The sequence below is a fragment of the Pungitius pungitius genome, chromosome 10 (assembly GCF_949316345.1).
Source record: "Pungitius pungitius chromosome 10, fPunPun2.1, whole genome shotgun sequence".
Lineage (NCBI taxonomy): Eukaryota > Metazoa > Chordata > Actinopteri > Perciformes > Gasterosteidae > Pungitius > Pungitius pungitius.
In genome coordinates, this window is record NC_084909.1 from 9,504,897 (window position 1) to 9,619,623 (window position 114,727).

Sequence of the window (114,727 nt, forward strand, 5' to 3'; positions counted from 1 at the left end):
CAACATGTGCCATCATTTGGAAACTGCACATTTAGAGCACACATAAAGAGAGAGAGAGAGAGAGAGCAAATCTTTTTTGTGTTATTAGACATGGCGGGTAAATGTCAGAGGCGATGTTAGTCATGTGCGTGACACAGAGCATCGTGGGCCACACAGGCGCTCATTGGTACGCTATTACCTGCTCACCTCACTTTCACCCTGCAAAAAAAATGGTCTCAAGTCACTTTTGAGCTGAGACTGCATATAAACCATTTGATTGTTGCAAAACCTTTGCTTCATGCCTCATTTAAAAAATAATTAGCTTTTTTTGACCAATCCTGAGATGCAACAAAGTGTATTGAAGTAAAGAGGAATTGCTACAGCTTTAGCTTTAGGGACTTAATACCTAAAATGTCTGATGATTGGTATTTTTTGCAGCGTGCCCCCTCCATCCTCTTCTCTAGTTATTATTCAATCCAAGTCCACCAGGCTCTTACTCTGTGCAGTGGAGTGCCAATTATTATGGTAATGACTGAAACAGATATCAGATGGGTTTCCCTGGAATAAGCTTTTCATATTTCACACACATCACCCTTTGTGTGTGTGTGTGTGTGTGTGTTCGTTTGTTGGAAAAAGAGAGAGAAACAGCAGCAGGAATTAAGAGGCTGAATTTCTTCCTGAGAGTTTTTTGTTTCTCACCTCCAGTGGCTGGATGCAACCTTCATGCAGGTGAGTTCGGAGCGAACTCCTTGTCAGAACCCCATTCCATTCCTTTTGAATCCTCCTGACATGAATCGAGGTTTTATAACTGCAGCCGGCGCTGGTGACAGGAAATGGACACGGGAGAGATATGTGATGACAGTCCTCTTTCCAAGGTCACGGCTCTTGTCTGCATCCTGTTTCATCTCCTCAGCCTCCTGGATGGATTCACGTGTTACCCGTGGCATCGTACAACGTGTTTCATCAAACGTGTGTTGGAGAGGCCGGGGATCGCACTGGAGTGCGGGTCCGCTCCGGGAGGCGGGGCACGGGGTTTGTGGCGTGTGCATCCTGTCCTACATTTAGGCAGGATGCAGGGGAAGGGATTCCGTGAAGGAAGCATTGAAGAGGACGTCTGGCTTAACGCTTCCGAAAAAAACCATTTTTTTTAACTCTTTAGTCGTGTTTGTGAAATAGTCAAATCCGATATATATATATATATGTATATATATGTATATGTACATATATATATATATATGTATATATACATATATATATATATTATTTTCTTTTTTGTCGCCAGACCTGTTGCCGTCTTTGTTGTGTCGCCATGGTTGCAGGAGTCTTCTTGCGTTGATGGTGAAGCCAATATCGAAAAGGCCCCATTCATGGTAGCGCTCATGTCATTCCGCACTGCAGTAACACAACAGTCACTAATCCCGCTGTCGTTCCAAAAACCCAAAACTGTCTGTTTGGAGAGAAAGGCTCGATTTCTTTCCTTCTTGCTCAGGTTGTGTTCACACAGGTATTCGCTTTCAACTGAAGAACAGCTATCGTTAACAAACAGGATTTTCTCATTTGTCAACTGACTTTTATTATCATGACAAGTGATTTGAAAGACAAACAACTGAATATTCTGTTGATGTTGTTACAATGTATTTTTTCCACTAAAAGATTCAAGAAAAACCTGAGACAAGTGACAAGTTAATAGATCTTTCATTGTAAAAAACAAAAGCTTGGGGGTGAAATAAGTCCTCTGTTCCTCTAACGTTTTGCCATTATATAATGTTATTGATCGTGAGATGAATAGACAGAACCTACAATATGAGGTTTCACACATTCAAATAACACTTTAATGTAAAGTCTTCCACAATTCTTTTCAGTTTTTGTGCCAAATGTGCACCATAAAGCTCATCATTCGCCCTTCATCTAAGGATCCACACTTCACATTCTGAGGAAAAAATGGACTGCAGAGTAGATTTTTGATACAGCAGCAGTTTTAGATGATCTCTGTCAGATTTCACCTTGAGGATGTGTGAAAATGTCGTCTTTGTGCAGTTTACGAGACATTTTGGAGCAAATTAAACGTTGAATTGTCCTTAACTGTGCATGTGTGGGAGCTGTGTCTGTGCAGCGCCGACCTGTCGTCATTATGCTCGGAGTAAACTACATCTTCCAACAATTACACTGCCACTGTCAGAGAAATGCAAATCAGATCTATTTTTAATGGAGGAAGGAGTTGGTGCTGTTGCGTTTACTATCATGTATTTGTTATGTAAGAATGAAGTGAAACAGATGGAACAAGGGCAGAAATACACAAGAACACAGCTTCCAAAACCTTGGTAGACGGAGACATGTGGATTTCAACAAAGTCAAATGCTTTAAAGGGACTTTTTCTTCATTTTCAACAAATCTCAAGGCTTTACCTTTGTTTACCCTCAAGTTTAAAAACACATTTGTCCTGCGGGCCGAATGCCACCGTCGCCACTTTCATTTTGTTTTAGGAGAAGAATATAACGCCTGAGTGATGCCATCCAATAATCAATAATGTAGGCAGAATATGATGAATGCCGACAGCTGTTGTAACTGCTGCACCGAAGATAGAAGCAAAGTGTTTTCCAGAGGAGTTCATAATGCTTCCCTCTGACACTCGATAGCCCACTTTACATTACATTCATAGTAATGTGTGTGATTGTCAGTTCAAATACGTTTTCCTTCTATTATGTAATATCCAACGCAGTCAAACATGTTAAGACGGTTAAGAAGAAGCTTCCCTCAGGTAACCCTGGCTGGGCCTTGGTTTATTAGCACACACGTGTACATTGCATCACTAAAACACGGAATAAGAAGATGAAGTTATTACAGAGTATATGTATGTTTTTTTTTGTCAGTAGTTAAAATGATATCACATTATGGTGGACAGTCAAGTGAATTTTATCCCAACATCCCAAATCACAACTTTGCTCTTAAGGAGCTTTAAAGTAAATTGTCTTGATAATGGAGGAGATGCTCTGTAATCAGACATTTAAAAAAATTATATAATGAATATTTTCCTTTCAGGAAGCAGTTTCTGAATAGAATAAAAATACTTGCAAAGGATGTTAAAGAAGCCACACAGCAGATGCAAATGAACAGGCATCGGGCTTTTAGCCATCAAAAACGAGTGCTTCCTATTTATTATTCTGGTGCATCCCAGAAAGATGTCACATTTAGCCCAAAATATGATGAAAGCAACAGTAAAAAAGTCAAACCGGGAAAAAAGTGACGGATTAATCCTGTACCTTATAGAGCTGTGGCTTACCAGCAGGGTGTGTGCACTCACCAAGACAGAATATACAGTATATTCAGCGGGCGTCGCTTTTCCTAAAACGCCGTGTCATTTAATGAAAGTATTTTGCGTGCACAATGCTCTTCTGAAAAGTAAGACAAGTAATATAGTTTTACCTTGTTTTATCTAAACATCTCAAACACTGAAAATGTGTTTCTAATTGACCTCAGTAGCTCAAGGCTTTCCGACATGAAATACCTGTCACGGTTACTTACGAGGAGTCACACGTTTAAAAGTGCATTACCTCCGCAAGCGTTCGGAAGTCAATTTGCTGCATACAATTTGCACTTCAACCGAGAAATGCTGCAGGTTTAAGAGACGGGTTCAAAGGCGATTGCTTCTTTTTTGTCACTTGAGATGAAGCCTCAAGGTAAACGTTGGGATTGCAGCCATAAGTGTGCAGGAAGAGGAGGAGGAAGAGGAGGAGGAGGATACATGTATGCTGCTCTATGAGGTCATTTTGTACCAAGGTGTTATGGAGGAGCGACTGCGCTCTTTTCTAAAACTATAATTAACAGCTACTGTATTTCAAAGAGAATGATGCACTTCTCACACTAATATTTATTGGAAAGACTGTGTCCCATCACTCAGAGACGGCAAATCCTCTAATGTCACAGTCATTTCAACAAATTGTAACAACAACTCTCTGCTCTGGTTATGCTTTTCAGGGGGAACAAAACAATCTCAATGCGTCGTCGAGACGTTCTGTTGTTGCCAGAAGTCAGTTAGTCTGACTGCAACGTCATCCATTTAAACGCATTCATACATCAGTTACCCAGGCGTCAACAGCATTTTTTCACAGACTTAATATGGAGCGGACTCGTGAATCTCGGGTAAATTCTCTTTGGGTAAAACAGGAGCTTGGATCTAACTCCTGTTTGAATTAGAGGGATTTGAAGCACGATCATCGCAGTGAGTTTGCTTTCCCGAAGGAGACAATGCCGTTGCAATAATCTCTTGTTTGAGCACAGTTTACGTTCTTATGGACTATTCAGCAGGCACAGATGGAAGATAACGGTGTGAATATTGCATTTGCCAGTGCGCCATGTCCCCCAACAACAGCTTCTGAGATGCTCTGGTTCAGCTACACTCACTAATTAAACAACACATTTGTCACAGTTTATTTAGCCTGTATGAGGATGCACTGCATCTACAGATGGGAATGACTTGGCACAGGAAGGAGGGTTGTGATGTTGGTTAGCCTTTAGACATCCTGCACCAGATTTTTAATCTGTTCTTCTAGCTTCAACCAAAATGTGTCGTCCATCCTTTCAGAGTAAAGAAATGTATTCAACTCTAATTTTAAAGGCTGCAACTCTTTTCTGGAAATTCCTACTGCTGAAAATGTAGCGTTGACATCTTGCCACATACACGCCATTAATGTGAGGTTTGATTATCGACTAATTAATCGTTATATTTTTCATTAGCTGATACCTGCGCTCAGAATGAAACAGCAGTAATTTGACCGGATTTAATCACCCTAAAATAATAAAATGGGACGCCGATGTTACATTCTGACACAAAGTGAACACTTTCCTGCAATCAATCTCCACATAAACCGCCCTGGAAATGAATTAACGTCCCCACGCATCCTCTAAGTGTGATTGATTAGGAGGAAAACACCAGCAGGCAAATAAAAGTCACACAAAAGGCAACAAATCAGCTTCCAAAATACAGTTTTCCTAAAGTGATTCACATTGCTGTGACCTATTTCGCTGCTATTCCTGAAAAACTAAAGCGAATTCAAGGAGTGCACGTCTTTTTCGATCAAGGCCACTCCTCACTGCATTACGGCAAAAAGAAAAAAAGACCCCAACAGAAAGCTGTTCTCCTCCACGCCGGCGATGCAGTCGGCTCTCCGTTTTTATTGGTGCGTCTCCTCCCTCTTGGTTAACAGCAACAAAGGATCCCGTCTCTGCGTCGTCTTGATGCTGCAACCATGAGCCGCGCTTGCCCCCCCCCCCTGTGCTCCTTTTCTGGGGTTTTTCTAAATGTCAATCAACGTTTTCAAAAACGACGGATGTGGGAGAAAAACAAACTTCACTTCTTTCATAGAAATAAAGTATTTTCAACCTTCGCCTTCTTTTGTGCATTTGAATGCTTTGCACTCTCTCTTGTCATTGAGGTTAGATGTGTGTTCAGCACAAGTGTTGAGTAGGACGTTTCTGAATGGCTGCATACTAAGGAATCAAATACCCTGAATGTCTGCAGCCAATCAGCTGTTTCCGGTAAACAGACATTAAACCGTTTTGATGTACCTTTAAACATCTTTGGGAATGCAGTTGAGTTGTAGGGGGGGGGGGGGGGCATCATTTTGTAGAAGACAGGGTTAGAAGTTTTTGGTTTTTGTTACCTTTGACCATTGACTGGTTGCAACAAATATTAGTTCATCCTTAAATGTGAATGGCCTGAAAAAAAAACGTATAGAAGACCTGGTCCTCGTAATATGACCACAGGAACTTTTACATTCACATTTTTATATCGGTTACAGTAATGCAAACCCCACCTGGAATTATAATGGTTTAAAAAAAAAAGGATAAATGATAAAAAAAAATGATAAAAATCCTTCTCTTCATAAACACCCTCCTCATACATCTACATTATATCATATGTAATACCCTCATTTCTTTTCATCTCGACTTATCCTCATCTTAAGTCCAATCTGTTGCTTCTTGACACTTCTCCCTTACGTGTTTTATTCCTATCAGTCTTTATATTCCCCTCTTGCTGCAATGACCCAATTTCTTCACAGAGTCCAGTCATTTTTTCATCTAATCTTCTGCGTCCATCCTCTTCCCGTCTGTGAAAGTCGACGAGCAGACAGTGTTTTGGGAGTTTGTGTGCGAAATATCTTCTGACAACCCTGAACTGGGTCTTGCATGGGGAGGAAGATTCCCCCCCGCCCCCCGGTTTCATAACCAAGTAATGACAAGCTCATGAGAGCGCCTGCGATGCATGACTCATAAAGATATGCTTTTAAAAAAATGTTAATGGCGATTATACGCACAGCGGTAAAGCAAGACAGACAAAGAGTGAGATGGAGACAGTGAGGCAGAGGAAAGAGATTCCCTCCTGTATCTCGTTGGGGTCTTTTTGCCGGGCTTACAGTCACAGTTGCCTTCAGAACGTATAAGATGGTTCTTGAATAATCTCTCCATAACGGCTTTAGCGTTTCAGCACTCGGCGATGAGTCAGAGAGAGGAAGAGAAGCTCGGAGTGGAGAGCGGTAAATGCCTGCAGCACCACGAGAACGCTCTTCCTCTTACTTTCTCCATCACTGCGTCTCTCCCGCTCCGTCCATCGTGCGTTCATCTCCAGCGCGGTGAAACGTGGCTAAACAAGGTTAAAGAGAAGGTCAAACACAACATTGACACGGTTTGTCTTCCTCCGGTCATTCCCCAGAGACTAGTAGAGCTTACTGTATCTTCTGCTTGATGTCCGCCGGCATGTGGGCGGAGGTTTTATGTCATGGGGGCGATGCAAAGCCGGATAGCGGATGTACAGAAAAAGGATTTATTTCATTGCGTTTTGTGTGCTACCATTCCACATTTCTTTCCCACTCTTTATAGTAAAGGGCATATTTTTCCTCTCCATCCCCCTTTACCCCCACGCATTTAGCATCTCCTCCTCACTATACACCCCCATCAACTTTCCCCCCTTTTACTCATCTTACCACATCTGCTCCCTCCCATTCTTCTCCCCCCCCCCTCCATTCCACTATGCTTCTGTCTTTCCCATCTTCTGCTGTGTTGAGCAAGTGAAGGTCATTTTGGTTTTACAGATGGGGGAGGCGGGGGGGGGGGGTGATGCAGCTGCTCTGGATACCTGCAGGAAGATAGATAGATGGACGATAAGAGTGGCAACGTGAAAGTAGACAAAAGACAAAGGGCGAGGGAGTCCTTCGTCTGCATTCGGCCGAGGACACAACGTGTATCTGTGCGTGTGTGTGTGTGTGTGTGTGTGTGTGTGTGTGTGTGCGTGCCGCCCATGTAAATGTCCTTTATTTGCACCAAAGCGTGTTGCTTCCATCGGTTTAATTTGTAGTCAGGCATGACGGTCACCCTCGGTGTCCAGTGTTGTTTATTTGCATTATAAGGTGGAGAACTGCGTGCTATTTAACCCCAAGCTGATTCTTTGCTTTCCCATAACAGAGATTGTGGTTTCACAATTTTGCCAGATATGGAAAAGGTGCACATGAAGCTCTCGTAAAAGTAATACAGATAACATAAAACTTTGGTGGTTTGTTTTAGCCAGAAAATTTAAAAAAGCAACCGAGTCCAAATTCATCTAATAAATTCTGTGTGCGCCTGCACATTGTGATGTTATAAAAGCTCCTGTTTCTCTTTCCCCCCCTTTTTCTTTATTACTCCCAAAGCTTTGAAAACATCAAAGGCGAGTATTCACACGACAAATGAGAGGACGAACCCTCAGCTGAACAGCTGGAGAAAGAACACAGCACTGCTGGGTCCCCCTGCTGTGTCAGTGTCAGACTTTGGGCTTGTTGCGACCCCTCCTTAACCCGGCAGGCAGGGGAAGGCTCGCTTTATTTATTTATTTAAACCACCGCAATCCATCCTCGCCTCCCTCGAAAGTGTCGAGAAATAGACTGAGAGATGAAAGAGTTTGAGCCTCAATCCCTCGCTGCTCAGACCCATGCGCTACACGAGTCTACACGAGTCTACTCGAGTCTACTCGAGTCTACATGAGTCTACATGAGCCGAGGTGGCTAATAACCCACGGAGTTAAATGAGTGGGAGTCGTCTCCTCTTGTGGAAGTACCTACTTGACAGGGGCACGAGGGAGACATCGTTTTTTAAGAGTGGGTGCATGTTTGTCCCTACGGGGGGGGGATAGGCTTACAGATATGCCTTATGGATATTACCAAAGGAAGTCCCCCACCTTCCTACTCGTCCAACAGGCAGTGTGCTTTGCCTGTTGTGGTTCTCTCGGGGGGGGGGGGGGGGGGGGACGAGGACCAGGGCTTTTACGCACTGATGAAAACAATCAGCGGATAGATATGTTAATCCGTCCGGCTGTACAGGTTGGCTGAAACAAAGTGTGCTCTTTTTACAAGGCCAGATGCTCCTGTGAACAATCACCTGTGCAGCAAATGAATCCATTTAACCGCCATGGCTCAGTAGTTGATCTATGCCTGTGATGTACTCCGTATTCTGTGCAGCATGGTGACAAAAGTAATTGGCCTTTTTTTGCCGTTAAGTCACAGAGTTGAGATTTTCCATTTGTGTCTCCCACACAGCATCACTAATCGAACTAATCACCCGGGAAACACTCGCCAGTTAGCAATCAAAGGAGGGCCATATATCAGTGTAAGGATTACCAAGGGACTGTTTTAACAGTTCAAAATGACTGAATAACTTCATCATTCGCACAAGATGGACCGATCCTTGCAAACCGGAGCCAATAGGCTGCGAGCGAAGAAATGGCTGTTCCAGACTCAGGATGATTAATTGTGGAAGAATATAGAAGCACCGTACATGCACTACATGCTAAATGAGAGTCTTACGTTTGGTCACTTCACTTCGTGTAGAGAAAACAAATTACGTACAATACGATATAAAAAACGGGCCGAAACGCTAGCCATTCATTTAAAAAACAGCTACTGAAGTAAATGATGAATAGAATGTTGATTTCTTGTTTTTGCTGCATGTTAACACAAATAAATAAAGTACTACAAAATTTAAATAACCTTTTAAGGTTACGAGGAAACAAATCCTGAACAAATAAATCCATCTATGCCCGTTACTTCTACGTACACGCATGGATGGGGATATTTAAAATGTAATGATATCAATCCGGCGCTCCTCCTGGCGTCCACTGAACCCAATCAATACACACGTGCTTTCATTAGAAAGTGGACACAGTGGTGGGTCTTTACTTTACAATTGTGTTCACTGATGCTGAGGATTAAAATTGTTTTTTTATTGTTATTATTATTATTCATGACAGCATAATTGTGTGTGTGTGTGTGTGTGTGTAGGGGAAGATAAAAATGGTGGGAATGCTTTCCTGTTCAGAAGTCCTTTTTATTGCGCCTACCGGTGAGACGGTGACACGCAGCACGCCGACTTCACCCTCCACCCGGGCAAGATAAGTGCGAGACAATCGCTTCATCGAAAAAAACAAGCGCTGGACTCGTGCGTGTGCAGTGAAACAACACTTTGGCCGGGAGGACCAAATGACGTCAGAACTGGGATGTGGATGTATTTCTGTCCCTGGTCCTTTTTTCTTGGGAGGGGAAGGGGTGATATGTTGCCAGGAGCGGAAGTGATAACCTTGGGGCTGAAATACGTCTACCAGAGTGTGTGTGTGTGTGTGTGTGTGTGTTCGAGATGGACTGTATTTAGTCACGCCAGGGGGCAGGACAAGGATACAAAAAACAGAAGCAACAGTAAGTGACAGAGAGAAGAGGGAAGGGCAAACATGGAGGGATTAGTCATTATCAAAGAGGAGAAGTGAAACATAAACACTCACTGGTCCAAAGGTCTCCATTTACATACATCTTCTGTTTCTCTTTATAAGCAGCTCAGGGAAATCTACGACCACCTTTGTGTGCGCGTGTGTGTGTGTGTTTGGGTGTGTGGCCCACAGGGAAGACATCTTTGTCATCAGTTCAATACTGCTGTCAGCCGTCCATGAATTATGGAAGTGTTTGGAAGTTACAAAGCACGGCTTACAGGCAAGAGACATTTTTATTGAGTTGTGAGACGTGATGTGTGTGTCTGTGTGTGTGTGTGTGTGTGGGTGTGGGTGCTCACGGTTGGGATGAAAAGACACATCACCCCTCTCTCTCTCCTCGTCCCCAGTCTTCGTCTCCGTTCCTCCCGTTTGAATGAGGCGCAGTCGTCCCTGAGACATTGTCTCCATGAAAGCCCCATTTATCCTCCCGCCAAACTGTCCTTTTTCTGTTTTAGACATTTCTGTTGAGTGCATATCTGGGTCCTGGTTGCTAGGATCTAGACTCGCACGACTGAGACGCGGAATAAATAGGTCACATGACAAAAGGTAAACTGTCAGTCTTTAAGGGAATGCTTTTTTTTTTTAATACAGCTAAACTTAGCCCGTCAGGTTACTATAGCAACACACATGGATGGAAATCAGAGGGGAAACTCTGAGAAACCAGTAACCCAAAGCAGAAACTTAATTATGTGAAGATTATATTTCTCCATCATTAATGCATTTAATAAAGAGTAATTTTGATGAATTTAAAGGATTGAGCCAAAGCTACTGTTAGTGAGCAACATGATTGGTGAAGTTGTTAGTTTTTGTTCATGAACTAAATAATTAATTGTTAAGTTAATTTCCAACGTTGAACCAAATGCTGTAATGAAATGTAGGAGAACAATAGAGAACAAAACTGTAAGCACTGCACATCCCAAAACTGTTTTAAGTGAAAAAGGAGATTTTTTTTAATGAGGAAAATCAGTTAAAATATTCATATAAAAAAGCACCAAAGAAATAGGACGATGGCTCCTCCATGTTGTGAAACTCAATGACTCTTCGGATCATGTGGATGAAGTTCCACTGCTGCTCCAAAAATGAAAACAGGTTATAACTTTTAGTTTCCTGGGAAAACTTTGGAATGAAAACAGAACCACATCATCCACATCATCCACACACACACACACACACACACACACACACACACACACACACACACACACACACACACACACACACACACACACACACACACACACACAGTCTCTAGGCATAATAAACTGTGCTGCCTGAAATGCCCTAAAGTTGTGATCCTAAAGTGGCATCACGGAGCTTGAGGGTAGTGCGTGACTTGTGTCCCTGAAGAGTGCAGTACACAACACACACACACACAGTAGACACAGGCGTGTACACACATGCTTTCCTAAATGAAGACCGGCGCAGACATTAGCATCAAATCCGCGTAACACACACTGACACAAACTCATGGCCTTAAGTCGCACTTTTATTTACTTACCGCGTCATAATTAGGAGATACTCTGGAGCGGTTTTTGTTTTTGTATCATTGCTTCCTTTTCATCTATTTCCAAGAGGGTGAATACACTTCCCCATGTGCCCATGAACGTGTGAGGACTCACAACCCCACACACAAACACACGCAAACACAATCAATGCATTGAACTCGCATCAAGTTGCTTTGATTTGAACTGAACCAGGTATTGTTGAACCGGCAGCCACTGGGCAACCAGGGCAAACCCCTGCCTTCACATTATTTTGAGATTTTTTTGCATATTATCAGACTCGAGGCGCATGTCGAGCGTAGAGAGAGAGCAGAAGTGCCTGGACGTCATCACCTCACCCACCCCTCCTCTTCCCCAGCTCTGTCCCCTGTTCTTCATGTATATATATATATATATATATATATATATATATAGCTCTAACTTCCTGGAACCATAAAACCCACTGAGGTTGAACCTGAGGCCGCCACCGTAATAGCCTCCCGAGATGAAGCGGTGAGTGGAACTGAGAAGCAGAGAGGAGAAATGTATGCAACCCTCTCTGCTGAGGTGGAAAACATCGACCAGAGTGTAAATCATTGAAGAAAAGCGAGCACTGGAAGAGATACTCTCACACAAATTCCTTTGCATTTTCCACAGCGGTTAAGAAAAGGCAGAGTGAAGTTTGATTAAATGCAACCAAGTCTTGTTTCACGTCCCCACTGAGTGGTTATATATGACGCCCTTCACTCTTTCACATAGATTTCCACATGAATTATTTTCTATCCAATATCCCCACCCGATTTTCTCAGATGAATAATCAGAAGAGCAGATTCAAAGCGATTCTTTTTACTTCAAAAACCAAAGCAGTCGGACATTCTCATCCAGAGGAAGTTCACTTTTTAAACTTTTTCATCAAAGACATGAAAAGAAGAACTTTCTTATTTAATCTCCTATTAGTGTGAGTAGAAGATTAGGAATCAGAGGAAAGTTAAATCAGGTTATAAGTATACGATTGCAGATTTGGATTAATTCTAACGTGACCTACCTTTGCTGAAATAGTGTGTTATTCTCAAGGAAAGACACATTTCTCTGCAGAAAGCGGCAGCACTACGACGATGTAAATTCTGCCCCATGGATTTTGACATCAATTCTAATTTGTTGCCCTTTGAAAAGTCTGTTTAATTCACAATTACCGGGAGAAAAAGGACAGGCGGGGACAAAGAGTGAGAGTGAGCCGGCCTGCAGAAAAGAGATGGAGAAATGGGCGTCGGTGATGGAGTCCTCTGAATGTAGAGCAGACATTACTCTCTGATTAGGATTTCAAATGAGGAGCAAGACAACTGATATTTTTCGCCATTATCTTTTTGAATGCCTTTTTTTTTTTTAATGCGCCCAATAAATTACACTTTGTGTTCATGCAAATTAATACGCATTATTTCCAGTAATGAAGTCTCTCCCTGACAAACAGTGTTGTGCTGATACCCTCCCACATCAGAGGTGGAGCACAAGCGGGGGGTTAATAAAAGGCTGATATCTGCAGACGAGGAGACCGGGTGAAATAAAAGACGGGCCCGGTCGTTGGGAGGAAGATTTACGGATTCGCAGAGACAGCTTTACTGGGCTGTTAAGACGGGCAAAAGGCGAGAGGCTCAGACACACGATTTTAGGATTGACTGATGAAGACAGATATGTAAAGAATATGTAAAGAAGCGACAGAGATCAGTCGCTGTGGGCTCCTTCCGGGTTGTTCGGTTAGAGAGGAAGAAAAAGCCGAAGCAGCCCTTTCTGCATGGTGTTGCCTGCCGATGTTCGTGTTAAATGAGGCGTCCTGGGTTAAATTATGACTCTAACGGTTGGATATTCTCTATGTGTCGGCCTGGTTCCAGCAGGCATTTCCCCAAAGTCAGCTGGGCATCAGCTCAATCAAATTCAAGTTCAAATTCAAGAATCTTATTCATATTTACATAATGTTGTGGACTGCACCGACTCCTACTAGGCCTATTGGGGTTGTAATAATTAAATTATTCTATCTTAGTGTTAATGAGAATGAGAATGTCCGTAAATACTGTTATTTGCAGCTTTAGCCGAAATACTTTTCTTTAGCTGGAAATTAACTATTTTGTTATAAAGCATTATTATACATCTTATTTTTTATTTCTCAGTCAAGGTCATTGCAGATATACCACAGCACAACTTTCAGATGAGGTATTTTTTTTATTTACATAATAAATGTATTTAAAAGGAGGCACAATTTGTATAGGATACAATCCGTATCCTGGATTGGGCGGACAAGTGACCTTGGTCTGAGTGGTTCAGAGATGATACACAATATGTTGTTGTCATTTTTTTTTTGTAAAAGGAGGAAAACATTTTCCCGGGGTGGTGTGAGCTCTCGGCCTCATCCCTCTTTGCGGCCCAGCACGGCGTCGTAGATCTTCCCGGTGAGGCGGTGCCGGACGCCGGTGAAGCCGGCGGCGGCCAGCAGGGCGGCGTACTGAGCAGCCGTCCTCTCCCGGCCCTCCGTCTGCACCAGCATGTTCAGGGAGTAGAGCTGCGCCGTCACAGGGCCGGAGCCGTCCTCGTGGAGCAACGCCTCCACCAGCAACACGCCGCCTCCTGCGGGGCGGATCAAATGTTTCATTGCTCTTTTCGCTCAACGGACGGATTGCGGAGGGTGGGGGCTCTGACGAAGCTTCGGCGCAGCGTTGACGCTGGTGACCTCTTGACTTTTTGAGCACAGTTGCGTTGAAGTGCAATCATCATTGGAACAGTGACATCACTTGATTTTTATCAAGGACACACGATTGTGCGACAGGTGAAAAAAGTGCCTCATGCGACCGGTTGTTTATTTGTTTTTCTTCTCTGGTCATGTATGCACACAAGCACATAACTAAGAAAAAACATGACAGAGATTTGTGCCTCCTGACAATGCCTGCTTCTTTTGTGTGTGTGTGTGTGTGTGTGTGTGTGTGTATCTGCGTCCGTCTATGATCAAAGTCACAAGGACAGATTTCTCTGGGATCAGCTGCATTGTGGGATACAATCTGCCATCTCATTTCAAGAGGGAGGAAGAAGAAAAAAAGTGCTCATCCCTCTCGCTCTTGAAGACAAACACACTCACGCGCTCATGCACACACACACAAACACGCACGCACACACGGACGGACGGACCGGGTTTGCAGGCTCTGTTGACTCTACTCAGAAGCTCCGTGCAGCGCTCGTCTGTCCAGTCGTGGAGGATTCTGGCGAGGATGTAGAGGTCGGCCTCTGGCAGGGGGTCTTTGAAGAAGTCTCCTACACACAGACACACAGACACACACACACACACACAAACACGCACGCACATTCGTAAGCTCAAGTTAAACGCAACTCAATCCCCCAGGGCCCTGTGAGTCAATTCACATAACTATCAAATCTGTTGACGAGCCTTCCCATAAGAAGACAATGATTCAATTAGTGGTTACATATGTAAATATAATGAACACAAATGGGTGATGTCTGTTGTAATCACATGGAAAGTATATTGCCTTAACTTAAAACGTTTCCTGTCATAACTATTTGATTTTTACATGTCACTGAAAATGCCATAATTGTGTTAGCGCAATATTAAAAGTCTACGCTTCGAAAAAACAGTCAGAAAATGAGAACATTTCAGTGTGTTCGATTTTCAAGATGGAGAGGCCTTTCTGAACTTTGTATCTAAAATCAGCTGCTTTGTGAGCCAACACAACCTGACACAGTATTTTCAGTCCAATAGAGTTGAGCGGCATCATGGACGCACACAGGGGACACAAACCACAGCGTCTTTATCTCCAATTATTTTCGGAACTTTATTATTTACTGAATGCTGTAAATTCAATTCTGAAAGTATTCGCAGAGGACTTAACTTCACTGTCGTGACACTATGATTGAAAGAAAAATTGAAAGGATGTTTTCCTCCTCCATAGCGGAATTATTGCATTGCAATTGCTATTGCGCAAGTGGTTTAACTTACTAACATACAAATAAGAAATCTGCAACTCCTCCCACAATTAGGCCAGTAGACCCTTGCCTTCGCACGTGTGTGTGTGTGTGTAAAGCATCCCAGTTGAACTATCGGTATGTTGCAACCGGTTGCAGCGCGTTACCCTCGTGGAAGTTTATCCTCCCGTCGGCCCCGGCGACAAAGTGTTCCCTCGACGTCTGCACCACCTTGGGGAGGTCAAAGATCGTCACGGTGCATTCTGGGTAGGCTGACGTGCAGTGCTTGGCTAAAGCTCCACTGCAGCCTGGCGAGCCAGAGAGAGAGAGAGAGCCAGAGAGAGAGAGAGAGAGAGAGAGAGAGAGAGAGAGAGAGAGTTACCTTTAGTTGGATGAATACACATAACCTTCATTAACAAGGCAGTGCATCACTTTCTCACACACACACAAACACGCAGCACACACAGTCACTCGCGTGGAACAGACGCTTTCAGGTATGTCCCTAACATGTATTAGCATGTTTTGCATTCGGAGGTGTGTGGCGGCTTCAGGCCAATGGACAGACTGAACTGTTGATCTGTTGATGGAGCGATAGAGAGCCAGGAGCTCGCTGTCTGTGGATCTTACGGAGCGTCTAATCCGGGGGAAGGCAAACACAGACAGACAGTGTTTGTTGTCTGCTGTTCTGGTTTAACCTTGACTCATTATTTTGTTTATGAAACTTTACATTTGAATGCATCCTATTACTCCCTGTTGCCATCCCTCCACCTGGACCTAAATTCTTTTGTCCGGACCATTATCATGAACGTGGTGCCTTTAGGGAATATCAGGAGTTTTAGCACAAACCACCACTGAAGGATGAACTGTTATTAGGGGTGTTGTAACGATCCGGTTGTAACGTGTGTAAATCATGACAGATTCACAGAAATGTCAAATATGAAATTAAGACATTTTGGAAGGAAAGCCGTATCTAGTTTGGTTCAAGGTGGCATGCAACCATCGGGGTGTGATTCCAGTTGTCCACGCCAGCCGCATCATGGAAATGTTCATAGTCGCCAGGGAATTCAACCTTCTGAGTTTGGGGATCCGCTGATTTCTGTCAGTAACACTGATATTTTAGCTCCAATAACTCATTGGTTTGAGTGCAGAGGAATTCAGGGACAGACATTTCATGGTATACAAGAAGAGATGAATATAAAGATTGTATGAATCGGATAGAGGGATGGAAACTCAGTGGTGGAATAAAGGATCAAAGGACCTCCAAACCAATGATGCCAAGTGTGTGTGTGTGTGTAGGTGTGTGTGTGTGTGTGTGTGTGTGTGTGTGTGTGCAGGTGGCAAACTGTCACCCCGTTGCTCCTTCATCCCAACATGACGTGCTGCCACCTTAGCAATCAGTATTTTTAAAAACATTTTGTCTTTTTATTACACAGACCAAGACACAGAGAGAGAGAGAGAGAGAGAGAGAGAAACAGAGAGAGAGAGAGACTCTCTCACATCAAACAGAAATTAGCAGAGGAGAAAAATCTAAAAGCACCGGGGAGGAGTAAAAACCAAACACAACACAGTCTAGAAGCCCCCGAAGCTCACCTGGCTGCCTCAGAATGTTAATGGAACCCTTTGATGGCCGCTTGTGATATTTGATATACGTGGAATGTTATTGTGGGGTTTTTCTTTCTCTACCATTTAGTTTTCTCTACTAATTTAACATGGATTTATCTGTGCATGTGTGGGACCATTTCATAAAATAGAATGGATAGAGTGCATTGCATAACTACCAGTACATTTCATAGTGCGGATGAGATGAGACGGATGAATCTCTTCTACTGGTTTTCTACATTATCACCAACTGGAATGTACAGTCAGAAATAAAAGCCACTGTGCTGTAAAGCTGTGAATATATCGTTTCTTTAGAGATGCAGTAACATTTAGGTTGATTATTCATTTTTAGGGACAACATACAGCTGAAATAAATGTCACATTAAACTAGAGCTACAGAAGTACAGCCAAACCACCTTGATGGCGATGAGCGATAAAGTCGTTGGCTGTGCGCTCTGATTTGGATCGAAGCCGGCAGACATGAGGACAGAGGGACAAACAGAGGGACAGAGGGACAGACGGAGCACAGAGCAGCAGGTGTGCAGACACGGCAGATGCTGCGTGAGAGACAAAGTCCACAGTCCCTCCCTTCACCCCCCCCCCGCTGTCCACATGCACACGCTCCTCTCTCAATGCATAAACATGAACACGCCAGCCTCATGCTGGGAAAGGACAGAAGGACAGCCCTGCGTGTGTGTGTGTGTGCGTGTGTGTGTGTATGTGTCCCTGTCTGCATGCCTGTGTGTGTAATCGTCTGCTTTCAGTGGCTCCACAGCGCCCTTGTGTGGTCAGATGAGGTGTCACACTCACACGCACACACACACACACACACACACACACACACACACACACACACACACACACACACACACACACACACACACACACAGGCATAAATACTGTTGGTATGGAGTCGTTCGCCATTCCTTCGCCTTACGGAGTCCAAAAATCAACGTTTTGTAGTAATTAAAAGAGAAAAAGAGATTCGTGCATGTGACGATTGGTTAAACAACTTGGCTTTCTTTTTCTTGATAAATAAAGAGGCCTTGTTGTTAAACTAAAAGACATTCCGTCTGGGTTTCTGCACAATACTTGCATGTCAGCCCTTTAATCTGACTGAACACTTAGGGGGTTCTGGGCTTTCATGGGCTAATGTGCTGGATCGTTCAAATGTGCTAATCACCGAGTGGGCTTCGGTCTAGTGGGCACAGCCACAGACTCAACATTTTGTCTTGGAAACCCTCATTATTAAGATCGAATTAATGCTCCTTTATTACCCCTCATCCATTAGTGCAAGAGCGGCGACAGAGTTCAAACTACAATATCTGCAATTATAAAAGCTTTTCCTTTACATCATGTTGTTTTCAGGAGGAAAAATGTCCTGTGACAGATCAGAAGATTCATCTTGTTTTTTTATTTTATTTTTGACCCTTCTGTGTTTCGCTGAACTCACATCGTGGAGCTGATGTTCTGTTTGTTAAGTCTTACTTCTTTCTCTCCTTTTCATCCCTCTGCTCTCCTTGTATTTCCAATAAATCTTATGTTCAAAGGCACTTTATAAATAAATTTTATTCAACGAAACAGAACACATAAAAGATGTTAGTGCAGGAAGCAAGTGCCTTTCTGCACTGATAGAACTCAGACCATGAGACAACATCTTGCTGCTCAGTTCAAACAGGAGTCTTTTGTTAAATAATGGATGGAATCTATAATATAAACATGACGGCACCTATTTTAAAGTTTAACGACAGTGAACCTACAACCTTGTGGGCCTTGCATTCTGCTGACAGAAACATACCTCCGAGGTCGCAGATGATGTTGAAAGGCGAAAGGTCGAAGGCCGTGACCACGTCCTTACCGCAGATGTTCCAGATAGAGTTCATCAACTGCATAAACTTCAGCATCTCCTCATCAGACCTCCACACACACACACACACAGGAAAAAACACAGTCAGTCATGTCAGGACAGCCTCTACTCTATTTAATTATCTGTGTCTCGAGGCCAAACTTCCTCCATCACTTTCTGTAAGCTGTCGCCTAAGGTTGTATATCCACAACAAACACACAAACACACACACACACAAAGTGCCTCTCCTCATCTACACCCTATGGCGACACAATGTGCGCGTGTGATTGTGAATGTGCAGCAGGATAGAAGGGGGGGGATGTCCACCGCATGGCCCAGCGCTGCGGCCTGGCCTGCATGCACCAAAACACGGCCCGACCGCCCTCTGCCCCGCAACGACTGAGCTGTCTTCACCCCATACGTTCGCCCGCAGCAAAGTTATCGGCGACCTGATACACGCCGCTACCGTCGATGACGCGCTGACCTGCGGCAGGAACTTGGGAAGGGGCTCATCGTGGCAGCCTGGGACTCTGATAACGTCGGGACGCCATGAGCGGACTGCGAGGCCAAGGGGCAGACTGTCGGCGTTCACTTGAGAACAATTTGGACGCAGGTTATCCAAACGCCCGCCAACGGTGACATCTGCAGCGCTCTCGGCCTCTGATCGAGTACATTTACGATCACGCGACCTCACGCCGTCTTTCTGATCCTTTGGAGAAAAATAGTCAGCGCCTGGTTATCTCCGTCCTCATGCACATTGTTGTAGTCTGCGATGTGTCCGCTCTCTGCATTAGAAATGTTGCGTACTCCTCAACGTCCCTGCAGGTCTCGGTCAAACCGGTGCCGACTGAGTCATGGCTCATCTTAATGCTTCAGCCTCCCCGTCATCATCATCAACAACAACAACAACAACAGAAAGATCAGAATTATGGATTTGATATAAAGTACAACCCGGGGTTGACTTTGCTGTGTAAATGTTTTGATGTGTAGATCATTACAAAACACACATTTGTTTGTTTCTTTAATCATTTTAACATGTCATCACACGACTGGATCGACATCCAACCAATTTGGGTGAAATAATACATTTGCATCCATGAAACTTCTCCTCATCCATTGCCTTGTATATTTTTAGAATCTCTTTTCAAATCCACCTACTCTGGGCTCAAACTTTTTCTTTCTGCTTCCTCGGATACGGGGATGGACGCTGTGGACTGTGTGGTGGTGAATTATTCAGGGGCAGTCCACGGCGGGTCAAATGGGAATGAGTGAACAGCAGCGTGAGTCATCCAGCCAGCTTCTGCAGGAAGTGAACGACTTCAACGGTGGTTTCTCCCTTGCTAATTTACCCACAGGACTCACAGGGGACAAACCACTGCTACTCCCCATCAAATCAATCGGGTGCATTCGGGACATTTTTCTCCTTTTCAAATCAATTAAAACCGAATTGCAAATTCATCCGTTCAAGGTTGTATTGTATAATTTGAATATTTTTTTTTTAATGAGGCTGTTTTTTTGTGAGCTAAAAATCCAAAAGGGCAAAATACAGGGGGAGTTCAAGTAATGCCACATACAAAAAAATCCATTGAGTGATGTGTAAAAATCTAAATAAAGAAGACTGCATTCATTGGAAAAGCAATCTCACATCTTTTCTTCTCAAGTTCTGCTGTAGTCCAGTTTTACACCCGTCTAATATTCCATCTGTGCTTCCACCAAAGCAAACGGGTCGCGCCGATCCCCCCGCGATGAGGACGAGGATGTGTTGACGGCCTTTGTTGATCTGGGACCGGCAGTGCTCGGAAGTACGCGGCCTCAGGCGGGACGATTAAAAAAAGAAAAACCTCTTGGCCAACAAAGAAGTGAACTCTGAGCATGTGACCCGCTGGAAAACTGCTGAGCGGCAGATCGGTGAGGCGTTAAAACTGTGGGCATTACATAACATAAACACGGAAAACCTTTAGGACAATGGCAGATATTCTCTGTCTCTCTCTCTGCCTCCCTCACCCATCTCGGGCCTTTTGATAAATCCAGAGAGTCTCTTTTGTTCGGGGTCGAGGAGGGCGAAAGGCGGGCTCAAGATGGAGAGACAGTGGCGGCTTCTTACCTGTAGAGAGCCTGGAACAGGTCGTTGGAGCTGACTCCAAAAGCCTTTTCATACTGGTTCCTTCCCTCTCTGGGACGGGGGGCAAAGACAGAACCATTCATTCGCGACGGGATCATGCGAGTTGCCTGTTTTTTTTTTTTCTTCACACGCCTACCTGCTACGGGAAGATCTAGGTATCACTGCTCGAAATCTATATTCGAGGTTGACGCACATGGGATGAAATGTGTTGACATGAATTCCCTCCCCGCCACATTCTGTCTACTTCACGCAAACCCACACAGAATCATTCATTCAGATGAAGGTGCCTTCATTCTCTACCTCTGCCTGTTTTCAGGGTTTCTCACGGACAAACTTTACTAGTCAGACACGGTGAATCCAGTCAAGCTGCCCCCCTCCCACATACCAATGAGACAATAACTGTATTTGGTATTTGATGAAGCGGCTGGCCCCCGTTAGGCTGATTGGTGCTTGTTCTTTTTGGTCTGACATTTTGTGTCGTCGTGCAAAGTTAGTTACACTTTGGCCATTAACAGATGTTCTTCTAGAAAAATCATCTTAAATTCTTAAAACGATAGTACTTAGCTATCACAACACAAGGTCAAGAAGAGGACAAGCTAATAAAATCAAGCCACGACATCCAGGGGAATTGTAACAAATCACATCAATGTAATCAGTTAACAGTGAAACAAATCCGTTAACTGCCAAGCATCTCTTGTAGCGTAGAATAATTAATAATCATGCGTTAGTCAATAAATCAAATGACAAAAAAACCTTTCAATTATAATTATTGAGTTTGCACACAGCTTTGTACTCAAATGGATTTTCTTATTAAACTATTTACCAACCCCCCCCCCCCCCCCCTCCTCCTCTCCTCTGCTTGAAGGCGTGCTCAGCGTACTGACCTGACAGCGTCGGTCAGGTAGTGCCAGCAGTGGTAGATGGTCCTGGAGCTGTACTGGATGGACTGGTAGAGGGACACGGGGCTGGAGCGGGTCAGGTAGACGCTGGCCTGCTCGCTGTTACTGTACAGCACTGGATCGAGGGGCGGGACGAAAGGAAAGGGGACGAGGGGAATGGGAATGAATCGCTGCAGAGGTTGAGCAAGTTTGAACTTGAATGTGAAACATTTGAAAATGATTTTAAGAAACTAATAAAAAAATTGTTTTTCTCAAATAGATGTAATTTCATCTAGTTTCACACATTTGTGTGTACTTAATTATGATGCAATACAATTCTCAAGAAATAATTGCTATCATTATTATTATAAGTACCAAAACAGTGACTTTCTACATACTTTGTGCATGTGTGTGTGTGCTGACCTTGTCCGTTTTCCTGGTGTGTGTTGAGGAGCTGCAGGCCGGTGCAGGCGGCCAGCAGTCTCTGAGTGCCGTCCAGACTCGCTCCGACCGCCTGACTGACCTCCTCTGCAGAGCGGGGGAGCTCCGCAGCCAGCAGCACGTCGAACACACCCAGCTCGCAGGCCGAGAACACCGTCTGGGCCCCAGGGAGACAGAGGACACATCCATTCATGTACCAAAGTAGGACACTCTGCAGCGATCCCTTCCAAAGTACAGTCACATGATATATATACACACATATGTATATATTTATATATATATACATATACATATGTATATGTATATATATATACATGTAATAATTTAAGTGGTGAGACCTGGAGTATCAATCTGACCATTGAAGGTCATTTGTTGTGGTGCTTCATTAAGCTCAGCTGAGGGGGTCGTTATGGTGTTCAAAAAGACCAAATAGTAATGAGCCAATTATATATAATTATTATTTCAGTCATTCACTTGCCCTTTATACGTTCTTATCCATTTGCTTCTCCAGTTTGCAAGTGCAAAGTGTAGTAAATTGACGTGAGGTTGCTCACATGGCACAAAGTGGTTCAGAAAAACACCCTGATGACAATTGATTGCACCAAAAGATCATTTTGTAGTTGCTCTGTAATTTCTCAATGAAGCGACACAGCATGAGCTAAAGGATTATAATGACAACACTCTAAACCCCCGGCTGAGTTTGGTACTTTTGCCTTAAAAAAAAAGTAAGAATTAGTTACTTTAAAGCATTAAGTTGCAGGCTTTTTGCCCCTCTTCTCCCTGGAATTTTGTATTAATTATTTGAAATATGTATTTGAGATCAGGAATCAGGAACATTTACCAAAACATGTCAGACAGAATTTGACTCGACGATGAGATGATCGACGGATCATCATTCTTTTTGTAATTTTGTGATGTACATATGATTATAAATTATACACCATAACTTGATCTGTAAATACTTGACATGATTTGGTAACTTGACAACGACATAAGCAAGATGTGGCAATGTCTTTCTTTGTTCTTTGTGTACCACTGTGGGAGCAACAACGTACACATAACTATCTACATCAACGGCAGCAACCTTTCCTCCTTCGTGCCTCCAGTTTGAACATTCAATCCGTGACGCTATATCAAAAGACTTTGAACCTAGTACAGGTTCGTAACAGACCCCTGAAGGTGAGTGTGTGTGTGTGTGTGTGTTACCTTGGAGACGAGGAAGCCTTCCATGTATTCCAGTATCTTTTTGGGGTAAAGGTCCGCGGCGGGTGCTCCCCCCGACGGTCCCGTCTCTCCACTCTCAGCCATGGAAAGGACCGTTGGGCTCCTCCAAAGTGAACTTCCCCGGGTTAGCTCGCTGTGCCCCCCCCAGAGGCCTGTCTACATGCGCGTGAGAGCGGCGGCGTGGGCATGGACAGAATAAAGCGAACACAAAGTGCCCACCCAGCAGCAGCCTGGAGAGATGCAGTGGGCTAAGCTGATTACGGTCCGATAACCCAGATTAGAGCAGGGGCTCAGTCTGCATGGGACAAAGAAACACACTGCTGCCTTGTTCATAATCACTCGTACACACTCTGATGGGCCGATGAGGACTCGTATCAGGTGCGTTTTCATGACCCCGAAACGTGCTTCTGAAATCCCTGAAGCTGCGAGGGGGGGGGGGGGGGGAATTGTGTTGGTGAAGATGGGCTCCCCTTCTCGTGTCCATATGGCCTGATTGCACTCCTGCTGAGGGACTAATAGTAGCATGGGACCCAATGGGGGGGCACACACACACACACACACACACACACACACACACCTAGGTCTTTCACACAAGGTTTTCAGATTGTACGGGAGACGTTTGTAAAATGACTGCGGATCAAAAAGGTATAACTTGGTGGTGGTCGGACGTCATGGTTTTTCAGCATGAATTTTTATTTGAATGTTTGCAAAACATGCTTTTAGACATCCTGAGCTTTTAGTAACAAAACCATTGGACTTCCCCAAACCTGAAATACAACAAAGAGAGCATCTATTAGAAGCACATAGAAATAAATCCAGCATGAAGCAGGAATCCCTCCAGCTCTCTGGTGCAGTTTGACTTTAGTCCCAGAAGCTTTTTGAAAAAAATACATTTTGACCCAGACTTGGAAAAGGTCTTGAATGGCTGGGACAAGTCTCAATTCTTTAATTCAAAACTTGCACATAACAGAAGAAAGAGGACAACAGAGTCCAACAAATCCCCTTTCCTTATTGAACAAACTTCTACACAAATTGTGAAGCTTGGTGATCAAAGGTGCAGCGTGGCTGAGCTGGATGAAGAGTCTGCTTATCACAACACAACCGATAACAAAGCAGCAAACATTTCAGGCAGCGAACGCAGGAGAACCTGAACGTCGATGCATGTTTCTCATAATGGAGAACATTTCACACTTGTGATGGAACGACTCCACGACCAGGGCAGCCATGGGGGTCTGCAGTCAGGCAGATGAGGCTTGAGATCAACAAAAAACATCTGAACTTACCACTTATTACTAATAACTGTTTTTGATGCACAAAGAAAAGTTGCCAGCGCAAAAAAGATAGAACCTTTAATTAAAACAATTATCACAAGTCAAATCTGAATGAATCAAATTTAAATACCCTAATAAGTGTATTCACTTTAGTTATATTGTACTTCAGTGCAAATGTTGATGCATGTCTTTCACACTGTTAGGTGAAATATAAGAAGAATTATTTTTTTTAAGTTACAAATTAAGTCAGCAACTTCATTGAAATAGCATGTGGGAAAAACAAATGTAAAAGCAACTCCCTCAAATCATCTGCAATGCCTTACAAGCCTTAAACACACACAGGGAACGCTCATATCTTTCACTTCTGATTTTGTGATGATGATTCTACTTTCATTCAAATACAAGATTTCTTGTCTCCCTGTTCTGCAGGAAGCCTTTCAGTGCTCTGTGACATTACGAACTTAAAACAGACCCTCCTCTCCACGGGGAAATCAATCAGGTGATGCTCAGCATCGTCTGAAGTGGCTCCTGTCCCTGCTGCTGCTGCGTCTCTTGTACCGGTAGTGGCTGTGACTCCCCCCGTCCCTGCTCCTGGAGCTGCCTCGGATGTGTCTGTGCCGACTCCGCATGTTGCTCCTCTCTCCGCTGTAGCTCCTCCCGCTGCTGCTTCGGCTCCTGTCCCGGCTCGAGCTTGTGCTCCGGCTGTAATTGCTGTGGCTGCACCTCCTGCTGCCGCGGTGACTGAGGCTCCTCCTGTGGCGGCTGGAGCTCCTCCTCCGTTGGCTCGAGCTCCTTCGCCTCCTGTCACAGCTCGGAGAGCGCCTTCTCCTCCCTCGGCTGTGTGAGCTCCTCTTCCGTGGGGAGTGGTTGCGGTCACTCGCATGCTCCCTACTGTGCCGTCCCCTCACCTCCTCCTCCTCCTTCTTCTTCTTTCTCTCCCGGTCCTTCTTCTTGTCTTCCCCAACTCTCCTCTCCTCCGTTGTTCGTTTTTTCCCGAGAGCTTGTGAATGCGGGCCGGCTTTGGACATCTGCTTCTCCCCGCTCTCCATTGCCTTCACTCCATACATCCGACCCAGGACTCCGAACATTACATCATTGCCCCGAGGGTCGGGGGCCTCCTCACTCGTGGCCTGCTCCGGTGCGCCTGGGGGTGTCGTGGCGTTACCGCTGCTTTTCTTCACGAGGTTGCAAAGCAGTTTCTCCCTGAGCTCCTTCTCGCGCCGCTGGAGCTCTAGTGCTCGCTCCTTCTCCACCTCCACCCGGCGGAGCTCCTCCTCCTGCTTGCGTCTGCGGGCCTCCAGCTGCTGGAGACGAGACAGCTCCTCCTTCTGACGCGCCTGCTCCTGCCTCTCCAGCTCCTCCCGCTCAGCTTTCTGTTTCTCCTGCTGCTGCTGCTTCTGGTCCTGGAGAGGAGGAGGACACAATGGAGATAGAGATAGAAATGACAGTTAAGACCAGTGTTCACATTTAACAAACAAATATGAAAGAGGTCTGAGTGAAAATGCTAGGTGTATCTTTGTGTACCTTGGCCCTGGCCAGGAGCTCAGCGATGAGACGAATGGACTCCAGGTTTCGCTGAGCCAGCAGCAGCCTCCTCTCCTCCATGGCGATCTTCATCTGCAGCTTCTTCTGCTCCTCTTGCTGCTGTCGCCTCACCTTCTTCATGGTCCTCCGCTCCTCTCTCTCCCGCAGCTTCTGCTCTCGCTTTCGTATCCTGTCTTCCTTTCTCCTCTCCTTCTCCTCCTCTTCTTGCTCCTTCTGTTTTCTGAACAAAAGGTACATTTCCCATTATATGATCATCGGTTACAGGCGGTACCTTTTTGCTATACATCCAGTTACAAAGTGCTATGCAGCAATGCATTGTTACTTTTCTTGGTCCAGTACAAGAAATATTACTTTTATTGTTATTCACTCAATATTACACTGAAAATGAATTCACTGACAGTTTAATATTGCCTGATCTTCCTTCCTCCCATGAAAGATTGATGCAGTAATAGGTAACCATGCATTAGGATTTATTGCTCCAAATTAAAATAATGATGTTAATGTTTTGATAAGAGCTTTCCATTTCTCTTGTACCTCTCCTCCTCCTTACGTCGCTCCTCATCTTCCTTCTCCTGACGTTTCTGCTCCTCCCTCTGCCTCTCCAGCTCTTGTAACTTGAGCCTCTCCAGGTTCCTCCTCTTCAGAGCCAACTCACTCAAGTGTTTGCTGGTGTCAAAGGACACCTTTAGGAAAACACACCAATACAAGGGTCACAAAAACTAAGTTGATGATCCACATGAACATTAAGTACAACAGCACCTTATTTACCTTGTTAGAATATTATTTCAAAGACATATTACAGTGTCTGGGCGTTCATGAGATATTATTGGAGATTGTAATAGATCTGAACCATCTTTTGCGCTGTGTTGGTAATTTCAGCTTATTCAGCAAAACCAGACTCAACAATGTTGTCAAAATAGAGGGAAATAATTTGAGTAATATGGATCCAGCACTCAACAATACCAAACAAAGGTTTAGATTATTCTAGGATGGCAGGTCATTCCTTCCACTCATGAACATATGGTAAAGAAATGTCAACACAACAACAACTTCAAATTTAAATCAACAGTAACTAGTGTAAGAACCTATATCGGTACATTACAAAGTGACTGACTCAGTACAATACTTATCCTCGGGTCGGGTAATGAAGGTCACTGTGTTCAAAATACTTTGTCAAATATAAGCTATAAAAAGGTCTTCAAGTTCAAGCAAGAGCTGGTGAGATTGTGAAATGCTTCGTTTTTTACTTGTAATGTGATAACAAAATCAACTCCACACAACAAAGAATATATGCAGATATCTTATAACCCTTTAAGATATCTTCATATATTTTAATTGAATTTTTGTGACACAAAGTTATCTCCCATGTGTTATTGCGTTTGCGAGAGTGATTAGCAACACAGTATCTTACAACATTGACTACTTGCCTTATTAAAAAAAAAAGTGTCTTTATAGACCTTAGTTAGGATCAATTTCTCTAGGATGCCCATTTTCTGGAAGGACATACATGTAAGTGTTACAGTTGAATAATTGAGAAAATAAAAAAATCTTTCCTTCCTATGTTCTTGCCATAACCCCTAACAAGGCTATTCTACACCCCGAGAGCCTGCAGTACCTTGATGTTGCAGGCTACTGCTTTTCCATCGTCTCCTTTCAGCATCAGCTTCATGCTGCGCAGGGTGTCCATTGCCTTGGTGAAGCCGTCATACTCCTGGAACTGGACATAAGCCTCAAAGTTCAGATGACCCCCGAAACTGAATGTGTTGAAGTTCTTGTCCAGCATCTCCTCCCGGTATGGGTCCAGCATGGGGATGTCCACATGTCGCACCTACGATCAAAGAAGTGGCATATTTAAAAATGTTATACAATGTTGTTTATGGTGGAATTTCTACTACCAAAAACTGTCTTACTGTAATTACATCTCTGAATTATATTAATGTTATTGATAACTTCAGCTATTACAAAACTCAATACACACAGAATCAACCAGTTTTAGGTGGATAGAGATCAACACAGCAGTTCCTTTCCAACCCCTTATGTCACTATAACTAATTGAGGCATTACCTTTTTCCAAAGATGTCATGTGAAATCTGTCTTAATGCCTTGTTAAAAATGGAAACATGGCCCACCTTGCCGAATGTCTCAAAGACCGAAATGAGGACGTCCTCAGAGGGCCGGTCTGGGTACGGGCTGTCCTTCTGGCTGAACCAGCGGCAAGGGAGTCCCTCTAGGTGGATGGTGTCCGGTCTCTCTCCCGGCAGACTCTCATTCATATCCTTGGCATCGCGGAAGAAGGAGTCCCAGTCGTGACGTGTAGGGAAGTCCACTTTATTCTCTATTGCACGGACCTAAGGGACAAAAAAGCGAGAAAGGTCCATATGCATTCAGTTGCCAGATTATTATGCAGCAATTACACGATCAAACTGCAGCATTATTATACAACAACACTGCAGTATAGAGCGTTTTAAATCAAATTGATTAACAGTTTTCAGTCTATGGTACCATTGAAAAAGAACGCAATGCACAGAGAGCCTCTAATGTTTACTCTCGTTGGTATAAATGCAGCTGGATGTCAGCCTTACCTTCAGTACATCAGTAAATCCACTGAGTTTGATGGTCTTCCCATCCAGGCGAGACAGCAGGCTCTTGACCACCGTCTTGTTCTCCACCTCGCCCTCGAACCGGATGAAGTCCATGGTGCTCTTGGAGATCCGCAGGGCCGAGAACTGCTCTGGAGCTACCATGGCCTTTATCCTCTCCATTACTTCCCAGTTTGAGATGCTCTTGCCCGGCAGCTTCAGCTGTGGCAGAGCCACGCTGATGGTCATTTTGGCAATGGGCTTGAGGTACAGGTTGTAGTCTGAGGAGAAGCACACTGCTTCCGTAGTGTCGTGGACAATCGTGGTCATTGTAGCGGACATGACGGGAAGCTACGGGAAGGTCGAGGAGACAATGAAAAAAGTTAGCACTTGTTAGCTGTTGTTGAAATAACAGATAAGTTACGTTAAACTGAGTTATTTCATGCTATTACCGTCCGATTAAACTAAAACAGCTGAAAAGCCATGACGCGTATCTTCAGCGACTTGTCTCGTTAAAACCCAAAGCGTCAAGTAACACGCTAAGCATCATTGGCGTCAATGTTGCTACGATTCGTTAGGTAACGTTAGCTAAGTTAGCTACTAATCACGTTACAATAGCTATTTGCAAACAAGTGGAGACAGTATTCACGTTAGGTTGCGTTACCAAACGTCGGTCGCATGCTAGCTGGTAAAAACGTTTAGCTAACGTCAGCGGAGTGTAACGGTACTCGCGTTACGATCCCTGCTAACTTTAGCGTAAGGTGAACTACAGGGCTGATAGCTGAAACTAACGTTAGCTAACGTTAATGATAACAATGCGCCAGCTATTACGCCAATGGCTAACACAACGACCAACCCATTCTGAAAAATAAAAAGAACCGACACTGTGTAGTTGAGTTGTTGTAACCTTAGTTGGCGTTAGTTTCAGGCTAGTTAGCATTAGCTTGAAGTGGCGTAACCATACAGCTCTCCTTCTTACAAAACGTAAAAGTGCGTTTATACATTGCTCGTTTAGCTACAAACATCGGTTATCGGATCCTATTTCCTACCTGGAAACAGATCGCCTCCTGGCAAGGAAATTAATAAAAATATTGTGCAGATTTATTGAGAGCCAAACACAACAAGGGGAAAACCATATAGAGAAACTACCACACAGCGGGTCTTCCTTGTGCAGTAAACTTTGACCTTAGAAAAGAACAACGTGCAGCACAAGCGGAACAGTGTAGCTGCGTTGTCTCCGGAGAGGGACCCCGCGTGGAAGAAAGTGTGCACGACACGCATGGCCTCGTGGTGCAGCCGCTTGGTTTTAGAGTCACGATACGTTCTCTTCTTCATATCTCTGTGTGCATTCGATGGGGGGAAAAATATTTATGTTTGACTATTTGTCCAATAGTACGACACCGTGTGTCTATCAGAATTATTAAACAATTTGTGTAGCACCTTGAGGCAAATTATTTATTTTTATTAAAGAAGTAGACGTACCTTGACTTATAATTCTCCTAATATGCAAACAAACTTTTTTTCTAAAACATTATATATTTGAAGATTAAAAGATAAAAATCATTTTTTACTTAAAATAAAAGATTTAATAATACATATTTTACATAAACTAAATCTACTTCATTGTTGTACAGGTGAATATAAAATACTTAAATAAATAGGATGGTTAAAAATGCACTTATTGAAAGGCGGTTTTGGATTAAAGCGTAAGCTATTTGACATATAATGTAATGTAATGCATTATTGTTATCACTGTAAGCTATTTTACATGGCAGAAAAACATTCAGCACATGTTTCCGGTGTTGAGGGCCTTTTGGCACTGTTATCCACAATTTAGGCTTATGTCATAATCACCGTGGCAACTGTTTGTGAAGAGAATGAGGGGACGGGGATGGATTGGACATGGATTGGTCCGACAGCAGAGGCCCAGGGTGAAAAAGTTGGCACGGATTCCATGAAAAGATGGCAAAGCAATTTACATAACAGGCATTACCCCCTTCACTTTGTATGTAGGTCAGCGGCTGCAGTCAGATAGCCTCCCTGCTCCCGATCGGCGGCCGTCTAACAGATAGACCGCCCGAGGCCGGAATCCACCGCTCTGGGGAACAAGCTCATCCCTTCAGTGGCTGCAGTGAATCTCGCTTGACTAGATAATAACAGAGTTCACAGAAACATCCAAAGAACCGACTGACAGAGCATTTATGTTTACAAAGTGACAGCATTGACATATTTACCTTTACCTTTTATCCGTCTTATCTGTCGCTGATTTGCTATGGTAAACATTAAGTATAGTTCCAAGGGTTATTTTGTTTTTAATGCTAATTTTTATATATATTCAAAAGAAGACAAAATACACCCATTTAGATTTAGAGGTCAAATCAGATAATGAAAAAGGGCATTAATCTTGGAAGGACGTTCGGTTGTCGTAACAATAGAAGTATACACACACACACATATATATATATTTACACCCACAGAGACAACAGGTGCAGAATGAGGACCGGCTATGAATATATTGGGTGCAGCATTACACAGGCAGCCTGTGGACAGGAAGGCGTGGATTCCCTGTAAATGGTGTGTCAAGGGCTGATCAGATCATCAATTATTCAGCACCACCAGACAGCGACAATCACTTGGTGTCAGCAGGACTGGCAAACAAAACAGCCAGCTTCATTTGGAGCTGTGGTCCATTCTAGTTGAATCTGACTCGAGCATTCATGACTGTTTACATTATACCTACTGTGGACAGCATGTTTGATCCGTGTTACTGATTCTGCCTTCCTACATATTCTTCCTTTTGATTCGCACGGAACAACTGTTGCAAACTGTTACAAATCACTGACTTAACTTTTATCCAAAACCCTTTATTTTATATTTATGAAGTGGCTCAGCAACAGTGTACTCACATTATGTAATTTCACATTACTTCACAAAGAAGACAATGACCTTTAGACATAAAAATGAATGGTGAATATAATTTACATTTCCCCTATTCATGCATCTGAAAAAGTGACATGAAAGTAGGTTTTTACAATACATTTATACACCAACAAAGTCAACCATAAACGGTAAATTAAGCCCAATGATCTGAGTGCAAAGGACACAAAATACAAAGGGAACATTCGTGAAATTTTGGATTTGTCAATGAGCCGATATCACATATTTGAGATAACAGTCAAAAAGTCAATGTGTCAGCTAAACCAGTTAAACATACAGCATATTCTGGTCTGAACTCTTAATTATCCGCAGATGACACACATAATTAATCAACAGGCAAGGTTAGAGCCACACAGGCACCTGATAGTTTATAAAATATCAAATCTGGTCCAAAGTGATAACGTTGATATGAACTGTTTGCATATTTATTGTAGAAAGGTATACAATGAACAGGCCCAGACGACTTTAAGTCAATTATAATCAATAAAAAACCCCACACCAGTTCTCCCACCCTGTAAACAGTCCCACTGAATAACTAATGAGTGTCTAAAGTAACTTGAGCCATGATTTTGGTTCTCAACCAAGAAAGATTTAGGGAGAACATGACATTGTACTTTTATACATACATCCTTAGTTGTATAATGTACTGTAACAATTTGATTACTCCTTATCAGCAAGACAAGGGCTCAATAATAGCTGGAATGGTTTTAGTTCAAGCCGTTTCCCTCCCATTATCAAATTCTTCTCAAAGTGACGAGTGCAAACAGGACAACCGCACATGGTTGTTTGAACATACAAGACTTCTGTGGTTACACTTTGAAAACTGAAATCTGGTCAGTAGTATTCACGTTACAGAAATGCCTTTTAAAAAACAACACCACCAAATCAAAAAGGAGGTTAAAAATATAAAAGTTAGTTCTATGAATATATTACTTCACTCTGCAAACAAAAACACGGCTTTAGATCACCGTGTGGCATCAAACCTAAGTGCTATTTTCAAAACCCTTACCACTGTGAGAAATTAAATGAAATGTGGCAACCTGATATCCCATTTGTTGCTTTTGCATTTCTATGTATTTTAGTGTCCAGCATTAAATAAAAAAAGTGTATTAATTGCTACCGGCAGACAGCATACAAAAATATTATAGGAAAACCCCCCAAAAACAAAAATAACCCCTTCAAAACCCCTTCACAGAGCAGTAGTTTAGGATTTAATCAGTGAATTCTGTGGTAAATAAAATGCTACATAAACTGTGACCTGCCCTCAGTGATCAACATAAGGCTCAACTGCAAATGGAACCAAAATAAGTTTGATTTTCAAAGAAATATACATTTGTGGTCCTATAATGATAACCCTAAAAAAAATAATTAAAAAAAAGAGCTTTTGTCATCACACTATCAATCCGGACGTGTCTGGGTAATCTGGTCATGAAACCGGATCTTGTCTCAGGGTGGTACAACTTTACCCAAACAGGTTGGAGAGGGGTCGGGCTCGGAGAGGGCTGCTGGGGAGCTCCTCTCCTCTCCCCATCTCCCCCGTGTCCCTGAAGGAGGCGCTGTGGATGATCTGGGCGCGGTGGCGTCCTCGGTGCAGCCGGGCGTTCAGTCGGCTCAGGGAAGACTTCCTCTGCATCCCCCCTTTGGTCCTCCCGCTCACGGCTCCGTCCTCCGCCGCCCCGGCCGGTAGGTTCAGCAGCCGCAGTGGGTTCAAGTTGCCCTGCAGGAATCGCCACCCCCGGCCTACGCCGCCGCTTCTGTTGGTGTTTTCGTTGTCTGACTGGGCCCCCGGAGAGGTGACCACGCCCAGACCCCGCAGGTCGGCGGCCAGCGCCGGGGGCAGGTACTGGACGGCTCGCCTCCCGCTGTAGTCTCGAGCATCGGGGTCGGCGTCCCAGTCTGACAGCAACGCGCGCACCACCTGTCAATCACAGTCCGTCAAATACACACAGTGGACTCGAGGGAGATTCACTACGTCCGTGTTAGTTTTATCCTTATTTGGTTTGGGCAGTACCCAACCACAGCGTGTTAATACTGCAGCACTAATTGTTTTGCCGATGTTTTCGGTAGCGTTTTGTGCATGTCAGTCGTGTTTGGTATATTCATTTTGTTTCATGTTTAGGGAGCCTTTTTCTCATCTGGCTAATAACAACGGATGAAGGTGAGCTCTTGATCATTAAGAGTGTTTTTCTCTGTTGATCAATGCGTCCTGTCCAATTAAGAAAAAAAATAATTCCATGTCATAACATGAGCAAGGATTCATTGTTTTCTTGTTTGTTAGTATTCAACTAAATGTTCCTGTGATCCGAGCTTGGTTATCATTGGACAAAGTTTCTTCTTCTTTGGAACCAAAAGCACACAGGGGACACAAAGTGCATCCAAACCATCTGAAATGCACATTTCTTTCAACTCATTTTGTGGAAAAAAAGATAACAAAAAGAAAAACTCTTTGTATCTAAAAATGTGTTGAAGTGGACTTCAACACATTTCACGATCCAAGCGACCCACCTGCGTGTGTCCGTGCATGGCGGCCAGGTGCAGCGGTGTGTATCCAGCGCCGGATCTACCGTTCACATTCACGGGCACGGCGTTCTCCCTGGAGAAGGCCAGCAGCTGGCCGAGCAGCTCGGCTTTGCCCTGCTTGGCCGCCCAGTGGAGGCAGGTGAAGCCGGTGACGAAGTCCCTCTTGGCCACGAGGCCGGGCTCCACGGCGAGCAGCGGCTGCAGGCTTTCCCACAGCCCGTCCGAGGCGCACAGCATCCACTCGTGCTCCAGCGGGTCCAGGGTCACTGACGCGCAGTCCTCGTCGGTGGCCGAGGAGAGGATCGAGGCCGAGTCTCCGTCGCTCTTCACCGAGTCCCGTACGCGCGAACCCCGGTTGATCAGAGACCTCCGGACCTGAGAAAAGGGAATAAGATAAGGATGAATGAGGTGCATTCTATACCAAAAGCATATTTAATATATATATCTGTGGAAAGCAAAAGAAGGCCAGTAGACTGACGCGCAACTGCTGAACACATTAAATGTCAAACTGATGTATAAAGACATAAATGCAGGTTGTAGGTCAAACTCCCTCAGTGTTAAGGCGAGATTACATCACCGAGTCTCTTGGTTACGTGGCAGAAAACTACTGCAGTGGAGTCACACTTCATGAATATTACATTCCTGGTTAAATCCCAAGTGGCGTTTGGGATCTCAAGCTGCGCAATTTGTCGTCATGCGAGTCATGCGGGGAGGCTTGTTGATTTCATGAAACAAACAGACACATTTTTCAGCACAAACAAATGCAAACCACCCGGTGTGACACTACTGCCTCGGCTGTGGCCAAACGTAGAGCACGGTGCAAGGTTTGAAGTTAGAATATCAAGCAGAAAGGAAGCTCTTTTTTTTCTTCTTACGCTAGAAAAACAGTGTTACTACCTGAGGGGAACTACTCATCATCAGCTCTATGAAGTTCCTGCGGCTTCCCTTGGGCGTGTTGATGTCTCCGACATAGTCCAGCCCTTCCCAAGCGCTGTCTTCAGAAAGGCAGCTGGTCAGCACGGCCCGCTGGGAACCCTTGGACACCCTGCGTGCCCCTCGCGCCTGCTGGCCGTGGGAGCCCGCGGGGTGAGCCTGCTCGAGATCCGCAATCCCGATCAGGGGGGCGGACTCGCGCCTTCTCCTCTCCCGCAGCTTCACCTGCCCACCTCCACCAGGTGTAGGTGCATCTGCGTGGGTCTTGATGCTAGGGGAAGGGCCCGCAGGTCGCCCGTTGCCATTCGACTCTTCGTCATTGTCCAGGCCGGCAGCCGACAGGCTGGTTGCTCCTGTGGAACAAACAAATGGACAAAGTCCTATCAAAGTCCTTTCAGGTCTGACATTGTATTGTATATTGGAGTCGATTCAGAATTGACTCCAATATTTGATATTTTCACATGTTTGCACATGGGTAGACTTTTGGTGTTTCTGGAGTTTGGGGGATTTTTGGAAAGAGAGAGAGAGAGAGAGAGCTGGAAATCAAAAAGGTCCAAAAAATGTTATTGCAGTATGTCCCTCAAAATCAATTATACTTGTTAACGGCGTGGCTAATCAGATAGCCAAAGCAGGACAATGCACTCCAAGTTAATATTTAAATAGAATATATATCAACATTGCGTAATCATTTTTGCATTATTATTGCACATACCGGTTAAAATAAGTAACACAGGACATTATGCATACACGTCGTATTTTAAACGACAACAACACAACGTGCGTGAGCGTCACCTGTTCGGTCTCCGGTGCTGGGCTCGCCGTTGTTGTTGTCCAGTGTCTCCTGGATATTACCGTTGCACTCCGTGTGATCGTGGCCGTCTGTGCCTGCAGACATCACCGACTCCGCGCTGCCTTCTGTGATTAAGCAAACAAATGTCACGCCGTTTTCCACCTTCACGAAGCCCACGTTGTCCACGATGCCTTTCAGCGCCTCGCGAGCCGCTGCTCCGTTCGAGCGGTCCTCTTCCCCCGAAACCGATAGGAAATGATCGATCAGCTCCATCTGTTGGACCCTCCCTCCCCGCTCCACCAGGAACTCCTGCACGGCTTTTTCCGTCCATGGAGCCGCCATCATCGCGCCGAACGACCCCACCGCAGCGCAGAGACAGCGGGACAAAGTTTAACCAGCGCGTTTCAAAATGACTCCATGTTCTCGCCGCTGTCATTCATTTAGATCGATGACGACGGATGACAGCATCTTCCTCTTCTTTAACTCTCCTCCGTGGGGAGTGGCGAGCTCTCGCAGATAGGGGTCGCACGTCGGTAATTGAAGCAACCATCCGAACAGGCTCGCCACCGCGAATGTCGTGTTGCGTTCCCGTGATCCTCGTAAATGCAGGTTTCCACTTACGAGCGAAGGAGAAACAGGCGTTTTTTTGTAGGTTTTCAACATTGACTTGGCTGGAATTAAATCAGAGAGATGGGGGGAATCCCAACCTGTTTGTTAGTAGTTAGTAGTAGTATTTTAACGCTATTGAATGTACGCATGGACCAAAGTACATAACAACAAACATTGAGATCAATGTTACTACTATAAACCCTGAATGAATGATAGCGTGGTCTTGTTAAGACAACAAATGCACAATTAAAAAAGGGGCAGAATTCTCGTAGTGCCTTTCAGAATTGCCAGTTAAAAACTAAATTCTGCCACTAAGCATTACCATTATAATACAAGATGTTTTTGCTAAAATGGCTTTACAATTTACTGACACTCCGTAATGTACCATGGAACAGACTGGGAAAATTAAGTTGGGCTGTACCAATATACGGAAAAGGGGTGGTTGTGTTACTGCAATACGTTGACATAATTATAGATGACAGTTTATTTTCAGTTGTCATATATTTGACTTATTTACTAAAATTATTAACTAACCCTCCAATCACATGTAGGCCACATTTACAGTAGGTTTGGTTTTAAAGGTAGTTATAAATATAATCTCATCCCTATGTTATTTATCAGTAGTCTAGCCTGCCCAGTTGTCGACGGTAGACGCAGTGAGGCGGTCCCAACCAAGCTTTCTAAAAATAGAAGCCGTCTTTAGTTAGTTTTGTTTTACTATTTCGAAAGTTATTTGTGTGTTTTTAACATCTGTCCATAACTATGGCTTCATCTGATGTTGCGCGACAGCCGGTTGGTATTTCTTCTTATTTTCCACTTGACGGTGTTCTTAAAAGTTGAGTAGGGAGTGTCCGTGGCTATCACTAAGTTAGCTACCGATAGCCCGAAACCTTTTATTTTCTGTTAAAGTAATTGAAATCACGGCAGCTTAAAGTAACTTACACAAATCACAGCTGCCGTTCTTGTGGGGCATCGAGTGGTGCTTTTGAACATAAACATTCAACCTTCCAAAAGGCATTCTGTTTGGGACCAACATACGCTGCGCAGGGCGCTATCTGGCTAACTTCAAGTTAACCATTCAACAGCCGTGAGTTTATGGAAATAGTTAAGCCAAAGCGCATAAGTATCAACGACGAGTCACGTTTTACTGGGAAGTTGTGTAAATTGGAGGACCACAGGGCGCAGATCGATGTCGATCGATTAAACGTTCACTGTTTAAAGGGCCAGTTTGTTCTGTAGCTCGCGCATTGAAATAAATGTAAAGGTACGATATTATATGCTTCAGTTCCTAATATGTTTGTGTAATGTAATATTTCTCGTGTGTCAGTCTCAGTTGCTGAGACGCGGATTAATAACTCTTAACTTAGAATAACATGTTTTTAGGTATTTGATATATGTTGACCATAAAAATGTGTTATTGTAAAATCCGACAAGTGGAATATCAGTTTTTATTTCACACTGAAATAAAGGTCCCTGGACCATTCAAATTCATGGGCGTACTAAAATGTTTAGTTCATTCATTCTTCATTACTCCAACATCCATGTAACACATTAAAATTGACCTAGTCGAGTAGTTGTGGCTTTGAAAACCGTAAAAGATCATTTCTGTTTTTCCATCATATTTCTTAATTGGAAAAAAATGGCTCCCGCATCTCGAGAATGATCTGTCTGACTGTGCAATGTCTTTTTCAGGATAACCGAGTCCGACCCCTGTCCCTGGCTGGCCATGTGGGCTTTGACAGCCTCCCAGATCAGCTTGTCAACAAGTCCATCTGCCAGGGCTTCTGCTTCAATATTCTCTGCATAGGTATGTTGTCTCACACACACACACACACACACACACACACACACACACACACACACACACACACACACACACACACACACACACACACACACACACACACACACACACACACAGAAACACTGTGTAGGATGCCACAGCTGGAATAAATTCTTATATACACATTGTTTCACTTTTGGTGTGTTATTATTATTTTTTATTGATTATTTTCTCCTCAGGCCTACTTTGATTCCAATGGCAGTGTTTGATACTCCTTTAACTAAGTATTACTCTTGAGTATTCGATTAGACAGTGGGTCAAATGAGCCTTGTGATGTGAAGCATTCTGCTGGTTTGTATCTCTCCATTAGCTGGTAAATATTTGGTTGTGTTAATGAGGTTGTGTAATATTTCCTGTTCCTTAACAACTGTGATCCTTGAGTAAAACACTGATTCAACCGGTGCTCCCATGCAGCTTGACTGTGGACTTGACAAATGAAACATTTTAGGAATGCTTCATTTAAGACCTCTTCTTTTTGCGTCTCTAATGCTCACTCTGCTAAATTGGATCTCAACCGCAAAGACGAAACTCTAAAATGATGTCTCATCTTTTCTTGTCGTAGGTGAAACCGGTATCGGCAAGTCGACTCTGATGGACACTCTGTTCAATACCAACTTTGAGAACTTTGAGTCATCCCACTTTGAGCCTCAAGTGAAACTGCGTGCCCAAACCTATGACCTGCAGGAGAGCAATGTCCGCCTACGCCTTACCGTGGTCAACACTGTGGGCTTCGGAGACCAAATGAACAAACAAGAGAGGTGGGAAGAGCAGCGATGACAAGAGAGTGAATGTGATTTACTACTGTAGGAAATGTACGGTCATTAATGACCCACATGACCCACACTTCTAATCATCACTATGTGTCTCTCCTGTAGCTACCAGCCAGTGGTGGACTACATCGACAGGCAGTTTGAGAGTTATCTACAGGAAGAGCTGAAAATCAAACGATCTCTTCACAACTACCACGACTCGCGAGTCCATGCCTGCCTGTACTTCATCTCCCCCTCGGGTCATTCACTCAAATCCCTGGACCTGGTCACAATGAAGAAACTAGACAGCAAGGTAGGAGAAGGAAGGCGCATGTGTGTGTGTGTGTTTTTTTTTTTAATGCGGATTGGTCAATATCCCTCGGTATTCTAAGACGGGAACTGTGAAATCTGGATTATTTGATTGTTGATACAAACGGTTTTACTCAGAAGTACTTTGAGTGCTGTGGGCTTCCCTCTGAAGTTGGCTGCTGGGAGCGGATCGCCACCTTACAAACCCCCTCCCTTCCCTTTCTTGAAAGTAGTCCGAAACTTTCCCATGCCCTCTGTGTGTAGTGACTTAGTGTTTTTTTTGTGCTCTTGTGTGATTTCACTGCGCTCCAGTGTCAGTAACCCCGGAATGCGTGTGAATGGAGGAGAAAAAGCTGTGGAATGCCGTAATCGCCTCACGCATGCACACTCGAGCTCTCCTTTTGTGTCACTGTACAGACACACGGAGAAAGAGGCATTTGTTGAATCGGCCGCACTGACCGAATGACAGTCAGTCACTCGGACAGCTGTTGGAACGGCTCTCCTAGCGTTGTCGGGTTTTCTCTGTTTGTGTGCGCGCGGTCAGGCCAAGGCGCTTGTCTATCGACCGCAACTCATTCCAAGGCTTTCTTTGGTACGACGGAGACCACGGAGGGACGGACGGAGAGCAGTGGAATGTGGAACGACTTGGACAGCGGAGGGAGCTGCCGGGCCAGAAATAACATCAGTGATGCTGCTTTTATATAATGCTGATTTAACACTGAAAGCAGTGTTAAAACTATTTCGGATAAAGTATCAATAACAAATACTAGTGGAATAATGTTGGTTCAGACCGATAGAGGCTATTTGTATGTGTGTGTGTACATTTTTTATTCATGCTCATTTTCATCAGTGAGATGAGCTTGTTTTAGTCAACGTTTCTAATTTGATATCAACAAATGAAACTACACAACGGCCACAAGCGTAGGAGATCAACCTTGACTTATCTTTTTTATATAGTTTTTCCTGAAGGATGCTTCAAACTATGATAGTGCTGAAGTTGTTTTTTAACTGCAAATGAGGACACCCAGTGGTCTCCCTTGTCTTACCCGTAGCTGCTCTGGAACATCATCATTAAACCAGATGGTCCCGTAATAAAGATGAGATTTCTCTCTGACGTCTGCACATCATTAGTGTTTATGTTTGATGATGTCATTTTATACACAAACGTGTCTCGCCGCAGGTGAACATCATCCCGGTGATCGCCAAAGCCGACACCATCAGTAAGAGCGAGTTGCACAAGTTCAAGATCAAAATCATGAGCGAGCTGGTCAGCAACGGAGTCCAAATCTACCAGTTCCCCCTGGACGATGAGACCGTGGCCAAGGTCAACACAACCATGAACGTAAGGAAACGCAAACCTCGCGCTGCAGGGCTCTCTCGGGACTTTTAGCGTGTTTGCCTCCAGCGTACAGGATGATAAAAGGGCCCCTGTTTCTTCGAAGGGTCATTTGCCGTTCGCTGTGGTGGGCAGCACAGAGGAAGTGTCTGTGGGCAATAAGATGGTGAAGGCTCGTCAGTATCCCTGGGGCGTGGTTCAAGGTAAGGCGGATCCTCCGTTGTTAGTTTGTTTTGTGACCAAAAGTCTTGGTGTTCTTTCTTTTGCCGAATCACATTCATTTAATGGACGTCTATATTAATCTTTCCAGACCTACATTTCTACCACTCACAAGATCACAGGCTTGTCCCATGCAGAAGTTTAATACACTGAATGAATCTTTCATATGGGCACTTTCCTGCTATTTAGAGGTGTCATTATGTCATTGATAGGGATGGGTATCGTTTGAATTTGAACGATTTCGATTCCGGTTCCCAGTGATTACACTGTGATTGGAAATCGGGACTGGAGCTGTCCTGGCAGTTTTCGGGTTGGTTTCGAAAAGTGTAACCACACTTTGGACCGCCGACGCACGCTATCCATGTTCGATCGCTCAGTTATGCCAACACTTCCGGTGGACGCTTCTTCGTTGGTGTTCAGCGGTTTCTATTTCCGGTCAGCGCCGGCGGACTGAGAATCGAATTTTAAACTTTTGAGCGATACCGGGTAAATCACAAAGCTAGTCCCAATTCCAATCGCTACTCAAAACCCAAGCCTAGTCATTGAGGAGTTGTCATGTCCTCTATGCTCTTTCAAAGGCCGTTTTTAGAGAGAACGTATAACTTCAATGAACAATATTTGGTATATAATATTTCGCTGGTTGCCTAACCCGTCTGTATGCGTGTTACTGATGTGTGCCAGTGGAGAACGAGAGTCACTGCGACTTTGTGAAGCTGAGGGAGATGCTGATCTGTGTAAACATGGAGGACCTGAGGGAGCAGACACACACGCGCCACTATGAGCTGTACAGGCGCTGCAAGCTGGAGGAAATGGGATTCAAAGACACGGGTCCCGAGTGCAAACCCGTCAGGTGAGTTCACGAACATCTGCAACGACACAGGAATCAACATGACGGACGGCTGACCTGTGCGTGTGTGTGTGCGTGTTCAGCTTGCAGCAGACTTATGAGGCCAAGCGACAGGAGTTCCTGGTGGAGCTGCAGAAGAGAGAGGACGAGATGAGGCAGATGTTTGTGCAGAGGGTGAAGGAGAAGGAGTCTGAGCTGAAGGAGGCTGAGCGAGAGGTGTGGGGATCATTTTGTGTATTACATTGTGTTAAGCAGCAGCTGCTTGTGTGTGTGTGCGTTAGAACAGTAACAACCAAACTGGTGAGGCACCTCTGTGATTCAGCTGCCTTCTCTTCTCCGTGTTTCAGCTGCAGAGTCGTTTTGAGCAGCTGAAGCGCCTCCATGCAGATGAGAAATCGTCTCTGGAGGAAAAGAAGAGACTCCTGGACGACGACCAGAGCTCCTTCGGCAAGAGAAGAGCTGCCGCCCAGCTGCTGCAGGCACAGAGCCTCACCGCCAACGGCAAGAAGGACAAAGACCGCAAGAAGTAAGGGCAGAGGTTTCATGGACGGGTTCCAGATCCATAGACTTACACAGCAGAAGCTTTTCCACCGCTTAGTGGCTGGAAAGTAGAGAACGGCCCACTTTCTCACGGACAAACAATGTGTGTTACAGTGTGACATATGAAGCCGTATGGAATTTACTGTGAAATGTATTTTTCAACTCCCACTTTCTGTCTCTTCCAGTTCTGGCTTCATGTGAAGACTCTTGGATCTGCAGAACACTCCAGTATGACCAGTAAAACCAGTGGCATTGTGGGCCGCTTCCTTTCCATTCCTACGTGGCCAGTCTCAAACACTAACCAGTAAAACACCCACACAAACCAGCAGTGTGAGTTTGTGCCAAAGTTTAAGGTCTGTACCCTTTGTGTGTGTGTGCGGTTAGTCGTCTTTTATACCAATGTGTAATATTTTATATTAAGTCTTTTCACTTTTATACAAAACCTGTATTTCCTATTTTATTTGGACCTCTCCCAGCCTCTCACTAGATGCTTTCAACATTATATCGAATTGGGAATCTTTACTTACGTTGAATCTGCCGGCCTTATGTCCAGTGTATAATAAGAACACACTCATTGTGTTGAAATGCCGCCTTTTACTAATGAGGAAAAAACCTCTTTGATATGCTTGCAATTTACCATGAAGGCCCATGCACTTCAAGAGGGGGATTTACATTTTGGTCTATTTGTCGTCAGAGGCAAGTGGCTCATTAATAAAACCTCAGAGATAAACAATTGCTTTAATCTTTTTTTCAACTTGGCAGTTTCCCGCAGTGAGAATAGTGTGAGAACTGATACTCCCCGTGTAATGGTGCTGTCATGCTTAAATGATGATGTTCCACAGTAATTACTCCACAGAGAGCTTTGATATTTAACAGATGTGTAGCTACATCCAGCAATGTAACGCATCTCATGTCTGTGAAGGGCTGAACTGATCCTTCCTGGAGGCCGACTTGGTGCATTCATCATTAAGGGTTGTCATTATCACGGTCCCTTTTCTGTATTGTGTCTGATTTTTGTATCTATCACCTCCTTGATGCTTTACACTTTAACTATGAGCACATCAGCGTTACAAAGAGCAGCGGGAGCCACACCCACTCTCCTGTAAATGCTTTCTAGCATGTTGGGGCTGCTTGGTTTTGGATTAGGTGCAAGGTAGCAGCATATATTTATATTTATATATACATTGTTTCTTTTCTTTTTCTTTGTGACGCAAGCTGTTCCTGGTTTGCTATGCAGCCTGTGTGAGAAGAGCTGACTTGTGGGAAGTCAGCGTTTGTCGAGTGTGCAGGAAAAGAGAGGAGGTGTGTGTGTGTGTGTGTGTGTGTGTGTGTGTGGAATCATGATGGCACAGGGTTTCACACCTCAAAGCATTAAACAGTACAGAGTAGACCGCAGCAATAATGCGTGATTAAGAATTTACTGACACTTTATACTTTACACTAGTGCTTAATGTGTGTCGGTGCCTTATCTGTGTGACGCTTACCTGGAATCAAAGTATCCATCGAACTAGTTCATCCAGGGACACCAATGCTTCATGGGGTAAAGCTTGTACTACACTTGTATTTAAGGAATTATCAGTGTTATTTCTCCCTTTTTAAATAAATCTTTGTATTTTTATCCTGATAAATAGTCTGTTTTCTTAACACTTGGTCTTATGTCTTTTCCCATAATACATTACTTTGTTTAAATTTGATATATTTTATTTCCTGCAGCTTTGTCACAAAGATTAAGACCTATTTTTCAATAGAGATGAGATGACATATTTTTCAACTACCGGACTGTCAGTATTGGAAGTAGTATCATACTATACATTAGTATTATAAGTAGAAGTATTAGTCTATTAAGTACAGAACTCAAGCTACAAGTTCTGCATTCAGACAGTACATTTTTTACAAGTGGATCTACTGCGTGCAAATACAGAGGAAAAGTATCCAAACTTTAAACACCTTCATTTGTATGGATTTTTGCTCTCTTTAGGTAGTTCATTTTATACATTGTGAGGTAAAAGACACATCTGGTTGTCTCCTGGTGTTTGCCAAAGATGGAAGACAAGGAAAAGCAGCTGTGGTGTTTAAAAGATCTACTGTATTTGTCATACAAGTTTGTAAGGGGAATCCCGATGTGATTGAATTATCTATGATCTCTAAAGGCAGTATACAAACTGTACGTGTACTAAGGTATCAAATCAGTAGGAAATTGACAGAAGATCAATCAAGAGGATGGAGGTTGACCACCAGCCCCCCTTTTTTGCTTCGGAAAAACATTTGGGAGTCGGCAGTACCTTCAACATTTCTCCTGCCCACCGCTCGGCTACATTAGAGTGTACACACACACACACACAAAGGGGCCGCCTGATAGAGGTCTTGTTCCCCGCAGTGTCCCACCCTCCCAGCTCTTTTGCCCTTCATGTGACCCGCAGACCGGTAGATGGACGGATCTGGCGGAAAGCGGAAGAATGCTGATCGGTTCCCTGAAGGAACCTGCAGCAGCACCTGGCAGCTTGGCAAGGAGATTACGCAGAGGTAAACTGTGGGAGAAGTGTGTTCAGACTATGTCAGCTACTCTGGGGGGGGAGGAAACTATCTCTGTCGAGCATAAGTCAGAAAAATGCTCGCCTCAGACACAGCAGTTTGAGTTTGTGCGTCAGTGTCAAGTTTTCCTACACTTGCGCTCTCTCTCTCTCTCTCACTCCAGTACACGTACCCCTGTCACCTTGTGCTAGTCACTCTAAATGCAAATGCGGGTGATCATCGAAGACAGGCCCGGCCGCTTGGAGAGATGAGGTTGTCATTTAGGGGGAGGGGCGGCAACACTCCTGAAATTACCAATTACACACCTCGTCCATGCCAGTGTTGGCGCGAGAACACGAGAGAGAGATGGAGGGAATGATGAAAAGACGTGAAGAGTGTCCGCCCCTTTATTTAATTTATTTTTTTCTTCCCCCAAACGTCCGTTACCAGCATGTGACGACAATGGCGGTAATGCGGTCGGTCCGACGGCTGAGGCCGTGTTGCTCACGAGGCTTCATGAGCTCCTATTGAGCACATAGTGAGCGCAGATCACTACAATCAGAGCGGGATGTGATTCTCAAAAAGGCTGAATGTAAAATCGTGCTGGGTTGTACAGGCAATGTGTTTGCGCCAGAGTCCACGGGTGTATATTAATACCGCTCAGTCTCTGGGATGTCTCTGTTATGAAGCTGTGGTGCAGATGCAGCAAAAAAAAAAATGGACATTGAAAATCTGTTTTAAAACAAAGGCATTTATTTGCGAAAAATGCACTTGACATGAAAAAAACAATCAAATCAACCACGGGTCATCAGTACAAGACGATGTATAATGATCACATGGTAGAGAGCGCTGCTTGGCCAGCGCAGAGCATGACTTCAATGGCACAAAAGGCCTATAAATATTCTGCACAATATAGAATAATATATATACTTTTTTTCTGTTTCCCTCGCTGTACCGTTGTTTTGAACCCCGACTCAGTTCTGATGAGGCGCGAGAGTCCACGCTGCACCAAAACCTTTCATAAAGTTAATTTGTTATGCAAAGAGCTACATACACAGGCCCCCTCCACAAACACACACACACACACAGTGTCCATGAGTGCTCAGGCCTCCTCGAAGGACAACGAAAAGACAGCAAGTGGACATTAATTTTCTATTGAGTCCGATAAAGTGTTTTCTGTTGAGTTCCTGTCCAAATGGGAATCTCCACTGCTGCCGATGGCTTGTTTACAACGTTTAAAGCCATCACCACTAGTTGTCAAGAGGTGTTTACAACCAGGAAGCCAATAAAAAATAAAACCCAGACGACATGTGTGGAACCAGCTGTTCAAGATGTTCTATTCGAACAGTGACCGCTGTGTTTTGTGTTTTTATTCCTGATGTTTCGACTGTTGCAAACTCTTCTCTCCTCCTCACGCTTCGTGACACAGACGAGGGGAAACCTGTGCGAGTTCTGGGATTTGTGTTTTTTTTTTTGTCATTGAGCCGAATACAGCAGAGCTGCAAAAAAAAAAAAAAGAACAAGCCGCAGGCTTATCGTTCCCCATACGAAGAGAGAGAGAGAGCGAGAGAGAGACAAAGGAGGGCTTGGTCTGGCTGATGTAAATACTCAGTGTGCATATGTAGGCACTGGGATTCGACTGACTGTGTTTTGAAGGCCGATGCACATATTTTTGGATTGAAGCTCTCAATAACTAATTCCATCGTAGTTTTGAGAGTTCTCAATGCAAATAAACTATATATTCCTCATTTGGCTGAACTTAAAACACTTAATTAAAACTCCCCTGTGGGGTATCAGAGTCTAGTACATTTGCGTGAAATAGTATTGAATAAAAAAAATTGTAAGAATTGATCAATCAAACATTCAATTTGTAAAGAATCAAAGCGGCTTCTTAAGGTATTTGTCAGAATCGCCCTAGTTCGTAACTGCATGTGTGTGTTGGAGTATGTGAAGAATCTAATAGTGTTTTTGGTTTCATCTGTTGCTCGCATTGCACGGGCAGCAGCCACAAGGTGAAGGCAGAGCACGCTGTAATCACTTGGTTTGTTCACGTTCCTTCACAGTATTTAAGAGATCAAGGTCGACTTCTTTTGCCTGTAATCTAAAGATTGGGATAAAAAAACAAACTTTTCAATGACAGGCCACCTCCACTTCAAGGTCAAGGTAACATTTTTTTTTACAATAAAAACAAAAAGTATTACACAGAAGGGAATTCCATAGGCGAAAAAAATCTATCATGTAACATTGTTCATAAATCTTGTGAGAGAAAACGAGTAGTATTGAACTTTATCTTTGAGTCATATTTTGTTTCTAATACAATTTCTGTGTTGTGCTTGTTTATGCTGCACTCGCATCACACTGGATTAAGACTTCAGGTTGCAAACTGCTTTGATGCTGCAACGTCTCGTTCTCTCCGAGCTGCTCTTCACTCATGAAATTCAAGAGAAGCAGAAAGTAGTATCTTCTATCTAGAATATTGTATTTATTGCCTTTTTCTGTAAAATGAATGGTGTTCACCGATAACGTTGTGTGTCCGCTGTTACTCTCTGATGCACCCACACGAACGCGCACACACACACACACCCACACAGAGTAGCAAGTCAAGCTCAGAGTTTTGCTGTGCTTCTATCTCCAGAAACGGGGAAACAAGGTAGATGGTTGTAGCTGGATGTAAACTAGACAAGCCGTGATCCACACCCACGAATTCACAAAGCAGACTGACCGTACACTCACTGAGGCCGCACAAAAAAAACCACTCGGCAGAGATCGACACATCGGCAAGATCAGAGGAAAGGCTGTCGTCAAAGGACGGCTGTAGTGTGATGAGAAACTTGTGTCCCCGCCTTTTGACTTCAGGTGTTTCCCCCCCCCCCCCTCGACCGTACATTCTCCTGTGAGCATCGAATCCACACACATTTGCTTTTCAAATATTGCTGCAGTCCAACATAAACTCAACGGTATGAAAAGGCTGAGGGAGGGAGGGGGGTGTGTTGTGTTTTTGATGCCCGGATTGGTTGCTCCTGTTGGTTTGTGCACGAACTTTACATTTCAAACTAAAACGCCTGGATTGAGAGGGAAAAAATAGGAAAAAAGTAGCACTGAAAATACCGTTTGTCAAGTAAAGAATGACTCAGAGTGTAAAATACTGTGTGTGTAGTTATATTGGCAACTGTATTCTTTGCCTCTCTAATTTCACATAAAAAGACGTATTTTACCAACCAAAAATCCATTCTTTGAAGAGTTTGAAGTTAACTTGTTTGTTACTTTATTCTTCATTAAACTTGGGGGTCTGAAACGGTCAAATTTTAAGATGAAAACGGCTCTATAAATGTATATAAATAGAAGAATGATTCACCAATACTTCACCATTTGTTTTGTGACAGATCATCACAGCATGATTAGTTTGGGACAAAATCTATTTCAACACATACGTATAACAAAAAACATAATGCTACATGCATTGTTATTAACACATATGGAGTTGGTAACAATCAAATGTGCTTTCCTCATCGTCTGCTCTCTCCAAACAAAGACGGCACCCAAATTCAAGTTCTGAGGTCTGAGTGGAAAGCGGAGCTGACGCTTTTTGTGCTGGGTGTTTGTGCTGGTGGACGATGCAAAAGGGAGGGGACCGGGCGGCGGGGTGCGTCTTCCTGTGCTCTTGGGGTCCGTGTGCCTTCAGTAGTCAACGATGTCCAAGGAGTCGTGCTGGAGCTCCTCGGACACAAAGCCGGGCCGCCTGGCTCCCCGTGTGGCTGGTCGAAGCTCGGGCCAGCTCTCCATTATGTGTGTGTGTGTGTGTGTGTGTGTGTGTGTGTGTGTGTGTTTGAATTGGTTGGACAGACGTGGGTTTCTGAAGACAATTACTATTCATGATGGTTTTGTGCCAACAGATTCACATCTGATAAAAGACTCTTGACAGTGGCGGATTGTTTCCCGGGGCGAGAAACCCCCCCCCAGAAAGATGCCTTCTGACCATCACCAAAACTGGCTTTCGGTTTGCGATGCAAACGAGTGTGACTCGTTGAAACCAATGTCTGTCCATCCTTTGTGCGTGTGTGCAGCTTGTGTGTGTGTGTGTGTGTATTTTTGCGACTCAGAAACAGGAACAGTTCTTTGTACTTTTTCTCCCACTTTTTCCAGTTCAGAAGCTCTCGACGAAGCTGCTGGGAAACAGGCCGGTCTGTCCGGTCCTCTGCAGGGTGCCTTTGAACCAGCCGTCCTCCCTCTTCTTGTGGACAAACACGACGTCCCCTTCCCGCAGCTCGATCTCCGCCTCGCTCTGGGGGGGGTAGGGCACCACCACACGGTACCTGCCACACACACACACACACACACACACACAGACACACACAACGGCATGGATGCTCTCAGTGTGTTCCTGGGGAAAACGGCAGTGGGAATTATGGGTAAATGGAAATATTGACCCCAGGGATTCCACTGGAAGCTGTCAATATTTTTAATGGATTCTACCATTGATGGATCACATACACACGTGCACACACACACACACACACACACACACACACACACACGCATAAGGAGTAGTGTGCATGCTTGGTGCGATAACTTAAATCCTTCCTCGGCTCACATGTTGTGAGCAGATATTAAATCACCAGACGATGCAGAAAAAAAAGATCAATACTTATTGACTTCCAAGTCGAGACTATCAACTTCTTCAAGGTTGTTACTTTTATTACTATTATTATCATTAATAAGCGTGCCAACCTCTCTCTGGACAGGGGTTTGGGTTCAGGCCGGAGGACCATCAGCCCGTTGCTGGCGCGGGTTGCCGGGGGCGACAAGGGGAAGTTGGTGTCCAGAGAACCAGACTTCCTGTGCAGGGGCTCCAGCCCGATCGCCCCGGCCGTCTCGCCCTCGATCGGACAGGAGCCGGCTCGCCCGTGCGACGCCATCGGACAGGAACCCGAGCGGCCGTGGTGGTGATGGTGGCGAGGGTGGTGGGCGGCGTCGGTGGCCACGGCGCCATGGCCGGCCAATGAGGGGTCGTTGGTAGGCGGGGAGGAGGGAGGGGAGCGAGGTTTCTTCTTGGCCGCGTGCCCCGACAGGAGCTTTAATAAGCCACCAGCTTTCCTCTCCTTCTGATGACCGATAGAGCAAAGGAAGAGGATGAGGGAGGGAGGAAGGGAGGAAGCAAATAAACACAGATGCCGTGAGATATACAAGAATATAGCTTTTATAAAGCTTATCTTGAAAAGTGACAAGATTGTGATGAAAACAATATTGGTGTAAACAACACAGACACAAACAATACAGAATATTTGCTTTTTCCTTTCTTTATATAAAAAAACTCCCCACAGAGCACAAACGTCCTCCCGACACATGAATGGAAAAACCCATCAGTGAAACACAGAGAGCAATGTTTTCCTGTTGACTGGATCTGACACAAGGAATTCCGCTGATAATGAAAACACTTTTGCTCCATCAGGCGGTGAAGCAAAGGGAGCTGTGACGGAGTCTCAGGAATGCTGCTGCTTTGGTGCCTTTTATCTTGGAGAGCGTGATGTCACTCCTCTTTACAGATGATCAGTATAGCCTCCATTTGAAGGAATAATTCCACAATTTGGAATTTACACATATTTGCTTTCTGTTCAGGGGGTTAGATGATCGATGCCACTGTTAAAGAGATAACTAGCTCAGCGTGACGACCTTAGAGGAACATACGTGCTGTATCTACAGTTCATCCCTCCACCCAATACTTCTGAATAGTTGCATGGTAGGACCGAGAGTACGGGAGCGAGGAACGCAAAACTAAAACCCCCACATTGGTTTCTATGCCGGGTTTGTTGGTCATAGGAGAACAAATTTGAAAAAATTGCTTTTCAGATGTCATTCGGGCTGTTTTTCCTAAGACCAGAAGCGAGTAGATCGAAGTCAACTACCACATCAAAATTAAAAGAAGCACCTTGACTCTACTCTGCTAATAATGCATTCTGGACTTCAATCACAGCTGAGAGAGAAGAAAACAATTATTATGGGAGTAGTCACTGCTCCGATCTTAACCATAATCCATATTGATTATAGAGATTCTTAATGGCACCTGTCAAAGCCAAGTCACTGTTTTTCCATTCACAGCTGTACAACACTGCCCATTCAATAGGACACTATGTGATACAAAACCGTTGTCTCTGTCGCCCGTTGGCCTGATTTTACTGTCTCAGTCATGACGTCTGGGATCAATACAAAGCATGCCTGAGCATAATTACATTTATCTTTTGAAGATGCATGGAGCATCCATATCAGTCCTGTCTCCCCCTCAGCAACCCGTTTCTCTTACACATGGGCTGCTGGATCAAGCATCCTAGTTTTTCTCCATCATGCGCTGTCTTTGCGATGATGTGACAGACAGTTGTCAGGGCAACGGCATGCCGTTGCAAACATAAAAACAAAATGAAATACTCAAGACTGAATGGTATTATATTTCTGGAAAGACTCGTCAAGTCATAGAAATGTTTTGTTCCAAAGTGCCATTTTTTATTTCCTTGTTAATCATTGAGTCAAATTGACCTTATTAAGTTTAATTATGACACGTTGATTTCCAATGTATCGGTCATTTTATTCCATCCATAGTGACAACATGCATACACGGTACTTTCAAAAGATGAAATAATGTTCTTCTCATATCCAGAGATTCATCAACCCAACCGGCCTTCCACCAATCTTCTTCATTGGCATCAAACTTAACAAAAAGAGAGAAATTAGCCAATCCGAGGCACAGGAGGGCCGGCCGAGGAAAAATAACTACTGTGAGCCTTCAGCTTCCACAACCTGAACGTGTTAATCACAAGTTGGTAAGATTGTAAATCATTACTGGTCGATGTGTGCTCGCTGTCTCCACGTCTCTTTTCACCTCCTTTAGGTTGCAAAACGTTACAAAGGTAAGACTTTAATTCGTAGATGACGGCGTATCCATGTATTTTTTGTCACATAAAATTTGCACGCCTTTTTTGGTTTGGCTCGGTAACGCAGTCGACTACTGAACGAGGTGCAAAGCAAACCGGCCCGAGCTTCGTGGCAGCGGTAAAAAACATGAAGACGATCAAAGTGACAATCTGTCAAAAAACAGACCTCAAGAAAACATAAGCTGTAAGTTTTCTTTAAAAATGGTCAGGGTACAAACTGTGGGCTGCAACTAACATTTGATAACAACTGGTTATGAACATTTCCAGTTAACAAATATATTTTGCTTTTCCTCACTAGCCCAAAAAAATTAAATGCTACATTCCCAACAGTGTAAAAGAAAAGGTAGCAAATGCTCATGTTTGAGGCTTAAAGGGTTGTAAATGGAGAGGGAGAGAGTGGACACAGGGAAAGAGTGGACGAGGGAACTGGAAGAGGGGTAGGAAAGGAGGAAGGAGAAAAGGTGGAGCGGCAGCAACACAGTGGAGAGGACAGAAAGATCAGATATGAGCAAGGAGGTGGGACTGAACTCAGCAGACAAAAAATGAATAATTGCTCCCTCTCCTCTTTCATCTGGAGGCTTAAAGGCTTAATCTGCCTCCTGTGTGTGTGTGTGTGTGTGTGTGTGCGAGTCAAACTGCTGCTGAGCCACCAGATGGCAGCACGCTCTCACAATTTAATGCGTCACACACTTTAACTCCAACTCAGCTCTGAAGGAGGTAGGATACTGGAAAATGAAGTGAACCCTCAGTGCTTTCCTTCTCCCGCTTTGGTAGCTTTACATACGGGTTCATAAATGTTATTTTTATGTGTGACATTGTCTTGACACTCACATTCAAACATTGAAAGGCAATCACCTTCCCGGAGGAACCCAGTGAGCTCATTGATGAGGGCTGGTTTAGAGCTTAACCTTTCAGAGTAGTTATTTATTCAGAGTTTCAGACGGATGATGCACTGAACAGCAGTTTCTGTCCACCCCCTGAAGCTAATTATTCTCTCATTTACTCCCCCGCGTTCACCAATCTTTTCAATTCTTCGACGAACAAATGGGCCGCGTTAGCTCCATCATCCTCCTTGATGTAAGCGTCATTATCCAAACCCCCGAGCCGTCAACGGGGTCAAGCGCGGGTTTTCTAGACCGGCTTTGCTTTCAGCGACTCCTCATGGACGCGTTGTAGTCGCCCCGGACTGCGTGCCCTCCTGACCGCGTGTGACAGCGCGTGGAACCGGGATTACGTCCGACCGCAAAGCTCCTTCATCGTCCCCTCTGGGACAAAAGGGCCCCCCCAGAGATGCTACGATTTCACCCTTTAAAGGTTCTTTTGGGTGGAGTCGCCGCTCGCCTTGTCTCAGTCAGGCGGGTTTTGCGCATCCAAGAATTCCCAAACAAACTATGAGACGAGGTGTGTTCGGGCAGACGAGCGATAAATTCTGCGAATCCGGCGCGCGAGCCATCTTCGAGCGCGATGATGTAAACAAGGCCGCTGGCCTGCTGTTCCATAGTCAATGAGCTGTTTGTCAGCCAGCCATGGATTAGCTGTCCCAGGCGCCGGAGCCAAACAGTGAAACAAATGGAGCCGAGGCAAGCGGCGAGCTCTCCGTGCCCATCCTTCACTGTCACACCCCCGATTTAGCTTTACCGCGGCGGATCTCGACAACACGGGGGACGGTCGCTCGGCATTTGTGCGAGGCGCCCCCCCCCCCCCCCCCGCCCGACAAGAGGACGACCAGCGCGTCGTCACACACACACACACACACACGCGGGGCCCGGAGATTTCACAACGAAGGCTGCGTGAAAGTGGAGAAGGAGAACCACCTTTATTTTACTCGGAGGAGGTGTTAGGGTCAATCGTGTTGATCGCAACAAGTACGGTGAGTCTCATCTGCGGGATGAGTAAAACATCTTGAGTCAAAGGAGGTGGTGGCACCGTGTCACTTTTCCTTTCAAACTAATTATAAGTGCTGAGTGAGTGGTCTGAAACAAAGAGCGACTGTGTTCTTTTAGCCGAGGTGTTGGCCTTCGCAGACTCAATATTTCTTTTGTTATATTACATTCCCTGCTTGGCCTGACTGGATATTGGCCGTTGGACTTTTGTTAACTGATAGAACGAGTTGTGATGATCGATGTTTTAAGTAACAATTATGATTGTTCCATAGTTTCAAGTTCTCAGTTGTGGTATTAAATCAATACTTTTTTGGAGTCAAAAGTAAAAAAATATTATTAGAGCACCACGCTCATATATTTACAAATGAGTGTGGTTTAGAATAGCCAGTAAAGCATGCCTGTTGCCATGGGACACCCACGCACTTTTGGCATATGCATTTGCATGATATGTGATACTAAAATGGCAATATGAGGTATCCAGATGCTCAGTAAACGGAAGCTTCCATGAAGAAGTTGCTGGAGTGAATGGACGCTTCAGGCTAGAATCAACGAAGGGACTAATGAAACAAATGAAGAGAACGGACCCCCCCCCCCGCAGTCTACGGTTCTGGTGTAATGACTCTTGCTCACAGAGGGGGGAGACAGACAATCTGTAGTCTAATAAAAGCCAACAATAATTAACTCTGAGCCAAAGTGTGCTGTTGAAATCGTTCCTGAGGACGAGGCTCACCTTCTCCGGTTTGGGTGCGAGGACGCACTGGGAGGGGCCCGGCGATGGCGGCTGCAGGGGACCGGCCGGGTCCCCGTTGAGGAGCGCCGGCGACACGCTGGGAGGCGTGAGGCACGAGAGCGGGGAGGAGAGGGGGAGGAGGGGCCTTGACGCCGGAGAGGAGAGGGGTGAGGGCCCCAGGCTGGGTCCCGGAGACACCATGGAGAGAGGACGACACGATTGGCCGGGGCAGCGCGAGGGGGAGGAGCCCTGAGGGCGCAGGGGGGAGAGGGCCACCGAGGTCCGCTCGGGGCTCCCAGCAGGAGGACTGTGGACTAAAGCAGAACAAAAACACACGAGAGCTACTGTCATTGAGAGGGACTTATAACGAGTGGAGTCATCACTGGTCCTGTGATGGATGTTATTGGAGCACTCAACATCCAAAGACATGAGATATGGAATCACAATAATCTAATAGTTTTTGGTATTTGGTTCTAGCATCCCTGGTTCTGGCAAGATTCAACCACTGGCTATTGTATCATTTTGTGTTAAGTTTGGATCACAGTGATGATTAAGAGGAATGCAAAACCAGCCAATCACATTCAATTTACAAATTGAAAAGTGTCAATTTTAACCGTCTTCAAATCCTTATCTGAGAGGACGAGGCTCAACATTTAAACGTCCTTGCTAGAATGAAAATAGGTTACATACTGTGAATACATAGCAAAGCTCCACTCTTAGCAAACCACTGGCATCATAAACAGGCTGAAATGTCCCATGAGTTTTAGAACACTTTTCTCAGCCTACAATTTGTGTGAGGTCATTTGGTGCTCACGAGGATTAAAGTACACAAAAATACACACCCAACATAAACGCATGTATATGCACTCGCATCAACACACACAGACACGCACGTACACACACACACAAACCCTCACACGCACGCATGCACACACACACACACACTGCCGGGGTTGCAGCCACCTGCTCTTCCACGCTGCAGCACTCAGGCAGAAATCCATAGAGAGGCGCACTGGTCATGTGATAAAACCACTAAACGCCACAACTATGCACATACTTTATTTTGTAATGTAGACCAGATGTGTGCGTGTGTGTGTGTGTCTGTCTGTTTTTGTGTACGTGAAAGAGGGAGAGAAAAACAGGGAGAAAAGGAAAGAGGTGGAGAGAGGCATGAAGCTCTGTCATTACGCCTCCATAAAACAAAAAGCACAGTGATGTCATTCAGCTCTTTCTGGTAGCCTGTGTGTTCATTTGTACGTATGCGCGTGGGAGTGCACACAACTCACAAGTGTGCGCGAGTGTGTTATTCTCACAGTGTTTTCTCTTCAGCCTTCCAAAAGAAAATGGTCATCATTATTTTCTCAAAAAGGGAGAAAGAAAGCATTCAAAGAGAAAGGAAAAAAAGGGGTGCTGTAGAGATGAATAGACTCTGAGTGGAGAACGAGGTTGATATGATCTAGACCTCGAACAGACACACTTGTGTGTGCGTGTGCATGCGTTTGTGTGTGCATAGCGGGCACAGACGAAGTGATCAGAGCTCTTTGTTACGTAGGTGACTTGTGAGTTGGAGCGTGTTTTCTTCTCTCCTCCACCATAGCCCCTAATGTTCGAGTGACAATTCGGGGCTTCTACAGAGCGGATTGGGGTTTGCTTGTTTTGCCCCCCGAAAAAAAAAAAAGGCAGGCGGTCCCGACTGTCGCCTCGCAGCAGGCTCACACCCGCCTCTGGGCTTCTCTGTGTGCTTTTCTCCCAACAGTCAAAAGACATGCAGGTGAGAGCCGTCCTTGGGGCCTTCAGGGGTTTAAGACGCTGACAATATAATTGCGATGCCCCCGGTTCGGTTTGCATGTCACCCCTCATCTCTCTTTTGTCACTTCCTGTCACCTCTGTACGGTCTCTATTGTCTACAGGCAAAAGAGTCTGAAATATGTGTGTCTGTATTTTTTAAGCCTTGCAATAGTTCATGAGTTGTAATCCAAAAGAAATATTATATATCAATGGAGAACATTCTCACATATTGGTTTTTGGAATGAGATGCTCAAGAATCTTAAAGGATAGTATGATCTGAACGTTCAAACGTTGACACATTTTTTGCCACGTGCAACTCACTGATCCTCATCCTGCTCATTCATTTGGAAAGTCACCGATCAATATTATATTATTCTGTAATGAGAGACTCGGGGGATGAAAAGCCGCAAGATGCACGACCTGCACTCTGCTCCTTACACGCCTGCGGCCTGGTGGAGGAGTCTCATCACACAATGCAGAGCACGGCGTGAAACATACCAGACACATCTCTATGTAAGTAAATACTTCCTTTCATATCGGAAGGCTTCTAATGGGGCTGCTTCTGCTGCTGAACAGCAGTTTGTTTGGAGATAGGTTCGCTAGGTTCTATCTTCCATCTCGGGTGCCACTTTGGGAAGAACATTTTACATTGTTTTTTTTCTATAATATGTTGGGGCTGTGCAATTATGTTAATCAGTAAACATGTGATCCGGATCGATCAATAGACCTTTAAACAAACTAAACAAACAGATGCTTCTGGATGTTTAATGAAACCGGTGCTTTAAATTAATTGTGTGCGCGTGTGTGCGTGTGTGTGTGTGCGTTTCTGCTTACCCAGCTGCATTGAGGTGCGCGTCTGATTGACCGCGTGCTGACTGAAGTGCAGGCATTTCTTCAGCTGGGCGGCGGCAGTTTGCGGCGAGGAGGCGGGGCCCGTGCCGTTCACGGAGTTCCCCAGTGGGGTGGAGGGGCGAGACGAGGAGGGCCCCGTGGACCCTGGGGACGAAGGGTCCGGGGCTTTACTACACCCACTTCCTCCTACTCCTCCACCCACTGAACTGGACGAAGACGATCCCCGAGAAGACGCAACTCCAAAAGGGGCCCTGCAGGTTGGGGAGACGGTGTGGAGATGGTGGGTGGGGGGGGGGGGGGTGGGGAGACATTCAATGTTCCAGCAGTTCATGCGTTACATGTGAAACATTTTGCTTTTTATTATTTGAGGCAATCGAACCGAAAACCCATTCAATCAACCCATCAAGGGAACCAGAACTGCTGACTAAAAATGCTATCCGGCAGCACTGGATTACACCTGCTGATGGTGTTACCACGCTGATGTTGGCGCGCGTAGCGGTAAATCAAAGCTGTGCCTAATAACAGCCTCACGTAGCATAACAAAAACATGTTAATAGCAGGCGTTTTTGTGCATAATAGCAGAGCACAGGGGAGTCAAAGTTAGTCATTTCACTGTTATTGTCTGACCGCGGATCAGCGCGACCTGTAACAGTAATGTCCTACTGTAACACGTGTGGAGCTGCAGGCTGCAGGGGGATGAATGGCACAACAGTGAGCTGAACATTATTGACCCGGCGGTATTGATACCCTTATAGCCGCCCATTGACTTCCCGTCACACGCATACAGAGCCATGGCTTTAGTGTGTGTGTGTGTGTGTGTGTGTGTGTGCACTGCACGCTAGTGTTTACCAATGGAAAACACAAAAGTCATTCACAAATTCCTTAATTTGAGGTTTTCTTTGGACGTCACATGGACTACTTGTAGTGAGTGCTGGGGGGAAGGCCCACGGAGATATTTGCCAGCCGCTGGTATTGTTTCCGACCCGTGAGTCTCGGCCTTTGGCCTGATTTGTCTTTTTACCACGCAGTCTTTAGTTTTAGTTGCTGTCAGTGACTTTTAAGACTTCAGGCTATTTTACAAGAGCTGACATACGTCCGCAACACCAGAAATCCTCATGAAGTAGCACCTTTGTCACTAAAACATATTTAAAAATCCCAAATGAATCTGTGATAACTAAAGTAGTATTTTTCAATTTATCGTCTGGATCGGATCGAATCAAATTATGTGTGTTTGTACAAATCATTTTGATAAATTCCACAACCAGTATGTAAATTGGCTTTCACAAAGGCGGTTTGGCAGCTTGTGTTGGTGTCACTCCACAATGTATGCGTGTGCGCGTGGATGTGTGCGCATCTTTGGCAGCCTCTCATTATCATATTGAAACATTTCTGAGCTGCACTGCAGACAAAGGAGGGAGGAGGGGAGAGGTAAAGGAGGGGGGGGGGGGCGGAGAAGTAGAGAGAGTAGGCTTGCGTAAAAATAACAAATTGCCTCTCATCTGATTACTGGCCTGTCCAGTCTCTCTCTCTATGTCTCTCTCCCAGCTTGCATAAGGATATGAAGCAGCCATTCATATCAAGTGAAGAGGGACACCTGCTGTTTTTGCTGCTGTTTCATCTCTTTGTATAATTTCCTCTTTCTACGCCTCAGTCTTTTCCTTTCTCTGACTATCTTGTATTTCAATTCATTTCCATCTTTCTCCAACTCATTCTACTTTTTCCGGCACTTTCTTTCTCTGCCCCATTAGGTCTTTTGCGCTTTCCCTCTGCTCAACCTTCCTCTCTATCCTACAGTACCATATCTTCATTTTCATCTTCTCAGTATCTCTCTCACCCTAATTGTATTTTTCATTCCTATTATTCTAATCATCCTTTGCTCTCATTTTCTCCCTTTTTCTTTCTTGACTGCATCGTGGAGCAGAATACAGTTTAGAGAAACAGATAATACAAATGTACTTCAAGTGGCAAATAGGATTTCAGCATAATCGTTTTCCTGTTTTTTTTTGTTGGTTTTAACATCTCTGAATGACAGTGTTTAGGATCCTCATGATGATGAGAACATTACAACCGACTCTTTTGTCTGTTCCATTGTATTTAAATTAGATTTAAAAAAAACTCTTGATAGCTATGGTATCTGTCTTCCTAATTGCAAATCAATGAAGTTAAATTTTAACAACAAAAATGGGCCATCCATGTTTTTTGGATTCTAATTAAAAACTCTCAGCTTCCCCGCTGAAAAGGAGCAGAGTTCCCAGTGGTTTGAAGTCCCCTGCAGGCAAGAAAATACCCAGAAGATGCTGTTACTGGTTCCACCAAATCCCTTTGTTCGATGTGATGAAAGCTAAATACTGACAGTGTACACAGTGTGGAGGCCAAAGGAGGAAAGATGCAGCCCTGTGTGATTGTGCCTCCAAAAAATGTCACGAACACAAGTCCCCCAAAAAACGTTGCTTTTTGGGGGACTTGGGTTCGTGACAAGAGGCAACATAAGTACACAGAAACACAAGTGCCATTACAAGCAATACCAGGTAAATTACACTGCTCAGTCAGATCTGTATTCAGCCTTCAGCCGGAGCCAGAAAATTACCACGGAAAATTAAAACGCCAATTACACAGAGTGCGCAACCCCTTCCTTTGTGTGACAAAATGAGGGGCCTTATTGTACTGCACTGCTGCGATCACACGACGGCACCAAGCGACACAAATGACTGAGGAGTGGAACAAAGCTCTGAAATCACAGCTGGACATGAAATATGACACGCAATGCAGAACGAGAGGAAGCCCCCTGACCACCACTCACTACCCATCCACCCGCTCACCCGACTCACCATACAATTGCCACAGGTGTAGGGACGGTCTTCGTGGCAGAGGGACACCTTGACAGCACACGTTGGTACATTACTGTCCCTTTTTTCCAGCTAAGTTAGCTCGGCTTAGCTTAGAGGGAGTGAGATAGGCCAACGTGACTACCTTCTGTCTGGAGGCTGTGATGTTCCCCCCCACCCCGCAACAAAACCCTTCCAATGATGGAGCCCGAGCTCACTGACCTTGACACCGGGGTGACGTAGTTTCCGGGGAAGACACCGGAGGCTGCAGTTCTCAGCGAGGTGCCTTTGAACCACCCGTCTTGACACTTCTCTGTCACCCGATACATCTCTCCTTTCCTAAGCTCAAGCTCGTCAGCCTTCTGCGGCTTGTAGGCGTATAAAGCCAGATATCTGTGGAACAAAGGCAATGGTCACATCGCAAAAATGTTTGTAAGTCAGCAGGAAATCTGGAGAAACAAATTATGTTTCCTGTGGATTACCGCTGCAAATGCGAATAACTGTGGGAAGAAACACGTGAATGTACATTTGTGAATTAATCTCTTAACAAAAGAGTAGACATTTCTGTCAGTGTGTTCAGAAGGCAGGAGACACCCCCAAATTTCAATGCTCTCTCACTTCAATCAGAGAGCAAATAACTCTGCTATCAAGAAAAGTACTCTAGAATATTCATGTTTTATTCACACATTATATTCACAGATTCCATATTTAGTCATCAAAAAACAGTTTAAATGCTCTCGAGGAATTATTTTGTAATAAAATGAATTTTTGTCTTAACACGTGTAGAATATTACTCATCTTATTTTTAGTTGTTCAATTGACATTTACAGAGCCTTGGACACTAGGAGAAGAGCATAAAGGGCTTTATGAAACCACCAAACCATAGTTTGATTTACAACAGGATTTGTATCGGCCCAAAAAGAGGTACCGTGGAGGTTGGCCCGCCCATCGTATAGCATCAGTTTCCTTGGAAAAGCAACTGTAGCTGTAGAGTTTATCTAGCATTCAAACAACTAAATGTTATATTAACTTTTTCGAAGGCATGACTACCAGTTAAGATAATCTTATCTGAGTAAGCCATGGTTATAACAGTTTTTACCATAAATGCATTACACACCTAAACGCAGTTTTACTGTGGATATCAGTTAATTCAACATTTTGAGAGATAGTTGATATTTAGTTTTGTAGACATCATTTTTGGGGGTATTTGCAGGAAAGAACAAGGCCTTATATGGAGATATGGAAATGAAATACATTTTACTATTACCACAATCTTTAATCAGACCAACATATCAAATATTAGCATGTTAACTAGAATTAAAAGCTATTTGGGATATATTGTATGGCGATAAACTGCGAACTACCACATTTTCAGAATTGGAAAAGGCTGACTTTTATTTTATTTGACTTATTTTATTTGACTTATATGACGTTATGTAACCAAGTAAAATCAATTGAGAACCAATTCTCATTTACAATGATGACCTGATTCATCAAATACAAGACGTACGACTGCTAATATTGCAGCCTGGATTTTCTATATTACTAATGAAAATTCTAGTAATTTCTAGTCATGTGACCAACAGAGGCCGAGTCAATGATTACTCCCCAGCAAATGATGTGTTATACCATGAATGTGTTATCAGTATGTCTTTGTTTACCTGCCCACTAACTGGAAAGCCAATTAATGTGATACTTAGCGGCTTAATATATGTCAATGTTTGCATGTATTCCATTTATGTTAATATATGATTAAGTCACCGGTGGGAGACATTTGTGATTGGTAGTTTCAGACTCCGAAAGAAGACAATAAGGCCACTGAGTAAACAAGTCCTATATGGGCTGCCTCCCCATCGCCATGGTAACAGATGTGGGGACCATCTCTCGTCTCCCCATGGCAACAGGAATAGATGCCAGGTCAAGGTGGAAGTGTCCAACCTCATCAGCAGAACAAACCTATTCCGGACGTACACTCACCGGCCACTTTATTAGGTACACCTGTCCAACTGCTGGTTAACACTTAATTTCTAAGCAGCCAATCACATGGCGGCAACTCAGTGCATTTAGGCATGTAGACATTGTCAAGACAATCTCCTGCAGTTCAAACCGAGCATCAGTATGGGGAAGAAAGGTGATTTGAGTGACTTTGAACGTGGCATGATTGTTGGTGCCAGAAGGGCTGGTCTGAGTATTTCAGAAACTGCTAATCTACTGGGATTTTCACGCACAACCATCTCTAGGGTTTACAGAGAATGGTCCGAAAAAGAAAAAACATCCAGTGAGCGGCAGTTCTGTGGGCGGAAATGACTTGTTGATGCCAGAGGTCAGAGGAGAATGGCCAGACTGGTTCGAGCTGATAGAAGGGCAACAGTGACTCAAATAACCACCCGTTACAACCAAGGTGGGCATAAGAGCATCTCTGAACGCACAGTACGTCAAACTTTGAGGCAGATGGGCTACAGCAGCAGAAGACCACACCGGGTGCCACTCCTTTCAGCTAAGAACAGGAAACTGAGGCTACAATTTGCACAAGCTCATCGAAATTGGACAATAGAAGATTGGAAAAACGTTGCTTGGTCTGATGAGTCTCGATTTCTGCTGCGACATTCGGATGGTAGGGTCAGAATTTGGCGTCTACAACATGAAAGCATGGATCCATCCTGCCTTGTATCAACGGTTCAGGCTGGTGGTGGTGGTGTCATGGTGTGGGGAATATTTTCTTGGCACTCTTTGGGCCCCTTGGTACCAATTGAGCATCGTTGCAACGCCACAGCCTACCTGAGTATTGTTGCTGACCATGTCCATCCCTTTATGACCACAATGTACCCAACTTCTGATGGCTACTTTCAGCAGGATAATGCGCCATGTCATAAAGCTGGAATCATCTCAGACTGGTTTCTTGAACATGACAATGAGTTCGCTGTACTCAAATGGCCTCCACAATCACCAGATCTCAATCCAATAGAGCATCTTTGGGATGTGGTGGAACGGGAGATTCGCATCATGGATGTGCAGCCGACAAATCTGCGGCAACTGTGTGATGCCATCATGTCAATATGGACCAAACTCCCTGAGGAATGCTTCCAGCACCTTGTTGAATCTATGCCACGAAGAATTGAGGCAGTTCTGAAGGCAAAAGGGGGTCCAACCCGTTACTAGCATGGGGTACCTAATAAAGTGGCCGGTGAGTGTATATGTGTGCATGTGTATTAATTGTGTGTGCATGTGTGTGTGTGTGTGTGTGTCTACCTGGCCCTACCCGGAAGGTGACATTATTAGAGCTGATAATGACGCTGGATTTGACTTGCTTCCTGCAGGCAAGACAGCCGATAAAAAAAAACAGGCCCTTTTCCAAAACTGCAAACCTAATACTGACCTTGGAAAAAGCAATTACTGACCAAATGTCCTTACCTTCCAAAAATAAGCTCTTTCAAGGTCTAAAACTCACATTGTTCCACACTAGGATGGAAGTGCAATAGCACAAACACACCCTCACCTCAAAGGTACCCGTAGCTTTCTGGCAGTTACCTGCTAGATTGATTACGAGGTAAATTATAGAACACTTTTTCTGAGGGTTGACGCCTCACCAACCATCTGGACGTGACCACTGAGGTCCCATTTCAAGAAAGAAAATGGCTGTGAAGTAATCTAAAGGAATGGAAAAGTGCTCATGCTGAGACATAATACCCATCTACTGTAATATCTGCAAGTTTTACAGAGGAGTCAAAAAAAGCTTCCTGATGTGACTATGATGTAATCTCAACATCCACTTTTCAGTTTCTACCATCTCATCCCTATCTCCCTCTCCCCTCATGTCCTGTCTGACCACTATCAAATGATAGTAACATTTTAAAAAATGCATAAAAGGCTACATATGTCTATATCTACAGTATATTTGATATATATCCTGTACTGCATTTTTCAGTAAGGACCAAGCACCTTATTGTTTGCTTTTCATTTTATGTTTTTGTTTCCAGTAGAAAGGCATACGGAACAGGCCGTGCTATAAAGGGCATGCACAGTGTGAATAATGGCAAAGCCTTGTTGTGGCATTGATAATAAAAATAAAATACGGATGGACAACAAAAGCATCACAGAACAGAGGGAATGGTGTGTGACTGGATTTTTCCTTTCTGAGGGGGATTTGATCCTTGACCAGTGGAGGAGTAAATGTGGTTGCAACATGGCCAACAACTCTGGGCACAAAAGAGGAAATATTTTTAACGCTGCCAGGAGGTTTGGATCTCAGGCGAATATCCACTCTGTTTGAAAAGAGACCAGCTGTTTGGAAGTAAGGAGGCACTAAAAAAAACTGGCTGCAGGTGGGTGAGCAGACAGCACCCCGAGGTGCACTCACATGTTGAGCGGCAGCTGAACCTTGGCATGGGCCAGCAGCTCGGAGGTTATGGATGCCACTTTGGGCGGCACCAGTGCCCCGGCCAACGAGGGGGAGGGACCCGGGTGAGATGCATCCTACAGACACGCAGAAAGACATCACACACATTACATAGAGAGTGGAGGGAAAAAAAAAGACACTGTTTGTAATATGTGCGGAGCAGCCATTACGCTTTTTTTTCATGATCGAAAAAACCAATTCAACCCAGGTGTGAATGCAACAAAGGCAGTAAATGTTGTAATGTGTCTCCAGTCTCCGGCTGTCAAAAAAGGGAATGCTGTTAGTAACGGAGAACTGTCAGAATAGGTGATTGGGGAATAAGTTCATGAAATCTTGAGTAAAGAAAAGAAGCCACAGTGAAGTCTGGCTTGCTGAGCAGGCTGAGATACTGTAAACGTGTGCATGGAGCCAGGTCAAGAAATTAAACATTGGCCTGATGTATTGGCTGATGACAGTTTACTGCAGTAATGTTCTGTATCAGTTGATCACTGTTGGCGTGTAGTACATTGTAGTAATAACTAAGCCTAAACATGTGCAAAAGGTCCACTTATATATTCCAACCCATCTTTATCTATAAGTCATAGTGTTCCAATGTGTGTTTTTTCTCGTAGCTTGTATTTTTTTGGGATAAAAAAATGGTCCCACCTGTAGAACAATGACTATGTGTAGGATTTGGCACATCCAGCTAAATATGCAAAGGGGAATGGCCCCATCTGGAAACACTGGTTGTTTTCTCAAACCCATCAATCAAAATGTTGCACTATTCAAATCGTCTTTTGTCCAATTAAAAATGAGCATCTTGTCTTTGTCTTACTTGGCGTAATCTCCTTAGCTGTTTGTATCTTCATGTTCTTGTCTGGACTTATATTGTAATCCCTTTATCACACAATAAAATTAAATCAGCGAAGCCAGCATTTTGGCATCAAATCCCTACCACCGCTACACATAACTCCGACTCAAGTTCGCACACATGTGTTTGTGCGCGTACCTGGATGCGCGCAGCGGCCCTGGGGTCAGACGAGCTGATGAGGACCGGGTGGGAGATCTCCATGCTGTGTCTGTTGTTAAGCTGGGCGGCCCTCTGGCTGACGGACAGCGCAGAGAACGAGTGCCTCTTCTTGGCGTTTTTCTTCCCCTCGCCTCTCCGATGGCTGGAGCTGTTTCCATTGGACGGGGAAGCCCTGGGGGAGGGGCCAGGAGAGCAGGGGCCCAGCGGGGCCGGCTCGGAGCTCGGACCTGGCGCGTTTGTCGGCGCGGCCTTGTCCATCTCCATCAGCTGCTTGGCTGTTTCATTTAACTGACGTGAGAGGAGAAGGAAGAAGGAGGACGAGGGGAGGACAAGAGTTCAGATGTTTTATTCAAGTCCTCTGTGGTTCACATCCATATATTTCCTCACTTGTTCAAAAGCCAGCAGCAGAACAATCATCACTTGCAGCAGCTGTTCCAGTGAGCTTCGCTCCACACACAACACAACCCAAGGATGGGTGGTCCTTCATTCATCCCCTTTTCATTCTTTGGGGATCTTTTTCACACATCAGGACAGAGGGAGGTTTGATGGTTCTCCAAGTAGGTTTCTCTTTTTGAAGAATTTAAGAACCAAAAGTAATTTACATTATTGACCCATTCTTCTGCCAAATTTAATGACCAAATCCTTCAGTTAACAATTCAGTGAATCCTTGAGACACACACACACACACACACACACACACACACACACACACACACACACACACACACACACACACACACACACACACACACACACACACACACACACACACCGCATTCATTGTGTTCCCCTACTGCCAATCGGCCTTCTACTCTGTCAATATGAACTGGGCCGTTGCCGTTATCAGCGGCAGAAACTCTTTTTGCACAATAGCATAAGCTAAACAAATACAATGTAAGGTAATCTTCTACACAAAATGATAAACAATTAGAAAAAAGAGTGCACAAGGACCATGCAACATAAGGAGGATTTGAGCAGTGGTGTACATCCCACAACACTAATGTGGTTGCAACCATTTGAGCCTTTTCTAATGAGGAGCACAATGAGCATTTAGCTTTAATGGGTTTTAATACTCAACGATTGTACTTGCACATGTCCGGACTGGGTGATTACAGTCTCATATTTATTTTACCTTACCAAACAAATGCAAGAAGTAAAACATCCTTCTAGCTCAGAGTACACAATTAGGTGTATGTTTCTAAGCTCTGTTTTTTCATCAGACATTTGGGAGGAATAACCTCCTGGTTTAAGGTACCATGGAGCATTCTGTTGAGCTATTTTCTTCCGGTTGTTTTTAATGAGATGTTTTTAAAGGCCCTCAACGAAGCTTTGCTGATTGGTGACATTTAGAGTTTCAGTGTGCAATTAGTTGACGATTTTGAAACTTTTGTCAGAGTAGAAAATGCATCCGTTCGTTGGGATTCATGATTTACGAGTAAAAACAGAAAGCTAGACCTTCCCTTTTGTTTCCCCCTGGCCTCAGATTAATTATTTCAATTATCAAATCCAGTGTTTTCGGTTTCATATAAATAGGTCTTCTAATTATCTGAGCAGCTTTGTGTAAAATAGTGTCTGGCATATAGTATTTAGGGCTTTCTTAATCTATGCTGATCATTTATGGTCTGTAATCCCCGAGATATTCATTTATTTCCCACCACCTGCAACAAGAAACGTTCAGCTAGTGCAGTGCAGGTGAGTTCTACCACTACTAGCTGCCATTACACACTGTGACTCCATCAACCATGTCAGCTACCCATAGAGCTGACACGTTGATGAAAAAAAAGCAAGGAAGAATGCTTCATATATATGTGAGATATCACAACATTATACCAAAGTACTTTTTTTGCCATTTTTCTTTAGTTGGCGTGTTCGACAATTATGGAGCTTCGCAGTTGTTTGGGGGAGAGCAGCAGCCTGCTGCCGCTCATTAAATCCGCTCAGTCCAACCCTCACCCTGCTTCTCCATGCCACCGAGCTACCTGCTGCTTGCAATTTAACTCCCCCCCCCCCCCCCCCACCACCACCACCACCACCCCCTCCCCCTCGTTCAGCAGTGCCATTTGGTGAGGTCTCCAGCACTTTTTTTCTTTTTCTTCTAAGCGCTCATGTTCCTCCATGATGTTTATCTCAGGCTCTGCTGAGGGGGTTTTGATGGGGGTTGTGAGCTCAGCAACAGTCTCTGTAAGGCTTGTTGAGATTTGTTCCAGAGCATCAATCGGGCAGAGTGATGCTGACAAATTAAAATACATTTTAAAAATATATTACAGCTGAGGCGATGTGAGACCTTATATGGAAATATAAAACAATTACTGGTACAACCCTAAAACGTTTCTCGTGTTCGCTATTTGCATACTACATAAACACTAAAGGGAAATTAATTTCTCAGAAATGCCTCCGTGAGTCAGTCTGCAATACATCGTTACCTCTGCACACGTGTGAGGCAAATATAACACCTTCAGCAGGTGTTAATTGACTGAATCCTTCTTGGTGTAACCTCAGTGACATCATACAAGGCGTGGTCAATAAGACAATGTAAGTCGTTAAACTTGGTCTTTGAATCACAGGCTCATCATTGAAAAGAATAAGGAAAATATGAACCAACAAAATTACAGACAAAACGCTCAGCTTCAGCCTTCTAAGGAATTTACATCGCAATCATGTCTGTTTAGCGTAACACCAAACCCCTAAACAATCCCCGACAGACAATGTTTATTTTTGTGTGTGTGTGTATTTGTATGTGAAAGTATAGCACCGACCCGTCTGGGCTTAATGTTGGTGATTTAGCATTTCCATATTAATAGATATGCTAATCAAAGCCAAATCATATGCTAATAAGCAAGATGGATTGATGCTCCAGAAACAACTCAGTTTGCTTCTTAAGGGACGGTTGACACACACACACACACACACACACACGAGCGCACGCTCCCATAAGAAGGTCAGCGAGGCAACACACTTGTGTACGTCCATAACACAACCAATCAAGCAACTTTTAACCTTGAATAAAAGTCGGTGCCTTACCATACGAACAAACCGATAACTGCTTTATCAGGTAAACCTCCACCGCTATGGTGCTGGTCATGCTGCAGTAAAGACGACAAGGGAGTGTGTCTGTGTGTGTGTGTGTGTGTGTGTGAGAGAGAGGGTTGTTTAAAGACCCAATTCCCTGTGCTTTTGGCTGAAGTGAATCTCCAAGGTCATCTCCTGAGTGTTGAGCCGTCTCTGCTCTGTGTCTCTTGAAGGGTGGCTGTTCTCTCCAGGTAATACTAAGGCTTGAGCTGATGAGCTGATATCTGCACTGCGAAAGAGGCGAGCCAGCAGGATACATACATGCTCAGGCCAGCACGCACGCACGCACACACACACACACACATGCACACCTTCCTCTGACTGCAGAGACGGTAAGAGGCATAAAATGAAACAGGCAAAGAGAAAGTAAGAGAAGGAGACATATTCATGCTAAGCCTGTCCACCTGTTGCCATGAATCAACCGTGGATCTGGTCAACCTCATCCACGCTCAGTCGAAACTCATCTAAGCTGACATCGCACCCAGCTGAAGGCACAACATCCCTCCTTCACTTTACTTTGTGATGTTAACCTATAATTGTACTTTCTACTTGTTTTCTGATTACCAAGGGAGAGGGAGAAGTCATGTTTCAGTTGCTAATGACTTTTTTGTATTGTAAAGTCTCCCTCATTGTATTATAAACATCTGTCCTGGTTCTTCAAACGTGACCGCTGAGGAGTTCCCACGCTTTTCATGCAAATTTAACTGGAGTTGGTGGCATCCCTACCATCCAACCCGCCGACACCCCTCCTCTTCCATCCCTGATCTACTGATCCAGATAGTAACCCAAGCAGTGTGTATTCAATAGACGACACATAGAAGAGGTACTTTATATCCACAGAGACGAGCACAGATCAGCAGAAGTCCAGCTGGGCCTTCCTCATTAAGCTGCGACTGCATTCACACACACACACACACACACACACACACACACACACAACATGCCCCCGTACCCCCGCTGTGTCAGAGTGATGGAGAGCTCTAAATTATTGATGCATCTCCATCTAATGCCCCCCCCCCCCTCCCCCCGTGTGTGTGTTTGCTCCGGGCCTCTCTCAGCCAGCGGCTTAGTCCTCATCACCTAAGAGAGCCGTTCGGTCAAACGGCTAATTTCAGAGATATGATTGGGAGACCAGTGATCTTTCGAGGAGGCAGTGTGATTAAATGGTGGTGAAACAAAACGAAAATAAAGCTCAGTAGATGAACACAAAAGATGCGGCTATCAAAAGCAATAAAATGCATGTAGCATGAAGGAAAGAGTCATGACATCAGCCTCGGTCTTTCTCATCCCTTCCCTCCATGATCTTCTCTGAGCTACAGCACAGGGCACTTAGGATACATCGTGTACTGGATCTGTAACTTGAGATGAGGATGAGGGTTTTTGTCTTGACAAGCCTCCTATCGCACGTTTCATCATTTGTTTTTGACAAGACCATTAGAGAGTCAGCGTTTCTACAAATTTGTGGCGATGAAAAGAGGAAAAAAAAAAAAATCATCAACAGCAAGAAAGAAGGAAACACATCCTTCTAGATTCCCCCCAATGTCTGTTTAAAAGCCTTTAATTTATTGTGGAGCAAATCGTGAATTCCTTTTTCCTCTTTTTTTGCACAAAGATTAACCGGCACTGTGTAAACCTATGCACTAGGTAACATGTTTATGGTGTTAAGGGCTTTATAATTTTTCTTCAAGGAATTCCCTGAAAGAAAAATCGCCCTCTGCCAAGTTTCAAAACGCATTTATAATGCAATTTATATTTCTGGGGCAATTTACATTTTATGGCTTAGCGTTTCTTCAGATAAGTGCTGAAAAATAATAACCCATCCGCACACGGAAACATCATGTGGAACCTCACTGCTGATTAACATCCAAAGCTCCATGTTTGACGGAGAAGAAAGAACACACAGTACCATTTGAGTTCAATTAGAATGTCTTGTATTAAACTTCAGCCTTTCACATGAAAGCCAGACTCCGTGCTGAACCCAGATCAGGTGGCACATGGCACTCACTCGGTATTTTCTGGTACACTGAATGACTTGAAAACAGTGTAATCCATTTATCTCCTCCGTTACATCTTGACCCCAGAACAAAGCGCCACGTGTCCCCGTCTCAGCTCAGGTGGAATCAAAAGCAGTAGATTGAAACATAACAAACAAAACAGAGTCCTTGAATTAAAGCACATTTGAAACCGCGGGGCATTTAAATTGATTATTTGGCCATTAGGATATCATCCCAGCTTCCCTTGTTTTTGTCGCAATTTTCAAAGGATATTTTCAAACCAATAGAAATGTTTCTGCCCGTAAAAAACAAACATTTACTGTATTTCTCGTCAAAGCGGGGCCGACTAATTTCCCCGAGAGAGAAAACATGTTTTCATGGCTCCGCTCCCAAAAGCAGCAGTATGATAAACAACAACACCGTAATAGTGGGGTTCTTCTGGAACATCGCTGTTGCTTTTACAGCTGCAGCATTTCTGTAATAGCCCGACGTGTGAATGTTTGGTGTGACTCTGTGTAATGTCTGTGGGTTTACCTCCACATAGAGAATGGGGAAGATGCCAATCTTGTCTCCCAGCATGCCTTCTGCCCAGTTCTCGTCCACTCGCCTGATTACTGTCAGTACCTCATCCTGGAGAGAGGGGAAATGAGTGAGACTTCACACACCGTTGGTCCAAATGATAGCTTTTTAGTTCCTTTAGTAATTGGGGGGGTTTGAAAGCAACAAAATAAAATGAAAGGATGAAATAAAATCTCACTGGTCGACGCGGGGCCAAAACCTTCCTTATCCTTTTCATGTGCATGTGTCGGATTGCTTGATCAAGGACGAATGCCAAAGATAATTTAAAAAATGGTATAGATTGTTTTTTGGATGTTGTAGCTCATTGACTTCAAATTGTAAGTGCATTCGTGAAGCTTCTGGTTTCACTTAATTTCATATGCCTTGATTTAATATTCTGAGCGGTATTATTCCCAAATGGAAACATATTACGTTCTTCGTTCACAATTACATTACATTACATGTCATTTAGCTGACGCTTTTATCCAAAGCCACTTACAATAAGTGCTTTTCAATCATAGGGATCCAAACTCAGAAGAACAAGAAACAAGAAAGTGCAATTTCATCAAATAAGCCAATTTACAACTTGTCACAGATAACAGCCATTAGAATTTAGGTGCTACAATTTGTTAGTGTTTTAGTCGTGGTCTGAAGAGGTGTGTCCTTAGTCCTGATGTCATCAGAGAGCTCGTTCCACCATGGACAGCACATACACAACACAACACGACACAATACAACACACAACACACATAACCCACGGAGCCACCCACTCCATCATGAAAGTGTTCTTCCCTCTCTGTTCCTCACATGAACACGAGGGGGCTCGATCGGACCATTAGGGCCCGGCAGAAATAATGCTTTCAAGCTACTGTTGTGTGTTAGTCATACCGAGTATTTATTTCTCCCATGAGAAAAAAAACATCAGTGCCGTAACAGTACCGGTTTCTGCATGACAACGCGCCGCGGGATGGGGGGGGGTGCGCTTCTCAGCGTGAGTGTGTAGCTTTGTGTAATCTTCAAGCATTAACCCGTTGATTAGTTTATCCCCGAAATGCACAAATGATGTGAACTTTGAATGTCTTTTCATTATCTGCTAATACGGACCGAGCTTGTTTGTGACGAGGCGTCTCCCGTATGAAAATGCTTTGCATACACCTACAGTGAAGAGTATAGTACACCGTAATTGAATGACCTTTCTCCTCTTCACAGCCACACAATTAATTAGAGTGCGGAGACCGAGAGGATGTGCCCGAGCACAAATGAGCCGGAGCAGCAGCAGGAGCAAAGCGATAAGCTTTGAGGAGGCGAATAATACGAGGAATAGAAATGACTGTTTACACCAAAACCCAATCTGGAAACACAGTGTCATCTGTCATCTTGTCCGTCCCTTTCGTGGTACTGTTTTTACAAATGGGCGTGATGTTTCGGATGATTTGGGACCTGAGAGGATACCTATCCAAGTCGGACTTTTTTAACTTCAAACCCAGAAGTAGAACCAATCCAGTGGGGACCTGATGATTTATATATAGAGAGACTCACCAGTACCAGCATGAGCATTAGGATTCACTAATTACCAAGCAGCTAGAGCCACTGAAACAAAACATTTTTCTTGCACTTCCCAATTTAATCTGACAAACAGAAACAAATTGAAACTAGAACTAAAATATGGCATAAAGGGTGAAAAATCATGTACTTTTGACCCGCTTGAAGTTCAAATCCTGGAACCAATACAAACAGTGGAGTCGGCCGTAATAAATGATTTAGTGGCCCACGTTGAACGTTTAACACCACAGAGGAGCGTCATCTTCTACTCACTTCACACTGATTCATCCATGAGGCCAACAGTGTGACTGTGTGTGTGTGTGTGTAGCACATGTCTGTATGTGTGTGTTACCTTGCTGAAGGCCAGACAGTCTTTGTCCTGGTCCTTATCCTTGACCTCAAAGTCGTACAGCGCTTTGCCCTGGGGTGGAGTTTGGCTCAGGGGTCGCAGCAGCTGGATGTAACTAGCGGGCAAAAAGCCGTGGCGGCCGCTGAGCTCGCCGTGGTACCAGTTGTCATCCACCTTGCGTCGCAGGATGATGATGTCGCCCTTGGAAAATTGGAGATCGCCCGGTTCTTTTCCTTCGTAGGTGTAGAGGGCTTTGCCGCAAGGCAGCGCTGGGATGTTCTGGGAAACACACACACACACACACGTTAAAAGCAAACTGTTAAAGGACGCCCATGCATCAAACACGTCCCTCAAGGTGGCGAGGAGCGGCGTGATGTGCCGACTTGAAGCAGCATTTAATCTTGATCCATCTCAAATCCTACGAGGGATAACTTTCACCCTGGTGTGCGTCCAGCGTGAGGATGGAAAAAGAGCTTCTGTCATTGCTGGTTTGTGTTGGTTTGGGCGCTGTGATCCCGTGAATGTGAGCTGAAACAAGTGGTCGTAAAAGGTTTGGGTGGGATTAAAAAGAAGAAGAAAATATATCTTTAATGTGCTTTTTCTTGAAAAGAAAAAAGGCCCCTTAAAATCTGTGTTGGTCTCATGTTAACATAAAACCAGCCACGAAGGTTAGAACCGAGAAAAGAGTCTCAGTGAGAATAGAACATTCTTGTGTAGTTCAGTCCCACGTAATGCAGAGACATGGTGCCGCTGTGTTGAAATGATGCCGGATGCCTCACAAACCTTGATGCTGACTATTTCCCATTGTATTCTCTGTAATATGGGGAAAGGGTGCCTTTTATTCCAGGTAACAATGTGAAATGTGTGGCAGTGGTCTATTCACGTTGCTCTCCTTTGTTCTCATGTCTCTTCTTGTTGTCCGAATGAAAATACAAACGACGCATCGATTCCTTCAGCCATCAGCAAATTCATTTGCAGGAGCCCGAAAATGAAGTGAAACCAAAACTTTAAACAGTTAAAAAAAATCCAATTTGTGGCAAAGAGCTCGGAGCATTCCCCCCCCCCGAGGCCAAACACAGTCATTTGGAAAATGCCAGACCAGCGTCCCAAATCCCTCCTTGGACCTCCATTCGAAATCAGGTTTGGGGTGCCTTGTTTATCACACATGACGGACAGATGACCCACACACCCAACACAAAGCAATGTGCTAACGTTTGATTTAATTCCTGTTAAAGTTGCATCAACAACACAAGCGGTATTGATCAGCTTTCACTTGACCGAACCCCAACGGTCCAATTATAGCCCCCGGGGACAGTAACCCGGGTGCAGCGGGACTGTCGATCTTTGTAGGCCGTGACGTGTTTGTCTCCACACATAGAAGCTGTATGAATGCGATCGTAGTCGTAGAGATATTCCTTAACTGCAATCGTTAGCATTTACTAGCCGTCGTCTTACTTCAGGGACAACACACTCCCAGACTAAAGAGCAGAAGATTAAATTAGATTAAATTAAATTATACTATTTTGGTGAAGTTCCAAGCTCATAAAAGCATGTCCCTTTTGTATGAGGTCATCCTTCGATTGACTTTTTGTCTTTTTATGAAGACAAATCCTGGATGACCAAAGAGTTTAAACCAAATTTTCATTGGACTCTGGAGGTTCCGACTCGAGCAACATGTCGTGCTAGGAAAAAAACTTGCATGGTAAAAAGTTATTGAGGGGATTTGCGTGTCAGTTAAGAGTTAAATTGGAATCAATCGATTGGACAGAAGCCTCAAAAAATAAAAGCATGAAATTGACAAGTCAACACAGTTTATAACCCATTTCTATTCAACTAGTGACACCTTGACATTCTCCAGCACACAAACCCAAACGAACAGTGTTTGGCACACACTTAATATCCCCAACATGTTCTTGAAGGAGTCAGGCATTAAAACCGAGTTTATCTGGAGGAAGATCTAGATAAACAGACAGCAGCACGTAACGGTTGAATTTAAGGGAAACAACTTATTTTCCTCCCAGAGAAGATGTTTACAATAACACTAAGACACACACGCTTTCACACACACATATACACTCTCTTCATACACAACACTGAGAGGCTGATTCTCCCCGGATGCGACACTGGGGAGAATCAGCCCAAGGCTGCACCGCGTGACTCTACCGGGATCAGTGGTGATGCAATACGAGGAAACTAGTGTCTTGAATCCCTAAAAATCTAGATGCGATTTACTACAAAGAAGCACCATACGTGTCTCCGATGGCCAGATCACAAATACCATTAAACACCATTACAATCCGCCTTCAGTTTCCCAAAAGTGGGTGGTAACGTAGCTGGAGAAGACGTCTAGCATGAGAAATACTTTTATAATAAATACTAATACTGCTTTTTGGCAATGTAGTAACAGGATTTAATAGTTAAAAATGAAAGCCAACAATTATTCAATAATCCATAAACTACCGCAAACACATTTAAGACTTACACTGCTCTCTCCCCCTGTGAGGAGCAACGCTCTCTTTCTCCGGTGAGAGGGAGAGCAGTCGATAGACACGGATGCATTTCGACTTTTTCAACATCTGGCTCGAATAAGTCTCGAATCACCTCCGAACCACAGGTTGGTTTGATCCATTCGATTTCAACATGTCTTGGATGCATTTACACTCCTGGAGAAGAGATATCTCTGCGCTGTGACCAAGTGTACTCTGGGTCATTCCCAATCATCTCATTTTAAAGCCATTAATCCACTGCTGTAATAGTCTCCATACATCTGGTTTCAGGCTTTGAGATGAACGACAGATGGCAACAGGCGAAAAGGAGAATGAAAAAAGAAACGCGTTAAAGGAGTGAATTAGGAATCAGAAAGTGACAGACGGGAGAGAAGCAAACTTGTGACTGACAGTTCGATTCCCCAGAAACCCTCTGTCATAAAAGTCACATTTACATACCAAGAACATTGTTGTAAGAGACATAATTAGTTCTATGAGTAAAGAAAGTGCTATATTCTTGCACGCATTTCTTTCCATCTGTTCTCCTCCCTCCAGGCCGCCGGGCTGGATGACCTTTTACAGGCTGCCGGCGAGCCTCACCGGGACGCTGCCGGATGTCCCTCCTCTCGACGCCAGGACGAAGGAGGTCGCTTAAAACCCTCACAAATCACAAATCACACGCTGCTAGCACACCGAGCCGCTTTGTGGGATCATACCGGAACCGGGAGTGCACGGGTAGTCCGACGCGGCAGTAAAATGAGCGGGTTTTCTAAGGGAAGTCTGGTTCCTGACAGCAGCTTTTAGCCTTTTGAGGGTTTCCCTCCGCACCAAACAAACAAACTTTACTTCAGAAGAACTATTAAAGGACTTCAGCTCTCAAGTTGTGAACTCGAACATTTGTCTTCTAGGCTAAAATGTAAATTATTCCGACAAGACGCCTTGTGGCACCTTCGCGGAGGGTCGGCTCTTCAGATGAAGTAAAACATGAAACCACCCGACTTTGAATGTCAGGCAAGACGAGGTAGTAGAACTTCAAAGAGGTGATTGAATGAAAAATGTACCCGTCCACTTTCCCTTCCGCCCGACTCTTTTGTTACAGCTGCTTGAGAGACTGTGGCAGTGTTGCTTTTTTTTCTGTATTGTCTTCAAAGCATTTTGAGGGCTCGCTAACACATGCACTTTGCTCTTTACATTTTTCTGGCATCATGTTTGGAAAAGGACCCAAAGTCACTGTACAAATCACTCAGATCATTTGGCAGGAGCTGATAACATATTTGTAACTTCTGCCTTCACGGTCAAAGACAAAATAAAAAATCAAGGATGTTCTTGTCTAGATATGTAAACTGATTGTAGTGCATACATATACGTGCACTGCTCTATGTTCATATACTGTATTGATAATGTTGTGTTTGTTGAGCCGAGTTCTTGATACAGCACATTTATTATTTGCAGACAGGAATACGTCTATTAATGAACAATATAATTGCAGCTGTAAAGAGATATTTCCTCAAGCTGTCTTAGCCTTGAATATTTTCTTTTTGTTGCTTGTTGGCCTAAAGAAAATCTCTTTCGAAATTGGTTTTTCTGCTGCAATTTAACTTGGTACAGCAGAACCAAGATCGTGATATAAGTGTTGCGATGTGTCAAACAGGCAACATAATTCCACCAAAAATGAATGAAGAAACTGAGGAGACAATGAATGGTTGCGTTGTGCATACACAGATTTGATATCTGGTTTTGCTGCTTAGGGAATAATCAGCCCTTTGCTGGAGATTTTCTTAAATCCATCCCTGGCTGTGAGATAACCGTCATGTGTGTCATCACTTTCAGATTCACCACTGACTTCCTGCTGGGCTGCCACCAACGTGAGAATAGCAAGGAATCTACCCAGAGGAGGCATTTAATAAGTGAAAAAAGAGGAATCGTTTGAATGGCAGGAAGGAGATTATTGGTGTTGTCCCTGTCACTGGTATGGTATTATGGTTAGCCAGAACGCACACACACACACCCACACACACACACACACACACACACACACACACACACATACACCCACACACACACACACACACACACACACCCACACACACACATTTTTTTATGTGCACTTTCACCCCTGGGGTGCACTAATTAGTGTTGTTGGATTTCTGTAACACACAGACTGCTTGTGTTTGTGTTTGTGTGTGTGTGTGTGTGTGTGTGTGTGTGTGTGTGTGTGTGTGTGTGTGTTTGAGTCTGTGTGTGTCCCCTGCCCGTAGGGATATACACACAAACACACAAGTCCCCGAATCAACCACGACTGAGACTCCCATCTGTTCACGGTTGTCTGTGTGTGTGTGTGCCTCTTATGTTACCATCAGGTACAGGACGACTTGACCAACATGGGACTGACTGCTTCGTTCAACAATGAGCCTAAGACACACACACGCACGCCAGTCACACATGTGCACACACACACACAGCAAATCTGGCTACCGATGCATTCACTGTGGTCCAGTGTTTGATACTAGACCCCATTTATTATCTCCTCCAAGATGATCATGCAATTGTGGTCATTCTTCCATGACTGCGTCCGTGATTGAGTGTGTGTGTGTGTGTGTGTGTGAGTGAGTGAGCGTGCGTGCGTGCACCTCTGTGTCTACCCACGGAAAATCTCACATTGTCGTGTCTTTGAGCGGCCACTCAAACCTTCCTGTTGACTCCTCTCTCGCCCCTCTTATTCGGTCGTGGCGGGGAGGGGGCGCCGGTGGTGAAAACCACCCCGACTGCTAGTGAGGAAAACAATTTGCCCACTTTCGTTGTTTCTGAACAGTGTGTTTGTGAGTTTGCTGTCAGCTAACAACGACCATAATCACACACCCGGCCCGACAGCACCGCTGCCGCTCAAACGACTGCTCGGCGCTCCAGAGACACAGTGATTCCACTCCGTCTCGTTGAGCGCCGACCTCGTGTTAACATGCACGATGTCAAAGAAACGGAAGCCTCAATAAAGTCTTCAGGTTGGAACGAGAGCGTTTCGTGGCAGGTGAAAAAAAAACACGTGGACCACCAAGCACGTGAGCTAATGGTGGGCAGTGGTCATTCAATCACACGACGCAGCTGGCAGATATCTGCACTCTACTAAGTGTGCAACTCTGGGTGAAATTTCAAATTTACACGATGTCATGGTGCAATTATCAAGTCATTCTTTCTCGAGGTATCAACATCGTATTCTCACCTTATATTATTATACTTTGAGCTGTAATATCATCTGCATTGTTGCATCGTTCTCCCTCTACAACAGACTTAAATGGTTTGTCCCCCAACACGCACTCACAAACCCTTATAATAGGATTAATGAGTCACTGTGCCACACGCTCACACTCACGCTGGGCTTATTAAATCAATAATGGAAAAACACCCTCGTGAGAGTCACCAAGAAGTAGTTTGTTCTGCTGGAACTATATGTGCAACACTCCTGTTATCCTTGTCAATCAACTGTGACACCACTTGCTTTGAGTCTTCATCCGTGATATTCGACTCTCGGAGGAATCAGTAAAGGTGATGACGCTAAAAGTGGTGCACCAAGACACTTGAGGCCAATATTGATTAGATTTTAGATTTTTAAAATAATGAGATATTGGTAGCTGACAGTTGAATAATAAAAAGTATATATTATATAAAGATCCATCATTAAAGTTGTAATATTGGGAGATATTTTTTAAGCTTCTGCAAAGTTCAATTTACTGCTGTAATAACATCCCCATACACCCCCCCATTATACATGCTAGAGCATATAAATTGAGAACAATAAATTCCGCCATGCATGTGCCCTCATCCACAGATTCATCATGTTTACGGGCTCCAAGCTAAAAACATGGAAACTTCTGACTTAACAGTTGCATCACGCTTAGGAGAGCTGGTCCATCGATCCTTGCGTCCTGCAGAAATGTCACAACGGCTTCCAAGAGCAAGTGTCTGTTCCAGAGGTTTACATTAAAGTCTGCAAATAATATCTTGGTGCCGTTTGAGCATTGAAAAGCCAAATCTGCTTTGCTCTAACTCCTTCATCAACCAACTGCACTTGGTCGATGAAACGCCTGCTGCAGATATGCATGTACGTACATCGATGGATTTATTTGTGAGACAGAATGGGGGACACCTCAAATCAGAAGGACAAATGGCATTGTGCGTGAAATGGAGGTGGCTGTTGTCGAGGTCTAGGCAAGATTGGGGAAGAGATTGAGGCTTTATTGCTCGGTGGCCCTTAGCGTTGCTGTGACCAGTACGAAAAAAAAGGTTGAGTTGCGTCTAAATACTCCCGACTCAGAGCCCAAACCCTTCCTCCTGTTTTCACCTCAAGTCACTATTTCATTTGAAGTTTTTTTCCCGAATTGAAAATTGAAAAAAAAACGGAGCTATTGTGGAAATCCACTGAAGGTGGATTCAAATCTAAACACGGCGTGAATTGAAGCACGGCGCCTTGTGTCCGGTGGGGTCAGGGGTCACTGGAGCTCTCTGCCCTCAACAAGCGTCAAGTTGCTCCTCGGAGGAGAAGGAGACACAGACGAATGAGATTGGGACACTAGAATGTATTTCACACAGAAACCCTGTCCAGGTCAACCTACACCTTCTGCCCTTATGTGTCCACACGGTGTCCAAACATTTAGGCAGAAATGCAATATGTGAGTGTTATTACAAATTACAACACCCCCGTAATAGCAATGTCAACACGGGTGCTAAAGTAATGTGTGTGCCGTCTGTTCATGACTAGTTTGACCCTAAAGTCAATATTTGCATACCGTGCAGAGGATGCGGTGGAGCGTCGGGTTGAGTGAACTTTCGAGGGGGGCTGAAGGAATTAAAAGGGACTTAAATGATCTGGTTGGAGTCCTGGAAACACACTCCTGTACCCTGGATTCTCTCATCTGTCAACTCGGCAAAGCACTAACATTCCCACAGCAAGCCAGCGTGTGTGTGTGTGTGTGTGTGTGTGAGGGATGGTAGATGAAACAGGATGTTCCACTCCACTCATATCCCCATCCATTTTTCCAGCACCAAACTATTTTCTATCCCTTGTAGTCCATCCATTCAGCTCCCTGCAGACACACACACACACACACACACACACACACGCACACACACACACACACACACACACACACACACACACACACACACACTCTCCCTTTAACTGTGATTACTCTGCTCGCTCCTGTCTTGCTCACCCGTCCTTGGAGGGCCACTGGGCCATTTCAACTTTTTCCTTAAGGAGTGTGTGTGTGTGTGTAAAAGACAGTTTGTGTGTGTGTGTGTGTGTGTGTGTGTGTGGTAATAGCATAGTAAACCTGCAGAGGTCTTTTTCCACTCTGGTGTGAGAGCGGCATTCTATCTTGCTTTGCTGTTTTATTTGAGACTCAAGTACCACATAAACACACACACACACATTCATGCACGGATCGGAGGGTGTCACTTGTATGTTAAGATGGTGTTAATGTGCTGTCTTTTTATTGAATAATTTAAGTCAAACAGAAGATAAAAGGGACACTTCCCAGAGTCGTATAGCAGAATCGGTAAATAGTTTTGTTATGCTGTTTACTTTTGACCCTACAAAATGATAAATGTTATATATACGTCAACATGCAACCAGACTCATGCGAAAATCAGCAAATCCACACACACACACACACACACACACACACACACACACACACACACACACACACACACACACCAGCTGCCCTATTGATTCACTTTCCATCTATAATTCATGATGTAACACACAACTCAGGTCAAGTGGAGACACACGCACACACACACACACACACACACACACACACACAGACTGGCAGTTTCTGAGAAGTAAGAGGATGCATTAATACGCACATACACAAGTCTAGCCGGCAGCTACCAGGAGTTTATTCATCTCAACCTTCTCTTCACTTCTCCATTTCTCCCTCGTTCCTCCGCCTCGATGTATCCTCTCTCTCTTTCTCTCTCTCACCACATCTCCCAAATTTACAGAAGGTGCCACACTTCCCTACCCCTTGCACTCAATCCTCCTCTTTTACCTCCCTTCTTCCCCTTAATCTAAAGGAGAGCTCATGGAGTATCCAAAATGAAAAACAGGTTAATCCCCCAGAGAGGCGTGCCGTAAGAAAAACCAAAATCTGCCGTCTAGATGTTGGTTTTCAAAGATCGTAATCTCCTAAGACTATTCAGTGTTTTGCGATGCTTCCAGTAGTCATCGAGGTACTTCTGGAGCAAAGACATCATAATGACCTCGTTCGGTTCTGCCACTCGCAGGTGAGAAATATCAGATGGATTGTCAGAAAATGAATTAAGAAAGGACCTGCACTGCATAAAGTCTTGAAATGCATATCTTTACTAGTTGTGGATATTAATGTTCATTTCCCCTGATGACACAAAATGAATCCTGCAGGGGTTTCCGCCCGATTCCCAGCCACAGTCAACAGCAGCATAATAACGGCCATTCATCAAAAATCCCTCACAGTTTGACACGTTAGCTCACTAACACACACACAACCTTTTCCCTTTTAAGCTCCATATGGCAAGAGCCACTTCACAGGGCGAGTTTGTTTTCATTGAAATTGCAGGTCAGTGAGCGTGAACACTGAACTCAGCAGTCGTGTGTGTGCGTGTGTGTGTGTGTGTCGTTGCTCTTGCTGACAGTCGGACAGTTTTAGTGAGGGTCAGCAGGATCTTGTGCACATATCGTGAGAATGTGTGCATGATACATGGTGGGATACACAAGCACCACTGGGATACCTCTATAGATCCGGGATTTACTTTCTCATTAGAGACCAAATTGCCTGTGGAAAAGTTGTCTTCTTTCCTCATTTAGATAAAGTTTCATGATGCATAAAGTCACCAGCTTTGTACATATTTGATTGTATAAAAGTACAAGTCTATTAGGATTATTACTACACAGTAATAATTACAAAACTAATCCTATGAATACCTCCAATAGCTTAGTAAGAAGAATTTTTTTACCCCCCCTCTTGGACTCCCAAAGGGATACATGCTATTAGCTAGAAAATGCACTATTTATATCTGACATATGTAAGTCATTCTTATTAGCATTTCATATTATTACTATATGATATACTGTATAGTGAGCCATGCATTTGATTCCATTGGTCAAAAATCCTTCTAGATAGACGGATGAAGTACATACATGTTTCATAGTACAGCTTGACACATGCTGTCACGTTTGCAGCTGGAGCAGGTGCAGTGAGGACTCAGGTGCAGAGTTTCTTCAATCAAAGTGCTCTTTATTCCAAAACCAATAACGTGCTCCAACGACGAGGGACATTTGACAATGACGCGACAAAGGACAACAAGCACACAGGGCTTAAATACACAAGGGAGGTGCAGGTGATTGGACACAGGTGGAGACAATCACGCAATCACAAGACAAGGCAGGAAGTGAAGTTAACCCAGGACCACAAGAGACATGAAACTTCAAACTAAAACAGGAAGCAAAGCCAAACCGTGACACATGCCTGTTACACAATAGGACATGTTTTAAAATGATGAAACCTGTGGTCGACTCTACAATGAAACAGAGTAAGTGCTACACACTCAGAGAGCCGAGACAACCTGTCAAACTGAATTATAATGGTTTGTGCGCGCACAAAGACACAGTTATCTTCAATCCCCCCCTCAGATGTTTGTACAATGTCGAATAAACATTCCTCCTCACTTTGAATATTCTTGGATCATGGAATATCATCCATGCTGTACTTTAATGACTTACCGTCAGGCTGCTTGTATTGAATGTATTTGACTGACTGATCGACTGTGAAAGAGGCAGAGAGAGAGTGAGAGAGAGAGAGAGAGAGAGAGAGAGAGAGAGAACCAGGGCACAGGATGGGAAGGAGCAACGACAGCAGGCTAAAGCTGCATATTCATGAGACTCATTTCCATCCGAGCTGTGAGAGAATGCTCGATGTAAAAAAACCCGAAAAAAACAACAACAACAACAAGGAGAAATCACATACTGCAGAGCGCAGGCGGTTTTAGTTCCAGTGGAGTTGTGATGGAGTATCCAAAGTGTCCAAGCAGAAGGTATCGAGAAAGGGAGGAGGAGAGAAGAAGGAGAGGAGAGGAGAAGAAATGTACCTCAACCCTTAAGTCCAAACGTTTAATGGATTTTAAAATGTATTTCCTCCAACGAGAGTCAACTGATTCTCACAACTGAACGAGGGAACCCGTTGCCATGCGTGAAATAAGGTCGCAGCATACATTATAATAACTGCCTTAAATGTTCCGCACTTGGGGAAATGAACAAAGGGCGACTCAAAGATAGACGGTATCGATATTCAACATCATATCGCATTAAGCTTACCGATGCTATTACATCACCACACAAATCCTTCGGCTGATTAAATGATGCAATAACCAGCACGAAACATGACACCTGATGGTTATCGTAGGGATTATATTCATCAGGCAGCTAAACGCAGTGTTTTTACAGCCTGTTCATTCATTTAACGCAACCGAGGCTGCTGTGTAAAATTGCTAATTCAGTCATTTTGATGGATGTTTTTTGCTCTGAAGTCCACCTGATTCAATCAAACAACAGGGGAAGATGACATAATGATGACACAGATGAAATAATGAGGTTAGAACAACACAATTCTCATTGCATCATTGCGAGCTACATACTGTCAAACAAATGCAGCCTGACAACAAATACCAGATCCGTGCCAAAATCTGCTCCTTATCCTGAACTGTATACTGAAAAAGGATATCATAGAATAGAATTTTGGATATTCGTTTTTTTCAAATGACCAAGAGCTGAATATATCCAAGAGTCAGTAAAAAACATTCAGCCGAGTCCACGTTTCATAACTCCAACCTTGAGAAACAACAGTGTAAACGTTGTTATTCTTCTATGTCGTCTCCACCTATGCCTTCCACTGTACTTTCATAATGATGCCGCACCCCTCTGAAGGACCCTGCTGTTTATGTACAGTAACTGCCCACACACTGACCAATGCTCAAGAAAGGTGGAATCAATGATTCACAGCCACAGCGTTTAAATACCTAAATTCAGCACCCTGTGAAAGAGTAACAGAGGGAAATTAGCAACGAGGACAGAGAGGGATGCGGGGGGGGGTGAGGTTGCTCGGGGTGACACGTTGTCATGGATGTGGCCTTTATATTGGTCCACTCCCCTCTTCACACCCTTGTTATTGGGGCTTCGGGGGGCCTTGAGTGACAGGTGGTTGCTGAGGCGTGTCGGCGGTTGTTAAGAGCACTAAATGTGTCATTCACAGTCACAGATATGAAGAGCTTAAAGGATATGCGCGTGGCGGACAGAAACACTAACCACGGGGACTTTAACGGTAATTATGGAGTCGAATGCATTTGAAATAGGTCTTGAGGTTTTCAGTAAGTGAAGTAAGTAAGATTTCACATGTTCCGCAAAAAGGGTTTCATTCAAAGGTATTTATGTCACTTGCAAGCATTAGATAAAAAAACTTGCTTCATGTGTGACATCTTTCACCAGATGGATGCACGCAAATTCAGATTTATTCATCATCGGTGCTTTAGTGACTGTTACAGTTCATCAAAGCAGCTTAGGAAATGTGTATTTATGTGTATGTAATATTGTATGTTTTATGAACTAGACCTACAGCAGGCGTATCGCAGAGGCTACGATAACTAATTAGAATAAGCACGTGTAACATGGATGAAGAGTAAGCGTAAATATTGAACCAAAACAAAAGCCAATATATACATACGTGAATATGTGAATTTTGCCGAATAAACCTGCGCTGGTGTGTGGATATCGTGAAAGCTGAACACTGTGAACTGTGTGTGCGCGTTTGTGTGTGTTGCCCTTGTGGTACTTCCTTATCTGCTACTTCCCCCCCCCCCCCCCCCACCACCACCCCAAAACTCCAAGCTAGGCCAGAGAGACAGTGAGACATAAATGAGGGTGACACGTCGGAGCGATGGATTGAACTGTCCGTCCACGGTCAAACAGTCCGGACATCTGACAGAGAAAGTAAAGGCACGAAGACGCCCCTCAGAGATGAGTCCGGAATGATAAACTCTACTCTCTAATGTAAACTATCCGGAGCTTCCGCTCACTGATCAGCACAGTACTCCAGAGAGACACACACACACACACACACACACACACACACACACACACACACACGCAGGCGCAGTGCATGCGCACACATGCATGAGCCCCTTCAGGCAATGGGAACACAAACTGAGGTTCCTCCCAGAGGCTCTCTGATGAGTACTTGTTGAAAAAAGGAGATTCCTCCACCACGATGCCAGTCCGTCACACAGTGGGACCAGTGGTACACCCACACAAATACACACACACACACACACTCACTTGCGCTGACGACAAAGATGATTGGTGAGGAAGCTGTTGGCAATGACCAATCGGCTGGCAGGAACACGCCATGACGGCGGTGTCTGTCTCTATCTTCCTTCCCTTCCCAACACCTCCTCCCTCTCTGTTTCTATCATTACATCTCTCCCCCCCCCCCCTGACCATTTTTCCACCATATCGCATGCCGAAGCTCTCACTCTTCCGGCCCCGTCTGTCTCCCTCTTCCTTCCTTCCTGCGATGTCTCACACCGTTGCTCCAGGGAGTTTTTCTTCTTTTTAATTTGTTTCTTGTTTCTAAATTATTACTTTGAACAAACAAGGGTTTAAATAAGAAAGCGGAAGCCCGCAATCATCACACCCTAATGTCGGGTCAAATGACGCACATATTGTTTGTAGATCTGGTAATGTAATGATGAATATCATGGATTTGATGAATTGTTTGTTATCCTACAACATAATCAATGAACCAGAAATGCAGGCGAGCATATTAAGTATGAATCGTAGTCTTTATTTTTCTATACCGTGGCTACTTTTAAAGGAGCTGTTTCCTCCCAGTTACGGATTAGATTAAAAAAAAAAACCTGTTGCACTGCAATACATTAAAAAAAATAATCTTCACTCCTTAACAGGGGTGATTAGCTATAGGGAAGTGCTCTAAGACTCCTTGGGTATAATATGGACTGAAAGGCCATGCGGCGGTGTAAATTTGCCCCAGCAGCTCTGAGGAAGACATTTACTCAGGTTTAACTGTAAACTCGGGAGCCTTTCATCACCTGGAACACAGCAAAGAGAGAGAGAGAGAATCTACAGCAGCATCACGTCGGCTTCTTTTTTCAGATCTCGTTACCTTAAACTTCTAATAACCTTCCTAACTTATATAACCGTGTGCGGAAAATACGCTGTTGTTAAGGGGAAAACCACATTCGTACGGTCATATCCACTCAGTGAGATCACATTTTTGCAAATGTATATATTTGAATGCAAGAGGACAACCTTCCTCAGCGCCACTGCACACAATCAAACCCCAGATCAACCGCTTTTGATTGACAGGCAGCCTGCAGGCATGAGCAGCGTAGTCAGTCAAATAGTGCAAGAACTAAATGTTCACGGGGGTAAATGGAGCTGGTTATCAGATCTAGAAAAGATAGAGAACAGTCAGCCACACCCAAGAATAACTGCTGTTTTCATCAACAGATTTTTCGGTTAAATTAATTACCCCCCTTAATGAGTTAACACATTACACAACAATGCTGTGTTTTCATCCCTGCCAAAGTACAGTAATTCAATAAAAAATGATTTTGGCGTAATCTATTGGTAAGACTAAGTAACTCATGGCATTTGCTTTTTATGGGTCACTAAATTCCACATCTGTACACAGATGGGGTATATAGATATATATATATTCATATTCCTATTCTGTATCCAAAATATCCCCCGGGAAACCAGTTGCCATCACAGATGTAATAAATTCATAAAATACTAAAAATGTTCCAAATGGTTCACTTTATACAGAGTAAATGAGCCATGTGTGGTTCTGTGTAGTGTGGCATACCGTGTCCACAAATGTTCCCTAAAAATATGCACATAAAATATTTGTATTATCTACATTCATACAAGAAGAAAAAACATCCGGCACTTCATCTCTACATTGGCCATTTCCATTATAAAGACAATGACATTGTTAATGTTATTATTAACGCCTGTGTGTTTTCTGTGGTGCCTGCTGTGAAAAAGGGGCTTTGCCGGCATGTGGGTCACTGCAGTGGAATAGAGACATTGTCAATGGAACGGTGCCTTGGAAGTCAACATGTCTGACGTAAGGCGGATCTATTTCTCTCCATCCCACATTTAAAAAAAATGCCCCATCTGTGTACTGTGTGTGTGATTCATTAGTGGCTTGTACTGTATAGGTCTGCCTACAGTCTGTAATTTAACACTTCATTACGGCTTGTTAGAACTACAGGGAAAAACTCTCCGCTGAGAGAACCTGTTAATTAACGCAGCCAATGGGAACAATTTTTCTCTGTATTCATTCTATGGGGACAGACGTGTCATGGGTTTTACAAAGCACAGCTTGATACATGGAGGCACTCGGAAGCTTTCTCTTTGGAGGAAAAAAAAAACAAACAGTTGGAGACGACCGACAGACAGCTGGATGAAGGTACTCAGACTCGCTGCTGTCACTCACATCCAATGGCGTTGCCATTATTCCCAATCTCTTGTAATATGAACATCCTGCTGATTTTAGTGCCGTCTGTATGATTGCCTCCCCCCCACGTCTTTGTCTCATACATGTCACTCACTGCACAGTTGTGTAGAATATGGTTAGAATATCAGTTCGGCTGTGCTGTTTTATTCATTTAATCATTTTATTCTATATTCCTCTAGTTCATAGCCTTCTGATTCATACTGTAGATTACAATTGTAAATATATAAATGTCTTTCTTTTTAATCTATGTTATTTGTCTTGTTGTCCATTGTCTCATTGTCTTACTGTTCAATGTTATGCTCCAACCGCCGTATGAAATTGTTGCTGTGCACAAGAAAACCCTTTACTGTCACGGTGTGTGGGTTCAGTTCCTGTTTTATTTTGTAGTTTCCTGCCTCTCGTGTCCCCCGGATAAATTTCACTTCCTGCGCTGGTGTGTTTTTTTGTCTCCCGTGTCCCTGATTGTTTCCTCCTGTGTCCAATCAGTGTATTTAAACCACGGGTGTCTCTTGTCGGTTCATTGTCTTGTCTGTGTTTTATTGCATAGTGTGTTGTGGGTTGTCCTTGTTCATGTTTTGCCCCTAGGCATTTTTTATTCCGCATGAAAAAAAACTGTTTTTGTTCTTGAAGTCTGCAATTAGGTCCTACTTCTGCCCGCACTTAACATTTACAAGGTTTATTGACAACAATGATCCTTTCAAACTAATGATGTAATCAACAGTCCACGGTAACATCTGTGAAGGGAGCTTTTAGAGAAACACACTAGTTATTCTTCACAATACAAACGATAATATTATTGTCATTGAGATTACAAGCCAGTCTTTTGGTCCTTGTCTTTGAGATGCTTTTATGATAAACTCACTTGAAATGATGTGATCATCAAACACAATCAACACTCAGTCAGACTTTAAAAACGTTGAACTAGCGTATTGAAAACACATCTAAAAACGACTGTACGAAGATGAGTCGGTCTGCTTACAGAAAGCACTCGGTAAACAGTGTGTGAGCAGACCGACACTGTTTTGCAGCTCACTTGAACTGTTGGTCCCTTCCAACAGCGATGGGTTATGCTTGAAGTAAAATGAATGAACAGCAAACTTCGACCACCACCGGCTCTGAAGGGCTACTTGTTCATGAACTGGTGTGAGAGTCGACATTGAAATGATTGAGTCCATTTCAGATGTGCTCTCTTGTGGAAAAGTAAACACTATTTTACCAGTTTTTATGCAAATATCCATTCAAAGTGCACAAAATGCATAACAGTGTGCCTTCTTACACTTTGTTACTCTGGTATATGCATGTTTGTGTGTGTGTGTGTGTGTGTGTGTGTGTGTGTGTGTGTGTGTGTGTGTGTGTGTGTGTAAGCAAGAAAGAGAGAGAGAGCATGTGTGGTTGAGTGTGACTCGTTTGCATGGCTCTGCTGTTGACTGAATGATATCTTCAGCTCTCATCTGTCCCATTTGGTCTCATTTGTCACACACACACACACACCTACACACACACACACACACACAGTCATGCAATGCTTCATATCTATCTTGATGTACTAAGAAGAAGAGCGCTCTACTAGTTATTACTCTTCATACATCAAGTCATCCGCTCTGCAGCCTCCCCGGCTATTACAACTATATATCACACACACACGCACGCACGCACACGCGCACACACATACAGCTTTTATCACCGCGGTAACTTATTAAAAGGTCGTGACCTATGTCGGGTTCATTAATCATATGGCACAAAATGCTCTGATTGGTGCGTTCACATTTAAAAAGGGGCAGGATTGACCTCTGAAAAGCGGCGGGGCGGTAATGGGCCGGAGGGTTGTGGGGGGCGGGGGGGGTATTCGGGCCTGCAATATAAAGTGTGTAATAACAGCAGTCAGCCCACTCTTGGTGGAAAACTTGATAATGACAAAAAGAAAGGATGATTAAAAGGGGAGGGGTGGACAATAACAGCAACAGAAACAAGATTTCCCTAAAAATGTAAGTAGAAGTCTATATCTTCTCCTCTTGTAAGGCAGCATTAACCTTCAGGTTTGTAGAAGTTTTTAGTCTCTAAACGTGACTCCTTTCACCCTTCCCTCTGTGCATTTATAGTGAGACTTATTCATATTAACATTTAGACTTTTGGCGGTTGTACGTTTTGGAGCTCTCTTGGCAGCCGGATGAATGGAGAGCTCTGCAGGAGATGACACTGAATAGTAAAAGAAAGGAAGAAGCATAGCTGTAGCAGAAGGGAAGACATGGTGGTTCAACTACAGTATGTGGGTCCTTGGGGGAAGAAGTAGTGTGAATGCCAAAATGAAATTTGATAGCCAAGTGATCTCTGGGAAGTGCAATGCAACAGCTCTGCAATAATAAGTCCAGGCTAAATGAGGGCCCAAAATCATGAGCATTGCCACATTATACATCTGGGAGCTCATTTATAATCACTGCTTGTGCCCAAAGAAGGGCTTTGAAAGAAGAATTTAACATTTCTATTGCAGGAGTTAGGATTAAAAAAAAGATACACAGAAGCACGTGTGCAGCTATACAAAGAATGGTTTACACCAACAGGTGAAGCAGTGAAAAAAAGTAAGGTGTTTTAATTAATTAATGAGCCCTCTGATATATTTCCGTTCAAGTCAAATAAAATACTTATTTTAAATATTATTCTAAATTTGCTTAATCAAGCATAATGTGCTGTTGAAACGATGTCCAAGCAGACCAGAGATGCTCAAAACCTACAAAGATACAGTAAATTCTCACTTTTACGAAACATGCACTCAGTAAGAAAAAAATGAGAACAATATTTGGATACAGTCATGGCTGCTGTCAGCAGACTGGAGCACAGGTAATCAAATTCCAATCAAATCATTCTAGAACTACATACGTGACTATCAATTCTAATCAACCCTGCTGCAGGGGCAAACAAGTTCACAATATATATATATATATATATATATATATATATATTGTGAACTTGTTTGAGTTATGGTGCTGAAGCTCAGTTACAAAAAACAGTTTAATTATAAACATGAGATCGGGTGGTGTCTTGCTTTGATTGCAACGCGCCCGCCCAGGTGGAGCCTGAAAGACGCACAATAACACAGAGGCGGCGCCATGTTTTCATTCAAAGCAGCAACTGTTGCTGAAAAGATGGCGAGCTTGAACCCGTACCGTAGATCACAGATATTTACAGAAATATATATATATGGTATTATCAATACTCTTACATAATATATATTATAATATAATACAAATAGGTACTAGGGGGATTGAGTATAGCAGCTTGTGAAGAGTTTAGGAGGCAAAGAGCGGACCAGATCTGGTGACACAATGGGTGGAACACGGAGTCCAACGCACAAACACCGGCCTGCACAGATATGATATGCACATCTATATACGCAATACACAACAACGTACAGTGACTGACGGAGGTCTCCTCCCTGACCTTCTCCTGACTCATCTCGACCTGGCAATGACCCCTTCCATTAGCGGACTGTGCGTGTGTGTGTGTGTGTGTGTGTGTGCGTGTGCATTCGTCTCCTCAGCTGTTCAGCTCGTTCAAACCTCCCCTGTGTTCAGCTGCTGCACTTCACTGTGGTGTCTTCACAGCTTTATCTGAGCCTCTTGTCACTTGAGATCCTACAGGGTCTTTTTTTGTACTTGCTGCCTTTGTATTTTTTTTTTTATTGTTAATTAGTTCCGATTCATGCCCCTCTTTTCCTCTGAAGAAATAAAGCACTATGACAAATATGAACCCTGTCGAGGCCCCGCACCTACAGTGTAAAACACAGGTATTAAAGTCGTTATTCACGTTGAGCAGGTGACAAATGGCGTTTTGCTTATGTTCTCGACACGATCACCGACTGTAGCAGAACAACAACAACAACAATACACTCGTTTGCTTTCAAGATGTTTCATTAGAGAGTAAACAGATCTGTACATGCTTATTTGAATAGATGTGATAAAATGGATGAACAGAAATGTACCTACTTAATATTTAAATGTATGTAGTGGTAGTGTTAGCAGTGTACAAATTGCTGGTCTAGGGAGCACCGAGTACTGCGATTACTCACATATTCCGTCTTGTATCTAGTTTCTTTTATCATTCCCATCCACATTCACACTTAAATGACTTCACTCAGGGCCTCGAGATGGGAGACAGCGCTATCAGTAGACAAATATTCATCAAATCCCACCAGACAATGCATAATTCATGACCTACGGATTTGAATTATATATATCGATCATCAAATATTTACATTATTTACGTTTTTCAAGAACAGGCTCCAGATCTAGTTTTTCTTTGGAGTGGCTCGATGGGATAGAGGTTGGAAAAAGAAATAACATTTCACTGGGATACAGAACAAGATGAAGTTTGATCTTTGTTTTTTCCCCTCTCCCCCATGATGTCATTTCTAAATGATTTTACTGCACGTCCCTTGGTATTTGACTTTTGTAGTTCCAGCTGGTTTGGTTGTGTGTACAGTTTTTAGTTAGCATTAAATTGCATTGCACCTTCATTGACATATACTGTATATATATATATATATATATATATATATATAAAAAAACATCCCACAGAGCGGACTGATTCAAATCCGATTAAGCGGGGATAAGGGGGCTTCTGACCAGGTTGTACCGCTGTAAGCCGTATACAAGCAGACACACATATGCGCCCACTTGTCATCCAACCCCAGCTCATGTCAGACAAAGATCTGCTTGATCCCTGCCAAGAAAGGCAAGGGGAACGTACAGCGGTACAACTGTATTTTAAATCCCAATCTACAAAAAAATCAGATGTTGATGTTTTCTGTGCTTCTGTCCTGTTGAAAATTGCCTCCGATAAATTGTGGATTTATTCCTCCCAAAATAGATGGATTTGGGGGAGATAAGAAGCAGATTAACTGTATTTGCGTGTGTGCGCGTGTGTGTTGCACACAGGTTATAATTCTTTTTAAAGGAGATTAAACCTTTATTTTGGCAAACATCTTAACTCAGAAATGATCCTTCTTACATACACACACGCACGCACGCACACACACCAACACACCCATGCGCTGTAGGCAAGTGTGATTGGGATGCGAGCCAGATGAGAGGGATGGAGGGAAGTCGCCTGCTGGGTGGAAGAGAGAGAGACATTCGATAGAAAGATAGGGAGGCAAGTAGGACAGATGTAACAGGCCACCAGTGGGTCAGATAGAGAGAGAGAGAGAGAGAGAGAGAGAGAGAGAGAGAGAGAGAGAGAAAAGAAATAGGATCCTGTGGTACTCTCTCTCTCTTTATCTCTCTCTCTCATGGAGCCACTGAGTCTTGCAGTCGAGCATGCAGCTGTCACCAGCTCACCCTCCGTCTGTCAACGGCAGCACAGCAATACCAAAGTCCTCCCTCCACGAAGGATCTTACTGTATATTTGGGGTGTAATGATTCACACACGAGAAAATTGCAAACCTCCTTCATTTAGAAAGATCTTGACCGTGTGAAAATTGCAACAAAAAAAAAACTGATGGCGGCGCCAGATGAAAAGTTGAGGTATCAGCAACGTTTTTTGAATTCATCTCATGAGGATTTTTCTCCGCAAATTTCGCGGCGTTTCGTCAAATAAAAGTCAAAATATTTCAGGCAGACTGGTCAAATCATATTAGAATTAATATATATTCAATATAATACAAAAAAATATATTATATCTCTAAATATATTGCGTATGATTCTGATATTTAGAGCGTGGAGAGTATTTTCAGTTTGACACGTTCATAAGTAATTCAAGACTTCAAGCCTATTTTGCAAATGTGACACAGTTAAGCGGCTGCAGGCCTGGAGGTGCAGTGGACCACCGCAGGTCACCTGCAGCCTGGGCTGCTAGTTACAACAGACTGACTCATGCACACAGCAGGGAACATTGTAGTGGTGCCGCAAGTTCCTCCGGCGGAAGGCTGCACATCCGTGATATAGTGTTACTTTCAATTTTCTTGGATTGGACCCATTTGCATAGCAAATTGATAAGTCCCGGTTAATGAAAAAGACGAGAAAAAAAAAACTTGATAAGAGTTTCTAATGAAAGAATATGATTAGTAGAAGGAGAAGGAAAATGAATTTATGGGAGTCGCAGTTTAAAATGAGCTAGATAAGAGGCGTCCACAAATGATAAAGGAACCAGAGGATTAAAGTGGTGATATCGCGACACGTTGGGGAACCAAACAGGGAACCTGTCAGATAAGAGTAAACATCAGAGCAAACTGAACCACCTTCTGGTTGAAAATGATTCACTAAATAACTAATACTTTAACAAAAAACAATTAGCTGCCGTTTTTCATGTATTAAACCATAACGTGACCGTGTTTAACCCTTATAATTAGTACTCTATGAGGAAAAGGATTTGAATCAACTTGTTTTTTTTGTGTACATTTTCCTGCATATTAAAGGTGGCCTACAGGAGTGTAGTGTTGGAGTTTGTATTCAGCTTTAATGTGGAACAAAAACTTGGATGGATGGATTTTATGAAGATACAGAATACCCGCAGGTAATTTTCCAGAAGATTCAGTGGTTTAAGAAGAAGTCTTAATGGACTCTTAAAAACATGCTATATTAACAGAAAAAGGCCACATTATAGCAACAGCCCCCTCGATGGAGGGCAATGTAGACGGAGTTCATCTGAACCATTTCACACAAGGGAAGGCACTCAAGAGGTGCAGGACCTCTTTCATTCTCCATTGGCTCCGTAATGGTCAAACATGTGCTAATGACGAAAATGTTGTTCTTTTCCTTGGCGGGAAACCAGGCATATATACATTCATCTGGGAAGGAGTGGAAATGACCCTAATATACTGTATTTCAATTGCAGGATAATGTGCAGACGTAATTTGGAGAACACGGCAGGCTCACTGGAGGGAGACGCAATTTTGTGATGAGAGTAGAGGGACCCGGGGAGGGCAACGGGAACAAAGTGTGTGAGTATAAGAAAAGGGGAAGAGGCCGGCTGTGGTGTCAGATGGAGTCGGGCAGATGGTTGGACGATGCATTTCTAATCAGCCTGGTGGTAGCGGTGGATCCTTAATCACTAAATCCACAGAAATCCTTACCACCAAAACACACACATGTACTCATTACAGGCTGGCCGAAGGGTTACAGTTCACACCCGTCTTAGACCGTCATGTTAATTAACTCCTACTCACATAAGGAAGTACTCCATTACAAGTAAAAGCCCTGCATTAAATATGTTTCTTTTAATTAAAGTACATGCGTAATTAGGCAAAGTCATCTGTGAGTGACATATAATATATATAACATCATGAGATTATTAATATACTGTTGTAGTTTGGTGGAGGCAGCAACAATTTTTAGTGAGTAAAAGGTACAATATCTAAGGGAATACATAAAAAAGTACTTTAATTTACAGCCCGGCTCCTTGTACATTATGTTCCGGCTTTTTATCTTGCTATTACACTAAATCATACAGAAAAGAGAATTTCCTGTTTAAAATTCAAGAACAATAAAGGCTGATGCTTCTAGAATCATATGATGCTAAATGCTCTCCTTTCACACCACCGATGAGCGAGGTGAGAAGGACAATCGCAGGGTTTGATGGGGACACGTCCACGGCGACGACGAGGACTCCGACAGCAATGATGAGGCCGGGGACGAGTCGAAGGGGGTGACAGCCGCGGCCAAACAAACGTGTGAGTGAGTCAATCCCCACACAGAAGGCGAGGAAGACCCTCAGGCCGCAGCTCCAAGGAAGGGAGGGCACACTTTTCTTTTAGAAAGGAAATTATGACAGAAAGCAACTAAGACATTGCCACCGGAAAAGAGCCGGTGGTGCTGCTGGGGTCCACGTACGGTGGCGTGTGGGGTTTGTCATGGGGACGTTCTCCATCATTCCAGCCGGACGCAGCCGCGTGACTCTTTAACTCTCGAGCGACTCCAGGTATGAAAGGGGCCTCGGTCACGCTCAGCTCTCTGATGAACCCTGGCTGCTGAGGTACAGAGTGGCCCAGAGTGTACCGTGATACGCCAGTTATCCCGGGGAAATCTATCGCGTCTCTGCGGTCCCCACCCGCCCCGCAGTGTGTGTGTTTCTGTCTGGTGGTTTGCTGATGTGATCACGAGGCTGCAGCTGCTTGTTGACATCATCACCATAGGACAGCTGAGAGCAGCTGCATGACCCCACAGAGAGAGAGAGAGGGGAGGGGGGGGGGGTCATTGATCCAAACCTTTAAGTCTCTATTTGTTTCTCTGTAGAACCCACAAACATGTTTGTGAGTTTATGTTGGTGCCAATACACAGCATGGGGAGTAGATAGTAGCCGCAATTGTGGTTCAGTCAGTCTGAGGTGCACTCAACCAACGAGGATTACGTTTTACCTCTCTATCTATCACACAAAAACACACACACACACAGAATGTGTAACATGCTGTATATTTACTATAGAGGCACATGTGCACACAGTGACTTGTGTGACCAGACATGCTGATTTAAGTATAGCTCTGTGTGTGTGTGTGTGTGTGCGTGTGCGTGCGTGTGTGTGTGTGTGTGTGTGTGTGTGTGCGTGCGTGTGTGTGTGTGTGTGTGCGTGCGTGCGTGTGTGCATGTGTGCGTGTGTGTGTGTGTGTGTGCGTGTGTGTGTGTGTGTGTGTGTGTGTGTGTGTGTGGGGGGGGGGGGGTCTAAAGTGGTCTGGCCCAAAAACCACAAAGCCGGGGAAGCTACTGCTGGTACAGACGGCGCACACCTTCCTCCATCTGTCTACTTAGCGGGTCAATCATAACCTCATTGAGGCAGAGAAAGACAGAGAGACTGAGAGCGCCTGTCTCCCCCGCTGGGACCAAACACACATTCACATCCTCACCATGTGAACTGAGCGGGTCTGAACCAGATTACACTGGGCTGGAATGGGATTGTGTTGAAGCGGACTGGATCATGAGGGTCTAATAACTGATTAGGATGAATTACCGGATTATATGGAGCTGGATTAGTAGACACACCAAGACTATGGTGGATGAGTAGGAATACATGGCAGGGAATTAAAATACAATGAATCAGATTATACAGAATTGAACCCAGTTTTACTGGGCTGGTTTGAAGTTTAGTGGAATTACTGGTCATTCAATTTATATTGTGGAAACTAATTAGTGTGAGGGACACTCATGAGCTCAGCTCAATTATTCGTCTGCCCTCTCTGTTGCAATGTGTTCTCTTTCACTCATTCTCATATCTTATTTCAAGCGTACGGAAGTAAAGTCTCTGTTTTCCAAAACATTGGGTACAACTCAGACTCCCCCAGGGAGGACGGATGGATATTTTGTACACTTTCAAATATAAATGCTTCAACCTGGTGAACTTCAAGAGAGCAACATTAGGAAACTGGATCTGCAGAGAATGTGGTACTTTTGTAAACAAGCTTGTGCTCTTGTTGTGGTGGAGTGTAACTGCATTAAGGAGACTTTATTACTACTCTTTTAAGCAGAAGTATTTAACATTTAACAACAAGTTCTTCCATTTGTGGAAGTCTGGGCCTGAGTCCTCCCTGGACCTACTGTGACACAGGCTTCATCGTAATAATTAAACTATATTCAAACTGAAACTATGTTCAGAAATGGTATCCCTCGTAAAACAACTTAACAGACTACAAATGAAAATTGTTCGTTGCAGCTCTGGTGAAACCAGGTTCATGCAGTTCATATGTAGCAGGCATAAAACCCCCCACTTTCGCTACATTACTTTCACATTTAGTTCGTTTCTGATGTTTCAGTTGTGTAAACTATTCCTGCCTGCATATATTTGGAAGCAAGGAGGTTTATAGTTTATTACCAGTGAACAGGACAAGCAATGAATTTATTCTAACAAGAAGCGTAGTTCCCCGTGCAATAAAGTGAGTGTTAAAACACACAAACCGTTGTCCTGGAGCAGGACATTAGATCCCTCCTCAGTCACTGACCTTCAGAAAATCCCCCCAAAATCCCCAAAGGGATCAATAGAGAAGTGTATTATTATCTGACATTAAATTGGTTTAGTTCTTTATATTTAACTGAGCTCTTTCTGGGACGGTGCTGTGAAATACCTCATTCAGACGGCAGGTCAAACACCAAGAACACACACACACACACACACACACATCAGCTCACAAACCGCATACAGGGAAGCCTGAGCCCTGTGAGCACAGACCAGACTGGCTCCAAATGTCTCAGACTCACACACACACTGATGTGTGTGTACCAGCGGTGGGACCCCAGACCACCCCACCTGCCCATTACCAGCGCTAGCCAGTGGATCACTGCCCTGTTAAAACATATATTTATCTGCATGTGTGTGTGTGCGAGTTTGTGCGAGCGTGTGTTTGTTTGTGTGTGTGTGTGTGTGCGTGTGTGTCTCATGAGCCACACGCCAGTCATGAGATTCAATTAGGAAAAGCTAGAAATCTTTATTCACAATTGACAACACACACAAACATCTGCAGGGTTCAGAGCCATCTGTTGATCCAGACTGCTGCATCAGCCCGGCGTGTGTGTGAGTGTGTCGCTAATGCCACATATCTTCCTGTTAGACATAATCCATTGTCTTCTGAGTGTGTGTGTGTGTGTGTGAGAGAGGGAGAGTGGTTTCTGAGAGTATGTTCAGCTTGTGGCTGGGAATGCAGCCTGTCTCCGAACAGGAATGTCAGTCAGCGGAAACTCTCCGCTTCATCACAGTGGGAATATGAAGTAAACTTACACAATCCAGCTGATTACCGTCTCCACCATATGGAGAGAAAAAAAAACATAGAACTATGTAGAAAGAGGGAAACATTAACCCCAGAGCGGCATAAAAAAAATAGATGCACAGCTACGGGAGGATTTAAAGCCTGCGAGGAGCGAGCTGGTAATGGATGGCTTTCACTCACAGACTGAAGTCTTGTATTTTGTGTGACGTTTTTGTGTATGCAGCATTGTAGTACTGACAGCACAGACAGCTGGAGAGAAATATTTGCACCCCAACATCAAGGTATCTAAATGAGTGGGTCTGATGTGAAATAAATCTGTGTTTGGTTCGAAGTTCCACACACTGCTACGAGTCAAGATCCTGTAACAACGTGTTTAGGGTCATTCCATCAACTAATCTTTTTCGTGATGATTGTTTGATTGCACAAGAGTTGGTCAAACAGTTGGAATACTCATGAATGTATTGATAAGGGCTGCTGCACTGTTGATTACTGTCTTGATGAATCATTGGGCCTGTGCGTCAGACAGTAGTGAAGAAAAGACTAAACCTAGGTCAAATTAAAGGTCAAAATTATTGACTCATATTGACGGTGTCACCTGTTGGAACGCAGCCGCAAACCTTTGTTGCATTACTTCAAATCTCTTTCTCTTGCCCTTCATTTCCTTTGTTTCCACTGTCCGTCATGGGGTCATAAATGCCTGAATGTATTCAGGTATTATACAAGTACTGTTAGTATTGTGTTGGATTCGGAATTCCGTTCCTTCCTCCCTGAATGTAGTTCTGCATTGCGATGGTTTTCAAACCTGACAAGAAACTAAATCTGGGAGAAGACTAACTATTTCCAGTTTTTTTTTGGCATGAGAACAGACAATCTGGAAGTCATTAAATGAGAGCAGAAACACCAGCTACAGTATTAGCAATTGTCAACAAAACTAATCGGGTTGGCCCCTAAAAAGCCCACATCAGCAGGGTACCGCTGTGTACGTGAGTGTGTGTGCGTGTGCGTCTGCACGCATGCATATGGGACACGACTGACTTATCTGGGACAGAGACATCACAGGGAACAACAGCGGTAGAAATTCAATTTTCTGGTGGCGATTGAAGAGGGAGCGAGAGCGTGACTGAATAGGTGTGACTGCGGAGGCTTTCCCTTTAAAACAGCCACGATCACACAGCGCACAGGAGAACCAGGAAAAGCCTTTTTCCCGCTGACATTGTTTTACGTTTCCAAAAGTGTGCGAGAATGTGTGTGTGTGTGTGTGTGTCTAAAGTTGCAAGCAGCTGAATTGAGCAGATAGAAAGGGGCACTGTAGTGTCACTCACAACCACAGGGAGAGAAAGAACAAAGAGGAAATGTAACAATGGGGCACAGCAGAAGTGGAGAGTGGACATTAGTCAATTGGTAAGGATAGCTGCTATTGTACAACGTTAATTTGTTCTTTTCTTTTTTTAGCACACACACACTGCGGGGTACATTCGGATTTAGTGTTCTCTTTGCAGTCAGCGTGAAGTGTGACGCCCTGAAGCACTTCACTGACTCATGAAGGGCATCAAAACTGCTAGCGGACTGCTCTCCAGATGTCAAACCACGTCGCTCACTTGACCAGCGCCTCGTCCAGTGATCAGCCCTTCTCAGGCAAAACACCTGTTGTAGCATCAGTTTGGGACGCAGCCGGCTGGGCTACAGGTCGAGATCCTCATCCCGGGGTCATTTTACAGTCAGGATGGGCTAACAGGATGGACCGCGGGATAATTGCTGGTACGTTTTTGGGAGTGGCAGCGAGGCTGTGAAAACTTTTGGCCACAGAGCGCAGAATATTTCCCCTAGTTTAAACTGCATAGTTTGAACTCTGCTGTGGTGATGCATAACAATTTAATTTTAGAACACCACAGCAAAACATCCAGAACTTGAAATAAGAATAAAAAGAAGCTATTTTTAAAATCCTGTGTTTTGCTTTAGCCCAGTAATCACGCTTCAAAGTGCAGATTTTCTGCCCAGAAGTTTGTGTGGGCACAACAGTTTTCACAAACACTATTTCATGCTTTTAAAGGAGCTTGCAGCATCACTCGAGTCACAGAAAAACAGAAGTTATTCTTCTTCAAAGTGATGTTTTTGTATGGTGATGAAGCTGAAACAGAGAAGAAGTCATCTGAGGCTCGACGATGATGTCGGGCTTACATTTTAATGCAGGTGTGCAGGGTGAAAAAAAAGAAGCTTTCACACATGGGCTCTTCTCACTGAGGAAAGCAGCGCTCTCCCACCTCAACGTACTGACAGTTTGGCAATGGAGAGTGGAGTCGAGCTTCTCTTGAAAGGAAACCTGCCGCGGGATGTGCAGCGCTGCAAGTTGAAATATAGAGAGGCGCAAATGTCCCGCCGAGGAAAAGGGATCTATCTTTTTGATCATTATTATATTACTGAGAAGGAAAGAGTAGCGATAAAATCTGGAATCTATTTAGTAAGCACATTTGTAACTATGCTGTTGTACAGTGAGTTGTGAATTCTGGCAGATATGATCACGTGCATTGTTATGTCAAAAAGGGAAAGGGAAACATTATCCTCATATGTCTTAACTGTGCGTAAACATTTCCTGTAATAATCTTGCAAAGCTTGCAACACAGCTGTTGCCCCAATAACCTTTATTTATCCTGCTTACAGACTTTGCCCCCCCCCCGACCCCCGACCCCTTCAAAAAAGTGTAAAAGAGCAGGTGTAAAAGAACACAGTCTACTGCGTGGTTATTCTGGCTTTCACAACTCAACCATTCAAAGAACACAAATGACAGCTTTAGATAAATACATACCGGCTGCTTTCATCAAAAAGGGAAAGCTTCATAATCAAACTGTGATACAAACTGCAAAAGTTATTTCCCTGTACAATCACATGTTTGAACCGGATTCTGCAAGTACTCAGGGAAATGAGCCACGGACATAAGGAACAGTCTTCAACTCATTTCCCCCCTCATTGTCAGCATTTTAATGAGGAATACATCCAATGAGGATTCATATGATCAAGAAACTGGGAAGAACAGAGGCGGGATACTGGGAAGACTGGGGCAAGGTATGGGGGGGGGGGGGGGGGGGGGCGGAGCGTGCTGATGAAGGGAGAGAAATGGGGTTAATGTATGAAAGAGCGTGCGTTCAGAGAGGAGAAGGGAAAAGCCGTGGCTGCAGGGTCTGACACTGTCCCAGTTTCACTACTCTGCAAGGATCTCCCCGCGGCTCCCCAGCACAGTTCCACACAGTTGATTAATGCTGCCATCACAACCGTCGTCAGGCTCCTCGAAGACAACAAAAAAAAAAAAACTACGATGATCTACATGAAATTGCTGTTCGACGCTGCTCTCAGTTTTAGCCTACTTTTGGTCTTGTTTGCCTGAGAACGTGAGGGTCTAAGTAGGCCATGACGGCACACCAGCGCTTGTTTGACCAAAGGGTTTCATCTGCTGATGTCAATGCATATGGTGTCGGCAAACTATTCAGAAATTACACTTTTATTGAACCAAACATAATTGTATTCACCACCTCTTATGAGCAGGGGAGGGTTTAGACCAAATTGAAAAGTTGTAGGGTTTTTTGGGGAGATCTTTGCTCTCCTTTGCGCCTCTGTGTGTGTGTCAAGACGACCAGATAACACGCCTCGCTTTAAAAAGAAACAATACTAACAGCATTTGTCTACTGGGAACCAATACAACTCAGCATCATGTAACAATTGTAATTTAATTTAAATTTCCATACACTTTCAAAAGTACCAATGCATCAATACTTCACTGATTACTCTATCCGCAGCAATATGAGAAGAATCAACTCTCTATTCAACCCACTGTAGTATCTCTCTGATCGTATTTTGAAAATCATTCTGTCATCTGTGCAGACGGCCCAGGGCACAGAAGTAAATGGCGATCGGGTTTCAACAAAAGGCTGATATTGGCAGCAATGCGCCGCTTGTGCCAGACGACAGCATGATGGGCGATGGTGTTTAAACCGGGCTGGCGGGAACTCGGCACAGGAAGCGCGAGATGAGCTCGGCCCTCGGCCAGCTGTCCGAGGGCCGATGAAGAGAATGAATGGAGAGCCGGGCGGAGAAGTGGCTGCGTTCATTCCCCAGAAGTCTCCCTCGGAGCAGACAAACATCCCTCAAAGAGGAAAGAGAGGCAGCGGCGGAGAGCGAGAAGCATGAATGAGATGACAGCGATGCTTTAGTCTTCCCAGAGGACACGGACTGTTCTGTGGCAGTCGAATGCTGCGAGATCCTAGAGACACTTGACATGTATCGTTTTCTTGTCTAATGTCGGCCTCTGTTTGATTAACAGAGTCTATAGATCGCGACTTTAGCTCTGTAGTTGACGACGCTTAAAAGTATCAGGCAGGTCATATTTTTTATTGAAGTCCAGTATTTTTCCTGTAGAGCTGAATGTTTGGTCTTCTGTGCCTCTGGATCGATAAAGGTTTATCTTATCTCCCTGCAGTTTGAAACTTAATAACCCAGATGATGTCAGATAGTTTTGCAGCGGTCTTATTTCTCAATAATGGAACAAACGTCTGTCCCCATTTGTCACTTAAACGGGTAACATTTAGCTATTAGAATGCCTTGATTTTAAAGATACAAGGTTCATTTACGGGTTTTATAACAAAACTCTTAACACTTACAATCAACCCAGGTCACATGGCCTGAAACCTGCCACAATCAGACTGTTGAGCCAGTCTAATGTGTGAATTACATTCATGAATCCCTTTTTTTTCATGTCCAGAGGGAAGCTACAACTTATGATGCAGCTCTATAAACGCACAGTGGTAGACAAAAGGTGTTGCCATGGCAACAGAGAAAATGTAGTTTTCCAAAGCCCCATAATGAATAGCGCAAAAAGGACTGAACAGCAATTTTACCCGCTCGCACATATAAGTGTAAACGGCTTTTTCTTTAACTTTAAGTCAAAATTGAATTTAACTACGAAAAGTGCAGCTTCGTTCCAGAACAAAGATCCATTTTACAATGCAGTAAATATGACGCCACGTACCATGATGTATCACACGTCTCTGTTTTTCAATATTGTAGATCAAAATATCAGGTGCCTGCGGCGCATTAGCAGCGCTATCATTGGGAGAGTATCCTTTAGATATATGACAACCTCTCTAAATATAATATACGCTACATTGAGGATATCGCTAAGCACAGACCTTTCGGCCAGAACGCCACTCTTGTTGTCGTGCTGTGAGACAAAGGAGGCAAAAGTAGACGGATAGTTGATGTTGAAGAGAACAGTGTGTGAGATTGATTCCAGTTGGGAATTACGACATAATAATAACTGTGACATCTCTATCTGTCTCGCTGGAAGACAGATAGCCCACTTGTACAAGGCGTATGACTCACAGAGGATAACAGAGGAGCTTCACTCGCACACATATACCAACACACGCTTTAACGTTGCTCATCTACCAAAAAATACTTATTTTATGAGGTTTAGTAATTTTAGTCAGGGCTCCTCAAGGCTGAACATGACTCAACACTTTGTCCGTCCAAAAAATTCCCCTCAAACAAACAATAACAGACAAAAGCATTGATAAATTGGAGTGTGTTGTGATTCGTGCACATAGGTACCCTTTTTTGCCGCCCTTAATTTAGTTACTGATTTGACATTACTCTGTAAACAGTTTTTCTATTTTAGAAATTTGTGTATCCTTTTTACAATTCAAGAACAAAAGACACATTATGATACCATTTAGCCTAAAAAATATGATAGAACAGCATTACATTTAGTCATTGAATCTATTTTGGAAGACATTGCAGCAAACCAAAGCAGAGGTTCAGGTTGGTGAGTCACCAGCAGCCAACAGTATTTGTATAACTGCTTCCGGTTGACCCCATTGTCAATAGTTATGTATTGTACAGAAACACAAAACATTGACACCTAATGTGGTTGAATGCAAGGTGTTTTGTGCAGGTGGATCTGGTAAAACACCGTCCACTAACAGCTGGAAAAAACAGACCTTCTCCTCACGCTCCTTTTCAGAGTTACCCATTAAGGAGCCCACTTGCGCTCTCACGTGCTGCTGCACAAACAGGCTCCCGGAGAAGGCAAGTGACCACAGTCCATGAACATAAATGCTACTGAAATTGTCATCATTTCACCAGACTACATATAAAAGCAACACAGATGATTTACTTACACAGCAAGAGTGAATCTGTTCATCGAGAGCAACATTAATTCAGTCTAACCAGCCTTTATGATCTAATGGTGAGCCATTTGTACCTTTTTTAGTAATTGTTAGTATCTGCAGCAGGAGGCCTTCCCTGCCTTCAGCACAAAGACAAACATTTACATAAACATTGACCCTCTGAACTTATTTATTCCTCTAGAGTGCAGTAATGTTGATCGTGATGTACATCCGAGCTTCGTACCGGTCCCTGCACGTTGTCGTGGCAACGCGTGTCTTTTGATGCGTCTCATCATCTTCCGTATCACTCTCACTAATTCCTCTCTCTGTATGCCACGGAGTGACACTAGTGGTACACAGGTGGTACAGGTGGTAGAGACTCGGTGGCTGTATAGCATCAAGTGGCTGAGAAAACAGCAGTCGGCTCAGTGTGTCTGCACAGTAACGCTTTTCACACCTAAGAGCAGAGGAGCCGGGACTGTCCCGGTGTTTCCGTTCTTCCCAGTCTAAACACAGCACAGCACAGGACAGGAGTTTGGTATTCGACCTTGCTTCGATCTGCGTATAAAACCCCTGTCTTGGAGGGAGACATTTGCCAGATCCTCCTGATACACACACATATGAATACACACACCAGACCCCTGGCCAGAAAAAGAGACAACATGACTGCGTCCAGGCTTCTACATTTTCCTTCCAACTCCTTCAAACTACTCCCACGACCATCTACACAGCCCTTACACAAACAGAACACAGACACACACGCACACAGACACACCAACCTCATTTAAAACCTCAAGTCCAGCTCTATAAAGGTTTAAAGATTGTTACCAAAAAAAAAGAAGTAGCCCCAAAAAGAACACACACATGAGGAATTTGTAGGCATTCTGCACATAACAAACACATTCATTTCTAAGTACAGATACAAACCACAACCAAACACCGTGCCAACATGCCTATGCCAATTTAAACATGCACACATAGTATGCATAAAAAAAATACACACACACAAACACACACAGGCGCACACAGACACACACAGTCAGGAGTGGATGTTGGGACTCAGGCGTCAGAATGGAAAGCTGATCACAGTTGCTCTGCAGCCGTGAACACTGTGGATCAGAGGGCGTCCCGAAATAACCTGAAATGTTCTTACATGACCTCCGGAAAATCATAAGCCTGCAGCACAGCTTTCGGAAAAAAGGTTGAACGCATTCATCCTCAACAGATAAAGTGAAGTCACCGAATAAACATTATGCCTTCAGTACCACAACAATATCGGCGTGTTGACAATGTGTTAAGAGCCGCATTCATTAGTTAGTTGATGATGAACATATGGTCGCCTTCATGTACTGCAATAATAATCCTGCTGTGTGCACGTCCCTGCTCCTGTAATAGATGTTGAATGCTTGGACTGTTTGTCTACAACATTCAAATCGCTTGAATGTCCAACTAACCCATTTCAATGAGCAGATTATTGTAATCTAAAATCATCTAATATGGACTCCACTACCTCGGAAACTTCATTCAGTCCTATCATTTTTTTAAAAGAGAGGGGAGAAGAATGATTTCACAAAGACTGTTGGTGACAAATTGAAGTTGAGAGCTGTGAGAATAAACAGCAGGTCGACGGAGAGGAAGACCTGTCTTTGCTGCCATGTTTCCAAACGCTCTTCAGATGTGTGTGTAGTTATGCATGCGTCTGTGAGTGTGAGTGTGTGTGTGTGTGTGTGTGTCTGTACACTGATCTCCCGTCTCTACTCGAGCCAAGAGTCTGTTTCCTGCCAATTCTAAAGAGGGTGGTGGGTGCATTTCGACGTCTCTCCATTACAGAGAAAGATGAGGAGGAGGAGGTGGAGGAGGAGGAGGTGGAGGTGGACGATTGAGGAGGCATTTGTGCAACAAGACAGGAAGGAACTGTAACGTATCACCACACAGGCGCACACACACAGACACACACCTGCACTGTCTGACACCTGGAGAAACCACAGTGTGTTTCCATGACCCCCCCCCCCCCCCCCCCCCACCCTCAGAGAACCGTTCCACTTCTTCAAGCACATCACCAGTGGAACCTCATCTGTTATTGCAACAGACACGCACATTACAGCCTGCTGCCAGAGGAGTCAGCAGACTCTCAACAGCAAAGTAAAGCTCCCCCGGTGTCACAAACTATGAGTGCTAACGCTTTCCCTACATTGTAGAAGACTGTTGAGAGCTGCCTGGGAGTTTCAGGGGTGGTAACACTGGTTTTGGTCGTTTCATTAGCCCCCGACCTCATGCAGCGCGAGGGCCGAAGCTGCGACTTTCCCACCGGGAGGTGGTACGTGAGCGGCCACCCACGGCGGGCAGGACAATGGACGGTGCGCTAATTACCAGGTCGTTACGATGCACGGCGCGCCAAGCGGCTTTCTCTGTTTTCTAAGAAACAGAGAAAGATTTATTTGAGCTGGCAACTCTGGGTGAGCGACGACGCCAAGCCAATTCTGTCGTAGCACCTCGTCCAGTTGCTCGGAACAAACAGAGCCGGTTATTGGCGAGGATCTGGAGAACACAATGAGTCTCACAATACGGGGATTGTGATTCAACATATTGCAAAACGGTTGTGTGTTTCAAAATCGGAACCAAAAATCTGCGATTGCATTTGGATGTCTTTGTGACGTCCCGTGGTCAGAGCCACCGTGAATCTCTGCTTGTCTCGATAAGGAGGAGCAGATGTGTTGTCAAATCTCACCACTGAGTTTTGTCAAGTGTGAATTTTAATTCAATTATCTTTATCTGTAAGGAAATACTGTATATATAGCTCATTTTACATTTTATAAAAGAGAACAAAACAGTTTTGGGCAAAATTGTGGAAGCAACCTTTTGAGTGGGCCGTTCCCATGACAGTGTTTGACTGAGTGGTCTGTACACAGCCACGTGTGACTAGCGTGGGAGATGTGGCGCGAGACACATTTTCAAAGACCTATATTGCTGTTTGTAATCCACTCACTACGTGGAAGCTCGCTGGTAATGTTAGCAGATGCTATGTGGGTAATGGGTAATGTGTGGCTGCTGGAACATCCGTGATATTTTGAAAATAATTGAATCATCAATGATATTACCACTCTGGTACCAAACATGCATGGCGCAAATATAGTGGACACAATCATTGCAGGGAAATAATAGGGAAACACTTTTGGATCATTTTCACCTTGACATTACTGTATGCCTCCATTGCTCTGTCTAAAATGTATGTGCTTGACCAATGGCCACTGACATATCACCCTCATCTCCATAGTAACAAAAGAACCAGTGAGGGGGTTAACCCCCTGTGTGTGTGTGTGCAGCAGGGGGATGGGATCCATACACCCGTGGGAATGGCAGTCAAGCTCCAAAGCTTGTTTAGGCTCTAACACCTATTACGGAACAACCCCCATCCCCCCCAAAATAAACAACACACATACACACTATCTCATTACACCATCACCAGGGCAATAAGCTGCCCTCGGCCGCCACCCTGCCTCCCTCCATCAATCATCCGACCCACCGCCTTCCATCTCCAAATCTGTATGTGCAGGATGATGGACAGGCCAAGGATGAGACTAATGTGTGATGACATTACCAGGATTTAGGCCAGCACAGACACGAATAGTTAGAGCAACACTGACATGTAATGACGGTCCATGCTGGGGACATGCAAGCCGGTCAGGTGACGGGATGGTTCTGGGAAGACAACATTGATCTCTGTCTGCCAAGAGAGAATCATATTTGCCCCGAGCGCCTTCCATCAGCCTCTGTTTACTACATATGATTCACTAATTTCCCGTGAATCCATTGATTCACCGGCAAATGGGATTTAATTATTCCCATTTGTAATGTATATTTAGTAGCAGCCTCCATTGCGAGGGAGTAAAAATAAATGCACTTTAAGAGGCTCTTCCAGGATGATAGAAATAAACTTCTGGAGACAACAGTTACTCAGTCATTTTTGGCATGAAAGAGGTTTCAACTGTGTGTGTGTGTGTGTGTGTGTCTGTGTGAGTGTGTGTGCAGGAAAGTTTCCTTATGTGGTAAAACCAAAATTAATTAAGTTCTCCTCACACAAACATCAGAGAAAAAGCTTGAGGAAGATGAGAAAGAATGGGTAAAGAGCGACAGAGGAAAAAGATGTGTTTGCGCATTTGCATGTTCATTTAACAATCTGGGTTGGAAAATAAATGAGACGACGAAGAGAGAGAGAGAGAGAGAGAGAGAGAGAGAGAGATCTTAAACCCACACACAGGCAAATAGGGAGAAAATGTGTCCAGAGAGATATTCCCAGACTTGAGAAGATAAATTGTGAGTGTGCGTCTGTGTGTGTGTTCTTTTTACAGTGTGAGGCCGTGGTTGAGGATTCATGGAGTGAGGAGCTAATGTACCGACTGAGGGCTTTGTTGTTTACGGCGACGGAGGCTTTCTCCCTCTTGTGAGAGGTATCAAGACCACAGCTCTGGAGCTTGAGTGTGTGTCCGCGTGTATTTCTGTGTTCGTGGGGGACCCAACCGTACTTTCAGTGAGGATTTTTGGAAAGTTCAATACTGTATCTTCACATTTTTGGAACAATGTGTTTGGAAAAGTCCGCGTATCGGCTCAGGTGAAGGTGTCCTTAGTGCAATGCTGCCCTAAAGACACAGGTTCAAAGGGTGGTTACACCCACGCACACATGTGGGAATGACAGGGCAAAGCCTAACCGGGGAGTGCCGGTGCTGCTGTATGTTGCCGTGGTAACCACGGGCGTCACCACTAAATACAGGTGAGGGAGAAGATCAAGAGGGCTGTGATTGTACGCCACGCTGCCTTGTGGGAACATGACAAGTGGAGTGGACGGAGAACATCGCAATAGGTTCGATGAATGTGTTGCAGTTTAACTGAGTACCTATTTGATTATTGATTAGTACTCCATTGGGTGTCTTTGATGGGACATTTGGGCATTCAGAGCTCTAGAGTCCCACTATAGTGGCTCGTATCTGACAGCAACATGGGGGTTTACTAGACTCCTGACCCGTTTTGAACCTTAAAGTGATCAAAATACTGGTGTTCAATACGTTCAGCAGAAATAGATCAGCTTCATGAATACCAAGCAGGAACCTGGTTTAGTCACAGATGTGTAAAAAGAGAGACAACGTGATCCATATGTCACCCGCTCTTAAAGAACAACAAGCAATGACCAGCACAAATCTGGAAACCCAAAGTCCACCAGTTGCTCGGTTCTGGATGTGATTTCAATCCAATTAAAGAAAATCATCAATGCGCGAGGCTCATGTTGAACACGACAACATAACGGTGTCAACTGTTTCTACAAATGTTTTGCTCTTTAGTGGCTCAATTTTCCCACAGCTATGATTTGGCAAACAATGTGCAGAATGACTCATGGCACAAAGACGTGGAAACGTAAAAAAAAAACCTTCTGAAGAGGGATTTTCTTGTAGGCATAAACAAAAAGCAGTTTGACAGAGTACACACATACCTCCACCTGAAGGCTGAGATTAGAGGGAGCTGTTTGGGGGGATATTCATCCTACACAACCAGTCACCATAGCTTCAGGAGATGTGCGGTAACGGCTGGTGTGATGATGGGTAACAATCACATCATCAGTGTAATGTCAGGAAATGGAACATTACCTCTCCAGTATAATGACAAATCTAATGAAGACTACGATGGCTTCATTTTGTTATACTTTCTTGCTCACATAAATGACAATTTGCTAATGACCTGAATCGATCAGTTAATGCGCCACCACTTGATTGACAGACAGGCCAAGCTGAGACTGGTTCCCTATGAACATATTTTCCCATTCTCACTGAAATAAGGAGAAGTAGACGAAAGAACACGACCATTCTCACAAATGTGTCCAGTCCCATCACTCAGTTCACATCACATTGTCACAGTGTTTGGTCTGCAAACAGAAAGGGACAGAGCTGACTCAGCATGTGTGGCTCTTCTTCTTTCCCATAGCAACACATTCATCCTCATCCACGAACCTCAATGACCTCATGACGTGGACTACTCTTGGTTACGACTGTGACTCCTTCAATAACTGTGTGTGTCTGTGTGTGTGTCACTCAAAATCCGAACTTCTTTTTGAAAGACCCCTGGTCTTTGAGTGCAGGGGGCAGGAAATTCGAATGTACACACACCTACACACACACACACACACACACACACACACACACACACCAACACGCACACCTTTGTTGGAGGAGATTAATTCACACTTTCATCACCAAGTCTCGGCCCCGGGGGAGCCTTGAGGAGACTTGAGCAAAGTGACTGAGGGGGACTGCAGAGGGTAATGGTTTGTAGGTGTGTGTGTGTGTGTGTGTGTGTGTGTGTTCACTCTGGCAATAAAGGCTGGCTATAGAGTGAAGTGCTTCCCCCACTGGCTTCTAAAACAAACACAAACTGGCCACCACTAAAAGCGTGAGTGTGTCAGTGTGTGTGCCTGTGTGACCGTGCGTGTGGGGACATGTTTAAATTCCTTCTGCGTTAAATCCCTTTTTTTGGTTGGATTCATGCGTTTTCCGCCACACGACTTCTGAAATAACACAATTGATTGTCCTTTTTCCAGTGTGAAGACCGGCTGCTCTTCTCTGACTCGTGGCATCGAAAAAGTTTCACTTTTAAGACTTTGGGTCCAGTTAAAACACTTTAGGATGTTATGTAATAAGCATTTGTCTAAAATGTAATAAAAAAGAAAGAAAAAAAGATCCCTACATTGCAGCATTTCGTCTTCGTATGATGGCGACCTTTCTTCATGTACCAGGCATCAGAAGTGCCCTGCAGGGACCGGTAAAAGTTTATTGAGTGGATTGAAATGGAGTGTTAAGTGTTAGTGGAAATGTCACAGGGGGTTTGGATTCCTGTTCATCGCCATGAATGAGTGACTGCTCACTGCTGCTGCACTTCATCACACCAAAGCGGTCCACTGCTTTAATCAATGGTAAGCCTGCCTGATAGGTCGTGGTGTGCTGAGTAAGGGGCTGGGAAAGCCTTCTCTTTTATGAGTCAGAAACACAAAACATAAGCTCGCCCGAGACAAACACTGAACATCCGTCTTAACAAGTCCCAGCGTGATGCAAGAGGAGCTGGCAGGGAGGGGAGGTCATGTCTATTGTGTGTCTTCTGCGATGCATTTTTTTTTTAGATTTCACATGAATATTTGGGGACGTTCTTCTTCTGTCCAACAACATTTGGGAAATATCATAGAGTGTGTATATCTATCCAAGGGCCAACAGCCTGTTTGTCTAATATGTTCATTCTGCAACACTAAGCTTGGCATTTTGTATAATAAGAAGGAGTTGGAACACAAACAAGCGTGCGGACTCATTCGCAAACGTTTGCACTTGAGAGTCCTTATATGAAACAAAACTGCCGTGAAACTAAATGCTTCTATCTCACCACAACTGCCTGATTTATTTGTGTAGAATCTATTCCAATTTGAGTACCAATGACTTCCAGCAGAGTGCTGACGCTGACACATTCTTAAGAAAAGCTCAGAAGAAACAGGGCTTCAATGTGTGGCAACAACAGCATCACTGGCAGGTGACCCACTCAGCCTCTCCTCCTCTCCTGGTCTATCGGTTTCCTTTAATGCTGCCAAAGTGTTGCCACAATGACAAAGCCACAACAGCGCACTTCTGCCGTTACATATGCTCTCTCTCCTCAAGTCCGTTGGTTGGTTCCTCAGCCTGGTGATGAAACAATCTGAAGCTACAGCCTGTCTGAATGTTCTCGGTCCATGCATTTGCTCCACCCGGAGCTGGATCACTGAGCAGCAGCGGTATGTGAGAGAGGGGATATTTGAAAGTTGTTATTGTGTTTTGTGTAATGCTTCCTAAGTGATGCCCTCGCAGACGGGTGGTGGGAAAGTGACCAACCTTGACAGGGGAGCTCCTGATGGCCACCGGCAGCTCTCTGATCGCACTGCCCGGGGGAGAAGCGGATATCCCGGCCGCGTACCCCTGCAGCGAGCCCCCGGCCAGGGACAGCCTTCCGCCCGCTCCTCCTCCTCCTCCACCACCACCGCCACCTCCGCTGCCTCGCTGGGGCCGCTGCTTGATGCCGTCCAGCAGGCGAACCAGCAGGATGTTCGCCGGGAGGTCGTCCACCCCGCAGTCCACCAGGATGCGGCACTCCGGGCAGCGCAGCTCGTTCCGGGAGCTGACGATGTTCTCCAGGCAGCGGCGGCAGAAGGTGTGCTGGCACGGCAGCACCTTGGCCGTGGTGTCCAGGCGCTCCAGGCACACCGAGCACTCCAGCAGATCCAGCAGAGACGAGGACTCGTCCATGTCCGCGGAGAGGGCGAGCATCTGGGCTTCAGTGTCCGTGGGGGTGCCGCGGCAACCGGTTCGCGTACCGTGGAAAGGAACCGGGGGCGCAGAACATCCTGGGAGGCGGACCGGCGGCGGGAGGGGGGAAGCAGCCAACGGACGCCCCGCGACAGAGTCCCCCGTGCGCGTCGCACTCACGGCTGTGTTGCGAACGTGGTCCCGTTCCTCGGGTCCTTACTCTCTCTTTCTCTCTCTCTCTCTGAGTGTGTGTGTCTCCCCCTCATCCCCCCATCCAGCAGCTGTGCAGAAAGCGGTGAGGTCACGCTCTCATCATCATCATCATCCGCGCGCCGATCCGAAATGCGGTGCGCGCTCACGCTGCACAGCCAGATTGATAGGGGCTGGAAGAAGGAGAGCGAGAACAAATAAGAGGGATACAAACCTGGGGGGGACGATAGAGACAGACAAACAAGAACAGAAACACACACACACACACACAGTCCGGGAGTTTTTTCTGTCATCCCAGTGCTCACCAAGCAACTGTTAGGCCTCCACGAGGAAAGCCTACTAAACTTAATCGAGATTTGGGTGTCAATTAACACAAATTACCGGGCATATTGTGCAGTTTTTCAACCGCATGTTCAACATCAAGGTTTTTTTGGTGTGACCCAAGTTTGAGCAAGACGGAACATTCATGTTCGCGCTTGATTAGTTTAGTTTGCTTTTTTGAATCGATCACAAAGCGTTGGGTGCCTCGCCGCGTGACGCCCTGACAGGCGCGTCGCCTCAGTCAACACATCCATCTGAAAAACAGGTATTTATTTAAATGAAAAAGATGGGTTTTAGCGACTCCTGGTGGACATCATTTATTATTTTTATTTCCCCTGTTTCGAACGATTCAATTTGAATAATACAAAAAAATGGTGTTGCACAGTCGAGGCGGGACTATCGTATGGATCACATAGACTATATGAGCAATATAAGCGATACTATATAGGAAAATATATAGGGATTTAAACTGAAATGTTCAATGCTGTGGCAAAAACTCATTAATGCTGTCATGTGATATGTGATGGACACAACTCACTTAAATTAGAAGTAATTATGTGTGTGTGTGTGTTTTGTTTCTGAGCCGGGACTGCAGACTCGCTGTATGCTCGTCCACCTGTTCAGACCTGCTCCTCTCTCACATGCAGCCCTAGAGGTGTGTAGGGAGTGATAGAGCCAAGTGTGTGTGTGTGTTTGTGTGTGTGTGACACAGTGACGCCTTCCAGGTTGAGGGGTGGGCCCACTATCTACCACCCATGATGAAAATCACGCCGCTTAAGCGTACAATGAGGAAGAAGCTGTGTGTGTTTTTGTGTGTGTGTGTGTGTGTCTGCCACCCACACGCTGTACACTAAAACATTGTGTGTTGTGTTTTATTACCCCAAAAAGTACCTACAGTTTTAGTGTTGCGAATGTTTTATTTGAGTTTGGAATGAACTAAATTACTCCATTAGCCTCATTCAAATGGTTCAGACAATCTTAGCGGAAATGCACGTAACACAATGAAAGCGAATGAACTAAATTGAGACTGAAGTGCTGAATAATCAACTCCTTCAGTCACTTTTCATGGTCCTATCCGCTGCACAGCTTCACACAAAGCAGCACAAATTGAATATTTGTCGGCTGGAGGTGGAACCAGAAGAAGGAAAGAAAACTCCCCAAATCAAGTGAAGGTCAAGTCCTCCGCAGCAGTAATGACTTAAAGACGTGTGTCGTGCTTTTTCAGCTCA

The 114,727-nt window shown here is 44.3% G+C and overlaps 5 protein-coding genes across 9 annotated transcripts; 1 reads left to right on the forward strand and 4 right to left on the reverse strand.

The window, feature by feature from the left end:
• Positions 1–13,458: 13,458 nt before the first annotated feature.
• asmt (acetylserotonin O-methyltransferase) lies at positions 13,459–23,627 on the reverse strand. Its single transcript, XM_037487712.2, has 8 exons — positions 23,297–23,627; positions 22,073–22,247; positions 21,656–21,785; positions 20,754–20,822; positions 18,602–18,720; positions 15,372–15,512; positions 14,416–14,538; positions 13,459–13,860 (listed from the first exon to the last, which is right to left on the reverse strand). Exons 1-8 carry the CDS (start codon positions 23,396–23,398, stop codon positions 13,643–13,645), a joined length of 1,077 nt encoding a protein of 358 aa, XP_037343609.1. The 5' UTR covers positions 23,399–23,627; the 3' UTR covers positions 13,459–13,642.
• Positions 23,628–23,970: 343 nt separating this feature from the next.
• Positions 23,971–29,961, reverse strand: akap17a (A kinase (PRKA) anchor protein 17A). Its single transcript, XM_037489341.2, has 7 exons — positions 29,759–29,961; positions 28,713–29,060; positions 28,260–28,478; positions 27,746–27,958; positions 26,665–26,813; positions 26,110–26,350; positions 23,971–25,988 (listed from the first exon to the last, which is right to left on the reverse strand). The coding sequence occupies exons 2-7, from the start codon at positions 29,049–29,051 to the stop codon at positions 25,092–25,094; spliced, it is 2,058 nt and encodes a 685-aa protein (XP_037345238.2). The 5' UTR covers positions 29,052–29,060; positions 29,759–29,961; the 3' UTR covers positions 23,971–25,091.
• A 1,591-nt stretch (positions 29,962–31,552) lies between these two features.
• On the reverse strand, positions 31,553–36,990 carry sowahca (sosondowah ankyrin repeat domain family Ca). The gene is made up of 4 exons (XM_037488426.2): positions 35,892–36,990; positions 35,064–35,452; positions 34,152–34,541; positions 31,553–33,564 (listed from the first exon to the last, which is right to left on the reverse strand). Exons 1-4 carry the CDS (start codon positions 36,232–36,234, stop codon positions 33,109–33,111), a joined length of 1,578 nt encoding a protein of 525 aa, XP_037344323.2. The 5' UTR covers positions 36,235–36,990; the 3' UTR covers positions 31,553–33,108.
• Positions 36,991–37,128: 138 nt separating this feature from the next.
• septin10 (septin 10) lies at positions 37,129–43,965 on the forward strand. The gene is made up of 10 exons (XM_037488429.2): positions 37,129–37,290; positions 38,191–38,305; positions 38,904–39,099; positions 39,217–39,403; positions 40,580–40,741; positions 40,842–40,938; positions 41,636–41,804; positions 41,885–42,017; positions 42,149–42,327; positions 42,527–43,965. Exons 1-10 carry the CDS (start codon positions 37,261–37,263, stop codon positions 42,540–42,542), a joined length of 1,284 nt encoding a protein of 427 aa, XP_037344326.1. The 5' UTR covers positions 37,129–37,260; the 3' UTR covers positions 42,543–43,965.
• Positions 43,966–45,583: 1,618 nt separating this feature from the next.
• On the reverse strand, positions 45,584–113,287 carry LOC119228594 (E3 ubiquitin-protein ligase SH3RF3-like). Of its 5 annotated transcripts, none has more exons than XM_037488363.2 (11): positions 112,557–113,287; positions 111,394–111,456; positions 72,774–73,049; positions 70,856–70,951; positions 65,238–65,546; positions 64,211–64,326; positions 60,076–60,246; positions 57,011–57,279; positions 54,389–54,702; positions 49,581–49,951; positions 45,584–49,165 (listed from the first exon to the last, which is right to left on the reverse strand). In XM_037488363.2, the coding sequence occupies exons 1-11, from the start codon at positions 112,986–112,988 to the stop codon at positions 48,997–48,999; spliced, it is 2,586 nt and encodes an 861-aa protein (XP_037344260.2). In that variant the 5' UTR covers positions 112,989–113,287; the 3' UTR covers positions 45,584–48,996. The 5 variants fall into 5 exon arrangements, with proteins under 5 accessions (XP_037344260.2, XP_037344259.2, XP_037344261.2 ...); XM_037488362.2 differs by having other exon boundaries at positions 49,581–49,954; XM_037488366.2 differs by lacking the exon at positions 45,584–49,165 and adding an exon at positions 49,174–49,321 and having other exon boundaries at positions 49,581–49,954.
• Between the last annotated feature and the right edge of the window lie 1,440 nt (positions 113,288–114,727).

What these genes read in the sequence shown, in the direction of transcription:
- asmt (XM_037487712.2), bottom strand. Translation starts at nt 23,398, where the DNA reads ATGGCTGAGAGTGGAGAGACGGGACCGTCGGGGGGAGCACCCGCCGCG. An exon ending in AAGGCTTCCTCGTCTCCAAG is followed by an intron (nt 22,248 to 23,296) that starts GTAACACACACA and finishes CCTGGGGCCCAG; the next exon opens with ACGGTGTTCTCGGCCTGCGA. An exon ending in CTGTTCCAGGCTCTCTACAG is followed by an intron (nt 18,721 to 20,753) that starts GTAAGAAGCCGC and finishes GTGTGTGTGGAG; the next exon opens with GTCTGATGAGGAGATGCTGA.
- akap17a (XM_037489341.2), bottom strand. Translation starts at nt 29,051, where the DNA reads ATGTCCGCTACAATGACCACGATTGTCCACGACACTACGGAAGCAGTG. An exon ending in TCTTTGAGACATTCGGCAAG is followed by an intron (nt 27,959 to 28,259) that starts GTGGGCCATGTT and finishes CTTTGATCGTAG; the next exon opens with GTGCGACATGTGGACATCCC. An exon ending in CAGTAGCCTGCAACATCAAG is followed by an intron (nt 26,814 to 27,745) that starts GTACTGCAGGCT and finishes GTTTTCCTAAAG; the next exon opens with GTGTCCTTTGACACCAGCAA.
- septin10 (XM_037488429.2), top strand. Translation starts at nt 37,261, where the DNA reads ATGGCTTCATCTGATGTTGCGCGACAGCCG. An exon ending in CTGATGTTGCGCGACAGCCG is followed by an intron (nt 37,291 to 38,190) that starts GTTGGTATTTCT and finishes TGTCTTTTTCAG; the next exon opens with GATAACCGAGTCCGACCCCT. An exon ending in AGGTCAACACAACCATGAAC is followed by an intron (nt 40,742 to 40,841) that starts GTAAGGAAACGC and finishes GTTTCTTCGAAG; the next exon opens with GGTCATTTGCCGTTCGCTGT.
- sowahca (XM_037488426.2), bottom strand. Translation starts at nt 36,234, where the DNA reads ATGATGGCGGCTCCATGGACGGAAAAAGCCGTGCAGGAGTTCCTGGTG. An exon ending in CAGCACCGGAGACCGAACAG is followed by an intron (nt 35,453 to 35,891) that starts GTGACGCTCACG and finishes TTTGTTCCACAG; the next exon opens with GAGCAACCAGCCTGTCGGCT. An exon ending in TGATGAGTAGTTCCCCTCAG is followed by an intron (nt 34,542 to 35,063) that starts GTAGTAACACTG and finishes CCCTTTTCTCAG; the next exon opens with GTCCGGAGGTCTCTGATCAA.
- LOC119228594 (XM_037488362.2), bottom strand. Translation starts at nt 112,988, where the DNA reads ATGCTCGCCCTCTCCGCGGACATGGACGAGTCCTCGTCTCTGCTGGAT. An exon ending in CGAAGACGAAATGCTGCAAT is followed by an intron (nt 73,050 to 111,393) that starts GTAGGGATCTTT and finishes TGTGTTTCCCAG; the next exon opens with AACATCCCAGCGCTGCCTTG. An exon ending in TACGTCACCCCGGTGTCAAG is followed by an intron (nt 57,280 to 60,075) that starts GTCAGTGAGCTC and finishes CCCAACCTGCAG; the next exon opens with GGCCCCTTTTGGAGTTGCGT.